The sequence below is a fragment of the Coturnix japonica genome, chromosome 4 (genome assembly GCF_054131305.1).
Source record: "Coturnix japonica strain WE chromosome 4, WE-NBRP24, whole genome shotgun sequence".
NCBI classification, from domain to species: domain Eukaryota; kingdom Metazoa; phylum Chordata; class Aves; order Galliformes; family Phasianidae; genus Coturnix; species Coturnix japonica.
The window spans coordinates 33,734,102-33,855,997 of record NC_140666.1 but is presented as its reverse complement, the minus strand read 5'-3'; the positions used below and the strand labels follow the sequence as shown (position 1 = coordinate 33,855,997).

Here is a 121,896-nt window from a genome sequence, read left to right as displayed (position 1 = left end):
GTTATCAGTTTCCTTTTTCCTTATGAGAAGTTTTTAATTGGCTTTCTCTTTGTATGGTCTTAAATTCCTTGTTTAAGTAAACAAGTACGTATTAAATATGCAATTCACATGCACAAATAGAAACTTGGCATTTGGGTTTTGGTGATGATTTTTCTGGATTTACATCAGTAAGAAAGACCTGGCCTTGGTCCTACTAACATAAAAAACTCTGATGAAGTGAACATGGAGAAGTGAAGGCTGCAGTAGTAGTTAAATGCAACATTAGCATAGAGCTTTACTGTCAGGATCTCCATGTACTTTGAGGAAAGAACATGGAAAACACTGTCTCATCTCAGTGAACTTAGCCAAATATGCTTCAAGATTTTGTAAGAATCTTGACAAAGGAAACAACCCTGCCCCCATCTCTCAAAGATCATAATTCTCTCACTGTCCTCTTACATCATTTTCTGCTTATTAACCTGTGTCTAAAAACGGGCTCTTTTCTTCTCTTTGGATACCTTATGACTGCAAGTAGTGCTGTTACTCAACAAGAGCTGTGCCTGGGAGCAGCAAAGCACAACTGTAATTCATTTTTCATATAACCTCTTAAATACTGTGTGATATGTGACAGCTGTGGTGCTGAAACATTTTGAAATTGGAGAACAGTCATTAGCATTGATATTATTGCATTCATACTCTTGAGTAGAGGCTCTATTTTCCTTTTCAGTAGTGAGAAAATATCACACTGATCTGTGTGCTTGGTTTCCATGACTAGCATAACAAAACTATTCTGTATCTTTGTAATTGTAATATTTCTTCTTCTGCTTGTTTCTTATCTTTAGCATCTGATGTTTTAAAATTTGATAGGAATTTTTTTTCTGTCTGTTGGGCCTGGCATGTTACAAGCTGATTTGGGGTCATGTGTCAGACTACCATCACTGTGATTTTGTTGTTGTTCCCTCCTCCTTGACCACTGCTGTTGGTGTACCTTTGGTGTTTTACATTCCCTTCTCCTCATATGTGTCTTACTGTTCATAATGCTGTGGCATGGATAATATGGTATAAATGAGTTCAAACTGTTCTTTGACATGTTGTCAACTTCAGTCTTAGGTGATAATGTAGCTTAGTCCTGTGGGGTAGCCAATTCCAACAGAGCAGCTCACTCTCACCCTCCCATCAGGATGAGGGAGAGAATGGGAAATGTGAAAGTGAGAAAAGTCATGGGTTGAGGTAAAGACAGTTCAGCAGGTGAGACAAAAACTGTGAGTGCAAGTAAAGCAAAACAAGGAGTTCATCCACCACTTTCCATTGGCAAGCGAGGGGAACTTCCAGGAAAGCAGGATGGCTTCTTTGTGTTATGTTTACTTAGGAATGCAAATACTGTAAGCATGATTGTCCCCTTCCCACATTCTTCTTTCTTTACCCCATGTTTACTCTTGATAGCATCATATGGTATGGTTGTTTGGGGTCATGTGTCCTTGCTCTGTCCCCTCCCAACTTGTGCACCACAGGCTAGGCCCACATGAGAAAAAGCCTTGCAACTTTCAGCAATAGCCAGAACATTAGTTTTTTTTACCAATTTTTTTTTTTTGGTCACAAATCTGAAACACAGTAACATATGATCTACTGTGAAGAAAATGAACTACATCCCAGCTAAAATCACTACAGGTAATTAAGCCTGGGATCACTTGCCATAGTTGACTAGTGAAGATGCCTCACTCAGTGCCTGCAAATGATACTTCCCCTGAAGTAAGTTGCAATGTGGATTATTCATATATAACTTCAGTGGTATTGCAGCTCATTATTTATTTATTTATTTATTTATTTATTTCCCATGCATCATTTTAGAAGTTGACTATAAGGTTCTGATTGATGCACCTTTCTCTTCCTCGTAGTCAAGGATGTAATTACCTAGTTAAAAGTTCTTACTGTCGTCTTCTCCATAAAAGAAAGTATTGTCTTAGTAAATTCCATAGAAGATGCCCTCTTTTTTCCTTTGCCTCACAAGCTTTGTTTCAAGGTTCTAATCTTGCAAAGAGAGTCAAAGTAAGAAGAAAGCACAAGACACATTCATTGTGATTATATTATTTACAAATCTGCAAGCCTTTTTTTTTTCTTCACAGTCCTCATTTTCATTATCCGAACAGCTTATTCTTTGCTGAATGGACTACATTTTGGCACATCAAAAAATAATTTGCAGAATTTATAGTTCAGAGAGATGAATACTTACTTCAAGGTAATCTTTCATGGAAGCACTTATGTATCTCAATATATGACTCAGAATAGGGTTCAAACAAATTCGCATAAACATTTATTTTCCCCTCATAACTATAATAAAGTTGTGCCTTGAACTGTACTGTCTGCGAGTCATACACAAAGAAAAGGGATACATATTAATCCTTAATATTAAATCCTTGTTTTATTCAGTTAGTGGAAGAGACTTCTCATTTATTTCTAAAATGATGTAATTTTTTTTTCAATTTCAGAGTAGATTGTTTTTCCCTGGTAAAAAGAATTATCTTCTTTAATTCATTTTCCCTTAAATTTGTGAGATTTCGTATATTATCCAAGTATCTTCCAGTGTTCTCCTTAACCTGAGAGCATTTTACACAGCTGAATAGAGCATGCAAGGATAGGTAAAGTGACTTATGTTTGGCCTTGCGTAGTCACTATAAAAATGACATTTTCACTGTGTTGAGGTGTTTGAACTTATGCAGTACCGTTAGACATTATTCATGAAAAGTAATACTTCCAAATCAGAAAAATGCGAAGTCATATTGCTTCTCTTCTTCAATTGCTTCATTTTTTGAATTGTAATTTTGAGCATTTTTAGCAATTTTTTTCTTTAAAAATGATCTTGATCTTACTCTGTCTTCATGGCCTCCAGGATACTGTGTATTTGCCATGTTTTTATTGCTGAAGACGAAGCACCTGCTGGTGTCCAATCGACCTTCAGAGCAATGCATAAACCCTGCTCTAGGCTGATGTGCTTGACACTAAGAATGCTGCTTCCTGTTCATTGTATGCTTTTTAGATGAGAATGCATTAAATCACAGACAGGCATTCTAAATTCCAGAAGTGTCTACATCTTTTGTGACAAATGTGCCTAAATACCAAGGTACTTAATACTGGAGAGGGAAAAGATCTGAACTGTCAGCTAGTGAGTGTTAAATGTCCTTTCATTTCATTAGGCAACAAAAGAACTTGTGGATTGACTTAGATGGGAATTCATATGGGTAAAAATGAGAGCTCCTTTCATTCTCTTTGCAGTAGTACTTTGAAAAAGAATATCCTCTGGTCACAGGTTTTTCTTTCACAGAGGTACACCATGCTTTTTAAGCTTGCATTCATTCTTTGGCTGCTGTGAGATTTTAAATCCGTTTGTACCCCAACACAAGAAAATGTTTTGGTTCTATTCATGAAAGCCTGTCAACAATGAAGTATCAACAGAGTTGTTTATTCTTTCAATTATAGATTTTTTTATTTTTTTGCTTCAGTATCTATGCTCATCCAGTTTAAAATGTAAAGCTGCTTATTGTGCAAGTCATGGAATTCTTTAGGATTTAAAAAAAGGAAACATGTCAAATAACAGAGCAACACTTCCCAAGTGCTTATCTGGCAGACTATAGAACCCTGATATTTCACTTGAATCAACTGTTCAAATGAACAGTTTAATGACAGTCTTTATTTGTGTAAGATTTGCTTATGTAGCAGCTAGAGTATTTATACAAAGAATAGCAGCTTGATGAAACAGAGTTAAGAAATGCATGCAAGCAAAATTAGATCTGTGCCAAACCATCTTCTTTCATATTTTTTGCAGTAGAAGATGAGCTCTTTTTCCATAAATAGGGAAGTCTGCATTGCTTAATAGTGAAGAAGTTAAATGGAGTCCCTCTAAATTTTAGTTAGATCTATTGCACTAGGAAAAATCTGAAGCCTTCTTCCCATTTAGCTCCTCTGAGTGTGTAAAAAGTATCTATTTTTCTCTGTCATGTGGTCTTCTATTTGTGGGGGAAAAAAAATAAGATGTAAGATATATACATCTACTAGTAGGTAGTATCTACTATCTAAGATATATATATCTACTTACTAAAGATAATTAGATTATTAAGAAGTATTTCTGAAGAGCTTCGTTACAGCTCTTGAACAGTCAAAACGTCTTCTATTACCAAAGGATAGGATTTATTATCTGCAGATTTACATGCTTATGTCTGATAGCCATCGTAATAATTAGGATGATGTGTGTAGTCCATTTTAGTGCTTACTTAGCTCCACAGAGTAAATGATGATATCTTAGGGAAAATCTCATGTGTAGGTCTTTGCAATGTAGGTATCTATTCCCAAACAGGCAAATCCTAATGTGGGTCCCAATAATGGGAAAAAATACTTGGTTATTTTCTCTATAACTTAGACTAAAAAATACCTTTGGTCATAATTTTCAGTTATACTTCTATATATCTTATGTGTTTTTAGGAATTTCATCCTTGTTAGATGTATCATCTACAGTAGTGCAAGTTTGCTGAAAACTGTCACTTTGAGAATAGAGAGGAAAATCTGTCACAGAGTGAATACTCTATGAATTCATGCACGTCTTTATCACCACAGTGTGGCTCTGAACAGTTCATGGAGTCATTTATGTTGTTTTTTGGAAGACATCAGTGGGGTCTTTATACACTTACTAAGGGTAAGAGTATATATAAAATACTTCATCTTGGTATACCTCAATCTCTGAAAAATCTCAAGAGACATGGCTATATCTTGGTTATCACTTGGTCTTCTCTTCAGTATGGTGTAGTGAAACAAGAAAAAGTTGAAAGTGCAATATGGAATGGTGTGGTGCGTTGTTTTCTCAAGAAAGAGAGTAGGTCAATATATAAACCTCTGGGGGAATATTTTCTGAAAACATTTTTAAGTATTCTTGTGTTTACCTTATTAGTCTGTTAAATACTTTTGTCTATAAAAATGCTTGCATAATTGCTTGACTGGTTATGCAAAATAGCTATAGAAATGATAGCATGTGTTCTATACCTAATTTTATGCTGTTGAATATGATTTGTCTGCAATGAAGTGCTTAGAAATGCATTTATAGACCAAGAGTTATATACTTGCATTTTTTTCCACAATGATTATTAATACAAAATAAATTAATTGAAGAACATAGTGTATTCATGGGCAACTGAGGAATTAAATGGAATAAATTGCTTTCCCTTATCTGTTTCCCTGTTCTAGCTATAAACAGAAAATTAAAATTATCCTCTGAAAAAATAGAAATAGAGCTTTCAATTAAATATAAGAGTATAATCAGGAAGAGAATACATGCCATGCAGTAATGTGGGATCAATGATAATCACAAGGGCTGCTCCAAAACTTTTATTTTATTCTTTTGGTCCTTGATGTCAGAAGCAGATGGTGGTGGTATGGCAGCAGAGGTTGGAACTTCCTGCCAATATTCCATTACATTTCGTTGTCATGTGACAGATGGCATCAGAAGGGCAGTCTGACTAAATGGTGTCTGACATGGAAGTGTGTAAATGAAGCAAATGCGTGGAACTGAATTCCTCAGTGCAGGAAAAGTCGCACCCATTGACATTCATCAATGCTTGCTGAACATTTATGAAGATCAAAGTATAGGTATTAGCACAGTGAGTGGGTGGTGAATTTCAGCAGTGCGGGCAGCAATGTGAAAGACAAGCCATGTTCCAAATTGCCATGCACAGCTGTTACATTACAAAATGAAGTGCCCTTGCTCATGGCTGATGAAAATGCATAACTAATGGTGGTGACTGCATTGAAAAATAGTGCTTTGTGGCTGAGAATCTGCTTTGTCAAACATTTATCTGTTGTAATTTCCATGGAAATAAATAGGAGGCATTGCTTTTCGATCAACCTGCAACATACAGTGTAATGCATGGATGTGGACTCATGCTATTAGCTCACGTCTTTTTGCACATACAGTTCTGATAATAGGTGAATATATTATATATTTCTTAGTTAGCTACTTTCTCTATACACTTTTTTCCGGCACCCTTGAGGGTTTTTTTTTTTTTTCACAACAATTTTCTTTTGAATGAGCAGGATGAAGCAAGCTAATGAGTTAAATATTGTGGATTGCAGATCCACCCTTGACTGACATGCAGTGACATGGAACTGAAGGCGCTTCAGGGGGTAATGGTTTTATCTGTCCCCTCCAGATCAGGATATACATGCCAGCCCTGGCACAGCTCTAGTACCTGAGGTAATATATCTGTGTCTGTATAGGACTAGATTGAGATTGTGACACATTTTGTGACACATGTGATTGACCATGTATACAGTGCTACACTGAAGTAGCACTCTTCTGCACCACAGCTGAGTTCTCAGAAGTATACTGTGCTATATTACAGTAATACCACTCCTCAGCACTAATTTGCTGAGGAACAGTATGGGAATTGCTACGTGGTGCTGTATTGCACCATATGGACATACAATTTAATGTGTAAAAAAGAATTAGAAGCAGTCAAAGCGCAAAAACGTGCAGTGCTTCTTTAGCCCAAGCACGCTTTTCTATGCAACTCTAAAATGACAGGATATAGAAACACATTCTAAGCAGACAGAGCTAGTATCTGTTGAGCAAGAAAAATATAGTCTTATTGTTGTGGAGTCATAGTAGGGTTCAGAGAGCTGCTCTGCTCTGGGTATTGTGGTTTAAAGCAGTGAACAAATACAAGCCTAGGCTTGGGGGCTTCATGTTTACTATTCACAATTTGTTTCTAAAGTATTATTAACATGACCTGTCATTATTTGATTTATGTTTATTTTACAGAACAATCAACACATGCATTTGTACCAGTATGAATCTCTGTTACAAATATGCCTGTGATGTTGTAAAATATCTTTTGTTATAAATTGTAATTTGGTTGAAAATGAATTGGAGAATGAGCTTTCATGGGACCCTGTTCATGTGGTTTGTAAGCCTACAGAGAAAATACATCACTGGCATTCCAGTTTAGTTTCACAGCCAGATCAGTTATGAAAATGTAGCCATATTGTGGAAGCTGTTTTGACTCAAGGCCACGTTCTTGTCCTCCCACACTAGAAAGTCTGATACAGATGACTGAAATAAGTAAGGGATTTCTAGCTTCAGGGGCAATTATGCTCCAAGATTGTTCATCTTCAAATTCATTTTCATGATGGCTGTGTTCAACCAACAAAATTTTTCAACATCGGGTAATTTTGAGAATGTACATTTGTGTGAGAACTAATATCCAAGGCTTTCTTAGGAATATATTTGTATTTCTGGAAAATATATTTTCCATGATCTAATTGTAGGGAAACCCTCATATAAGGCTTGGCTGTAGGCACATTTTCAGTTTTTCTTAACCTTGAATTGCAATTTGCCATAGCTCTGCTACTATAACAATATTTTATCAAAGGGAAATCTTAACTTTTAAGATATATCTAGGAAACTCGAGAGTTTGGGGGAAGGAGTAATTTTTCCACTTTGGTTTTTGAGACATCAGCTGTTAATAGATAATACCGCTTCCCTTTAGTAATTATTCTTTCTTCATACAGATTTGCAGCTTGTCTTTTTTTAGAGAAAAGTGAGACATGGTTTCTTTGCAGCTGTATTTCTCCTATATTATTGGATAGATTCAGACTGTTGAGATGTAGGGAATCCACTGTGTGACTTACCTAGTGATATTTTAGTGTCCTCTGCTGAGACTTTGAACAACAACCTAATAAATCTCAGTGGTACCCCTGGATAGAACAAAGTAGGCTCAAAAGACAATTCACCAGATAGAAGCAAAACATAATAAATACATGTTGGCTAAGACTAAAGCTAAGTCTTTCCACTGAAATGATCACCTAGTTCAAGCCATTTCTAGTAATAATAACAAAATATTTCTGTCAAAACCAGAGTGCAGTGAACAAAACAATATATTCTAAAAGTAATCAGTATATTTTCTCTCAGCCAAAAATGTTTAAATCCTTTGAAAATAAGAAGTGGGCATCAAAGGATATTCCCTGGTGGCTCTGATAGTGGCTGACCTCTCCATAAACATTGTGGACTGGAAAAAATTGAAAGCTCAATCCACAGGATTATTGTGAGTGGAAAAGAAAAAAAAGAAAAAGAAAAAATAAGGGTAGAACAATGGGTGTTCATAAAAGTTAAAAGGATGGTTTTGTTTTCTAGATTCAGTTTGAGCCTAAAAGAAGCTTGTGAGCTTCAAAATCCTGTGGAGATTTGACAGCTCAGAGAGCAGTAAGCTAAATTTGTTGTAAAAATTATTTCTTTTGGCAGTAACACTGATGTATGAATATTAATGATTCAGCTTAGCATACATTTGAATTCTGTGGATGTCATCCACTGAAGCTCTGTAGAGGCTCTTCTCTCTCACCATCCATGAAACATGACTCTGATTCAAAGGAGGAAAAACATAACAAAGCCTCTTTTACTTGTCTGTGAATCACTTGATTCCCTGTTGTCTTTCAGCTATTTAATGTTCATCCTAACCTGTTGGGAGCTGAGACCTGTTTCCATGCGAGCCCCATAGCTGACTTTTGCAGTCAGTAGGCTTGTTATGTGCTGCCATTGCATCTTGAGTGGACTTGAGAAAAACTCCTGAGTGCTGAACACCGACTTTCTCTGCATTCATGCTGGAGGAAGTTCTGCTGTTAACATATGCAAGGGCCATAGTGTCAACATCTTCTTTTATGTTTGAAAGCCAGGAATAAAATTAAGGTTCTGGTTATGCCCCAAACTGTATCATCATTTTGGAGCTTCTCAAGGACAAGCAGTAAATAGAATGAGTATAGAGCAAATGTGAGGTAGAGAAGTTGTCAAGTAGACATGCTTATTTGGCAACTAATAGTCAGCCGTGGAATAGCCACTGACAATAGTAATGCAGGAGCTCCACATGGTCAGGATCCTGCACAGATCCTCAGGAGCAGCTGCTATTTAAAAGAAACAAATTTGCTGTCAGAATAGCATGGAGGAGGGATGACAGTTGGCAGCTCTACAAGGCTGGGCAAGTCGGATGCTGAGGATGGCAGGTGGCTGCGACTGCACCAATGCTAGCAGTGCCAGGATCAGGCCTGGAGGCTGTGCCTGGGATCAGCCTCAGCCCAGTGATCAGTCAGCAACTCTACAGTGGTAAGGCAGGTCCCAGGTCAAGCTATTATGAGAAATGTGAGGGAAGTTCGGGGTTGAGGATGTACAAGACATAGTGTAGGCACAGCTAATGTAGCTCAGATATGGGTGAAGGATGAGCCCTTTAGTATAAGAGTTGATTTCAAGGGGGGAAGAGGGAGACCATCACTGAGGCTCCTTCCAGCTGCAGAAAGGTTCACAACAGCCCTTAGTAGTGAGCCGGCATTGAGCATATAAGGTGCTAAACTCCTACACACAATGGGTGCTGGCTTCACAGTGGCTAAGGCAACATGATAATGTGTTATGCCAATTAAGCTGGAAGCCTAAAAAATAACATTGCAGATTGTACCAATTTATGGGCATAGCACTCTTTTCCTCTGCTCCCACTATGGGAGATGGTGGATCAAGGATGGTGTGTGTGTGTCTCTCTCTCTATATATATATAAACATACACATATGGGATGCACTAAACAGTCTACTTGTTTGGATACATATTTATATTGTTTGTATCAGTATGTTAAAATGTGTCACTAAATCTTAAGACTGAATATCAAGCCATATGTTTTCTGGATTTTTATTTTGGTACTTCTGCCAAGTGTGAGGAGTGCTCCACCAGAAATAATCATAGTGAGAATGAAATCACATTTCCTAGGTGTACGCTGATGATGTAGGAAAAAATTATGAAAAAAAATTCTAATAGTACAGTGCAGGTTCATAGCAACAGCTATTGTATATCATAATTGCTGCTTTCACTGTTTAGATGGTTTCTGCTCCAAACTTATTATCTTGAAATGTCAGCCCATCTTTGTCTGATCGTAATCAATATGCAGTAGTGAGTAGCATGCATTTGTTGCATTTGTAGGTATGCATTAAGTATGGTTACCGATGAATATGTTGTAGGAAATACAAGCTTTAAAGTGTGGATAGGCAGAATTTTGATGTTGGAGCATTTCCTTGCTTATGAAAAGTGTTGTTATTTATCATAATGAGCTACCAACCTTTTAAAGACTTGGGCAGTCCTGGGAACAGTCATTAACAGTCTGCTTGGGCAGGGAGACATTTTGGAGGAGGCCCAGGAAGTACTTGTGTATCCGAGGCAAGCAACAGTGCACTGCTCCTTGAGGAAAGGGAGTCTACAGCCCTCTCCCAGCATCTCTGTGTTTTAAAGAAAGCTGGAAAGCATCTGCTGTTTGCAACTGAGGAGTCTCAAAGGGGGTTACAGTCAATAAAAAAACAAAAGGTATGTCTAGCCTTGAACCTCTCTCTGAACATTTTATGATAAAGCTGAGAACTGCCTGCCAGCTTATTAGAGATAATTGATGTGCAAAATAGAGTTGACTTTTTTCTTTCTTTTTTTTTTTTTTTTTAAGCCTTCTCTGAAAACTCAGGAGGACTTTTTTTATTTTTATTATTTTGGAGGAGGAGGCCAAAAGATAACAGAACTCTAATTGCAAGGCAGTTTTGAAAACTGGTAACATGGCAATATGGAAGGTAGAAGTGGCTTCCCTGATGCATGAAGTGAGATATACAGGAGTGTGTCTGAACTTAAGGAATCCAGAGAGTCTACAGCTGAATGCTAGCGGGAAAAAGCAATTTAAAATAAGTAAAACTTTTATATTTATCTGGTCTCATAGTGGTTTTGCTCTGCCAGTCTCAGCTATGAAATCAAAGACTAAAGAGGATATTTGAGCTGAGAACTCCTGTTATGAAATTTAATATGTACTGCTAGTACTATTTCATCCTGAAATGCTTCCACTTACTGTGAAGGAATTACATTCTCTGTGCGCTCTCTCTCTCTCTCTCTCTCTCTTGCATTCTCTTTCCAACAAACACCAGAGAGGTCTGCCTAGATTTTTGTTAAGGCATCTTAATGTGTGAGCTGCAGTTGGGAATTGCACCTCAATATGACTTTAATTTGTGTTAACATAACTGAAAGAGTTTTGTGACCCTCAGCAATGGAGCATCATTTGAATGAAAGGGGTATGTTATGGGATTACCCTGACACTTCTACTCTATTTGAATTTTTTCAATTTCCTGTTTTCTTAAGCAGTACAAAAACCCTTGTAAAAGTCTGAAAATAGCAACTACATAGATGCCAAGAAAGGATTTTTATTTGTTTTTGTCATAAGGATATAAAGTATAATATTTTAATTGCTGGCAAGAGAACATAGCTGGGAGCTCCAGCCTGCATACCACTGTCAGAACTATTTCTGTCTCTAAATGGTTGGCTTTGAGCGGAACACCAAAGATGACAAAACTCAGCAATCGTTTTAGGGAGCTGCTCATTCTGAAAGTGAGATACCAAACATCTGTTTCTGACTTGTTAGCTTACAAGTTACCTTGATGTGGGAAGAAAGATGTTTACTCATTATATTTTCCCTACACATTTAGCACAAAGTTTTATTGGGTCTCCCTTTATGCCTCGTACCTATTTGTGAACAAAATTCTCTTGCAAATGTGATGTTTTCTATCCAGATCCTGCTGCTTGAGAATGTAGGCTAATACTAAAGTGATGCTATCAGTCACTCATAATCACCCTGCTGTCAAAGAAGGCACTCCTCCAATACTCCCTTTGTCTTTCCCAAAATTTACTGGAAAAGAGTCCTACGTCTGTTTATTGCAGCATATGTCCCCAAAGTGCAAGTAGCATGCACAAGCTGAGACAGATTGCCCTTGAGGGATCTCAGGTAAAGAGGCCCAGGCTCTCTTTGTCCTACTGCTATCTCCATGGCATTTTCATTACAATTAACTGTAATAGATAGAGTGAGAAAACTGGAGGTTTCAGAAAGTACAGATGGGGAGAAAGATTAAATCAATTCTGTGAGAACAACTGCCTAAATGATTTCTACTTAAGGTACACTGGACAAAAAGGAATGGTGGGAGATACCAATTTCATTAGTCAGGGCTACGCTTACCAGGAGAGATCCAACTACTGGAGCCAATCTATGAGGTATGTTTTGAACTCCCATGTCCTTTTGACACAACAGTGTACCTTTTCCTTTCAGTGTATCCAAGGCATGACTGGAGTTTGCTATATTCAACCTTTCCAGTTTTAATCTCTTTCTGTCGTTTTTCTGTCCAGTTCAGCTAAGTCCCATTGGCCTTCTGTTTCTCCTTCATCAAGTCTCAGGATATTGTAAGGGGTAACCCTTTTCTCATTAGAGTGCCCTAGCCCCCTGACAGTAGGATGCAGTTTACTTACTTGAATAACTGGAGAGGGACTGAAGTAAGACTTCTGTTAGAGTTCAGACTTGGATGCTTCTTATTCTCTCATAGACAATCTTTCAAATGTACTTAGTACCTAACAAATGCATGTTCATGTCCTTAATCTCTAAATGAGATTCACAGTCTTAGAAAAATTTCAAATTGCTTATTGTCAAAGGAGTAAGCCTTCTTTTTGCTTCTGAATAGGAAATGTGTTCAGAATAAAGAAAATGTTGTTCCCCAAAAGCAAAACTTGCTTTTTCATTTTCTTTTTTTTTTTTCCACAGGATGACTTTCCTTAGCCTCTGCCTATTTGAATGCTTCTAGCTTATTTGAAAGAAGAAGAAACACCAGGCTTCCACTAACAAAATGAAGCCTTATGTGAGGGTACGTTTTCCAGCTCACTTCAAAAGGATATCCACTGAATTTGTAGAGGTTGCTTATTTTCTGCTGGGGACGATATTGTCCCTTAATTAGGCTTTTCAAATGTAAATTCTCAGCAAATGAAACATTTTAAGGATAAAAGCATTTGTTTGTGGCATTATGCCTCAAAGTGTCAACAAATCTGAGTCTGTAATCTCCATATGTTTTGATTACTTGCTATCATAGAAGTTTCTTGCAAAGCAAAACTTTTCTTTACACTCTAGCAGAGTCTAAACTTACACCTGGTGCCAGTACTCTTACAACTGACGTATGACTGTTTGAGTGGGAACAAAACTATGTTGACAGATGGGCATAAATTCAGGGGTGCCAAACAACCAGTGTCTGCACTAACTTTGAATACTAACGGGCCATTCATACCCTGTAGTGTCAGAACAACAGCCTGTTCACAGCTCCAGGTCATTAGGAGAGGAGTAGGGGGAGAGCAGAACACATAGTGAAATTAATAAACAAGGTGATTTTAGTGTTGTTTTTAAAACTATAAAACTGGGTGATACGTTGCAATTAAAAAAAAAAAAGAAAGTTAAACATCTGTATTTAGAGAATTGAGTTCTCTAAATATGTGCATAGAAGGAAATCAGATAGCTTCAGAGTAAGCTGCTGAGGAACACTGAAAGAAATCAGAAAGAAATTCTTTGCCCAGCATTCTACAGATAGATAGCTTCTTTGGCTGCTGTGCTGAGTTTTTGTAGCTTGCTCAAATCATCTTCAAGAATGGCTCATAATGCAAAACCATGCCTAGTTATCATGAAGTGATTCTGGCTTTTTTATTTTGTTTTAGAGATAGAGGATCTGTTTCTCATCACATACTTTCTACAGTGGCCTGTGCAATGAACCACGTACATAGCAGCAATGTTCTGCAGCTGCTCTATTAGTTCCAAGTCTCTTTTCAAAGAGATTTTGAAATTCAAGAAATTATATAGAACACAAGTTGCTAAGTAGAAAGAAACAGTTCAGCTGACTCAAGTTCATGTACTTCTGATCATGCAGTTCTTTTGGGGATATGTACTTGCAACTTGTGAATAAACAGTACTCCTTGCTCCACTGAACTATACACTGCTGGCTTTTGTATGCTGTACTCAGCAAGGATTTGTTTCCTTTATTTGTAAGGAAAGCGTGAGACTTTGTGGGATGACTGTCAGTCCTCCCATTTTTTAATAATTCCTTTCCACTCAGAGATACTGAACCTCTTGACAGGGGCTTTGAGTAAGGTAGCTTTACTCAGGGGAAAAATTTTGGAAGGGAAAAGACCTTTATCATTTAGGGCTTATTAATGCAGCCAGAATTCCATGAGTCTTTGTGTTTGCTGCTTTCTCTTGGCTAGCTTCAGGCTTTCAAAAACATTTAGTCAAAAGGAAACACCATGCTCAGGGGCTTAGATGGAATTTAGGACATCTGAGTAACTCTCAGAGTGTGTAAAATAAACTACCCTTTATCTGGACTGAGGTTGTTGACTCTTTGGGGGCATGAATGTTTAGGATTTAATTTATGGTTCTGGCTGCATGGTGCAAGTTTCATTTAATTTTCTTTCCAGGCTTATATTGAAATTTGTTTGTAATAGTTTTCCAAAGCAACTCAAGGTTTATAACCAGACACAAGGGGTCAATAACACTGGATGACCTTCTATAGCATGGAATTTAAGAGTTTTTTAAAGATGACCTTCTGTTGTGTCCAAGTTCCCTGTTATATTTTTCCATATATGTGTTTTTTCAATTTCTAAGAAGCATATCCTTCAGATTAAGGAAAGGAACAGAAAAAGAAATTTTCCTTCTGAAAGGGAAAGTGTTTTTGAGATATTGCTCCTTCTTTCATATCTGCTTATTAATATGTGGTGGTTTAGGCCACGGTGGCTTGATGTGTAGATACAGCACTCAGTTTAAATATCACTGTTAAAAAAAAGAGGGCTGAAACTATTTTGAAAAGTACCTTAGAATTAATTTCCAAGATGGCAGCAAAATTCTCTTTTTTTTGGTAACAGAGTACTAACTTTGGTCAGAGTCACAACATTTTACAGGCTTGAATAAGTATTTGCTGCATCATTCAGAAATTTCAGAGATCAAATTCATCATTATATTCTGCAGAGTACTGAAACTCTTTCTAAACTATTCCTCTGTATTATAAAATCAGTAACATCTGAAAAATGTGTTCATATAGAAATGGATATTTTCATGTAAAAATTGATAACTGTACTGCGATTCTCCCATGCCTCGATCTGATAAATACTTGCATATATGCGCAGGCACCCTATTAAGAGAGCAACAATTGCAGCCTAGAGAGCTGTTGTAAGCACAGATGAGCTATGAAGCACCCTACTATACACTTTATGGATTATATCTTTTTGCAGCTCTCTTTCATTTGTCTCTGAGGAGAAAGGCATGAAATGCAGGTGCACAGTTGCTACAGAGAAGCAGTATGTGCTCCATGTCTGCAGTGTTGCTTGTGATAGGGCAGGAGGCATGGAATGTTTTTTGTGGCTGGTGCACATCTTGTCCGAACACTCACTGCAGGATGTCCTGCTCATTTCAGTTGCATCAGATCCTAAGTAGAGAATGTTAGAGACTGCTTCCTGCCTGTAGCCCTGACAAGTAAACCTCATACTGGATTTTCCTATGCGTGTAATGTTCCCATGACCCATGGGAATTGCTGATAGACTTTTAAGGTTAATTTAAGTTATGAAAATCATATAACCTCAACAACCGAGATAAACCATTCCTCAGTTTCTACCCATTTAAGTTTATATCTGCACTTGTGTATATCTGCACTTGTGGCTGCTGGCAGCCTCATTTGAGACAGCTGCTTAGTATACTAAAACCCAGAACCGCAGCTATCTTGCTTTTGAGTGTTTTTCATGTGTGTATGGTCTTTAAGGGGTGTTTATTTTCAAAAATCAATATTCTAAAAGACAGAAGAACTCCTGTTAAACATTGACTTTCTCTTTAAATGCCACATGTTGTAAACCTTCCATCTGCTCATCACTTTCTGTACAGATGCATGATAGAAGCTATTGGCCCTTCCTACCTCTAAAATATTCTCCCTGCTTCTCTGCTTTTGCAACCTTTCTTTCCTCTCTTCACTATTTTAACCTCTCTTTCTTCACTTAATTTCTACTGCCTCTGCTATTTTAATAAAAGTCTTGCATTTCTGTTTGCCCCTTTTCAGTCCTATCACGCATGGAGCTGCTAGGTTTGGGATATTAACTGAGATGTAAACTCTTATCCCTGCTCCCAGATCTGAGCAGGAATTTGAAAGAAGACGGCGCTTCAGTGGTAAAACGTAATTTTGTAAAGAATTTTTGTAAAATATACCGCAGAACCTGTGAAACTGTATTTCAAGCACTGTTCTTTGTTCTGAAGTCTATGTATTATTTTTAGTGGTTTTGAACAGCAGAAGATACACTGCTAAGTGAATGCTCGTGCAATAGTGACAGCAACTTTTCTCAAACCTAAGCAGCCTCACAAACTAACAGTATAGTATTTATCTATGCCCTCTTTGCTGCTTGCTGGTGATGATACATCACAGGGAGCTAAGGATATGTTTTTTTCCTTATATGGTTTTGAACAAAAAGGGATACCTTAAGACCCGATCTGCGGATTATGTTATGGACTGCAAAGTCACATCAGGGCTAGCACAGAGTGAGTTGTTTTCAAGCAACTTTCAGTCTCAGCTTTGTCCACCTGGAGTATCTCCTACCTCTGTAGAAGAAAGAGGAGGAACTCACAAGACAAAGTGAAGGATGATCATGACAGTGCTCTAAAGTACTTAGTCTCAGTGTAGCCTGTCCTGGGCAGAAGACTGTGGTCTGGGTTGGGTAATTTTTTTCTGCCAAGAGTGCGCCAAGTCAGACCTGATTCGGAAGGCATTGAGACATATTGATAATGTCTGAGTAGGGACATCACCCAGAGAGACTTTGCAGAAAACCAGCCCTTTAATGGTGGTTTGAATACTTGCTTAGAGGGGATTTGAGCTCCAACCTTGTCTAGAATAATTCAGGTATAAGGCTATTCATGGCCATTAGCTTGGAGGTTGCTGAACCGCTCCTATTGAAATGGTTACTCTTTTACATGAATAATTAAATATTTGGTGGATTAAGGACTGGGCACTTTAGATAGATCCAATGTTTATGATGTATCTGAATGAGAAAAGTTGTTCATGGTAGTCTTTCCTGCAGTCAATGCTTGCTCTTTCTCTATATTCATTAAAGTCTGAGTGGACTGTCCAAAGAAAATCCAAGGAACATTAATTTGGAGATTGTATTTTCCCCTTCTTTTTCACTTTACTTACTGCCACAAAAATCATTAAATAGTTTTGCAGGCCGACAAATGACCCTTGAGATTAAGCTAGGAACTTTGACCTTCGAAAATGTAAGCATGCTTACTCACAAGTTTTCTTTTTCCAGTTGATATTCTTTGTTCAAGGAAAAAGCAGTGTCAGAATTGTTACTTGCTAGTGCTTGGGCTTAGGAAAAGAGAGAGCTTGGATGTGGGTTCCTCCAATCTCATAATGGAAGAGCAAATTAAAAGCTGGTGAGCTCCCTGCTGTCCTTAAAACTGCCTCCAGATCCTGGGGAGAATTTATGGCTGATCTTTCTGCAAAGAGATATGTATTTCTTTGCAGTGGAGAGCAGCATGTTTGGCACTTATAAAGAAAAATGAAACTTCCCCCTCATGTCCATCCTCATTGCCCGAGGAATTTCCAGCTCAGAATGCTGGCCTCTCTGAAATCTAATCTTAGCTACAATTTATTGATATGCTTCAATATTGGTTAGGCAACTATATAGTTAAAGTTAAGATCACGCTTAGTGCATGCTTCCCAACTGTAGATGTAGTTTTGAGTCATTCAGACTCGAATTTAAGAGGTGACTAGAGATTCAAAATGATTTAAGGCATTCAAATAACTTTTCAAATTGTGACATCAGATTGTTTGAAAATTTTATTGTGTAGGTAGATTGGGAAATGAAAAAGTATTTATTTACAGAATATGCAGGTAACAGTGTGAAACACCAAGCAGACTGGTAGCAAGAAAAAAGAAATTATGAGGTGAGTACCTAGTTCGTATTTTGACTTTCCAAGATGCTACAGTGTGTTTAAAGGTTGTGTTGTGCTTCTGGCCTATGTGTGACTCTTTGGCTTCTGTCTTTTCAGTGGGTCCTGCAGGGAATATGCTTTGACTGTGCCCAGAGATGAGAATCCCCTGTGCTTTTAAAAAAAGGCAAGTCACGCAGAGGGCTAAAGCACAGCTCACTCTGACCCAGTTTCAACAGAATTACCGTTTGTTGAGTAAGACCACACTGCAGAGACCAGCCAGAATTGTAGCTCAGTTGCTAAGCGTCGCTAGGTACCGTCAACACTAAACTTTGAATCAAATCAGACAACATCTGTGTTGTAGCCTAGTCTGTAGAGTCTGTTTTTCTTGTTGATGCCCCAAGAAACTGAGGAAAAATTCATGCATGATCTGGAAACCAAAGGGAATATTTGGACTTGAAGAAGCGATGTGTGGAAAAACTATTCTGTTTCAGAGATGATAATGTTAGATCTGTTATCACTCTGTTGCAAAACAAAGATCCAATCTTTGAGAAATTACTGTGAAATAATCTGGATCTGCACTTTGCAACACGTTGCCTGGCTCCTTCAGTAGAAGCCCAGACTGAGGCGCCAGACAGAGTTGCCGAGAATTTGGTCCCAGTGACATTTTGTTGAAATCAGAAGGAATAAGCAAAACTTGCCAGAACATTGGTCAAGGATGTGAGTGTTTTTGTGAGCACATGCTTGTGGAATTGTTTTGTGTTTTGGTTGCAGATGTGCTCTTGGAACTGAGGTTTAGCATGTTTTGGTTTACTTCCAGTGACAGTGGATAGAGTTGGCATTACATGCTCTCTGGCTTACAATAATGATAACTTCTGTTGTTATTTTGCTCTTACCAAATAAGTAACAGCCATTTGTACAAATGAATACAGGTAGCTCTTTGAATATTACTGTAAAGGGAGAAAAAAACTAAAACATTTGACTTACTCTGAGACAAGTTTTCAAAAAATGTACAAAAATATTCATATGTGTTCACAGCACTCCATATATATATTTGTGCATATATATAAACTATTCATATGTGAACATAGTTCATGTGTACTCTGACAACCAGTGATATAACTAACTTAAATGTCCGTTGATGATGTTGTTTGATTTTGTTTACTGTTGAGAATGCCTTGTAGTGTAGATATTTGTGAAAGCTGCTCAGTTCTGTGCAATGTACCGTGGAGATGCTGAGTACTATAAGATGGACATGGTGCAGAGTCAGTACAGAAATCTGTCAGTGAACTTTTGCTGCTGGAGCTGAGGGAGGGTGAATTTAGCCTGCTTGCAATCTCATGGCGCCTGGGCTGGACTTCTCCCAGAACCCAGTAAATTCTGACTACTGGGAAGAAATGCCTAGGCCCAATCATGCTCATCTGTCTGCTCAAAGGATTTATATTCTAGGAAGCTTTAGGTTGGAAAAGACTTCTGAGGCAGGACTGGGCTGTGTATGAATTTGATTTGGCTCAGTTTTTGCAGAGTTATCTAAAGAGTGAAAGTGAATCTAGCTGTTTTATATAAAAAACCTCTTCTGTAGGATCCCATGTTGGATCAGATGCTGATGTGGATTGTTTGTCTAAATATCCTCAGGGCTGGCATAGCCTGAGAGGTTAACCAGTAAAGCCTTTGGTATATGTAGAACACAATCCAGGTCTGCTGTCTATCTTGTGCCTTAGCTTCAAAATCATCCTTTTAAGGAGAATTCACCGAGCCATTCATGTTTTGTCATTTATAAGCATTAAATTCGCTGGTATTTTACTTTTTTAAAGTTTCATAAAGCTAAGGAACCCTTTTCTAAGTTCTGTAGATGCTTAGAGGCAAGTTTCCTTTCGTTGTTTTTATTTTTTATTTTTCCCTCCTCTCTAACTAAGCCTTCCATTAACTGGAAAAAAAAAAAAAAAAAGAAAAAAAAAAAAGAAAAAAAAAAGAAAAAAATCACAAGAGAGGCTTTATGCTACTTTCCTGTTTTCCAACATGACAGATGCATTAGAAAGTGTAATGCACTCTAACAAACAAGGAAACTTTGCATATTGAATATAGCACATGAAATAATAAAAGAAGAACAGCTGCTGAGAGACAGAAAGAAGAAAAGAGATAAAAGTTAACTTGAGTTGTGTTTCATATGAAGAGCTTTGAATTCAGTCAGATTTAAAATTCAATGCCAAGTACATTTACAGACATCTGGGAAATCAGGTCACATACTCTTTGTCAAGTCTGCTACTACTGGTATAAAACAGGGTACATGGAAATGTAAGCCTGTCACAAGGACAGTCTTTTTCTTTCAGAAAATGACAATTTAACTATTACGTTTGTGCAGTGATTAATGTGACCAGCGATAACTGGAAACAGGATAACACTAGAAAGGGATTATAATAGGATTCAAAGTTTTCCAAAGTTTAAGGTTTTCTGAATCCACAAGTTGAGTGGGACACACTTGTGCCAAATCTATACTTTCTAAATGAATGCTAATGTAAGGTTGTGCATCAGGACATTGACATATCACTGAAGGCCTTAAGGGAACATGTGTGCATTCCTGTAAAATAGCTAACTGCTAATAGTGAAATGATTTAGTTGCTGCTCGATTGTCAGTAATCTCAACTATAGAGAAAATGTATATAGCAAGTTGCCTATAGATTCCTAAATGTCTATCATGGTACTGTATATTGAATGTTAAATTAGGCTGACTTTGACGTGCTGAATATTTGTACCTTGTACCCAGGTGCTCTGGGGGGCAAGTTGATAGTGGTTTTGACCACAGACTAGATTTGAAACATGATGAAAAAGAAAGGCACTGCTTAGGAAAAGTGGAGTAAGCTTCATAGGGTGATCCAGTTCCTGAATCAGCTGTAGGAGTTACATCTGCTTGCAGGCAAATGTTTGTCCACAGTAGGTTAGTGGGTGGTAGTTTGAGATGGTACCTGTGTGCACAATGGTCCCTTGGTACAGCAGCAGTACTCACTGTTGCTTGACATATGAGAAGTAGGAAGAAGGTAGAAACAACTCAGTTTTCTTCATATCTCTACTTAAATTTTAGCTTTCTATCAACGAGTCTTGTAAATATCTTCCTAGCTGAAAGTACTCTCATGTTTTACTTTTGAAAACTGGAGACAGGTCTTCTCCATGCTTCTAAGGAGCAAAGCTGAGATAAGTTGTTTTTGGCTTTTATTTTAAAAAACATGAATTTCAGGGCTTGTGAGATATCAAATTAATGTAAGATGAAGCCTGTTCTGTCAAGTTCCATGTCAGACTTTCACAGAAGTATGTAGTCCTCAGCAGGGTGTGCTCCTCATTAATACGTTAAATGTAGCTGAGAAATTAAGAACACCAATCATGCACACTGCATTGCTTTCTTTGCTTGAAGTACACATCTAGCTTAATAAACCCCAAAGAAGATATCTGTTAAAATCTAATGTTCCTTCTAGGCTCTAGATGTTCCTTGAATGCTAATGAGCAAATTCTTCCCTACCTATTTCATTAAGCCTTCCAGCCTTTCAGTAATTCTGTCAGAAGCCCAACAGGTCTGGCTGCTTGCCTTTTTGTTTCAGACTCAGTACTGTAAATATCAGAACACAGATTGCACAAATTTCAGCATATGTGCTTAGAGAATGACAACAGCAATTGGACTGAGCCAACAGTGGGCACTATATTCATGTGGCATTTCATGATTTCTTCAGAAACTAAGCAAAAAAAACCCCACTATAATAACAGAAGCAAACATATAAGAAACAAAACAAACACCATCCCTGTTGCGAGGAGAAGCAAAAAAATTACGTGTTATCTTGCCTTCCTGAGTCTCCATGCAGTCTGAAGCAACAGCTCCAAGTCCAAAAAGACACAAAGGCCAGCTGAAGGTTGAGGGAGAGGAATGGGATCATTGTAATACTCTGTAGTGTATGGAAAGGGAGTGCAAGGAAGCAGAACACCTCCTGAGAGTGATTCCTTAGGCAATAGGACTTACATACAAGGTCAGCCTAAGTGGATTCACTGCCAGATGATGTGAGGAACTGGCATTTGCACTCACATGGGTAGGGGGTGCAAAAATATTTTCATACCAGCTATGTTGTGAGACTGGAGCTCTTTGCAGAGCACTAGGTGTGACCCTCTGAAGGGCTAAGAGTCAGAAATTGTCATAGTTCCATTGTGAGATAATGCTGAGACAGACACTTATTTTGAAGGCATTATTGTGTTATTACTGAATTTCCTCTTTTTTTGTTGTTGTTGTTTTTGTTTGTTTTCTTTTTTCTTTTTTTTCTTTAAAATGTTCCTCATCATGATGATCTTTAATGAATTTACTTGTTGCACAAGTTTTGGAAACTGGACCCCTCCTAGTTCTAGAGTTTGTCTTTTTAGCATAGAGATATGTAGTCTCCAATTGCTCTGAGGAGAATGATAGAAGGTAGTGCTATTTCACTGTGCCCACAGGTGCGCCTGAATTGGGAAATTTCTCAGTTGCTGTGTAAGCTCTCAACTTCTCGTATCTGCGTTGTTGTAGCATCATGAAAAGTGTTGTATACAATGTGCTTTTTTCTCTTTTCTGATCAAGGAGGCAGACCTCTCCCTTACAGATATTCAAATTGTTTAATGTGGTGATGATGGGAAGGCGCACTCATTGCTATCAGATAAATCTAGCCTGATACAACTCTTGCAGCAATAGAGCCCCAAATCCTCTATTCATTTGTAGTGTATCATGCTTCAGTCTTTCTCTCTTTCCTTCCCTTACTTTTCCGTGTTAAGATTTTTGGATTCCCTCAAACAAAAATCTGGGAGGTGTTACTTAGGGTAGCTCTCTAGGTTGTGCTAGATACATAATGGTTTGTACCAGCTGTTGAGACTACTTCTGTTTTAAAGTAAGCATCATATTCCTCTCAGGGAGAGAGAGAGGGAAAAAAAAGAAAAAGAAAGAAATAGAAATCCCATCTAAGCCGTCTGTATTTTAAGTGTTGAATTTCCCATCACATTTTCTTGGTGAAGATGAAAAGCCTTAAAAGAAAATCAGACTTTGTAATCAGATGATGATGCATGAAAGGATGTGTCTGGGTAATGTGACAGATGATCCTAACCTTCATTAATATGCTTTAATTGGATTAAGCTTTCTATGAAAGGCCTTTTCTTCTTTTTCAACACCTTCAGGGCTCTTGGCCTCACAATGTGAATGTACAGAACATCCTGCAAAAGGGCACTCATCCAGCTTCATAGACATATGCTGTACATCCTGACACCAAGTTAACATAAACAGAGCGTATCTTCAATGACATGGCCCCTAGGGTGCCAGAGAGTGGTGGCCATCAAGTGATAATTGGGCAGTTACAAGATTTGTTGCAGCACTTGGAGCACTAAATCCCTTTACTGCCCAATGGGCTACTGCACCAAGACTGGAAACTGTCGCTATACATATCAGCTCTTCATACTATTATAAATAAAAGCACAGATTATAGATGATTGACAGTGGGACAGGCTTGCTGCTGCTGTTAATACTGAGAATACTATTTGCTGCGTTGTCTCACAGTTTTGAATAGGACTACCTGGGGAGTAAGGTATTACTGAGCATAAGCCAAAGTGGCAGCCTCTTTCATAAAGTGATGGACAGCAGCAGAAGTAACATATGTTTTGCCTCAATGGACTGGGAAGGTATTCTGCAACATTTGAAATTATTTTTGTGAATAGGGTATATGTGTACAACTACTTTTTCTGACATCGGGCTTGCAGACTTGCTCATTTTGACTGCTTTTAAAGATTCAGCAAATTCAACACTGGCAAATTCCTCACATATGCTAACCACGGTGGATTTGCATGCTACATATGGGTAGTTTGTTTATGTGGGGGAAGATTAGAGAAAAATAATTAAAAACAGGCTTAAAAATAGGGATGAGAGGGTGGATAGAGGATCTGTGTATTGAAGGAAAACGGAAGGAGAGATTTCAAAGACAAGCAATGCATTTCATGTCACATAAAAAAGGCATCTCATTTTCGTAAAGTTTCTGGTTATTTTGTTGTTGCTTTAAAAAGTACTTACCCCCCCCCAAAAAGCACTAAAATCTAGTTCAGTGTAAGTCAGTGAGGATGATGCTGGCTATGGCAGATGTATATTCAAGTTTGAGGTGCTGTTGTACCCATGTATGTCTGGTCTTCTAAGCCTCAAAAAAGCAGGGGCAGATGTTTTTGAGTGTTCTTACAGAATGATGTCTTTGTATCCTTGAAGGAGATTTTTTTTTTAAATTTTTATTTTTTTTAGTAATAAATTTGTTAAACATACTGTATTTACAGTAATATTTGAACTACAACTTCATGGGAAGCTACCAACTGTATGACAGCTAGAATACTTTGTGCAAAGAATATTCCCACAATATGTCGTTTAGGAAATGTTTGGGGGAAAGCCAACAATTTTGAAATGTTTCATATTGATTCATGACTCTCCAAATGTTATTTTAGTCTTCTAGATCACAGAATGTGGTATGTTCAAGATTTATTTCTTTTCCATATATTAACAGTTGCTTGTCAAAGGTCTTTGTCGTATTTTTAAAATGACTTTTGCTGTTTCTTTTTTCTTTATTTATTTATTTTCTTTTTTTTTTTTTTCTTTCCCTTCTTTTTATTTATTCACATGCTTCCAAAATATTTGATTTTTACTTTGGTAATACTTGGACTCTTGGTCTTTCCCTCAGTATTTAAATACTATGTCTCTAATTTAAAAGGCATTGCAAATTTTGTACTGCTTACAAAAGCTAGATTTGAGTTTTATTTGCTGCTTGAAGTCATAAATGTAGATGATGGCTAAGCCAATTAGGAACAAGTTTGTTCATCTCACTTCTCATTCCTTGATTGTCTTTCTTGTTTCTTGATGTTTCTCAGCCTGTTTATCATTTTTCTGAAGCAAAAGGAAGTAGTGGTTAGAAATAACAGTCTGTTGGGGTCTGAACAACTCTCCAGTGTCATAGCACAGTATCATACCTCTGTCCCACTGAATGCGATGCCCAGAAGAAAGCCTGATAACTACTCAGGAGAAAGTGTGTAGAGTGAAATTTTAGATATAAGAAAAACAAAAATGGATATTTTACATTTCATAAGAAATCCCCTTTGAACAATCACAGCCACTTAATTGTTAAAAGGCCCTACTCTGTCGCCAAAGACATTTTGTAAACTGGTAACTTTGTCTAACCTTAATAATTCTGTGTAGACAGCATGTTATTGCAGCTTTTGAAGTAAAATTTTACCTCTAATTGTTAAAAATAATAAAAAAATAAAAATAGCAAGCTGTCAAGTCAGAGGCCCAGGTGCTTGTTAGATTATATAAATTGCTTGCAATTAATTAGGTGGTTGTATTTATGTATAAGCATTCTTGTCACCCATTTTTATAAATAGGTTTGTATCATGAGAAGTTAAACAGGAAAAGCATCCCTTCAAAAACAGAAGAAAAGCATTTCGCGTAGTTCTCATATGCCATAACAAAGTCATAAAGAACACAACTCCAGTGTTATGTTTCCTCCTTTCTAGGTTCCCTTTAGCTAATTTCATCTTGTTTCGCTTTCTGACCTCTGAAACAGAGCATTCATCCAATGACACTCTGCTTCAGGCATATCTCTCTTCAAACCTCAACTTTTTCCACTAATAAACTCTCTAAGGTCACATGTTAGTAACCAAAATATATGCATGTTTGTAGCAATCAACAGTGCTGCAGAAGTGCTTTAGAGAAGAGCACATTCTATCAGCACATCATAGTGGTGGTTCTACTGGTACATAGAACTACAGTTTGCCAGAAATAGCAGATCACTTGTTTATATAGATTGATTTAGAATTGACATTTCTCATGTGCATCTTGTTTAGGTGAACGCTGTTCTGTGGGACCTTGCTCTGAGCATCTTAGTATGTCAGTGGCTCAGTGAGTGTACTGACATTTTTCCAAGGCAGCTAAAGCTCAGGCTCTCTATAGATCCTAGCTAGCCTTCATTTCTCTCTACCTTCCTTATGTGCAGAAACCTCTGCCTATGCTGGAGTGAGAAGTGTAGAATGACCCCTGATTTTTTCTTAACCATATCTGATGTCCTCAATTATTTCTGCATTATATATATATATATATATATATATATATATATATTTTTTTTTTTGCCCCCTGGCACTTAGACCTGTGTACATGCAGATTGGAAAATGAAGTGGTGCACAAGCTGATGTAGAGGCCAAAGAAAAGTTCTTAATGAGCATCACAAAAAATGCTGATTGGCCTATTTATAGATTTATATAATATATTTGCTCTTGCAGCAAAGGCATGGAATTGTTAGCTGAGTAGGATCTTTAATTGGTATAGTTTAGGATTCTGTGTTTTTGCTGGAGATTCCACGGACCACCTCCAACATGGAATGACAGTGAAAACACGAAGGCACTGTCCCCTATCTTTTTTACACAAATGAGAAACAGTTAGAATTAGTTAGCTGTTGCTAAAGAAAGTTGTAGGGTTTTCTGATCCTACTAGTTTTCCCAATGGTCAGTTTGTTGCACTGTAGATTTTTTTTACCATATCTTACAGAAGTCAAGGATTTCTGTAGTGTACTTCATAATGTTCACTAAATGCGCATGTGTGTATGCAGTTATGAAGTGTCCTCCTTCTGCTTTGCTTGAGATTAACAGGTTCACAGAATCATAGAATCCTTAAGGTTGGAAAATCTCTAAGATCATCTAGTCCAACCTCAACCCATCACCTCCATGCCCACTAACCACATCTCTCCGTGCCACATCTGCATATTTCTTGAGCACCTCCAAGGATGGTGACTCCACCACTTCCCTGTGCAGCCTGTTCTAATACTTGAACACTCAAAGAATTTTTTTTTATTATTATTTTTTTTTAATATCCAACCTGAACCTGGTCTTGTCCCAGTAGCAAATACTAAAAGTGATAATATACCTGAAGGCAGCTTAGAGTGGAGGCCCCTGTGGCATTTTCTACCAGATACTTTTGAGTATCTGGTAATTTAAGATGAAACTTCCTTTTCCTAGTCCTCTGATGTGTGACTTTTGGAAGGAAAGCTGGGGAATGAAGGTGATTCCTGCAAGCTTCAGAGCTCCCTGTCTCTCTTGAGAGACAGAGAGCAAATCATCTGAATTCTGTGCATCGTTCTGACTTGCCTGCTCCATAGTTTGGAGCCAAACATATGCTAAGTGGCTGTGGGCAATATCCTTCAAGCTGGCAGGACAGGAATGCTGGCTGTCAGCTCGTCTGCCCCTTTCTGCTGCTTCCAAGGAGCATCCAAGCTATCATTCTCATAGTTATTTAAGCAGGCAGACTTTTTTTTACAGATCCACTAGGAAAGCAATCATGCACTCCAAAAGCCTATGAACGTTAGCCAAATACAAACAAATTAAGGAGAGAGAGCAGAAGAGTTGCATCTGTCAGGTCAAGCTGGGTGCAAAATGGCTTTAGGAGCTGCTGAAATGGAAGAGGAATTCTACCACGTTGAACTTCTCACGAGAAAGCAGGCTGCTCTTCCGCATCCTCCTCCCAAGGCCTGTGTGAATCAGCCCAAGTGGTATGCAGTTTACAGTACGACTCCAGAGGAAAAAAATAACAAAGGGCCTGAGAATCCTGAGGAGATAAAGATGCTTATTATAGAGCTCTTGTACTACTAAGCTGTATTTTCTCCCAAGGGCAAAATGTTAACAAGTAGTAGCGGTCAGCATGAATAGCAATTTAAAAGCATTATTCTCTTTTCTAGAGAAAGACTTTGAAAAACTGACTTCATCAAAAATCCATTTCCTTTCAAGTATTTTTCTACTACATTATTGATACTGTTTCCTTTTTAGGGTATCATTTACACATAACTATAATCCTTCCCTTTCTTCTTAATTAGTCTGTGCCTGCTCAGGGTCTCTTCTGAATGCTGGATATGATCTGTAGAAAAAGAGTAGGACACGCAGATTGTTTTTATAGGGAAAAAGTCAGGATATGTACTTCAACTTGATGAATAACTATATATGTAGATGTCTGTCCGCCTATGCACGGAGCATATGCTCGTGTCCTCACATGATTTGCTTTATTCACTTTCTTAGCATATAGCTGAGCTTATTATCTTACTTTGATGTAGCGGTGTGGACTATCTGAAAAATAGCTGCTGCTCTTGGGAAGGTCAAAAGAGATTAACAGGTAGATACCGCTAAAGAGCTAGACATCAACAGACAAATGTCGTGCTTGATACCCTAGCCAGTGACGAGGTGCAATGTACCCTCATAATGATTTTGTCAGCCACTCAAACTGAGTAACACTGATTTAGTTGGCTGCATCTTTACCCTGAGGTATACATTTCCTCTGGGCTGAGGAAAACTGAGAATCGGTGAATCAAACTCAAACAATTAGATTGATGTTGTCTCTCTTTTTTTTTATGACTTGTTTTGCTTCCCATATGTCATGCATTTTGGCATGAAAGTTGGAAGCCAGATGCAAAATGTGATGCTATTTCTGCTCTTCCCTTGGGACAGCAATGATAGTTCTTGTGGAATAAAGAACAAGGGGTTTTGCTCTCAGGGGGATAGGAGTGGCTGTATGTTCAACAGCAAGTAAATATATCTTTTAGTTGGAAAGATCCATGCATAATATTCCTCAGGTTGTTACCTTTCCAGCTTCTGAATACTTTTATTTCCCCTCTGATGTAATCCCCAGCTACTGGTAGGGCTATGCAGAGCTTGTAATGTTGTTAAAATCTATTCTTCAAATAAATTTACCAAAGTGAATCAGTTTCCCTGAAGAATCTCAGAGAAGCAAAGGAAGTGGTGTGATGGCAGTGAGGATCAGTGGGGTTAGGAATACAAAGCCAAATATAGAGTTTTTAAAGGACAGAAAGGGTCCTGAAAATCTCATTGGAAGAAGCAGATAGAGACGTGTATAGAGACAAATGAACCTGTAATCTATCTGGCAAGCTCTGCTTAGAGGAAAATATTCCTTGTTCCACGTATTTCTTCTTAGCACATGTAAAGCAATACAAATTGTTCCAGTCAAAATTATGACCTTCATGTAATTAATATGAGTATGGTCACACGAGACTCTTCTAATGCACAAGAGAACTCAGTTAAAAGGATTCTTAAACATGCTGTTTCTGGAGCTGATCATAGTTTTGGGTGCCTAAGTCTGGAAATTTATGCTTGATGAAATCATGGGGTCAGCCCATATGACATGGGATACGTGATGGCTAAAGTTACCTTTAGTCTTAACTGAAACTTTAATTCTTTGTCCATAAATAAACATTTTAATCTTAGATTTCCCCCTAAACAGAGGTTCTGGTTTTATTTTTTTCCTGGAAATCAGCATAAGTCCACTAGTGGCATTGAAACTGTCTCCTAGTCATTTGTTGTCAAATCAGTCTCTATTTAAGGGTGTGTTAAGTTACTGTTTCATGGATTTAAGATACCTAATTAGGGCTATTTTGCAGTTTGCTCTTACTTTATAACCTGAGGGGTCAGGTCCAGTTTAGATTGTCCTGGATTTCTTGAGAAGAACAGATCTAGAATTTTCAAACTCCACTTATGCCTAGCTGCTTTGGACAGGAAATCATAGAATCATAGAATGAATCACAGAATTGCTTGGGTTGAAGGGGTGGTGAAACCCATCCTAGCCCTTGACACTCTCTTGATCAAGCTGCCCAGGGCTCCATCCAACCTGGCCTTGAGCACCTCCAGAATCATAAAATCACCAAGGTTGGAAAAGACGGTTCATCCAGTCCAACCATCCACCTACCACCCATATTTCCCCACTGAATCATGTCTCTTAGTACAGTGTCCAAACATTTCTTGAACACCACCAAGGATGGTGACTCGACCACCTACCTGTGCAGAATGTACCAGTGCCTTATAGCCCGCTGAGGACATCTTCCTAATTTCTAAATTTCCCCTTTTTTATTTAAAACCATCTCTCCCCCCCCCCGTCCTATCACTTCTGCCCTTGTAAAAAGTAGGTTAAGTGTTTTGCAATTTCTTGAGGTCTTTAACAGAAGATGTACTGCAGCCAAAAAACTTTGAAGGAAGTATTATTTTATTTCATTAGTGTTGAGGATCTGCATAGCTATTTTCATGCTAGTTCTCTAGTTCCAGTAGTATCTTTTCTGTGCCATGACAACAAATTGTGTTAGGAGTATTTTCAATTGTGACTTGAGAGGATAGCATCAAAGGAGGTTAGTCATGCAGGATTCACTGAGTATAGATTAAAAGCAAATATTTATTTTTGTATGTGTATTTAATAGATGGAAATAATTTGCAGTTGATTGTAGTTTGAGGGATAGCTTCCAAGGTAAGTAACCATAGGCTGTTAAGAATTGATCTCAGTTTTTGAGCTTGGACATGTGTGACCCAAGAAGTCTGGAACAGATTACAGTAGAAATACACATTGTGTCCTGTGTCCCACTCCTTCCTCTACCAGTAACAAAATTTTGCTCTAAGTTGGCTGCCCTATCCTGCCTAATAAATGCAGATGACCTACTTTTCCACCTCTTTCCTTTAACCTCTGTCTCGAGGGAAAGCTTACCCCTCGTTTTGTCACAGCTTGCTCTATGTACAAAATAGGGATAGAAGAGGGAGTCTGAATTCATCTACTTACCTTTACTGAGTCACAACAGACAATGGATGCAGTCTGTCTCCAAGCAAGTATTTTTCTTGCAGCACAGCAACATCCATGTAACTTGTGTAAGAAAAACTCTTTGTCAAAGTTTTCTCAAGATGTGCTTTGAAGAGCAGAATGTACAACGCAGGCAGTGCTAGAAAGAAATGTTTTCCAGACAGGATTTTCCTCTTCAGACAATAAAGTAAACTCTCTCTCTGTCCCTTATGTTTGTAATTGGTTCAAGGTGGCCTGCCTTGGGTAAACACCAAGGGGAGGAAGGGGGATTAAAAATGATTGTTTGCAAGGAATTTACATGGTGAAAATCTGAACATAAGTTTAACAATATTACTTTCTGAAAAGTCATCTTTCACATTGGCTTTCACAGACTTAACGTGAAAGTTTCTGAATAGCACTGAAAATTATTGAGGCTTTAAGGACATGCTTCAGCATCTTCCTCATGTCTGTCTTCTTGCTGTGATAGCTTTGTGCAATGCTATGTTCTTCCAGAAAAAAAAAGAGGAGAGTAACAGCTGGTCCTAATTATCTTAACTACAGTGTGACTACACACACAAATGTCCCACATTTCCATTTAGTTCCATTGCTTAATGAATGAGTTATTAAAGAAAAAAAAAAAAAAAAAAAGGAAAAAAAAAACCAACAAAAAAAAAAGAATTGTGGTGTTTGTACTCTGCTTCACCATTTGTTTCTGTTTACTCACATCAGTGAATCTCTGCTCACATGATTTCCCTGATCAGAAGCCAGCATATTTGATGAGAGGAGAGCTTTGGAGAATTTAGCAGGCACAATAGAAAAGACTGTCTGATACAGAATAACATAAAAGTTCCTCTTGGAACTTAATGACTTTTTTAAAAATAATGCTTCAAATGAGAACAACTAATAAGAATGCCTCTTTTATTTCAGATGAAGGTAACTGCAAAGCAGCCAGCTTTTTGGACCTGAATGACCTTTATCAAAGTCAAAGGCTCCTGGCTATAGTGAGTTATTAAGGCAAAAACAGCATGTTCTATACTGTCCTTGATAAAGGTCACGTGAGACTAAATATCAGACCTTTTCAATTGCTTCACCTTAAGTAAAAACACTATTTTATGTACTAAAGCTGTCTCCATTCATTTAGTGTTTTAAGGAATTATTTGGGTCCAGCATGCCTAGAGGAGCATTGTGTTAGTTTATAATAAATGAGATGCTGAGTTTAGAACAGGCATGCACCCTGGAGCACCTGCTTTCTGCATTCTAGAATAAAGTCATGCTGTTAGTCTGCCTGTTTGGTGCTCACTTTGCCCTTTAGAATTCAGGTGAGAACAAAGAAAAAGCTCTAGGAGAAAGCCAGACATTCAGAAATTAAAATGAGTGCTATGCCATTATTATCTAGGCAGTACATTTTTATGTTGTCCTCTATACGTAACTTTCATCAGAGCCAATTTTCTCTCACACACGACACTGCAGGTCCTGAACAGGAACCATTCCTCTCACCAGACATGGCTCCTTCAGCCTGGTTATACTCACTGATTTCTTATGAATGGGCTACAACTGCAACAGCCCCTCTTCAGTTCTCTTGCCACTCTTTCCCAGTAGTTAGGTTGGAGGTTTTGGGAAAAGAATGCCTTGGAGTCAGTGAATGCTTTTACTTGGCCTCATATTTCAGCCCATACTAAGAATATTTTTTCTTAATTTCTTAGCATTTAAATACAGATAATGCATGTCATTTAGCTTTATATGTGTATGCATATAAAAATGACGAGGGTACTTTTAACTTCAGTGACTGCTGAGATCTGTATGTTCTTTGTGGAGAGTGGTGGAGATGGGACCTTGCCAGCATAGTTACTGTAGCAGTCAAAGATTTCAAGCTTTGCACCTCAGAACAAATCTCTGATGAATGTATACTTGTAACAGGAGGATCTCAAAGATCACATGAAGTTTTACAAGTTATCAGAAGCTACCTTGCCATCCCCAGTGAAGTAGATGAGGAGCTTTGATTTCTTTCTCCTAAGACCTTCAGCTTCAGCTGTGTGACAAGGTAGGAAACTTGCAGCTGTAGAAAGAGCAGGCAAAGGAATAGTTTTTTTCTGGTTCTCTGTTACAATCCTTTTGCAGCATTTTGCAGCCAGTATGGGGGAGGGGAGGGAGTGGGAAGGAAGGCTTCACTTTGTCTGGGCCAGACAGATTCTTGGTAAATTGTGTTCATTCATGAAGCAGATTCACTGTTAGTTTTTCCTGATGGCTTTCGTAGTCAGCTTATCCCCTCCTTCCTTTCCCTCTTTCCCACCAACTCCCTGACTAACTATCCTCAGAAGAGACTTTGTTCAGGCTTGATTGGGGATTTGATGTTCACATGGTTATTATTTTGAAAAGACTGTGATATTTAATTTGGATTTGCAAGATGGCAGAGTGTCTTTTCTTTTGCACTTCCTTTCATCAGAACGCAAACTGGCTCATTTGATTCCTGACTTTAGAGATATATCTGACAGTTCCCTGGTGTGTAAATTGCCTGTTAAAACCAATAGCATAATTGTGAAATATCCATGAATAAGATCTCTAGGTAGGTGTGAGCTGTTCCTGAAGGAATAACAATGTGATCTGATAAAGTTGGAATGAATTTTGCATTTTGATTCGAGGAATAATTTCTTAGTCATATTGTACATAGCTTTTCTTACTTTTCTAATGCGCATCCTTTTAGATATGTGTTTGATATAAAGAAATTTAATTACAACCTACTTGATTATTCGGTGTTAATATAATAATATTGAAAACAGAATTATTGAAGCTGGTTGTTACTGGTTTGATTCAGTTTCCAGTCAGTGACAGTGGTTGTTTTTGATCCCAGTAGGATCAGCATGAGGTGAGTGCAAGATGCATTTGAAAATGCAACCTTGAAAGTATTATGTGTAGATATATTATATGGGATAAAGGAACTGTTTTTTTACTTCACAGAAAGAAAGGGAGGATCAAAACACAAAACATTTACACAGATCCATCCCTTATGTTGCTAAATAAGACAAGTATTTAGAACAGGTCAACAGTACACTAAGTCACACGATTTATTTGCATTCACCTACCTTTGAAATAACATGGACTTTTTAGTGTGACACAATATATGGTAAATTAGATATAAATAGGAGGCAGACACAGGTCACCAGTGCCTATAGTACCTATATTATAGTATTTTTAGTCAAAACATGATGAAATAGATCTGCAAATACAAGCACTACTATTTATGCAATGTGCTTACTTTATGAATATTGTGCTGTTTGCAGGATCTTCTGAACTAGCTGTCTAGTTTAGGTATATCAGCTAAGATCAGAGATCTTGACACTTATCTTGTATCTGAACAGATTATACTTGCCAGATTGTGGGAGGCCTTTTTTTGTTAGGAAAAATAATGTACTGTAAAAGCTTTATTCTCTCTCTTGCACCAGGATATGACCTCCTCCTTTCACTCTCCATTAAGACAGCATGTTGGAGGAAAGCAGTGAGTCTGGCAACTTGTCACTCACTGGGGTAGAAATCTTGTCTGGGAATTGGGCTGAGATTGTCTAACCCTGAGGCACAGGCTAGCTGAACCACTGAGAAAACATGTGTTAGACTTTGTGAATACAAGAGGGGTTTTTTGTTGCATAAAACAGGTCTATGGCAGCATTTTGTGTGATATCAAAGGAAGCCACTGTATGACAAGTAACTTGCTCAAATAAAGAAAAAAGAAAAAAAAAAAAAAAGGTTACACAAAAGACCTTTGTGGAAGTATCTCCTAGGGCAGCTATGCATCAGGATGCTGCTACTACAAAAAGTTCATCTTTAATAACACAAGAGAGCGAACATTGTTTCTTCAGCAATGTAGTTACATATGTTTTTAAGGCAATTTAACAATGCCTAATGTTTTACCATTTGCTTGCACTAGTTCTGGCTGCCTGCCTGAAATTCATAGGAATGTCTCAAATCGAAGTGTTTAATAATCTCCCGGGTTGTCTGTTCCATATTTCAAAACACTGAAGCAGCAACACTTCCAGAATTGTAAGTAATACAATCAGATAGCACTGTATGCTTCCTACTTTAGAAATAGTTCAGTAAGATACAGAATATAATTCCCTTTTACTGCTTTCAGATATGGCATCAAAAAGATTCTTGCTTTCATCTCAAAGTATATTCAGAAAGAGGTTATATTTAATACTGGTCAGAAAGATTGTTTTTTAGGCATATGGTCTGTGTTTTAAGGCAAAGTAACAAACTCAGTTTCACTTTTGGCTTACAGAGAGTTTCTCCAGAAGATCTCAATGGTCACTGGTTTTATTTCCTTCAGAGAAAGTCTGTTTTCTTACTGATTTAAGAGATTGCAGTTTAAGTAGTGCTGAAAGCTTTTGGAAGTTCCACCTGCCTTCCAGTGTTATCCAAAATGTAAATTAAAGTATATATTAATTTACTCTATCCCGGTTACACTATGAGCTAATTTAGTAATGCTTGTTTCATATGTATGGTATTGAACATTTTTATTTCCATACATATTGGCAATACCTTTAGAACTCTGGCTCTTGCAGTCTGTCCTGTTAAAAGTGAGATTTTTTTTTTTCTTTTAAATCATTTGAATATTTTATTCATCTTTATTTCCAACCTCTTTCTGCTATCTATTTAAAGAAAGGGATTTATTTTCCAGATCCATTTGGGATCCAACTGTTCCCATTTTTTCAGAAGCATTTTTCATCTTGGGCTTTAGTTCTTCACATAAAATAAAATAACAAAATACTTCAACCATTAAGTACAAGACAGCACAAACTGTATTCTCATTGTCTTAGAGTATATAAAGAATAGTTGATTAGTGTCTGAAGTTTTCAGTCATAAATCCATTTCTGAAAGTAATGCCTTATTCAGCAAGCCTTTAAATTGCCTGACTGCTGTTTTTATGCCGTGATCCAAAGTGCACTCAAATCCATGGAGAGGCTCCAGTGTCCATAAGCAGGGTTTGGATGCAGACCAAAGAACAACGTGCGGTCAGGTAAGAGGCTCTGCCAGAGTGAAGCATGACTAGAGTCTCCAGAACAGGATGAATTGGCCAGGCGGTTCTATAAAGATTTCTTTAATAATATTACTTTTGGCTGAGCTGCAGTCACCCTTTCTTTCTTCCTTTCTTCTAATGCTTATTTTGGCAGAGCTCAGAAAATTTTTGCCTCTTGCAGGGATTCTTATAATGTAGCACGTAAAAAAGAGTTTTGAAACAATGAACTGCCCCAGAAAGGAGTAAGACCCTCCATTTTTCTTCAGGCACATATCCAAACTGTGAAACAGATAAACAGGATGGAGGACAAAAATTAAACAGCAGTTAGCAATGGTAAAGGGTTTTCAGGTAACAATGAGATCCTATTGTAAAGAATGCTTTATATTGTCTCTTCATCAAAGTGCATTTATTTCAATGCAATTTATTTCACTTCATATATTACAAATATTTGGAAAGGAGTATTAGTTGAGAAGGTTGAAGTGTCAGTTTTTGTAACTTCAAGCTGAAATACAGGTTAAAAAAAAAGGGTGAAACTCTTAAATGCACTTTACTGTACAGAGAAAAGTGGTAGTTTACAGCATAGGAGATCAGTGTAACTATAGCTGCTATTGGAAATTTAGCTTTCTACAGTGTGTATGCAACTTGCAGTCGTTTGGTCCAGTGGAATTGGGGACATAAAGAAATTGAAACTTCATACAAATATTGTTATTATTTCTTTCCCTTTTCCTTGAAAACCACTAAAACAAGATCCTTCCAGACACATTAACAGTATAATTCACTGAAGAAGCAGCACATAGATGGACTCTGCATATGGGCAATGATTTGGTACAGTTTTTAAACACATTCATCTATATGCCCATCAGTAAATTCTGCTAGACTTGTTAGTACTATTTGCATGTTGACTTACAGTGCACTAAGTGCTTAACTATTGCAAGGTCAAAACATAATTCACATGTAGTTATAGTCTGTCGCACATTTGTGTATTTTTTAAGTCCTCAGTTTTAAAAACTCACAGAATCTTTGGTATTCAAAGACTATGAACTTTATTCTTCATAACGAAAGCAGCGGTATAAGCATTGTCTTTATGATTAATATGAATGATTATCCTAATGAAAGGAGGAAATAAGAATGTTTTATTTCACTTTGTGCTCTTGGATTAGAATTGAAAAATACTAAGTGGTATGTTTTAAAGCAAAAAGATGTATGTACTGTGATAATATGGTCTACAGAAGTGCATTGGACATTTGATTGCAGATGTAATTTCCACTTGCTGTAATTGCAAGCTAGTTTGTCCTAGAATTTTTTAATATTTTGATCAAATTTCCTCTTCAAGCAGGAAGATTTTTCTTCCACTGCTGTAATAGAAATGTTGCTCTGGTATCACACTGTTCTAGTCCTAGAAAACTTCTCCAATTCTAATCTTACTTTTATGAATGACCGGTAAATATCTATTTCATCTTGTGCAACAGCATGCCATGTAGTAAATATCTGTCTTTGATGATGGAATTTCCTGGGGACAAATGGCTATTGCTGAACCTCATACCTATGAATAAACAAGATAAGAGGTTTTATTTAGAATTCACAGACAGATTCACAACTCAAACTATAGCACTTGCTCTTCTTAGATAGTAAAGTACTATCCAAAAAAAAAAAAAAAAAAAAAAAGAACAGTGTCCCTTGTTTGGAAATTACTTCAGTGGCAGCAAGATTGGATCATATCATATTTGGAATGGCAAATGTTCTTATTGCTTTCTTATTTTCCTCAGTTAAACTACTGTAGCTAAAACCATTCCTTTTGCCAAATTTGAACGAAAAATGTCTTCCATTTTTCAAATGAGTTCTTCCATTTTACGATCCAGCTCTCCCACCTCAAAATCTTAGTTTGAGTATTCTGCAGAGATGGGGGGGGGTAAGGGGGAGGAAGCTCCAAGAACAGTTAGTTACTATCTCCATGATGGCAAAATCTACTGTGTCCTTTTGTCCACTATTTTGCTTTCTCTCTGTAAAGTTACTGGAATGCAAGGAATTTGGCATTGTAGGAGGTCATACTGGAAATAATCATCATATCCTTCAGGGCTGTTCAAGTCATTCCTTGTTTTCATAGTCCCTTCTGGTCAACTTATGTTCCCCCAGAAATGGGTATTAAAATCTGGTGTGAGAGCTTACATTTGCAGACTGAGGAAAACACTGAAGGAAGGGGAAGGATAGAAACAAGTTTTTTAGAGATTCTGATGTTTTGTGGTAAGTTGCATCTTAGATAGTAGCCTAATACCAAAGAGGATGTAGACACTGGAAAATAGTTGTACATCTCTGAGCTTTGTTCATCTAAAAACGGTCTGGAATTGGGAACCAATTGTGCAACAATCTTTAGAGATAATTATACGTGCTACTAATGAAAACTGTTTGAGCACTACTGGGTTGCTCACTGTGTTGATAAAACACTTGCATTTCTGGTATTCCACAGGGTAAGACAGTGAGTCACCAAAGTCAGTATAAAAATAAATATAATATATATATATATATATATATATATATATATATATATATAAAATAATAAATAAATAAGTAAAAAATCCCAAGTTTGAATGTATGGGCTTAGCATCTCTTCTGAGTGTGGAAAGTTGTTGTGTTTCTCTTTTTTTTGTGTGTGTGTGTGTGTGTTTGTGGTTTGTTTGTTTGTTTGTTTGTTTTTAAATAATTTTGCTATAAGGCCTACCTGGAACTTGTATCTAGTAAATATCCTAATTTGGCTCTGGGAACCAAACCAAGGAACAGGAAAGAATTTGTTTGGTTTGTGGGGATTAGTAAGTGATGGGAAAAAAATAATAATGGGATGGCATCTAAAATTTGTCAGTCTTTTCTGAAAAGAATGTGAACACTTCTTGACTTGGTTTTATTATTATTATTATTATTATTATTATTTTCATTGCTGTTTTTCAGTAGTCTACTGAGAGACTTTATTTGGAATCATATAATTAGAACATACTTCAGTATTTCTTTTTCAATGTGATCTGTTTCTTCTTTTGCTTCAAGTACTCATTTTCTGTCATATTTGCCATGTTTTAGCACAGCCAAGTGCAGCGTATTGAATATTATCTGTCTCAGTCTTATTTGCAAATGGTAGAATTTTGATCTGAAGGGAGAAGAGAGTTTTGAAGCAAAGTCCTATTGAATCAAACTCTTATGGGATTTCAAATCCCAGCAAGGCTTTTTGAAATTAAACTTCACTGATTTCAGTAATTTTCCTTTTTTATGCCTGAGAAATGCCATAGGCAATCCAAATCCAGTAAATTAACTGCAGTCACATATTGTTATCTGGCATTATGGGAAGCACTCAAATACTGCATATTATTTACTCAGATTTATTGAATATTGGAATTCATAAGAGAAGCAGAGAGGATAAATGTACTTTTGCTATATATTCTGAGTTTCTGTAGTGAGTCTTACCTTTCTGAACCAGCCTCCAAAGAGAAGCAGAAATATATTGAAGTCAGGAGGGGTGGAGCAGATAAGGCTTAAACTGATATGCAATTCTAATTTGAGTTGTCATGAGGGTCTCTAAAGGGTTAAGATAACTTGGACAGGTGATATGAATGCATATGCTGTATATCTATCTTACATTTTAGCATGAAGCCCACTGTACAATTCAGGGAAGTAAATTCACAGCTTTTAGTGAAATGCCAACAGGTCTGAAGTGCCTACATGCAAATTGGCATGTGTAAGATATCTTTCTCTCTGTTTAGCAGTTAATTGTTTACCAGGGACTCTGCCAGAGCTGCCTGGTAGCCTTTTTACTGAACATGGCTTAAGCACTGTATATTCACAGCACAGAAGAGTAATTTTTCAGGGTATTCTAATTTTCTGACATTTTTTTTTAATCAAGGACATAAAATACATGTGGAAATGACATTTATATAGATTTCATATTGAAAACTCAGCTATTTTTCCCCTCAGCAGAGCTGTAGCACAACTCTGTAAACAACTCCAGTGGAAACAGAGGTGGAAACAAGGACATTTCTGCAATAACATTCCTCAGTTCAGCTTTTTCCCCTCTTCCCTTTGCCCAGCCTGTGCTTTGACAGCTAACTAACTCTGACAAGCGCACTCCTGTGGTGTGGAAGTGCAGGGCTGAGATTTTGTGAAGGATTATAGTTCACTGTCTAAAGTTCAAGTCATTAAGGAAGGAAAAATGACTTTCGTTATCATTTCAGTTTTCCTTACTTTAATTCCTATGGGTTTGCAGTGAAACTAGCAATGCTTACATCACGCTGTTCTGAGAACAAGCAGTCACCACGTACTAATCTTTCACCACCCACATGCAGCTCAGGAACTGCTCAACACTTCCTAGTTCAAAGTACCTTCAGACTTCATTTCCACACTGCTTCTTGAGTTTGGCTTGCTCTACATGGGCCTAAGCGTGTTTTGACAGTAAGGCAGAATTTGCACTAATTGTCCTCCAGAGTAGTGTGAAGCTACAAAATAAGAGGGTGAAAGCTGCAGGGTAGACACAAAACCTCAAAATAGCATTGGCTCAAGAAAAAGCAACATGGAAGAGCAAAACCAAAAGTAGGCACTCAGAGTGCATAGCAAGAAACTGGTTTTTTTGTGCATCTCCAGAAGAAATAGTGCACAGAGTTTTACCTCAGCTTCTAGGAAAATATATATCTGACCAAAAGTTGTGATGGATTAGAGAGGAATGCCACTTAATTCTGAGACAATGTGCTTCAGAATCTGAAAGGAGAGCAAAATTAGTTTACTGAGTTAATCAAGCTGAGAAAAGCAAGTTTTTATGTTAAGACATCTCTCCTGCTACTGAGTTTCTGGCTCCCACTTTTCTCTCTGATTTACACCTTGCTCCTTAGCTCTGAGTTGAATCACCAGCTACTTATATATATGAAAGCATTTTTGGCTGTGATAGACACATAGGACAAAATAGATTTTTCTTCATTCCAAGTCAATATATTTCCATTAATAGAATTTTGTGGAGATCTTTACTAGGAGAGTGGTTAGGCCCTGGAACAGGCTGCCCAGGGAGGTTGTGGATGCCCCATCCTTGGAGGTGTTCAAGACCAGGTTAGACAGGGCCCTGGGCAACCTGATCTAGTAAAGGTGTATGTTTGGTGGCCCTGCTAGGCAGGGGGGTTGGAACTACATGATCCTTGAGGTCCCTTCCAACCCGGGTCATTCTGTGTTTCTGTGTGATCTGGCATTCACGCAAGTATTTGTCATTGAAACTGGACATCTGACAAAATCTACATGTTAGGGAGAAGTTAGTTTCATAATAGCTATCTGTATAAATAAAACCAAGCAGCAGGATCTTCTTAGTCACTGGATAGACTTTATGGACCAGAAATAAGCTACTCAATTTGTAGATCTTTTGCTCAGGTTTCTTTGAGGAAGCCTTGTTAACAGACCTAACGAAGAATGCATTTCCCTTTGCAGTGTTTCAAGTCTGAAAAGGCCTTTCAGACTTTCAAGAACTGTTTCAATTGTAAGTCAGCGTATGCTTTTCTTTAGTGAAGAATTCACATTTCAAACATATTTCTGAGGAACTAGGGGCTGTCTTATTCCAAGAGATCAATGGACAGATCTATCTAGACCAAATTGCTTCTAAAGATTACTTGATGACAGAAGAGGAATGCCTTGCTATTGAAAGGCTTTGAATGTCTTCACAACCGCCTCTTCAGTAACCAGTCAGAACTGATGACTCTTTCAGACATCTGACTTTCTGGAAAAATGTCAGGATCTGAAATAAAATTATGGTACTTAGCCCTCAGCCCTATTCTTTCAGAAGCAGAATACTATATTTCCATTTCTTTAGCATTGAAGAATTTGACATTTGCTATATGGGTCTGATGACCCTTGCTTACTTGTATATGAATGCCTAAGGAATGCACAAACTCAAGAATAACCTAACGTGGAAAAGAACTGAGGATTGAAATTGTCAGGATAGATTTAGGTTGTCCGCAGTGAATATTTTCCTGATATATATACCTGCTTCTAATAATCAAGGAAGAGTAAGGAACAAAGGAAATGAAAGAAGCTACAAAAAGGAATTGCTATCATGAAGGTGGGATTAATTTGTTTATGGGTTAGGGCTGTAAGCACAAACACTATTATGGCTGGGCACCTTATCTAATGGACCTAATGTAAATGTTTTCCCTTTATGAGCATCTTTCCATGTTTGGGCTGGAGCCATTGTTTGCAGTTTTCTAGTTATAGGTTTTTAAAAATTTCTTTTTTGCCCCCAGATATTTTGACTTCACTTAAATTGGAGATTTTCTATTTGATTTTACACTTTTCTTTCTCTATTTCTATGCCCTATGCCTCTTTCAATTTTTTCTCTTTTTATTTTCTTATCGTCTTCAGCTGCTCTTTTGCTTTCTTTCTTTCTTCTGCTTTTCTACTTTTAATTGCTGCTTTTGGAAAGCTAATGTGAAAAAGGAGCATAAACACAGCACTAGCAGACATTCACAGTAGTTTTCTCTGAACACCTATCAGGAGCGTATGGAAAGAAGTCTCTTTTTTCTTTTCTTTAACTGTGCTGTAAACAGTCTGAGAGTGTTCTAAGGCAAAATGTCTTGACATAAACTCAGTAAGTATTATCTGTTACATGGCAGTAACACAATATCAATGAGTGATTCTCAATGGAAAAATGGCATATATAGATGAATGTAAGTTCAGTAATTATAAAATATTTTTATACTGTTATCATACAATGCATTTTTAAGTAAAATCGTGTGGCAAGAAATTGGGCGAACTTGCCTTGGATAATAGCGATTAGAGTTACAGTGATCCAATAGGATGATTAGCACCTTCTGCTACCAGATGTTCAGATTCCTGCGGCAAAGAATCATGTTCTTGCAGGACTGACCAGTAAAATGAAGGCTTCCTTAGGCTAATTCAGCTTATGCTGGGCTCTCGCGATAAATAACATGCCTTGCCTTAGGGAAAGTAAGAGGAATGAGCTTTCTGGGATAAATTTTGCTATTTCACACTGACTTTACCCCTTTCATGTTTTCCATCATACTACTCCTTTGCATGCTGTCTGCACAAAAATTGACACACTAAGGTTGGGAAGAAATGTTCATGGATGTTGAGAAAAGCATATGCATTCACATACATACTTCTTGTCTTTCCCATTGCAGTTTTTCTTAATCTGTTACTATTTTCCTTTCCATTGAAAAAGTGATGTAAAATGGCCAACAGTGGATGGAGCAGTTTCATGAGAAGCCTAGAGGAATACTAAAATTCTCTGTGAGAATGATATAAATCTTAGAATTATAAAATTCCTGTCACTTGTGCTCTGCCTACATCTCACTGAATCCACACCATTCTGATTTTTCTGGGTAAGGATATTAAGTAGTTGTAATAAAAATAGCTGAAGGTATGAATGGCTAGAAAGTGGTGCTAATCCCACAGAAAGAAGTGTGTGATGATTTCAGTCCAAAATTGTAAATAGTTACAAAAAATGGAGCCGTTTCTTGAACAGTCAAGTGTTTTAGAAGAGAGTGTAGAGAAGGGAAAAAAATTGAAGCTGCACATTTTGACTCCAAATCTTCATGTAATGGTCTTAATTTGGTAGTGCAGTAACTGAGCAGTAAGTTGTGAATTTTAATAGGTTTTCAAATAAATGCATTAGAAATAGATAATACTAACAGATACGGACACATTAAAATCTCTCCACTGTGTATTAGTGTTGTAAATTTCTAACTAGGATTGGTACAAGAAATAGACATCTTAGTTTTGAATACCTGATTAAGGCATTTATGGCAAAGACAGAGAGCAAATGGGGGATTATGGGAGAGAAAACAGCACATTTAAATTTAAACTTCAAAATTTAACCTTTAAGTTAAACTAGTAGGAAGATTAAATATTACATCTTCATTGTGAAATGTGGGAAAGTAGAATCAGGACACTTGTCTGTTTTTTCATGGAAATATGGACAATGGGGAAATATCAGAGGTTCTAACAATAAATGCATTGAGTCGAATATGGGTAGAAGGCATCTTGGCACTGAAGAAGGCAGGAAAACATCCGGAAGTTCAGATATATCTGAAGCTTTTTAAAAGGGCTGTGCAAAACATGATGGCTTTATCTGAATCAAATTGTTCTTCTACCTCTACCCTTAGTTCTTTACCCCTTAACTCAGCAGTTATTCCCTATGTATCACTTCTATGCTGGCACACATCGGTATTTAATTTTTTACTTCAAACAATGCAGGAATTACTTTACATCCTTTCCATGTGTTCCCTATTAGTGTCTTAAAAGCAGAGAAACCGACCTCCCAGCATTTCCTGCTTAGAAAGCATTCACTTCTAAATGTCTAGAGAATATCTGAGAATAGTTGTTTATAAATGCATTTCTAGAACTTAACTGCATGTTCAGAGCCAGACTGCATGTGAAGGACGTTTATGGTTGACCATACAGTCAGATCTGGAATGCAATTTGTTTATTACAGGAAGAACGGTCTTGGAGATTCAAATAAAAAGAGAACTGTAATTTTGATAAAGTTTTGTTTAGTCGAAGACCTAAATAAATTCCTGGAGGTTTTCTCTTGCTCCCAGCTACTTGACGCCTTTTGATCATTTGCAGATGGCTCATGTGGGACTGTTACAATATCCAAGAGCAAACCTCCTGTATCCTTCCAACGCACTTTATACTAACAGCTTACTACAGTCAAGTTAATCCAAACAATAAGCAATAAATCAGATGCTTCAATTCCTTCTGCCACCGTTTGCCCTATGTAACTCCACCTACCAGAACTTCAGCAGTTAAACTGAGAATAAAGAAATTGGCCCAATCTATCTTATGTCATTGCTCTAAAAATTAAGAACTTGAGTGTTTGCTTGATGCTTTGGCTGTACTGTAGACCACATAGTTGCTTTCCTTTAAAACCCACCATCTTGTCTGAACTGCAAAACTCAGCACTGCGTAAGTTTTCAATACAGCCAAGAAGGAAAGTTAAGATTTAATTTAAAAATATTTCTATTTAGACCAAAGTGGTAGTTAGAAGAAAAAACAGTTGAAATGTTGAAACTGATATGTGTACAACAAAGGCAGTTGGTCTGAATGCTAATTGTGGGGTACCACATTTGGCAACTTCTACCTCTCTGCAGTTGGACTGAAAAAAAATTAGATAACATTCTTGAGATCTTGCATCATTTCGTTGTAATTATAAATTCAGAGTCCTTTGTAGATGGGCTTTCTGGGAACCAGACTTGCGTTTTTGGAGAAGATATTTTGTTTCTCCTTATATAAAGCAAATCATTAAGGCTGGATTGCCAGAGATTTTTTCCTGCATAAGGAGTTAGAAAAGAAAAAAAAAAAAACACAGACATTTAGTGATTCAGACCTGCATGGGTCTTAATAAAAATGCTTGTAAAAAGCTACAAGTAAAACTCTGCTATGTTATAAGGAAAAATATCAGCTTGTGTTTCCTTTGTATTCAAATATTAGAAGACTTTTTTTGTGTGTGCATTCCCAGGGAATGGCTCTTTCTCTTTCAAGTAACCTTAATCTACCTAATGAGAATATCCATATTTTTGTGTGGAGATGACTGCATTTACCACTCTCGCTTAATGTTTTTAAAATGCAGCATCATTTTTTTTCTTCTGCTCATTTTTTCTGCTATATTTTAGTGACTGCACATGAAGACCTTTTTTTCTTTTCTCCCACATATCTAAAGAGGTGCTGGACTTTTTTTTTTTTTTTTTGACAGATAAATTACAATACTGTGCAGTATTTATTTTTTTTATTTTCTTTTAGTTTTTCATTTAAAAATAGTGATTGCCTGGAATTTCTCCAGCTATGGCTTTTTTCCTGTTTTATGTGGGCACCCTAATACTCAGCAGTCTAACAACTGGGCACCCAGCAGAAGTTGTTTCATCCTGCTTGGCAGAAATGCAGTTGAATACCAAAGGGATATTAACATTTCGGTTTGCCAAGAGTGACAGATCTGATTCAGAGCTGCCCAGGAAGACTGCAAATAATGGCCTGTTAAAGAAAGGTGGCAGATTATTTCATGATGTTTTTCGTGCACAGCCTAAAAGCATGCTGTGGGACCTAACTAAAACTCTAAAGAGGAAAATACATCTCATGGCAATATTCAGCTAACAAAAGGAGAGAGAGGTGCATTCAAATCGCAGTGCATTCCTTTAGTCCAAGTTTGTAGGCCAGGATAATAATTAGCAAAGATTTTCACTGCTCTTTTGGCTCTCAAGTGGCTTGCCATCACATCACAGGGCTGTGCAACGTCTTCATTCACACTTGCTTGCTGAATAACTTCTGTGAATAATTTGCAGCTTCTTGTTCACAAGCATTTTAGCAGTTGCAAGTATTTGATATGCAAATTGTTGCCTTTGGAAACGCAGGTCAGAGAATGTGTCTGATCCCTTGCTGGATCAGAATGAAGGTTTTGATGCAAATTTTTGTGATGAATTTAGTACTTTTCCCCCATTTGAAGACACTTGCATTTCCCATCTGAACATAGTTCTGTCAGTGTTTTTCTGTTCAGTTCTAGTGCTGAATCTCTGAAAAAATAATTAGCTTAAGGAAAATGCAAACCACATGTCTGTACCTGTTTCTATAGAATGACACACATATACAAATATCCAGGAAGTACTGCAGATCATAGAAGCCCTATTTAGACTAAATAAAACGTGTTTTGGATCTTGCAGTTCTTGGAAGGCAATGCACTGGGCTAATGCATTAGTCCAGATTATTAATGGAATATTTTTTTTTCCAGCGTGCATGCCAAAAAACACTTAGTGGAGCTGCAGAGAGGAAACCCAAGAGTGGGTGATACGTGCTATTTCCTATCTTGAGTCTGCCTGTCTGTTCTTGCATCTCCAATAAATCAGAGCAGCAAAACTCACTGTGCTGTAATAAACTCCTTACATCACTCTTATAGGGGGATGGGATAAGATGGTCTGCATCTCTGCAGTTCAAAAAGAAGTAAATGCATCCTTCTTGGTAATGGGAATCAGACCTTGCTTGCTCTGAGTGGGAGGCAGTCTCTCCTTCAGTACTTCCTGTGACTGATGCAATTTCTATCCTCCTCCTGTAATCCCAGTGCTAAATTATTGTCCCCCTTTTCTTTTTTTTTTTTCAGACTCGAAATGGGTGCATTCACTTGAGAAATGTGAACAGGGCTGCATATCATCAGCCAGGCTTCAAGACGTCTTGGCTGCCTTGGTGGTGTAAACTTCAGTATCGTTCAATACACACTCACTGGTGAGTGAATTCACATAATAATTTCTAACAATTGCCTTTGATCGAACTCCATCAGCCTGTAGGAAAGGCATTGGAAGATGTGACTACAACTGATGAGGTGCAGGAGAGAACGTGCTGAGTATTTACAGACATATGTTGAAAAGGGGTTAGTTACATTATCAATGCCTGAAAAGATTGGCAGTGAACAAGGGTGCTGCTGCACCCTTATCATGCTCCCTTATGACTGTTGCTGCTGAACGATATTTTCCACTGTGATCCTCCCAGTAGTGAAGGAGCTGGGCTTCTTGCAGGCTGCTTACCACAGCAGCTTCATGGTTTTGGGATGGGAAGGCAAAAACCTTCCCTCTGCAGCACAACTGAGTTCTCACTTGATCACACTGAGGTTCTATGTGATAGGCTTGCCAAAGGCATGTGTATTAGCTGAGATAACAGGTATTCTTTGCATCTCCACCTAGGAGAGTGGAAAAGAAGGCTGAATGACTCAGGGAATATTGCAGGCAGCAATATCCTGGGGTGGTGAACTGCAGCCACTAAAATGTTGAAATTATAAGTTAGATTTTCAAATGTGCTTGTATTTAGAAAGGTATGGAGGGACATATTTGTCATTTATTGAAACGTTAGTCCTGGGGCATTTTTCTTTAAAGCCAAGTGTTATTGAAGTGGCTATTGCAATAGCTAATCCTCTCAAAAGCATGTTTGTGAACATTTTTTTAGGTCACAGAATAGCCAATAATGAAAACATCTGAAAGAGAAAACACTTTTCTTGCAGTGTTTTCCCATTATTGAAGCTAAATCACTCTCAAATGACTATGAACAAAACAACAAACAGAAAAATGAAATAAACTGTACAGCCAGCTCTGCTTGTATGCAAGTCATCTACTCACCAGGGCAAGTAAGAGCCCTGGATGCAGTAGTTTTTCACATGCATCTGATCTGGAAAAAACTGTTAGACTTTATCCCGATCTCTGAGAACTACTATGATGACACCTTTTTAAAAATCTGGTTCCATCACTTACAATAATGTTTTTTTCTGTTTTACTGATGCAGAAATCTCTGGTAGTGGATGAGCTAATCAATACATTCTCACATCTTCCTATGCTCATTGATGACTGTTTCTCCATGGCATTGGTAAACAACATTTTTTGTAGTGCTTTTTAGCTTCTACTTTCTTGTTCTGAACTGGCTCTGAGTTTAGACAGCTGCAGAAACATTTCCAGCTGTGAGAGAGGAAGCTGTAATTGCTAACCGTATGATGGGCCGAGTATGCCATTACCCTTTGAAAAGCTACAATAACGTTTGTGTTGGGTTATGCTTATTGAAAGAAAACTCAGGGAAATCTTTAGTGGTGGGGAAGGGGACTCAAACAGTGTACTGAGAATAAGAGTTTGTAATTCACTGCATAGAAGAAGTCCCAAATAATGGGGCTGCAGTCAGTGGACAACTGGATACTCCTTTTCTCCTCAGAGTAGTAACAATCCTTCAGCCTGCACCTGAGAGAGATGATTACAGTTCTGATAGGGGAACAGTCTCATCTTTCTGTGACTGGCAAATAACCTTTCTTGTTTTTCCTTGGTAAGAAAGATGACATTCGGTCTTTTGTCATTTTTCCTCATTAATATAGGAGGTGCTTAGGAGAAGAGTCTTCACAAGTTCTTTTCTATGTATTTTGCTGCCCTTCTATGATCTATGAGTTGTAGGCAGAGTTTTATCCTTGTTGATTTGTGACAGTACTTGAGGCAATGGCACAGATGTAGCAGAGGTGAATTTTGGAAAAATTCAGGTATTACTATATGCCATCAAGAACTAGGGTAGCTAGTTCTTGATGGCATACAAGAACTAGCTAAAGTTTGGACCCACCAGCTCAGAAACCATTTGCTGACTTATAAAGAACTACTTCACAGTTTGTTATTTTTAGCCATTGGGCAATTATGGGGACACCATATGTTGGCGCAGGGGTGCACATATAGCATATATCCAAATATTTGAAGGGCACATACTGTGCTGCTGTCTGTGAATGCTGCAAGACAGAGTCATGGTCATACACACTCTCCAGCTCCCTCTTCCAGTGCTCCTTGTGTGATGAACACAGCAAGTGTGTAATAGTCCTCCTCTGATTTAATCTCCTTTAATGCCCCTCGCCCCAGGTTTGTAAAGAAGAAGGAAATTCCAGCGACAGTCAGGTCTGATGCAGGAACCACAGAATCACATATGTGAAGCTGGCCTCAGTCTTTAACTGCACTTAAACCAGCTGATTTGTGTGTATGTCTCTGAGATCTGGCCTTGAACAGTAGGCCAGGTAATGAAACAAACTTTACGAAGTAAACTGGTATGTGCTCATGAGGCAAATTAAAAGTAATTGGGATTAGTTGTGTGTTTCATTAGGGAGAAAGCCCCAGATCCAGAGAGTGGTGTGCAGCCTGCCTGAAAAGTGAAGGCATTTCTGTGTAGTCTGGTAAGAAGTTGCTGGAGAGTGAGGGTTGCCATAGCAATACTGAACAATTTTAAACAGCTAATACTTCCTACACAGCTGAATGGAGTGGGCTGAGGAGTGGAATCTGAAATCATCCTCAGCATAGCTAAGTTAAATTCAACTGCATTTATTAAATGTGCACTTATGTCACACTGGCTATTCCACAGGCCCTCAAAGCACTGCACTAGAGTAACGTGCTGTCTGATACAGCAGCACTCAGAGGCAGGCACACTGAAATGGAGTGATGACAGCTGAGTGCTGCAACACAAGATGATTGAAACCTCAGTGAAGGACCAAGTATAACAGGAAGAAAACTTCCGTGTGATGCTGTGTCCATTTAGAAGAGATAAGGACTGGGATTTTGACAGTCTCTTGCAGTCAGGCATCACTGTAAACTGCATGTTACAGATGGCTGGAAAAAAAAGCAACAAAGAAATTCCTAAGTAAACTGATACAGTGGGTATTTTAGAGAAAGCGATGGCACTTATACATTTTATTTCTTGATCCATCCTGCAGCAATCATTTTCCAGTGAAAACTGTTTGGTATTGAAAGCTTTTAGAAGGTATAAAGAGAGAGAAGGGGCATGGTGCTCCCTTCCCTAGCACATCTGTAAGAAGCCAACTTACCATGCAAACTTCATGTTTGACACATTTATTTCGAGCTTTTCTGTTCTGTTTGTAGTTGTTGTGAATTTGTTAATTGAAATGTGGATCAGGAAGAAATTTTAGGGAAGGGTGAAAGGAAACTGCTTTGCTTCAGACAGCTGCTAGGAGGATTTGGGAGGTAGGAGGGGAAGGCAGGTAAGAGCAGAGAAACTGAGGAAATGTCAAGAGAAGTAAGGAGATGCAATTCATCAAAATCAAAAGTTACTGTTTAATGGTTACTAATTCACTTTTTCCCCCATGAATTTGTCTAGTTCCTTTGTGCACCTCATTTTAGTTTGGCATCCACAGCTTCTCATGGTAGTGACTTTTATACTTAAACTGCCAATATATAAGTACCCTTTCCTTCTTGAGACATAAAATCTGGTCATTTTATTCTATCCCTCTATTTCTTGACATTTGGAAATGCTTCTCAGGTCTTTGAAGGTAAAGATTCTGTTTAGGCTCTTGTATATCTTATAATCTGATGTGTCCTGAGAGAGAATAGCTTTCCTTCTTAAAAGAGTAACAAATACCCTTTATCCAATTTTTTCCTATGAGCATGTCCAAAATACTCCAAATATTTAAGTTCAGCTTTGCGCCACCTTATGCCTTGCTGATGTGTTCAGGTACAGAGTCATTATTTCAGGCACAGAAGAGTTAGTAGGCTCAAAAGTTTCACAACAAGCACATTATTGTTCCAAAGTAAGTTTGTTATGAAATCACACTGTCTCCAGTGCTGACAGAGGCTATTTCATTTTTGCTGAATACTGTGCAGAGTAATGAATCCAGCTATAGAGTGGCAAAGTTACATTATACAGTCACCCAAGGGGGTTCTTCTTGTCCTTGTTGTGCATATAGAAATGTGCAGTCTAGCAAGTAACTTGTATGTGGCTGCACATTTTATTTTTCCTCTAAACACTTTGCTGTCAAAACGTATCTGTCCTGTTACATGGAGGAACTGTGCCTCAAGTTGTAACTAAATATCTTTTAATAGGGATATGCTGTCTTAAATGCATCTTTTAATTATTATTTTGAGTTTTAAAGCCTCTCTCTCCCCTCCTTTTTTTTTTTTTTTTTTTTTTTTTTTTAAATACTCTGCTTTTGCTATCATATGATGTCTTATAGGCACTGCCCACCACTTTAAGCACAGACATGCACATGGCTAGCTGGATGCTTTTCTAATCAGCAGCAGCTGTGTTCATTTGTAAACTGACATGCCTTCATGGCTGGGCCTGATTGTTGGTGACTTTCAATAGAAATCCAGTTTTTGTAAACCACAGGTTTCTGCATTGTTGTCCATACACAGTAGTATAATTTTCCATGTCCCCAATCACAATGGATCTCTACCTTATTTTTTTGCCTGTCTTCTCCATTTAATGTCATTTTTTAAAAGACATTTTTAGTTTTTTAATTGTGGTTTTCCTTTGAAATAGTTTCATGATTGACGCGTCACAGAAATGGTTTTTTTAATAGTCTGAGCATCTTTGCCTTGATGATCCCCCTAATGGTTATAACAGAGATGGATAAGGAAACAAGCTGTCAACAGGTCTGAAATCTTTGCCATCTGAGTAGATTCAGTTCCCCTGCTTTCTCTCTGAATTTGCCAGGAGTGAGATATTCTGAAATTACTACAAAGAAATGTATGTAAATATAAAAGATACGTAAGAAGTAAATAAGAGGCATCTCTCCTGTTCCTGACTTGAAGGAATAATTCTAGAGACAGTTAGCTCTAGCTCCTCATTTTTACCCTTCTGATCCCCTAACAGCTGTATTTTCTCAAACAAATGAATAGCGTTTCCAGCCCTCCTAAATTTCAGAGGAATTTAGAGTAATTGGAGACATTGTTTCAGAGGATTAGGCAGCCAAACTGTTTTGATTTCCAATAAGATAGAAATCCTTAGGGATAAATGGTCACCACAGTATTAGCAGAGACCTCTTTTTAGTTTTGCTTCCCCCATTCCCACTCATATCTTGAGGTATAAGTCAGCAACAGGGAATAATATTGTCTCACTGGCTTACCTTCGTTCTGCTCCTGTTTGTGCTTTCTCGCTCTGCAGTACTGAGGCATATTAAACCAACAAGAATTAACACTCCTCTAGTCACCTCCTCCAAATCCTCCCTTCCCTGCCATGTCCCCACAAAGACAGCCTGGGGGCTAAGCAGAGAGCAACAGAACTTTACAACGTGCAGGAGACGTCTACAGAAATTTAGCAACATCCCCTCAGAAGCACAGCAGCAGAACACAGAAGTACGAGGATGGCTTTAGAAAGTGACTGTGAACATCTGCTGCTAAGCTAGCCCAGATGCCTGGGCCCCAGTGTCAATTATCTAAGTTTATGCTATAGTCCAGGCATGTCACAGATCCCTTTTGAAAGTGGTTCTTCAGTTCCTAAGTAATGTCAGAGTTTTAGTAACTTTATGATCTCAGCCGACTTGCTTTTGCCCAAATCTGGAAGAATCACTCCAGATGGGTCAATGATGAAACACTGTTTTTTGCAGAGAAAGCTCCATGACGGTTGTCTCAATTCTGCTCCATAAGCTCTATTTTAAAGTTATTATAAAGCAGGGAAGCCAAGAACACCAATTTCTTATGTAATACCTTATAGATTTCCTGGTTCTGAAAGACTGCAAGGAAATGACAGCCACTTGCAGACGTATCCCATTAGGAAGTTTAGCTGAAAATTACATACAGTTTTATACATTTCTTGCTGTTGCATCCCCCAGAATGAGGACAGGTAATAGAATCTTTGCTTCTTATTTATGAGTTCTCCTGTGAGAACTCAAATAGGAGAGATCCCTTTTAATAATGTGTTTGGCACAGTTCTGAGAAAAGCCTCACTAAAAAATTTAGATAATACTTCCTCTCCCCCACAGCCCTACCACTATGAACAAAAACACAGAGAAAGGAGGGCAGAATGGAAAAGATGTGGAAAGAAAGGGTCCTTTGCAAGGCGCATTCAAGAAATAAAATAACACATTTATATTTTATAACGCGGTCCCCAATCACCAAAGAAAAAGCATAAAATTAAGCAATTCCCTATAAGCATTCTGTATGATAGCACTGCTTTAATAATTAAAGCATAACTCTTTTTTGAAAGAATTTGATGTGCAGCTCCCTCCTTCCTTTCAAATGTACTGCTCTAACTGAATGGCTGAGCTTCATATAAAGCAGTCCCATAGTATAGTAGCAACTCTGTTTTTACTTTTGTAAAACTTCAGTTTGCTTCTTTTCCTCTTTCTCTTATCACCTTCAGTTTCATGAGATGATCTGACTGACCACCCCTGACAGTCGCAGTCCAAATCTCATGGCATTTTCCACAAGCACAAAGCCAAGTGAGAGGGAAGTCAAGTGAAAGTTCCCAGAATTTCCTTACATGACTGCTCTTTTTATATCTAGATCACATGGAAAAGCAGACACTTTAAATGTACATTTTCTGTGCATGAGAGTTTGTGCACTCAGATCCCATTCCAAATGATAGGAACAGCAATTGTATCTCTGCTATCCCATTTTTAAAATGCATATGTGAACTGCAGTTGAAAGGCTAGCACAGAAAGTTTCTCTGCTACAAATGGATCTGCTGGTCTGGCACTGTCTGGACTTTTGGAAATGCCTGTTGTCACATTAGTTGTTTATGAAGCTTTTTCTATATTGATTTGAAAGCTGCCTATTTAGTGCTCTCTTATGTCCAGATGTTGGAACTGGTGCCAAGGGTGCATGGGGCTGGCTGCAGAGGGCACATGAACTGATTTGGTCAAAACTCTTGCCAGCATCTGTGACTTCATTTATATGGAACAACAAAAGGTCCCTCCAGGTGCAAAATGCCCCAAGCCCTTCTGTGAAGGGCTCTTGCTTTGGCTTCCTGACAAAAGCCCATACTGCTAAGTGCAGTTTCCTAGGTATAAGGAGGAAAACCTACAAGAACAGCCTCACTGAAAGCAGGGGGCCATTTTGGGTTACAGTTTGGGGCCTCTGATGAATCCAAAGCCTAGTTTCTCTGAAAGCCTATAAGAAAACCTGTAGCTCTAGGGGGCAAATAGGGATTGGTTAAGGGCAGAGATTTCTATTATTTAATCAAGTGAGCAGTCATAGACAAACACTGCAGTGAAAATATTTTCTGAGATTGCTTGTAAGCCTTCTTGGGCAACTGTTTGTTTGCTAGTGACAGAAACAGAAAAGCCATATTCAGTTAAAGCTTCGTAAAGCACAGCTGGGTAGGAAAACACAAAGAGTATGAGTGAATAATCAGTGTTTTATGACCATCTCTAATTAACTAATCATGACTTCACCAGAAAACAATACTTACAAGAATGTGGCAAATGTTATAATACATACAAAGGAACTAATTTTCTCAGTGAAAATAAACACATCTTCTTAAGAATATAAACACCTGTCAGTCTTTTAACTGCCACACCAGGAACGCTAATTTTCAAATGATATTTTAACTCTATGGATTTGCTGTAGAGCAAAACAGAAAAACAGTGTTTTCTGGGGAAAAACAATCACTTTTGTGATGATGTGGGTGGGAAAGAAAACTTCCTTAATTTGAGGAGGTGAAGAAGTCACCTCCTCAGATCGTTTATTTTTAAGACATTGTCTCTGAAAAACTGGGAAGGTACCCAGTAACTTCATATGTTTTCTGTTAGGCTTTCTAAGCAACCAAAGAAGGAGCCTTGGGAGCTGATATGGAATGTGAAGTGCAGAAATTCATGCAGCTTCTCCTGTATTTATATAAAGCAAGAGCCAGGATCATTGGTTGAAAGACTGCCACTGAGACCACTGATCACTTGACTGGCACTGAGTCCTAAACGGTAAGCAGGCTATAATGTAGAAAAGCAGAATCATGTCCCTTTTGAAGAGGCTGCACAGAAAAATAATAATAATAAAAAAAAAAAGTAGATGTCACCCTTTTTTCACTTCTTTTCTTTGTACTGCTTTGATTTTCCATCTAAGGAATAGGAAGTGCACCTGAATTCTTTGCTGTTCCTGGCTACAGCTCTTGGGATTTTTCATGTATTGGAAAAACTATATTGGGCCATAGATTTCCAAATAGCCTCCTGCCATCCCACAGAAAATTTGAATTGTTATACTTCCCCTGGTCTATCAGAGAAGCCATGATAGTTAATGAATATAGTAAAGATTTTTCTAAAGAGTTTCTTTTTTTTTTCTTTTTTTTTTAATAATCTCTCTTTCATGCCTTCTGAAAATGAAATATGATGCAGTGAGACTGAATCCAGCATGAAGTAGTTTGATAACATTTCCATCTAGGGTACTAGCTGTTTTTAAGACCTATTATTTCATATTTCACTGAGTCAATCACTTTTGTCTACCCTAAGCTCACAAGTTGAAAATTGGAAATGTAATCCATCCAGTAAGTGAACTAATAAGGGAAGGAGAACCCGTAGGAAAAATCTCAGAGTAAATGCACGTTTCTATGTTTTCTATTAAGTCTTTTCCTGGCTCTCATCTGAATTTGTACTGAGGAGTGATTGGGTTTGAGTGTGAATCTACAGTGTCCTCATATGTACGCTTCCCCTGTGTTGCTGAAAGAAAATAGGATGCATCACGGTACGGATGGCCTGGCCCCAGCCCTGCCATGTGATCAGCACAGCTTTCCAAGAGGGCTGGCATGCCTCATAGCTCCTGTCTCATTTCCTCTTTTTTAAAAAATGATGCCACTGCTATTCAGACAAGCTTCTCCTTTCACAAAAAGAAAATAAAACAACTGCTGAAGACTTTGAATTTTTCTACATAATGTTGATATTTTTAAATTTAGGTGTATTGTTGTTCATGTCTAATGTAATAGTGTGTTCCCCCTTTCTTTCATATTGTTAGAGTGTGATTTTGTAGTTCATTTCTCTTTTATGGAGAACCAGTTTTTCAGTTTAGACTGAGGCTCCTTTTGCACACAAAATGGTCTCAGAGTGTTCAGGACTCGTAAGGGTAGTAGGAGTAAATAAGGGAAAAAATGGTGGTAAGTTCCTGGCTCTTGCTAGAAGATCTTAAGATACAAACCGTGGTTATGTAGGTTTGGCATATTGAAGGTTTATGATGTTAGACAGTAGCTCTCCAAAGAACCATGTATCCTATTCCTGAACCCAAGGAAGAAATGTCTGCATTTGTTTTTCTTCTCAAAGCATTTTACCAGATACTTACTCTGGCTACATAATAACTAACTCAACTATTTTATTTTAAAACTCTTGGTATTTTAATTTAGAAAACAGTAACCAAAGCACAAAGAATTTTTAACAGAAACTCAAAAGGGGTAAAAAGTGGAGAATACAAAAAAGAAATATATTGAAAATCCTGTATGCAGAAGCACAGCTGTATTCACTGTTGTACTTCACTGCTGCTAAGGTAAGTGGCACATTCAGTACCAGGCTCTTTGAGATCTACTTTTACAGAGATTGAAACAGAGGAAGAGATGTTATTCTAGAGGCTGATTATGGCAAAATAAGGAAAAATATGGGGCTACTTAATTACTTCATGTCAACTATAGTGCTTCTGTCAAAACTATAACAATCATTGTCACAATAATTTTGAGGAGAATTAAATTTGGGACATGGGTTCTTGCCTAGGATGTCAGAAAGACCCTTTTTTTTTTAAAAAAAAAAAATTATTTATTTATTTATATATATATATATATCTTGGCTATTTTTTTTCTATTTTGGATATGATTCCTTCAGTTACCTAACCTCTACTAGTCCTTTAGCTCTCTGGTGCAAAATAACCCCGCAGGATGCAATTGTTTTCTTCTTTTAAATCTCAGGCAGTCTAATTAGCGTGCAGGAATCCAGCACAATCCTAATAAGATGATATGGTAATGTCCTGCCAGGTTACACCACTGCATTGCTGCTTCAGCTTTAGCTTCCCAAATCACCTTGAGTCCCTGATTTAGTGATAATATAAGCCCTGAAGTCAAAAGGTTTGCTGAGGTTAGATCTTCCACAGTGAGAAAAGTTCTCAAGTAATTTGACTTCTTATGCAAGTGTCACTGGGGTAAGTTGGATTGTTATTCCCTTGGATTCACAGAGGTATGGAAAGTCCTCTTTTTTTTTTTTTTTTTTTTTTTTTAGAGGCATTCAGAGTTAAATGGTCTCCTTCTGGTTCTGTGAAGAGCTTTTACATTTCAGCAGTCATACCATTATAATGAGTCAACCAACAGACCATCTGGTCCTGTATTTGATCTCTGGTAATGGCCAGTACCAGATGCTTCACAGGGCAGAGCAGCAGAATCCACAGCCAAATAACCAGCCAACAAGGGAAGTTTTTTTCAGCTCTTGTCAATTAGTGGCTCATTCATGCCTTATAAAATAAGCATTTGTTATTTTTAATACTTTTTGTTATCCGATAATCTTAATTTTACAGTTGTTCTGTACTATTTTTTATGAGTTAAAAGAAATTTGCTATAGAGTATAGGACATTACTAGTAATACAGTTAATTCATTATTTGTTCCATAGGCTGTCCTGTTCTTCAGCTGTGACTTGCTATTTCACCCTAGCTCAGTGGGGCTTTGTTCTTGTAGAGACAGGAGTAGAAACTTGAAAAAATCTTAATGAATATCACAGCTGGATGTACAAGGGGTGCAGTTGAGCAGGCCCTGCTTAGATGCAGGGGCAGAGACAATAACATTGAATCCTAATTCAGGATTATTGAGTACATATAATATTTTGGATCCCAAAAGCTCTGTACATCTCAGCTTGGGAGATGAAGGACTGATACTTACGTTAGAACCTTTTGATGCTAATGCACTATCTAATAGTAGTTTCTTATTTGCAGTATTCGCAGGGATAAAAAGAAAAAAGAACAGACTGAGCTTATTTCAAGCTGTCGCTTCCAGCAGATGTGTTACCATGTACTGTATTGGCCAGTCAGTGGGATGTTCTCAGTTAGTAATGATTTGTATATTCTTAATCATATCACTTATCCTTTGTTTTCCTTTTGATGACAAGAAGTTGAACCATTGTGCCTTGTGAGACAAAATTTGGTGCCCTGATTCCCTCTGTCCTCAAGGATTGTCCCAGAACTTCTGAATTTGTGTATCTCACAATTATTTAGCATGCGGGAGATGGGCATAGCTGTGTAACTTTACCTTTATAACTAAGCTATGTGTCAGTGAGGCTCAGTGATCAGGAACTGAAACAATGGCTAAAATCTCATGTATCCTTCCCAGGAAGCTGTCTGCCTCCTTGGCTCACTTTAAAAATGACGCAGGCTCTCAGCCTTTTGGTCCTGCTCATTCTTCAAATGTTTTGATCTGCCTTTTCCTACCTGTGCTATCTTCTAATTTTGCTGTTCAGAAACAGTTATAACAGTGAAAAGGACTTTTATTTTTTCCTTTCTTTTTCTTTTTTCTTTCTTTCTTTCTTTTTTTTTTTTTTAAAGATAAATTATCCAAGAAAGAAAGATTCACAAATCAGAGCTGCCATCTAGCCAGAAGAGCGCTACAGAAAATTAATTAATAGATGGAAGGAGAATGCAGAAGAACATGATTTTACTTTGAGTGCAGTGAGCCAGTGCATTTATGACAGAATTGCTTTGCAGCTACCTTAGGGACCGCAATGTAAAAAATAATCTTATGCATGAGACAAGCAATAGAGGAAAAGACTGCATTTCACTGGAAGTTAAGTGCAAAGTCCTGAAGAGTAATTTTGTCAAGTGTATGGGAAAGCTAATTAAATCAAATAGCTGTGAAGTCTCACTGCTTCTTCATGGCAGAGATGCAATTGATTTGTTTTCAAATGGACCTGTGTATGTCAATAGATCAAAATTTCATATATGGCCTAGAAAATGATGAACTGTTTGAGCAGGCTTAATGCATTATGCTGTACTGTATGGATGCAAATTTAGGAGGCTTGAGAGGCTTGTGGCTTACAGGTGTAGATTGGTTCTTAGATAACTGAATATGCAAATGCTACCTCTGATTGATAAGTTATAAGGTGATATCTAGGATCATTTATTTTGAACCCTTTGTGATATAGGTATATAAGTATCTGCCACTAAGTAGAACTCTCTCAGGTTAAACAGAAATGGTGCGGGAATTACATATTTTCCTCTTTGCTAAAGGAAAAGGTATCTTTGTTTTCAGTTCCATTTCATAAAAACGTACCAGCAACTTTTACAAATCACATCAAGCTGAGGGAGGGGGGAAGAAATGAGTAAAAAAATAATCTCTTTCCAGTGCTAATATTTACTGTGGCTTCAAAAGACAATTGATTCTTGCTATGATTAACTGCAAGAAATCCTAACACAGCAAAAAAAGGCCAATGATAAATTGACACAAGGAAGGGAACTGAATGAAAGGAATAGGTTTTCAATATAAGCAAAAACTAAAGCATGGCCTTAAGTGACCAGATGGCTGAAGGGATTAACAATGCTATATGGTCTTTTCACCTTCCTCCTGTCCCCTCCTCTTCCAGCAGCAAGTTCAAATATCTGAGTTAATAATGTAAGGATTCAGACAAATTTAGCTGAAAGAGTCTTCATCAGCAACAGGCAGCATGTTGAAAGTTGTCACTATCTCATAGCACTATCTCTGTGAGAAGAATTATATGTTAGATTTGTGCACTTTTGTTGTTGTTGTTGTTGTTGATGATGATGAAATGTTTGTTTTACATTGAAAGCCTTCAGTTTTCTTTCAGACTCTTTTAAAAACATCATTATGCATATGTCCATTTTGTAAACTTTGGAACAAAACATTGTTCTGAAATAAAAGCATTGTCATTTAAAAACCTCTACAAATGTCACATTTTAAACATACTAGTTTCACAGAGGAGCAGACATGCATACTAGAAAAGCACCATCATGAGGGGTAATAAGTAAAAATTCTTTAGGAAATCTTAACTGACTATATACTACTGAAGATAACTTTTTAAGTCATTTATTGAGGATATGAGCTAGAAGGTGGGTTTTATCTGTAGTACTTGCTAAGTAAATATATAGACTTAAATCCTTGTCTTGAGTGCTGTAGGTTTTCTGTGTTTCAAGAGCATGAAAAGCAATAATCAGAGCCATTGGTCATATTCTACATTGAAATTAATAATACTGACTGTAGTAAAATATATACATATACATATACATACATACATACATACACACACACACACGCACACACACACACATATATATATATATTTGAGGAGAAGAAAAGTAAGGCAAAAAGGTACTGGAGCCTGTAAATGAATCTCTTACTACAGTACCATCTGTTCCTGTGTGTCACTTTTTAAATTCCAAAAATACATCTGCAGCTTGGAATTTCAGATGGTCAGACTGCTGACTTTTAGCTATAGACTTAAATTCTCTTTCTTTTCTTCAATAGAAGTAATAATTTAGCCTTTATGCAAGATAAATGCAGAACATAAAAATGCTAGTTGAGTTTAATGATCTGATTTTCTGCTCAGCTTTGATAAAACTGTTTTTCTCCTTCTACTTTGTTACTTCCTTTCTGATGCCTTTTTTTTTCTTTTTCCCCCCACCAAATACATGATTTCAGATGCTAAAATACATATTTTCTTATATGTTCAGGCAAACTCTTAATGTTACATCAATTTTCTTTCACAGATTTTGACCTTTCAAGAAAATATGTTGGCCCTTCTGAAGTTACGAGCAAAATTTGCTGTGATTTCAACAGAGAAGAGGTTACCCTCAGGGATATCATTGTGGTAAGGCCGTAATATTCCCAGTGAGCTCAGAGTGGGACCATATTGCCTGTAATTCCACACTGGTTTTGGTCTGACCTAGTAGTACTTGCTATTACTCTCTGGAATGTTATGTCTCTGATAGCAGTACTTAGGCACTAGCTGCACAGTGATATTTGGGTACAGTAGCACATGGGAAGGACAAAGTCTGGGCTGGTAATCTCCACTGACTGCCATAAGCCACAAACTAACATTGTTTAGGTTGCAACTTGGTAGCAGATATATGCTGTCCCTTTCCTTACTTCCAAAGATATATGTGATACCACTGCAGCCTTAAGTTGGAATGGGTAGAGACCTGCAAATCTGTTCAACTCTAGGGCACATGGACAATCCATCCTTACTTAGCTACAGCATCCATTATGAAGAGTCAAGGTGCTTGCACCTCTTAGAAACTTGAAAACCAAGACAGGTAGTTTGACTGTCTTGCCTATTCAAATTTATGCCATCCCATTTATATTAAGTAAGAAAGGGGATTTGCAGTCTTAGCAGTTTTACAGTATGTTTACTGTGGTAGCTTTGGCGGAAGTATAAGCCTGCATTTCTTATTCAGACAAAACTGCTATAAGTTCATTGAATGCAGTTAATCAATAGAAACTAATCATGCTGACACCAAATTCATGACGATTTCTTTATGTTTATACATTGTTTGGAAAAAAATAAAATGGGTCACACACTGGCACACAGAGAGTTATCAGCCCCAGACTCATGACTTCATTGCTTCTGCTTTCTCTGGTTAATGTGGCTTCCTTTGGCTCTCCAAAGGCCATATACTATTTTCTCTTTACTTAAAGTCTTGGTTCAGACATGGGAGTAGTCTATTGATCTTCAGCCATTTTAAAATTCCTTAAATATATTGCATTCCGTGATGTGTCTGCAGTGTGTAGTGATGCAGTCTGGAAGTTGCAGTGTTGGTATCTACATTCATTGAAGTTTATTGTAGACAAAATATTTCTACGTAAGCTATTTTATGAAGTGCACAACATAAAGCAGTGGACTCTAAACATGATTGTACATATGGCAAAAATACTTCTTTTTCATAAAAATCCATTCCTTCAGTGAGTACTGTCATTGTATCAAAACATATTTGAATCATAATAATATCTCTAGGGAAAAGACTCTTCAAAACTATATGTAACCAACAGTAAGTGCAAAATTCAGCCCCACAAGTTCAGCATCAAGATCCTGTGTGTCAGACTTAGTTTAAGCCTTCATAGTTGGGACAATTTTATAGTCCTTCTCAGATGACAATAAAATTCAAACCAGACTATAGAAACGTGCAAATGTTATTGTTAGTCTGTCTTTCAGCTTTGGTCTCATAAAACACATTTGAAACTGCAGATTTTCGGTAGGAAGGCTTTCAGACTGCCGGCCATTCAGGGCCACGGGAGATAGAATGGTGGTGGGAGGACCAGCCTTTTCAGAGGTGGGCACAGGCCATGTAAACAGATGTGGCTGCAGTGAATGGGCCAGCCTGAATAGCGACATTGTTCCTCGCCTCCAGCGCTCTGAGCAGGCAGCAGCACAAGTCACACTTGCAGATGAGAGCTTAAAGTCTGCCTGTTACCGCTGTTGGGGCGGGGGTGGGGGTGGAGGGAGGTGAACAACCAGCACCAAGCCTGGCTTCGTTTAAATTTTATTAAGTCAATCAAATATCACGGACATTACCCCTCAGAGCCATTTCTGAGGCATTCCTGAGCAATATTTATTATAATAGTGGTTTTTTTCGGGTTTTTTGTTTTTGTTTTTTTTTTTTTTTTTCTGTGTATAGCAGAGCTCATTTAAAGTAAGACACCATCAAAGCCACTTCAAGAGGAACTTTTGCTTTTTTAAATTGATGTTGTAGTTTATTTTGGAAACTAGCTCATTTTCCATTGTCTGTGACTCATGATGGGCCTATAAATAGCAGCTTTAATACATACATGGATACATAATGCTGCTCAATAGCTGTACATTAAGTGCATTCCAAGAAGGAAGACTGGAGAGATACTGTAAACAGATTTTGTATAATGATATACACCCTGCATTCAGTAACATCTTCTGGACTGATTGTAGGGAGACAATTCAAACGTGTTGACAGAAATTCAGCTTGAAACTTTCATGCCTCTGCTGAGTTATTATACACATGTTCATTGATTTATTTCATAGGAAACTGTTATTGTTGAAAACTTGTAAAGGTCACATATACCAGTATTTGGAAGCTTGCCCAGGTTCCTTTAAATAACCCCAGGGACACTGAGTTTTGTGATTTCTGAGGCCTTTCTGGGGAAGAGACAGCAGTAGAAATGCAGCTCTAGTTTGAGAGTTTAACTAGCATTTCAGTAACAGCTCAGTAAGAAATTTCTTCATAAATACATACCACTGCATTCTGGTGCACAGGAGTGGTGGTTTTTCCTTTCCCCTAGTAATGAAAAACGGTTGTGGGAAATATGTTTCAGATGCATGCAGCCTTCCATTTTGTTAAGTTTATGTGTAGAGATTATGCCCCTATTTTGTAGACTTTTGTGCTATCTGGAGCATGCCAAACATCTCCAAAACAGAAAAAGAAGCAAAATAGGAGGGAGAAGAGGAATGCATGATTTTTAAGTGCCAGTTTCCATTTGTCTCACATTCAAAAATTATGTGTAGTACTTCTGTAGCAGCTAAATGAGGACATATGTTAGGTCTATTAATACTAATTTTTCAACCTCAAAGTCCTTTGTCTGTCTCAACAGCAGCTACAGTATTCTAGGAAAGCAAAATAAACCCAGAAGACAGCATGCTTTAAATGCTTTTTCAGTGTTGCTCTGAAAGTTTGCTGCAAACGTGTAGACAAAGGCAGTGTAGAGGAGTGTGTTTGATTCCATTTATTTTTGGATTAGCACTTGGTTGTTTGTTTTTCAGTGTGCTCTTAAAGCCTGTTTGATTTTTTTTTCTTTTTCTTTTGGTAGTATGATTCTATCTCAAAAAGAGTGATAGGGAGTAAATAAAGTGGCCTGATTTAATTTCTTGTTCTGCCACGCACTGACTTTGTGTCTCAGGTCATTAATGGATATAATAGGATTTTGGCATGAAACTGGGGAGAGGGAGGGCAGGGGATGAGCCGCAGAGAGAACTGCTGCCTTTCTTAACTCGAAAGCAATGTCAGGCCTATCAGCCTTCTCTTTAGTCCTTCCTGACAGAGCTGCAGGCATTTTTCTATACATGAATGTGTCTCATGCATTCATGAGGCTTTTTGACGCCACAACCTCTTTTGTTAAGAGGTAGATCACTGCTCTACCCTTCTCCCAGCTGCCATATGGTGCCGTGGAAAGAGCCTTTCAAAGAGGGAGTGGGACTGAGGGACTGAGGCAGAGAGAAGAAAGAAATCGAACTGCAGCAGATGAAATTGATTTATTTTCAGAGCAAAGGGGGCAAGTGACTGCGACTGGTGGAGAGAGGGGATGCTTCAGAATAGAAAACCATCGCCCAAGCAGGCAACCAGGCTGTTCGGATGACAGCCACGCTGTGATTGTTCTCCACACAGAGCCCTTGAAAATAAACATGTGCATTTTTGTTATCTTAGTAATGCTATCTGAGAATGACTTACAGCCCTGATGCCTCAACGTCGGACCTCAGCAACTTCATTTCAGCTTGCAATTTTAACTTTTTTTTTTTTTTTTTTTTTTTTTGAGAATATAATCTCTCTGTAGTACCACATGTGCATAACTGTCAAACGTTAGTCTGACAACCTTGGAAGTTTCTGAAAGATATCTGTCCTCAGCATGACATTTAGAGAAGTAGTCCTTAAAGGAAAACACCACTTGATAATTTCTTCTGTTAAATGTGAGCAAATCCACTAAAATCAGTTGTGTTTGTTCAGACCTACAGGATATTACCTTGTTTTACCAGGTGACCTTTATTCTTCTCTAGAATATTAAGACCACATCAATTTTATTTTATTTTTACATATATATGTAGATTTTTTCCACTAATATTTTATTTTGCTTCAAAAGTAAGCCTGCTTTACATCTGCCTGCAGTTGGTTTTACTTCCAGAAAAAGGAAGGCAATGAATGCAAGTTGGAATTGTAATAATTTTCTTTTGGAGATTATTTGAATTTTGAGGCAAGTTGAACTTCAGTTTTGATGTCAGTGTGGATAAGAAAAATATGTGTAAGCACGAACTTTTCAACTGCATTCAGGAAAACTTCTGATTAAGCTGAATGAAATCGCTATTCTTATTCCAAGAAAACTTGCTGAATCTCTGTCATTATTTTCATACCTTTGTAGGTCAAAACTAAAATACTAAAATATGGAGAATACACAGAAAGGGTGTCATCAACAAAGGTGTAGAACTTATGGAATTTTTTGTTTTTAACTCATTTGCTGTCTGTGTTCCCTGACCTACTTAAGGAGACTCATGGGAGCTGTAGTTCACGGGATATGCAAGAGAGCTGGGGAGATCAAAGATCTGGACCATTTCCACAGGAAGAGAAGATAATAGAGAGAGAAACAATGAGAAGGTTATGGTATAAGTTTGCAAAATTGTGATTGGCATGGTAGCTAGGGAAGCATTATTCTCTGTTTCTCAGTGAAAGTACTGGAAGACGCCCAGTATCAATTTAAAATAGAAGTTTTGAAGTGAGTGAAGGAAAACTTTTTTTTCACACTATGCATAGTTAAATAGAAGCTCTCATTGCTGCAGGAAATTCTGAAGTCAAAACATATAAATGGATTTAAAACAACGGACTGAAGTATTCATTTGAAGATGCATAACGTAGATCTTACGCACAGTGCTCTGAATGCAGTCCCTAGATCGGGAAGTCCCAGAAATCGCACATTTTTGGGAGTTGAAACAATAAGCCAGAAGAAATAATTAACCTCTAATTTTATTTTATTTTTTTTCTTTTTGCCTCTTCTACTAACACTGTCAGAAGCACAAATGTGTACTAAATTAACGTTTTATCTGACCCATTGTAATTATTCTTTTGTTCATATAAGATATTAATCATTTCCATTAAGCTGGGCTCTGTCCTTACTCCATTTATCCTGTCAGATACCATTCATGTGTTTACTTCCATATTTCAGTTTTGATTTTTAACTAGAAAAAAGATGTTGATGCATTTGGGAGATTTACCAGACAGGATAGACCTGTCAAAAGGAAAAACTCAAATCTACATTTCCCAGGAAACACGATGGGAAGCCCAATTGGCTTTTGAAAGAGGTTGAATGGGCTCCAAGCAGAATATTACTCTTCTGAAAAATCAACTGCTTGGCTTGGATATAAGCCAAGATGATTTCTATTATAGACAGATTCATTTTGAATTAAAAACAAAACAAAACACATTTTTGTTACAGAATAAACTATTGCATAAAGACTGGATTTTTTTATTCCCCCAAATGTGCTGGTCAGTTTCTTGATTGTTGTAAATTTCTTTCTTTAAGACCTCAAAATAGCAACCAGGTTTACTAATCACCTAAATATGGTTTTAATCCCTGCTTCTGAGACAGTATTCTGTATGTTTGGTTTGTTTCAACTTGGAGGTAGATCTTCTCTTTCAAGGTTTGGCACTATATGGTAGAGCTGACAAATGAGGAAAGTAGGCAATGCCAAAATAAGAGGCATAGCTCTTGGAACAACTAGAAGCAGTGGAGTGCAAAGCCAATGACTGAAGAACCCAGGAGAGCTGTACTGCCCCTAGATGCATTCCTGTGCTCTCAGCTAACATTGCCACTCTGGGAGCTCCTGGGACTGTCCTGTGATTTCCATTCATCTCTTTCACACATATATGGCATGATGTAACAGCAGCGTGCTTCATTGTGTGAGGGACTGACAGAAAAAGAGAGTCACTGTTGTTTTTGGTGATTCGTGTTGGTAGGATCTCGCTGTGTTGTCAGTGCCCAGTGTAGTGGGCAGTCCCAGCTGTCTGGTCCCTCCCTCTGTTGGTGTGTGTGCTCAGCCTGAAGCACAGCAATAAAGAAAGGTTGCTTTTTAAATGCCCCAAACAGCACAGCAGATGTGTTGGGACAGACCACAGAGGTCCACTGGAACCCTGCAATACTTGGTGCAGTGAAACAGGATTGTCCTTTCACCCTATTCCCTGAACAGTGTAGATGGAGAAATGCCAGTCTAAATTCCTTTGGCTTAGATTCAGCAGTGCCTTTGAGTAAGAGTCAGTAAAGCTTGTTTTAAGTTAATGATTGTGCTACACGCAGTCCTCATGGAGAACATGTGCAAGGGATCATGTTCCCCTTTTATGCATATGTCAGCCCTTGAGAAAAGCAGAATGAGATGAATAAAACCACTTCATCAAGATTATTTCTGAGAATTTTCCAGTGAGTCATCCAAGTTTCATATCTTTAAGAATTTAAACGATTATATGGTTGTGTTTTGCTTTCTACAAATAAATATGTATGCAAATGAAGAAAAGGAAGGAAAATATAATTATTTTTTTTTTCTTAGTTGATGGTGGTCACAAAAGAGCTATTGTGTTGCTTGTTTGTTGTTGCATTTTTTTTGTCTTTGTTTTCCCTTCCTAGGAGTGATTCACATTGTCGAGACACTGAAAGTACTAATCCCCTTAAAAAATGCTGCTGCTTTTTGAAAAGAGAAAAACAGCATCTGGGCTAAATTCTGACCTTGCATTAAAAATCATTGTTAGTTACAAAGATGTTTATTCAGTATTCTTCTCCACTACCTATTATTACAGTAGGAAAAGAAAAGCAAGTTTACATAAAAGAGCAGATAAGTTATATGTTTTTCTTCTTTTTTTATTTGTATTGTCATTATGTGTTCTTTAGAGAGAAAGAAATACTGAACTTGGAGGACACCGGTGACCCATCTGTCTCAGGACTGTTTATTGGAAATGCCATAGGGAAGGGCATGAAAACCCACATACTTCCAGCAGATGAGTCCTCTCAGCTCCATGGTATACAGAACTGTGGTCCTAGCTCTTTTAATACTGGGCAGGTATGTACACCCTTCTAGTCTACTTGGTGACCTGTTGACCATCAGTTGGTTGTATACTCAAATCTACTGATCCCTTTAGAAAGGAAGATGAAAGAATACAAGTAAAATGCAAGAATATATTCTTATCATATCTTTAAAACAATGCCTTACAGTGCAAAGGAAATTATTAACTAAAGCATATCATATCAACAATTTTAAAATGTTTTATGGAATCACTGCTTTTGACCAAATAGCTCATAATTTATACATAAGGTCCAAACTGACTGCAGCATAGTTTTGATGCTCAGATTGACAGATTTACGATGTGTTTTAAAATATGCCAGCTATAACTATGAGTTTAATCCACTCAAGAATGCCAGGTGTGATCAAATATTCATAAAGGAACGTGCTTATGAATTTAACTAAAAAGAGTCAAAGTACTTAGCACCTTGCTGTATTAAATGTAAACGGCTTATGCAGTATCATACAGCCAAAAACCAGGACTGAAAAGTGAAGTGAAATGTTTTTAAAAAGGTCAAACAAATCATTTAGCAATCTAATTCTCATACAGAGTCAGACTCAGTATAGATCAGATGCAATGAAAACCAATGGTAATTACTTTTGACAGATTTCTTTGTTTCTGATAATTACTGTCTTGATGTTGTATTTGGGCTGCCTGGTAACATATTCTTAGCAGCAGAGTGGGAGCTAGCTAACCACTTCTCCAAAGGTGGGTTAAATATGTAGATTCAAAAAAAACCAACCCACAACATTTTAGCAGTTTCCAGTACGGCTTCCTTTTGTGAAACACTATTACAAACTTGTGGCAATGGTATTATAAGTGGGTAGATGGGCCACGTATTTCAAAAAGGGGGCTAAAGGACTTGTTGTGAGTACTGCAGCTTCGTAGAGTCCCTGAGGCCATGAGATCTGAACTAATACTTGTCACTGCATAGGGAGGTGGAATCCATCTTAATTTTCATTGAATGAGGAGCCTTGGAAAATCATTTGACAAGACATTAGGCTATAGTTGATCTACATTTCAGTTCATGATTCTGGGTAGCACAGATGTGCCAAAATGCATTGTTTTTCAGTTGCTGCTATTCATATATGATTTTGACAATGAAGACATTATTATATGAGATTCATTCAAGTATCATCATTAGGTGCCTCATTACTTTATGAAAATTATGTCCAATCAATAACTGTAATGTCAGTAAGATTTCATGGGGGATAGCTGTAGAAAGATCCGCATACTTAGTATTCAAGTGTACAATTTGTGGTAATTATTGTTATGATTTTTTCAAGGGAAATATCTGACAGCCCCACTGTACCTTGATGGTCCTGTATGCTCCAGTTATGTCCTTGCCATAGTTTGACTATTGGAATCATGCTTGTGTATTGCCTAGAATGAAAGTTTCTTTGGAGGAAAATGTCTTCAGTAACTATATTCACAGGAAATGGCTACTCTGAAGAGACTTGATGACTACTGATTTATCAGAGAAACCTTTGAAAGCTGTTAGAAATGATATTGAAAACTTATATTTAGAGAAACACATGTGAGAAAGTTGCAAGTTGGTTTTATGGAAGACGTGGCAGACTTTTTGGAGCACTTTCCATAGCACCTATTGCTACACGTTTTCATTTTAGCAGCATTAAATCAGTGAGACTGCAGCAAATAGCTCAGATACAGTATAACTAAACTGATGCATGAAAATCCTGGGAGAGCAATATGCCAGAATTTGACACTAGCTAATCATATGGTTATCGCAGAAACATCCATTTCATTTCATGCCCCAGATTTCCAATAGCAAGATGTAGCCAAATTACAGGTACAGCAAAAACTGTTTGAACTAGTGCTGCTAAGAAAGTACTCATGTATATGGAGTGCGTAGAGCTCTGCTTCCCAATTAAATCAAGTTGTTATTTTAAATATAATTAATCTGTGTTAGTAATGAAAATACACCAACAGAATGCAAGCTAAGTGCTTAACAAAATCTTACGGACTCTTCCAGCCCATATAGGAAACAAAACATCTGTATGTAAATATTACTCTTGATGAGTTAGGCTGTTTCCTGAATCCGGTAATGTAGTCTGTACCTAGTACTGACACAGAAGAAATCAGCGGAAATCACTGTGCTCAAAAGTAATGTAACACTTAGGCAATAAGGTTCTCTTAAAAACAAACCTTTAAGACACAGTGTAGAACTTGCACTGAGATAGGACAGTCCTGGGCAATCACTTAAATCAAGCATAGCTCATACCGTCTGATGAAAGCAGTAGGATATATGTCCTGCATCTTCTGCACACAGATTCCTATGTATCAAGGCCTTGACTGATGCTCTTTCTGGAGATTAGTCTTCAGCAATCTAAGTTCAAAAGCCTGATAGCTCCTTCAATCTCCCTTTTCATTTTGCTCTTGTATCTGTGTTATCTCACATCTACCTGCAATTGCAAAGGCGGTCTTTTTTCTTCTGCATATTCTTTTGAGGTTTAAATTGTTGGTGCAGGAAATGGGAACACAGAAGAGAGAAGTTTTGCTACATACAGACTTCCAAAATGAATTCAGTTTTACAGTTAGTTAAAAATTATCTGCATATGGAGGTGTCCAGTGCTTTTACCTGCACAGATCTTCAAGGAAACTGGTACTTGTTTTGTTCATAGCCTTACTTGTGCTGAAATATACGGGGTTAGGGTTGTGCAAGTTGGGAAGAAAAAAGAAAGCCTGGGTTACTTAGCCTTTTTTATGCCTTTCTAATGCCCAGTACTGTTATAGTCATTCTGCTCCCCGCATCACTTATCATTGATTTCTCATGTTAGAAGTGTGCTTTGCTCAGCAGCTGAAGGTTTATTCCTGAGTATTTTTAACCTTCTGCCAGATGGTTTCTGCTAAATTCTGGAAAACAGACAAACAAACAAAAACCTGCGTAGAGGTTTAACCTTAAATACGAGCCTTCTCAATTTATCCCCAAGCTAAGCATAGGTCAGTGGCATACATTTCTGCAGTCTTGACAAATCCAGTAGGTGATTCCTTAAACAAACACAAACCCAAGCAGAGGCAATATTTGCACAGATAGCTATCAAGTCAAAATAAGCTCTGTTTTCATTACAGAACACAGTGCAAGATGCACATCCAGCCTCCGAACAGAAACACATTTCTTCTGGTATTTCAGCCCTAGATCATATTGAAGGATGCCTGTGCCCACATAAAAAAAGTTGAAAAGCTATGTGTAATGAGAAGCAGGATATTCTCTCGTTCATCACTGTTAGGGAGCTGCATGCCTTCTAATGTTCAAGCTGGATCATATAGCTCTGTAGCTACACAATAAGTAAGTAAACATTGAATCGCCCCTCTTCCTGTCCCTGCTTCTTCCTCCCTGACCCTCAGAGGAACTGTGGAAATATTGTAAGAGAGGGAAAAAAGACAGCTTACATTTGCTAGAATTTAGCTTCTGGCAAGCGACATTATAAGGAATTCATTTCCTGGCACATAATTTACGTGTCCAGTCCTCCCACCCACTCTTTTTTTTTCTCCCACCCTACCCCCACATCCCTCCCCCAAGCTGCCTGCTCTGCAGTGTTCCCGCAGCTTCCTGCCTCATGTTTGCTTTCTATTTTCATATCCATGGGAAAGGAATCTGCTTCAGCAGGGGCTGCTGTCCTGCCTGCACCAGCCAGCCGGGTCTGCCACCTTTAGCTGAGGCCACAGGTATGTGGACTTCATTAAATGGTGGTGAAGCACTGAACAAATGACTGTCATTACATTTTGGCAGTATTAGCTGGAGAAATCTTCTCTTTGCTTTGAGGTTTTCCCTTTCTGCTGGCAATAAAAATAAAATAATTTTTGATTTTAAATATTTAATCTAAATCCTGTTTTAGAGCTTTATTTTGGGGAAAAGTCAGTTGTGTCCCTCTTGCTCATTAAGGGGCTCTCTGTTGTGTATCTTTGATTCTGCTTTGGGCAGCTCTGCTACTTTGATCCTCTTAGAAATAGGCTCATTACAACATCCACCTCGCAGACTAACACTTCAAAGAGCTTTGCGAAGGACAAAGGGAGGAATTTAGAAACAGAGCCAAGTGGCTCTCAAATATCTTGACTAAATTACCTTTGTACTAAGAGTAGCTGGCCCAGTTGCAGTTCCGAAAGGAGGAAACAAAGTAATGCTCTATGCTTCTTTAATGCATTTCATATCAAATTAATAAACTCACTCAAAATCTTATAGAACTCGGTGCTATAACTGCTGCTAAGCTAAGCAGACACCACTGTTGTCAAACTTCACAGTCACTTGGACTAAGGTGAATCAACGTCACTACCTGATCCACCTTGCCAATGTGATAGAACCAATCTTATTCAGCTAGTGAGACTAAATGAGAACATGGGCGGTTCTCAAAATTCTTACCTCCTGAAATACCAGTAATGGCATACATTATGAGGTGTTCAAATCTACCATGTCTGTAATGATGTGTATTGTATTGGTCAAATCTAATTTCATTACTTCAGATATGTTTGATTTAGGTCTTCAGTTTGGAATATAATGCTATGTACTAATAGTATTATGTGCTTTCAACACCAATGACAGTATGCTGTCAATGCTGTGCAAATAGAAACTACTTAAGTGGCTTTGTCCCACATAAAATGCAGTGCCAAATGCAGAGATCAGCTGATACCACGAGTGTCTTAAGCATACTGCATATCTTTAGTGGGCAATGCTGCCTAGACCTTGTGTGTGACTGTGAACTTAGACCCTCAGCTATAATCCCTACCATGGGAAAGGCTTTTTCTTTTGAAATAATTGATGACCATAGCTTAAGTAGTACTTACTCTACATATCAAAGGTAGATGACATTAGTTACTCTAATCACAGGAACCGAGTACTACAATGCAAGTTGTACCTACTACTGTGTAAGTATACTAGGCACCTCATAATGCACTATACTAGGGTTCAGATTACTGTCATTCATCGATCCTTAACCATGCTTGTGATCTCAGCTATGACTCTGCAGGAACTGTCATAGTCTCTTGCCCACACATACTTCTACTACATCTTCCTAGCCATCCTTAAAATGTTCCTACGTGTCTCTTCAAGCCATTCCTTTATTTCAGTGAATTTAATTAATTATTATGATTTTTCTGGGCAATGAGGAGATAGATAGTAACATCTTTTTGCTTGTATACCTTTATTTCATGATAATAATAATAGATTATATACACTTGGTCTGCCACATGCATTTCTTTGTCAAGTATGAATCACATTAACATTAGACTTGTTACTAATCTGTCACAGCCTTCCTGTCAGAAAGATGCTTGTTCTTTAAAATTCAGCAACAAGTCTGAGGAACCTGCCTAGCATAGCCAGAACCTGTGCTAGCAAATAGGAGTGCAAGGTGCAGACACTTGTGGTATAATCTTGTTATGTCTGTGTCTAGATGCAGTTTAGGTTCCTGTATGTTGTATGAATGAGAAAATCTTGATCTATCAGTCATGCTTTGGACATCAGTTACTGCTGTGTCTTCAAAGATAAGGCATCTACACACAGACAAGGCTTCTTCAAAGAGCTTGAATGTCTACAACATGCTGCTTGGACTCTGGAATCAAGTCCTTCCTTCAAGAGAATTTTTTGCAGGTAGAGTAACAGTTTCCTGTTTCTATTGCACCTGTTCTCTGAAGGAATTCCCCTGAGCAAAGTCCAGATTATAATGCATCTTCCTAAAATGGTCCCACTTTTTATTCTGTCACTGGCTTTAGTGGTTATAGGCACTGACAGCAAGACTCAGCAGCAATTTTTTCTCCACTTGTACATCACTGACAGAGCCAAATGACTCAAGCAGTGACAAATGGTGCCCTTTCATAACTGTAGTTATTCCTCACTACATCATTCCTGTTTCTGTTGGCATGTGCATGCTGTCAGATATAGCTTCAATATAGCAGGGCACTAACACAGTGGTTGTTATGACCTTTTATGCAGAAAGGTGATACTTTCTCTGACTGTACTAAGCAAAGATGATAGAAAGCTTAAGATATTCTTCTAGTCTTGAACTGACCCTTGTTATTTCTGTCTCTAGACCTATGGTTTATCTTTTCACAGGAAGTTCAGAAGTGTTTGAACAGTATCTGAATGCTTGCTGAGAGCTTACCTAAAGGAAAGAAACTGGCAACTGAACTCCTGGAAAAAGCTGTCTTAGAGTCTTTGGAGGTTTATTGTCCTGATGGACTATATATTGTCTTGAGCACTATAACTTAGAACTTAGTTGTCTCTAAATTTCTCATCATTTTTAACACAGCTGACCTTTAGACAAGGAAATACATTCACATCTCACCTCTTCATAGTTATTTCCCTGGAAGGTGACCCTAATCCATATTTTAGGTTCTTATTTATATCCATTGCAGGCATTGCTTTGTGGTGAAACACTGAGTTCTGCAAGGCCCACCTATTAGTGTGCCAAAAGGAACACCCATACCCAATACATGAGGAAAACCAACTTTTGCTAATTGCTTTGGTCTGCTTATGATATTCTAAAGCTGTCTGCCATGCCCAGGAAAAATGATTTGTTCTTGGAAATATTAGAACTCTTTCCAAGATATTTCACTCTCCTTTTCAGAAACCAGCAGGACAAATCATATTGTGTTGGATAATATACTTACTAGAAAGATTTTAGTGCTTGTATAATTTGTTTCTGTCCTATTTTGAGCAACATAGCAGCATCTGTAATACATTCTCCTTCTTCAGTCCCTCTTGTAAAGATGGGGTAGATTCTTCAGAGGTAGCTGGTTTAATTGGGAATAGTACCGACTTACTGGCACTATGAATGCATATAATTCATTATTCAGTGTCCTGGAAAGTCATTCTTGTACACTTACTCATATTTTTCTGGTTTTAAACCATCTCATCACTTCTATATAAGGCAAAATCAGGTCTTGACACACTTCTCAAAATTGTGACATATCTTTGGGAGACTGTTTTCTAACTGCAAGTTTCTGTTCTTACTAAGTTTCCCTAGAAATTTTAGGTTTATCGTCTTCTGTTTTTTTGTTTTTTTGTTTGGTTTTTTTGTTTGTTTGTTTGTTTTTGTTTGTTTGTTTTTTCCAGAAACTCAAGGGAATCCATAGCCATAGGAATATATTAATGAATTGGGACTGCTTTCTCATGGGAATTTACTTTATCAATTTGGTTAGTTTCTGAAGAAAATAAACCACCACCAACAGAAAACGAACACACTTGTTTTTAGGTTGGAAGCTAAAAATCAGACACAACTATATAGGAGAAATGATGGAAAGGGCTGACAAAATGGGACATGATAGAAGGGAACAGCTAGGCTTTCTTTCTGTCTTTAGTGAAATGTTAGTCCCTATTTTACCCCAATACTACAACTCTTGTTTTCACAAGGAACTACATTTCTGTGTTCCTTGATGGCAGAAATAAAACCCAGTGATCTGAGATGTTTTTCTGAAAAAAAGACAAAAAGTAGAAATTTTCTTTGACGAAGTGTCCTTCTAAAGACCTATAGATAACTGGATATTGTAAACAACCTAATATTTCTTGCATTGTGTGCTGGCTAGTTTCTAAAATATCGAGGGAGTTGATATAACACTACAGTGTCTAGGCACTTGTGTTTATTCTCAGCTTTTGGAGAAGAAGCAGATAGATTTGTCTCTAGTCCATAGCTTTTATAGGTTTCCATAGTAGTAATATGTTTTTGTTTGGATTAATTGCACACATTTAATAGAAAAACATATCTATTTTGAATGCAATTTATATTTAAAAATTATACTTTAATACTTACTGGTTTATGATAAAGTTAAATGTTGAAGTATAGAGAAACATAAGAATAGGTTTCAAAATTGTAGCTGCAACATGGGTTTGTCAAGATTATAAACAAAGAGTAAATGCAGTGTGCTTTGCTGGCTCTTCTGTCATTGTGGAAATACAGAGAAGCATCTTGTGGCTGATGTAACTCCCACATATAAGTAAAGAATTCTCTAGTAATTATTTTCTGTCAGTGGATTGATAATGATTTGATCTTCATGCAGCCTGGGTATGTTGTTACCTTCCCGGGCAGTAAGTTGTTAGCCTTCTGAGGTGTGTCAAATGGAGCAGCTGACACCACCTAGGGTTATTGTGGTATTTGCATGGTCACTAAGGAATGGATGAGATAGTCAGACTTGATGAGATGGTGCCCATTGAGGCTGGTCCTGCTGCCGCCCAGGAGACCTCTGGGTTCCTCTAGCTACTACGGGGCCAACAGAGCAGTCACTGTGCCAGGCGCTAGACAAAAAGTCAGACAGCTGCTTTCTGTAAGATGAAAAATGAGATGGAAGAGTTCAGTGATTAAGGCAGTGGTCAAAGAGATTAATGTGACCAAACAGAGACACTAAACTGACCAGACATAATTCACGAACTAGTATTACTGAAGATAACACGACAAAATGCTCAGGCCTAGTGAGATCTATTTTTGATGTACTGGCGTCTGAACAAGAAAACTGGAATTAATAGTCATATAATTTGTTTCCCACTCCCACTCCTCTTAAATTATTGAGCAGAGCTCATGGGAGAGCTCAGAGGCTCAATGCCAAGGCCAGTGAAAACTGATCCATTTCAGCTTGCATATGACTGAGGAGATGGATTTTAGAGAAAGTGTGGCAAAAGCCTTGCATTTCCTCTGATGAATATTCTACAATTGATCTCTCAAAGATGGCAGATGGGAAATAGAGCAAAACTTTTATAATGCAGTGGGACAGAGAGGGACACTTCCAAACCTAGCAAATAAAAAGAGAAAACTATAGCAAAAAGTGCACCTTTGTAAAACAATGGACCATGAGCTTAGCTGTAATGATCAAGCTTTCCCTTTCTTTCCTTCAATCAGCAGAAATGTTGTCAGCCATACAGCAAACAGATCTCACTAATTGCAAACAAATTTGCATGTGATAAACACATTGACCATGGAAGCAGTGGTAGGAATAGACAGAAGATTTTGTATTAATGTAATAATAATGTGAGGTAAATATTTTATGCCATGTGTAAGATATTGCTATATTCCTTCTTTTGTTGTTTTTTTGCTTGTTTTGGCTGTTAATGTTTTAAAATTATGTGGGAGCTAACTATTAGCATTAAAAGTTGTGATTTAGAGTCAGCTAGGAACAGTGTGTGCATATATTCTTTTTCTTGCCAGCTTCAGTCTCAAAACTGTAGTTTTTATTTCTGAAGGCTGGATACAACCTAACATGCTTTTCCTCCACAACTTCTGGACTGAAACTGTTGCTGAGGAAACAGATGCATCTTTTCCTATCTGCATAAATCTGATTCAAACAATCATACTGGGTTTTACATCAGCTTGGCTAAATTGGCTCACAATTTAAATCAGTACAAGACACAGGAAATGCTTCTAGGTTTTAGAAATACAGGTTTCACACAATGCCTGCCCAGGGCTGTGGAGCAGCTGTCTAAGCATGGAAAGGCCATTCTACTTCTAACTGACCATTGTGAATTAAATTCAAGTAAAAACAACTTTAAATACTGTCCATAATTTGCGCAATATTTTTCTGAAGTGGTACCAGATTTTTACTATATTGTTTATGCCTGCCTGTTCAATTTTTTTTTTTTTTTTTTTTTTTTTTTTTTACTCTTACAAAGAAAATCTGTTTTTGTAATGGCAACACCTGGCCGGAATTACTTTCCTTTGGAGAAAATGGTGCTGTTTTTCTCTCATTGGCAGGTAAACACTGTTCACTTGTTGAACTTTAATATCTTCCAAGCAAGGTGACAGATATTTAAATGATATGAGCTTGTGATAAGCTGCCATTGGCTGGTGATACCTAAAGTGGTTTCTAAGAGTCAGTTGTGTATTAGTTTGCAGCCAAGTGACTTCTCTATGTGTATATATGTCTATATGATATTTTGTTCTGTCAGACCCGTCGCCTGTTGTGTAGCTGTGTTTGTGAGATGGTGAAGCAATGCTCTCTCTTTATCACCAGTTCATTGAGCACAAGCTCAGCCCTGCACTAACATGGCTGCGCAGCCCCCCCAGCAGCTCACAGACAAACTGAACTCAGGCTTTTTTAGAGCTAAGCCAGACAGCACTTGCATGTGCCTGCAAAACCCCACATAGGATTTAACCTTCATTATGTCAAGGGGGCCTTTGAATATTCATTTCCTTTCAGAAATAATGGTTCTGAAAGTTCCCAGCACTGGCTATGTGGTAGCACTTTGCTCTCGCTCCTCTCACCTATGAGGATGAAGGTCAGAATCAAGTGGATGAGTTGATTGTAGCACAATGTAATGTCTGCTGGCCCATTTTTACCCTTAGAAGAAGCTAGAACCCTCCATTCACATTTTATATTCATTTATGCCTATTTGCTAAGTAATTCTTTTCTTCTTCATCTTTCTATACCCTGACACCTTAATCTTGCTGACATCTTGCAATAGTTAATGAGAAGCAGCTCCCTGTCTTTTCACTGCTTGCTTTCTTTCTCCTAATACCAAGGCATAGGATGATAGTTTACTTTGCAAGACTTGAAACTGTTGTGTTGTACTTCTCTTTTGAAGAATACATATATATTAACAGAGCTCAAGCCAAGAGCTATAATGACAGCCTTATAAAACATGATTACTAGCTGAGACACAAGTACAGACACTGTCTTGAATATATCACCCAGGTATTATTTTCAGCTCCAGACCTGAAAGCAATTTCCATATTTTATAGACAAAAACATGACACCTCGCTCTAGTGGAAGCACAACGGATCTAATATATTTGAAAACACAGTACTTCTAAATAACACTGTTTCAGGGGTATCTATAAACTCTCTGTTATGAGGGTAATTCATTAATTTCAGCTTCTTTAATGTCTGTCATGCAGTTAAGACATACAAATCCTTCTAACAAGCAAGATCTCTTGCTTTTGGGAGACAAGGTGTTCTGAGAAAACAGACAACTCTGTTAACACTCAAGACCAAAACTCAAGCCCAAATGTAATTAACACACACACACACAAACAAACAAACAAACCCAACAACATAAACAGGGAGGGAAGTGAATTTGTTCATGATGTGTTTTTCAAAAATATGGAAAAGGAAATCTGGTTGGACAAATAAACCACATGCAAATGTTTATGCTGTTATTGTGAAAGAACAAATAATCGAGTGAGCAGATTGCACTCATGGCAATCTCAGCAGTGGCAGCTATGTGGATTTTTTTCGTTCAGTTTCTCTCCTTTTGCTGGAATCACAACAGGAATATTAGGGGAACTACTGAGCCAGCCACTGCTGAGCTGAAAAGACACTAACTATATACCAGATGCACCTCGTGTTTTCATGCCAGGTTAACTGTTCTGTGCCTCAAGTAAAGAACATTTTATTAAAAATAAAAAATAAAAAAGTTCTAGAAGAGAAGACTGCTGTCTCATGCTATTATGCTGGATACAAGAAACATCACCTGCTTATTCCAGACAGAATCTTGTCCAATACTGTCTGCTCTTCTAGGGTGAATATTTGCATTGTGAAGTCAACAATCACTCTGTGTATATTGACTTTTAAGTCCCGTTGTAGCTTTGACAGAAGTGTGCCAAGCCTACATCTTTGTAATACCAACAGCTACAGCAAACAGTAAGTCTGTCTGTACTCTGGGTCTGTAAAAGCAAGACAGCTCCTTGACTTCCTCCAGAGCTCACAGCTGGCCAAAAGAAGGGTAGACCAGTCAAAGATACCTTTCATGGCTGCTCTCAGTTTTGGTCGCAAAGTATAATGTAAATTCATTCATATTCATAAATTGATAGGCAGTGTTCTACCTGTGCTGACTGCTATAGAAAACTTTCCTGAATCTAATATATTTAAGTCGCTGTCTCCTCTCTCTTACGGTATAAACTTGTCTTCACAATGCTGTTCTCACTAGTTTTGTTCACAAAGTTTTTGGCTGTATTGAAATATACACCTTGTGCATTGTGATTTTTATAGCATTATTAGAAAAATAAGTTCTCTGACTAAAAGTTTATAGCTGCTTCTAAAATTAACATTAATTCCACTAATTAAAACTGTTCTGTGCAGTGCTTCATTTATCTTGAATTCACGAAGAAGAGGTCATCTTGAAGGCATGGATCTCCAGCATGGGTCTAGTAATGCAGGTGCAAAATGAGTGAAGACTAAAAGATAAACACTGAAAAGAAGAAAACTTAACAGCAGCCAGCATGAAGTTCATGACACTGACTGGTGGACTGAGCCAGGGCTTTTGCTATGTTGTTGTGTTTACATTTGTTCTTGTTCATGCTGTAGTGTATTTCAAGTATATGTGTCTTTTTATTCACCATTGCATTTCTCTCACTTTTCCTGAGGAACTGAACAGTTCCTGAATTTATCTGCACAAATTTTAAACTTACCTCAGAACTGTGTATCACATGACTGTCACAAGTCCATGCAAAAGCCCATTGCTTGTGAAATTCATAGCATGTTTTCTCCTCCAGATTCAGACATCTTTCATGGGTCCATAATGTATGTGCAATAGAAGTCAATGGTGAGGATGAAGCATTGGCTGAATTGCTAACAGGTCATGGCTAGAACATACCCATTGAATACTTCATTCCTCTACCAAGATAATGTCCTAGTCTTGGCCTTGAATACAATTTGTGAGCTTCAAATTTGAGATGTTGTACCATAGATTAGAAATAATTCAAAGGCTCCTTAAAATTCCCTTATGCTTTTACCCACAGGCTAACTCGATTCTTCTTCCCTCTGGCCAGAACACATGCCACTGAAGGAACGATTTATTTCCCTAAGCAATGCTGCTTTCAGCAATTTCAGATAGCTTTAAATTATGTGTAAGTATCTCACTTCTTATCAATATTTCACCTTTAGTGTTACTGAGTGCATAGGTCTGCACTATCCATTTAGGATTTTTTTTTTCAATATCAGTTCTAAATTATTAACCCTGTTTGGGCATGTAGAGTTGCTCACACTACTAGGGATTAAACTACCACCAAAAATCTTGTGTTCTTTTCTCCTTGATCCTGTCTTTTAATTTACTTGAGTTTATAAGCTTTGCAAACCTCTGATACTTTTAATTGCCTGTCTGTGTTAGCATTATCATAAAACCTTTTAACATTTCACCTTTGCATTCTTCAGGATGTGACCTTTAGCTTTTTCTGGAAGCACAAAGACAAGAATTAATTCTCTGTCTACAACAATATTAAATTTGTCTGTCATCAGCATCTTAGTTTTGTTCCATAATGGTCCTCATTAATTTCTCTTTTGATAGCTTCTGATCTGTGTACCAAATAATTGCAGAGTGTATGTGAGAAGACCTGGGTATATCTCTACATATGCATTGAGATGGAACAAAAAAAGGTACATTTACTAACCTGTGGCACATGTGTAATCTTGTGCACTCATGCAGTTACTAGAAAGAAATAGTGGCAATACTGAAATAAATCTGAACATAACTCAATGTTTTAATACCTCCCTTATTCTTTGCAATAACGTTATTTGGGCCAGGCTTTAGAGTTCAATAATATTTAAAATTTAACAATGGAGACATTATAAGTGTCTTTCTTAATATACCAGTTTGTGAAATGATTATTCTTTTAAAACTCACTTCTTTATTACTAAATTCATCTTATAGCTCCCCTTACATATTATAAAAAACTCTAACATTTTTTTCCCAAGGTTTTCTTGCTCCATTCTTGGATCTTTTATATATCAGCTTCTTCAGAAAGAGACCAGTAGACCAGCTGTCTACACTAATGAAACACCCCCCTTTAAAAGGATTGTCTACGAAAATATGCTGCATAAAAGAGAAGTTCCACAGAGCTTGTCCTTTGTGCCTCTTACCCCTTTCTTCCTGTCTCCAGAATAATCATTGAATCCTGCTTTTATATTTTCCTGAAATAAAAGACTTGAGTTGCTGTAATATGGTAAAGTGTCGACTGTAATAACACATCTGCATGGGATACGACAGGCTTGCTTTCTCTTCAGAAGAATATACTCTTTTATTCATAACACAAGTTATTTTCAGATAGAGATGCTAAGGAGAATGGAACTTTCTTCTGATTGACCTCTCTTTGTTAAAAAAAGGTAAATTCCAGGACTAGACTTACGATCCTTACTTTCATCATGATCTCACCAACAGCTGAATTTGTTCCCCTTTTGTGTTTAACAATTTTTTTATTTCTTAGGCATTATTCCTACAGCCTGGGCTGATTCATACTTTCTTTTCCTGTAATACAAAGATTTTCTTACACCAGTTCTTTAAGAATTTTCAGTTGAGAATTTTCCAGTTACTTCTATTTGAGGAACGGTTCTGAGTGCATCCTTTTTGGATGTAGGCATTTCTACTTTCAGCTCCTTGTTTGCATTAGCCAACCTGACTGTTCCTGCGCTTACAGAGCTTGACCCCACACGATAGTCCACTGAATGAAGGGCATGGTATGTTTTGGTGTACCACTGCATTCTAACATTTGCTTTCTGTCCTCCACTCATCCGGTTATTCAAAAATTAATCTGATTGTTTTATAGTGTGCAAACTCTTCAGTGTGCTTTATTTGGAGGTCCAATTCATGCCTTCATTATGAATGAAGCTGCCAGGCATAAATATATTTTTAAGCATTTTATTTTTAAATATTCAGCTAGACTGGTATTTCTTGATGAGATTCAACTATGTTGAAGGTACCTAACTCATTGATTTCAGGGTATTTTCAAAGTTTCCTATAGGGATCATTCAGATTGTTGGATATTTAGACATCTTTCAAAAATCTTACCTTTAAGAGCTAAAATGTCCTGGTTTGCTAAGAGAGTTCTGAAATATCACCCAGTTCTCTTTGGTGTAGTTAGAAGCCACTGCACGATATATTTATTTAATTTACCTCTGCTAAGGAGCCTAATTAATACCCAACTTTTCTGAAACGTTTAAAAATACATCCCACGGATCTTATACAACTTAATCTCAGGTTTAACCAAAAATCTGCATTAGCAGTTTATAAATGCATCCTCCTGTGATCCGTGCCTCTGTGTGGTAGATGATGATTGTAGTATTTGAAGATTACAAAAACAAACCTAATGCTCACTGTTATACTGATCATAGCAAGAATACATGTCCTGATTGAATATTATCAGGAGATCACCAGAGCAGTAAGTGACAGCAGCAGTGAAATGATGAAAATAAAAAGAAGAAAATTATAGATAAAAGTAAACTGCTATAAACCAAAGCAGATGAATGAGCAATAGTCACAGTTTTACTCTCCTTTCCCTCTCAGAGTGGTTAATTGTTTTTCAACTTCAGCACATATGTCTTAAATGAAAAAGTACTACTATAAAATGTGTGTGCATGTCTAGGGAGTCTAGGGAAATGAGATTAGTGATAGCCAAATGAATATTATGTACTGATAAATCAATATAAAAACAAATTACAGAAGCTCTTCCACAACTGTAATCCATCTTCTAGTTTTCTTCAGTTTTGTATCCTTCTATTTCATAGACTTTCAGCCGATTGGAGGAGAGTAGCCATGTTTTCCTTGCTCCCATCCATGACAAATTTACCCACTCATTGGCTAACACTACGCAGTGCTAATTTATGCAGGTGCTCCTTTCCTGGCACTGGGGTGAAGAGAGCAGATAAGACTAAACAAAATAAGTGTTTTTGAACATCATTATGTATGGTCTGGGAACTGGATTTGTTTTGGTCTTCTGACAGCAATTCCTATGTATGAAACTTTTTGAGAATAGTCTACTTCCATTTGGCAAGAAAGTGAAATAGAATGAAAATCTTGCAGATATTTTGAGAAATGAAGTAGATTGGAGCAGATACTCTTTCTGCAGCCAAAATTAAGTTAGGTGAAACTGCATATTTTGCTGAAACTATAATTAGTTGAAAAAGTCACTGCCAGCTCTAGCTGGAACACAAAAATTGCATCATGCTGGTAGGCTTGTTTTATGTCTGTTGACTTCAGTAAGCTTTTCCATCTTTAAGTACCTGTCGCAGAAGTGTGCTGCTGCTTTGAGCTCAACTCATCAGGAAAGCAAAGGAAAAGCTCCAGCTTCTTATCAAGTCCTTTCTCCTCCTGTCCTGCCAGGCTCAATTCTCCTGCTGCTTCCAGGGATTTCTCTTCTTCTTTTTGCTATTCCAGCTAGCACCAGCTGCAGATCAATCCCCCTGCAGCTTTCTTCCCAGTTTCTGCTGCTCTCCGTTCACTGGTCTTGAGCACTGATGCGGGAACCCCTTTCTGCTGGCTACCAGAAACACCCAGATAGCTACAATCATTGTTTTCTTCTCCTGCTTTCTTTGCCTCAGGACAGTTTTGTTTCAAAATGCACAAGCTGGAGGTGACCCACCAACAGAGACTCTTCCCTTTCCCATAATTGCTCTCCTTTTGAGCTTTGTTGATCCCCATGTCTGCACCCACTCTTTCTTTCCAGCTGGCAAGGAATTTTTCTTTCCTTTCATCCATTCTCATTCTCTTCCCAAAAGGCACAGCTAGAGCTTGAAAGTGATAATTCCATCCACATGTCCAACATAGGAAGGTGAACTTACAGCCAGAGCTCCTCAGTGCAGTTTTGAAAATCTCAGAACTTTGGTCTTTGAGTACCCTGAAGAAAGCCATGGTTTATTCCAGAATTTCACAGAAATCTGCTATTACATGACCACGGTATGACTTCTCAAAACTGCAGAAACAAAATATAGCACTTCACTGAAATGCTAATTCAAATGATTAAATATTTTGACAGCTGGGAGAGAAAATGTCCTGGAAAGTGGTCCACAAAGTGATGCAATGTGCAGAATATCTAATTACTTTAACGTATAAAAAAGTTAAATCTTTTATTTCCTGTCGGAATCTAAATAATATCTTCCACTGGAAAGGGAAAAAGCTCAGGTTCAAGAAATCCATTGTGATGTAGTGACAAACACTCCAATTCCTTCTCTGTTACACTGATCTGAGTAACATTCAAGCCAGACAAATCTTCACCTGACTTTATAGATCAGTGGGTGAGGCTCTTAACCATATAGAAATGAGAGCTTGATGTTCCTACGCAATGAATTGCCCTGTTCTAATCTTAACCAACTTTCCCCACATTAAACAAACAAACAAACAAAATGCTTGCCTCTGGCTGTTAGCATAAAGAGATTCATCAGTATGAGGTCCTGTTTCCTCCTCATTCCAACACAAAAGGTTCATAAACTGGAGTAGATGCCAGCTTCTATGCAGAAATGATCACAAGAAAAGTGAGTAATGTATTCTAGAAATAAATGTACCACAACCATCTGGCCGAGTATAACACAGACCCGCAACAGAGTGGATACTTAAACTTCGAACATCTGATGCTGTGTCTTTAGCTGACTTTACGGTGCTGCTTTGCTGAGTGGAAAATCTAGTTACTTGGATGTATAAAGAAAATGAAGACTTACATTTCATGACAGGATCTAAATAACATATCTGTCCAAGTGAAAATCATGTGCGTTACACTAGAATGGTTATGTACATCATCCTTCTAGTTTACATCGTTAGAGTGCTTTTACATCAAGGATGTCATTTTCTCTCATATCAGACATCCAGGGGTTTCTCATGCAGCCTTTCTCCTCCCACTCTGCCCTCACTGCTCTTTGTTTGATTACCAGATACTATGAAACTGTAACTATATTTTGCAAGCTGTTTTCCACAGGTTGCAGTAAAATATATTTATATCATGAGTAAGTACTTCATTTTAAAATGTACAAGAAGAATTTCTTTCTTCAGCAAGATGTCTCAACTTGGAGCACTAAGTGTATTATTAGAAGCACTGTTGCACTGTAAAAGCTTTAAATGGCATCTTAAAGCCTTTTAAACACAGTGTTGTCTCTGCAGCTCTGTAAATCACTATCCTGTTGGAAGTCAAAAGATTATCATTTAGAGAAGGTTTCATTCTTTTTGAAGGAAACTGGTTAGCCAAAGTTATATAAATAAGCTGTCTGCCCCGAGACTTAGCCATGTGGCAAAATATGTCTTTGTTGTCAAATGTGGAGATGCTAATATGAAGACAGTACCTACTGTTTCCCTGCGGTGCTTACAGGTAGTAGCATATTGTTTATGGTGACAAAGTGAGACTCGTTTATATTCTCGGCGCTAATAACTCTTCATCCTGAAAGACCAAGAATTTACAGCAGACAAACTAATATGGACAGGTATATGTAGGAAGGAAGCATTTCTCAGAGTCTGTAAATGCTCTACTCATTCAAAACTTCTTTGCTTATATATTTGACCTTGGGATAAGTACAATGCTCAAATATATTATAGTATAATTATTCTGTTTCTTTCATCATGACAGACGTTTATAGTAAAACTGCCAGCATACCTGCTGAAATGTGTGCACCTATAGGTAATATGTTTTGAAATATGATACCTAAGCATAAGGTATGTAGTGTGTTCAATATGCTTCTTTATTAACCTCTAACAAAACCCAAACTAACATACAAAGTACTCAAGCTTGACTGTCTGACAGCTTCATCTGCCAACAATCCTATAATTAGGACTCAGAAATATAGAAATGCAAAGGACAGCAATTTGTACTGTAGACTTCCAGATGCTTTTAAAACTCCCTTGGAAACTGAACCAGGATGAATGCGAATGCCTCATTCCTATGTGCACTTAGAAGGAACCCTCTCCTAGGCAAAACATGAAGGCATTTATTTATATTTTTAGTCTTTTTTTTTTTTTTTTTTTTTGTACACTGGAAGCTTAATGCTGAAAGAAAGTTTTCATTATCTGAGTTGATAGCTAACAGTCAAAGTTGCTCTCTTGTCTCGGTATCTTTCAGTGTTTGGGAAACCGATTTATAACAATACATGGATGCACTGAATTAGAAAAGACAGTTTTAGAGCAGTGACATGTTTTTTTTCCTACAGTGCACACTCCACTGAGATAAGTCAAATACACTGCATGAGAGCTGCATGCAGTCTGAAAGGTTCTCCTGCCCGCACTCTCGTTTTCTTCCTTCCTTTTTTCTCTGCCAGCCTGGGGGCCCACAGGAGACCCAAATCCTGCCATTTTGTGGCCCCTTGTTACAAAGGGCACAGCAACTGGTGAAGTAAAATTGCTGCTCATGAATCTGACTAAGCTTACAAGCTCAGTAACACACAGAGCTTTCACTGTTTTGGAGCCTGGAAATTCAAGATCTTGTCCAAATTTTAGCAGACTGTGAAGTCCTTGAACTTAGACCCAACCCTACTTTTAGTTCTGTAATTTCCAGAAAAGACTGGCTGGTTTCTCAGTGATTCTTAAGTGTCCCAAACGGCGGATTCTAAGACTATTTCCTTAACAAAAGGTGTGTATTTCATAAATCTACCACTGGTGTTTGAAGCTGAGATACAGTTATTTGTGAACTAGACTTTTTCTGCCGTTTATTTTATTTAACAAAACTGCAGTGATGCTAACTCTGCTAATTCATTGTGATAAGCTGTGTATTCCTGCCATGAGTATTCAGACATACTCCCTCCTTACCCACCTGAACAGCATAAACACATCCTCTGCCATGTCAGGCACTTTGAATGCTTTTCTACAACTCAAACATCTTTCTTATCTCTTCCATCATTTCCAGAATGCAAAAAAGAAATGTCTTGCATGGTTTTAAAACCTTTCAAGTTTCGTGAGTTATGTATACCTCTTCAGACCAATGTGATTTTACATTTAATAAGCTGAGAACAAATAACAAGGAAAAGCCTTGAAAAATTTACTGTAAGACATCACAATATGAATCTATCTATCTATAAAAAAAGTGAATCCAAGCTGAATATAAAATGGCTGCTTCCTCCAACAGGCCCTGTGAGGTACAGCTCAATGTACAAAGCAAAAATTGCTTTGCATATATATATATATACATATATATATATATATATATGCACACACACACATACATATGTATGCCATGTGCAGAAATTTCTGGTGTAGTCAAAATTGTTGCATTTAGCAGACTTTTGTCATAAATGTCCACTTGAGTGCACAGATGAACTTGTAAAACCAATATAACTGCTCTGGCTTCATTGCTAGTTAGTAATGAAATTTTTTAGATCAACTTCTGTGCACTTCTGATTCTGCATGTGTATACTTCCGTTTTATACCCTTATACAGAAAAAAATAATTATAATGGACAATGGTTTTGTTAGCAAATCTCCAAAATTGCAGAACCAAAGAATTAAGGGTAGTTTTACGTGAGGAAGAGCATGCAATGTTCAGAAGTAACAGGTAAATGAACATTTATGTTTACCCAAACAAAGTTTCAGATCATTCTATATAATATATAATTAAGCAAGTAATATATATTACTACCATTACTAGCACTGGTATTTGTTATGATTTTCCACAGTATTGAGAATAATTCGAGATAGATTTCCCCCGTTAGCATTTCACCAGGAAGCTGCTTTATAACACAATTTAAGACAGAAAGTTAAGATCATACCCACTAACAGAGTTAATAATCAATTCCAGCAATATATTTCAAGTCCTACTTTTTGCTCAGATCTATTCTTTTTTTTTTTTTTTTTTTTCAATATATTTTCTCATAAATTCTCTCTTTCTCTCTCTTTTTATCCCTAGGAGGACTCGATGATCTCTAAGGTCCCTTCCAACCCGCACGAAACTATGAAACTATGAAAAGTCTTCAAATCTACAAGAAGTACTCCATTAGCTGTGTGTTTTTCTCTAAGGAAATTATTGCTTTTTAATCTGCCATTCATCTCATCCACAGAGGAACAAAGTGGATTTTCAGGTCAGATACCTCTCTTACAAATCAATAAGACGTTGTTGAAAAGTTGGATTTTGAAAGAAATTATATGTATGTGACTTCTGTGTAAATGATGTACTTAAATCTGTGCAATATTGAGAGATGTTTGAACCTGAGTGGGTTCCTGGCTGGACCCTACAAGTGAAAGAAATGAAGTCATAGAGATTGCTTGTTTTTGTCAAGGAGGTGTGTAAGATGTTTTTGTTTCAGGCAACTTATTCCTTGAGGTAATGTATATCAGTGTGCATGAAGAAACTGGGTCATATTCTATTAGGTTTCACAGAAATATAATAAGCAAAAATTGGATGTTCTAACAGCCTATAGAAATTGAACTGTAAGGCTGGGAGTACTTGGGATGCATGAGCAAGACTCACCTGTATTTTGGGAATTAACTTTTTATCATGATAATGCAGATTCTTTTTTGGAATTGATCTGAAATATAAATAATTGATTTTTAAAAAGTAAAGCTACTAAAAATGAAAGTCTCTTGTTAAAACTTGACAAGGAATAAATTATTTTAGTTGAGCTCCTAAAGTAGTATTTGAGTAATGGCAGTTATCACAAATGGATCACTCCAGTACTGGCTGGCCGAGAAGGCATAGGGCCACTTTGTGGCTTTTTTCCCCCACGTTGTCTGTTGCCAGGTTTGACTTTTATGTGGACTGAGATGATGGGAGCTGGCTACTACTAGTCAAGCATTAAATGTCCTTCATTTCTCCTGATCATTTGTACATGTTAGGCTGTAGCCAGCTTGTGAGGTGTTTTGGCTGTGGGGATATTTCTACACTGTGATGTTTTTTTCCATCCTGATTGAAAATTACTTTAATTAAAGCTTGTTCCCTGGTTTTCTGCTCCTCATAAATGCAGTGATTCTGGAGTAGTTTAATGACATATATTTTGAAAAATGCTGATTATCAAGTTTGATTTTTCTCTTTGTGCCAATGTGTTGCTTCTGACAGCATCTTCTGATGGGAACAAGACTGTACAAAAATGTATGAGCAGCTGCATTTTCATGAATATATTAATTTCATTACTTTACTTATTCTTTCTGTGATGAAGACCTGAGATGAAGACCTGAAACCAGTCTTCCATCTGAAATGTAAAACTTATCATTGTTTATATGTATGTATATATGTATTTATATACATACATGCTCACATACATGTATACATATGCTTCTCCATGTAAACTTAAGACAAAGCTTGACACTTTCTACTTTTTTTTCTTCTTCTTTTAATGTCTTGGGCAGTTTGTTATGCAGGAAATATGCCATGATTCATACATTCTGATAGATTCCACTTCCAACTACGTCTGAATTTTCCATCTTTTGAAGAATTTTATGCTGTTAACAATGTGCATTTAGTCTAGGTAAACATACTTCCTGAGTTCCCTTTCCTTTCCTGGCAGTACAAAGTGACAAAGCAAAAAGCTTTAGAAGAAAACATTTTCTTGACTCGGAGGCTCCTTGCAAATGTTTCATTCCTCAAACAGAGCTCTTTCCTGCTTAAAACTTTCGTAACTTGTTTGGAACTTAATGAGCCCCATATGTCCTGGCTCCCAGCACGAGCCAGCCTGCAGCAGCAGAGCAGCCCTCCTGCTCTGCACAGGGTCATGAAAAATGTCAGTATTCCCCAGTACTTTTTTGAAATCTTTTCCTTTTTTTGTTTATACTCTGAGGACTCTATTTGCTGGTCAGCTGACCCCCTAAATTCAAAACTGAATTTACAACATAGCAAATCTCTTGTGTAGTTATAAAGACAGCAGACAAACTAGCACTCCAGTAGTGCTCTGGTCTCTCTTGGATTCTCATGAAATATGATGCCAAGCCCAAAGTTTTAGACTGGATAAAAACTGTTCACAGGACTTCTCCATTGTTCCAGAGAATCCACTTTCCTTTCCACCAGCACAAATACAAAGGACAAAGTCACAAGAGTGGCACCCACTGTGAATGGCAGAAGTTTGGTGGAAGGTGGTTTCTGGCCAGACAGATTTACAACAACAATATATGGAAACAGACAATAATGTATTTTAAAATGTGTATCTGTATATGTCTATATATGCAGAGTTATAAAATACTTCAAAGCCATTTCAGAAATCATCTCAATGAACAGTAGAGAAGCAGCAAAAGCAACTCATTTGATAAAAAAAAAAGGGAGAGTAATATATCTAGATGAAATATAATGGTAAAAGGAAACGAAAAAGAATCCCTGAAATCTCAGAAACAGTACTTATATGTAGATTTTTCATATGCATTTTCCATATTGAGGTAGAAATTCATATCTAGCTATGTAGATATTCTCTGTTTCTACTACAGAAGTTGTTCTTAGCATTTGTATGCCATAAGAATGCTATAAGATATGGTGAAATTCATACTGGGTAGGAAAAAATGTTTAGCTAATTGGGAAAGAAGTATTCCTTCTTGGGATCTGTTCAACCAGCACAAACCAGAAGCCAAACTAAAAAATGCAATCCTATTTCTTTCTCAATTCAATCAGTTACAAAAATGTGTACCTTAAGGGTAATTCTCTTTGATTCTTATGGGATAATAGAGTGTATCAAACACTTTCAGTATTAACTTGATATAGCAGAAAAAAAAAAAAGAAATGGCTGAAAGAACTGCCTCAGTCATCAGTTTGGGAAGCAAAGTCAGATTGTATCAGCCGTAAAATATGTGCACTACACTTGCCTTATGTAGTATACAATGTTCAGAAGCAAGGTCCCTTCAAGGAAAATATTTGGGACTGGGAGATAACTTTAAGGCTGTACGCTTTCAGGCTTGGATTTGTCTGCCAATCCCTACAACTGCAACCTTGCAAAAACCAAGTTATTTATAGCATGCAGTGGGACAGAGATGTAACAAGTTTGGTGTTATTTCTTACTTAAAAATATATATTTTATTAAATAATTATTTCATTTAAATCTCTATATTCTTCTCATAACATGTTAGAAGGAGTTAAGGATTACCTGGCATATATATCATTGTGCATACTAAGCTGGAATATACATTTGGTTTCTTCTTCACCATTTGCAGAAAAACTGAATTTCTTCCCTCTGACAATCAGGAGAGCCACTCGTTGGCTTTTTATTCTGATTCACTGAGAAAAGGACATTGATGAAATCCTAATGGTTCTAGGTAACAAGCCTGAAGACTGGATAATGCTAAAGTAAAGTTATTTTTCACCAGAAAGAGGAAAGACAATGGCTGAGCCTGCTCTGTGATGAGCATCATAAAATCCCTTCACCTGCAATAATTGATATGCTAATAACTATAATTCTTTAAGATGATAAAAAGACGACTGTTGGAGATACATCAAGAAAAAAATGTTTGACTTTTTTTTTTTTCTTTTTTTTTTTCTCACAGTTTGTACAGAGATATTTGCTCTTATATTTAAAGCTTTATTTTTCTTTTTAATGCAGGTGTCCAGGCTGCTGGTTAGAGAGAACTGAAAGCTCATTTCTCCTGGGCTTTCAATATTTTAATGTTTAGACTTTCAGGGATTCAGGAGCACAGAAAGGGTTTTAAATGCTCATGTTTTTCTAACCAGAGCTTATGCAAAATCTTGTTAGTTTTCTGAAAAGTTATTGTACAGGGGAGTGCATGTGAGAATTTCTCCTGAGTCTCTAAATCCCCTTACTAGAGCAGAAGCAGATATTGCATTTCTACCTTTCTATTCTTCCAGTTGTAAGTATAATCTGTGCAAACGGATTAAAACAGAACTAGAAAATTGTTAATATAATGTTGTATACCATTTACACATTGTCCTTTCCAGGTGATCTTTTGGTTGTTTTATTTATTTATTTTTATTAAGCGTAGTCCAAACAGGAATGGAATTGACACATATCCCATTTTCTTTCCTCATTCCTTGTTTCTGCCTCTCTTCCATACTTATTTTCCTAAAAACCTGTTCTCACCACTACCCATTAAGTTCATCACTTGTTATTTCCCAGATATTCCTCTTTGCACTTTACCACTTGTAATGCTGATGTTCAAATTCAGCTGGACCATCCCCTTTCCAAAGATGCCTTCCTCACTTCTGTGGTCCTGCTTGTGGTCAGATTTCCAGCAACAGTGGACTCTTTCCATCATTTCCAATCTCATATTATTTTGGCATGTAAACACGCAAAATGAAATTGTTATTAACTTTTGTTTACCCAAGATTATGCCTTTTTGTTTTGATTTCACAGTCAAAAATTAATACATGCTAATGCTGCTTCTGTGTTTCTCTTATTCTCATTTTAATCTTTTTTTATGTTATGCATTATGTAGATTTTACTATGTATTTTTAATGTGTATGTCTCCCCTTCTTCTCTGTTGTTTGCTTGTTTGTTTTGTTTTGCTGCAGTTGTTGTTTTTAATAAGCGTGTGGAAGTTAATGTATCTATATACTTTCAGTTTGGGAACATTGGGTTTCAGCACAATGTTATGGTATGTATCTACTTCTGTTATTTGTGTGCACAGTGCTCATGGTTGCATATGCAGTTGCTGTTGTCATCAGTAAAATTCATTGCTTGTAGGGAGATGGTAGTTATTGTCTGGGCAGTCCAAAATCCTGTGAAAGCAATTTTGCATAATGACACAAAGCCAGCCATTAGAAATGATATATGCCACATAGCAAGGCAGGCATACCAACTGGGAGCCTGAGAACTGAAAACTACCATGAATTAGTATAATTTTTCAATTTTCAACAAAAAGTAACTTGGAATTTTTTTAAGAAATCTGAAACAATGATGCCTACTAGTGCTTGTCTGTTAACAAAGTGACTTTGTGGGATTCACATGAAAATTTATATAGGTTTTCATTTTAAGGCTCATTTTCAGTTTATTTTGTATATATATATATTTCCTTTTGAAGTAGTTATTATTCTTATTTTAAATACACATTGCATGGATTTCATTTAAAGTATGTCAGGCTTCCATGATTTTACACTAGGTAAAAACCCCACATATTTTGCAAGTAGATTTTACAGTAGGTTGGTTGTCCTGCAAAATGCTAACACTAACAATGAGGCATCTTTTCTCTCCCTCTCTTCTCCCTCTTACTCAATTCCTTATTTGTGTATACATATCATGGTAACCTGACAATCTCCAGGGTGCTCAGCTCCAATAAACTAATTTCAGAATTCATGCATTGCAGAAGATCTGTGAAAAATAGTTAGCTGGTTTTCTGTTGTGGTCTGAGGGCACCATAAATTAAACTTAGTAACTGGAGAAGTAGTAACGATCAGATTTGTCAAAGGCAAGGGACTATAAAGACTGCTTCTCATTTTCTAAATGTACAGATCATGAGACTAGGTATATAGCTTGTTTGAGAATACAAATCAATCATTTTGGCTTCATTTTCACATGGATAAGGCTCAGGCTTTTATATATATTATATACTATACATATATATATAATATACATATATGTATATATATATATACATATATATATATTTTATATATATAATATACATATATGTATATTCCTTTTTTTCTTTCTTAAAAAAGATAAATTCCTTCATCTGAATTGTTGCAATTACAGTGCAAACACCTCTATTGTATTTCAGGGAAACAAATCAATTTATAAACATGATTTCCCCTCAGTTACATTTGGTTTTGGCAAGTGGTACATAAATCTGGCACACATCATGAGCCATACTCTGAGAAATGGTTTATCTCATTCATTTAATCCTATTAAAAGTGAGGACTTGTGTTCCCCATGTATTCATTGGTGACAGCAGAATTTGGCCCAGTGGCAGATATTTTGGGAGGTGGACTTTTCAGATGCAGTCAAATCAGTTAATGTATCCAGTCCAGGTGAGCCTATGAGTACAGTACTTCCTATGTCCCTTTCTGCCTATTGATGCCAAAGAGAATGCAGCACATTCCCTGATGGTACAAACAAATCAAACCATCCTGACCTGTCAGATATTAATGTACTGAAATGAAGCTTGAAGCACGGTTATGAGAACAAAATCTGCTTGAAGTCCTGGTTATGGACCATAACCATGTTGAATTACTAGCGAGTCAGCCGCTTGTCACGGCTGAGGGCTGTTTGACCCAGGTGGAAATTGGAAACTGAATGTGAACAGAACTTAGAACTATATAGGCTATAACTTCAAAAAATTAAACTCTTAAAATATTATCAGCTGTGAATGTGAGACATGCTTGTGATCTTGGAATGTCCATCTAAGAGTTTCCACCAAGGATTTTTCAAATTTGATCTAGATTCAGTAATATACACTTTGGCTGGAATTAAACCATTAACTCATCTATGCTCATGGATACCTCATTCAACAGGCTCCTTCCTTCCTTATGCTCCCACCAACCAAGAAGGTGGAGCTTACTGTCAGCTATAAACAAAATCTAGTGTTATAGTCAGCTGAGGGAAGTATTCTTTGGCATCCCTAAGTCAACTGATGTGATCCGTAGTGAAAATAATAATCATATGATTACACATTTTCCACTGAAATAGGCCAACATCTTACTAGCACAGACACCCTAAAGAAAAGGCACCTATGAAAAATGATTACAAATAGCTGAAAAGTGCAAAAGTAACTTAAGGAGATGAATTACAAAGATCTTTTCACTAAACTCCTTGTTTCTCTCAAAATTTTACATGTACATAAATACATACTTCATATATGTGCATAACACCTGCTGCTTGCTCCATTAAAAACAGTTATGTTTGGAAAATAATTGTATGTGTTAAGAGCACCATGCTTCAGTACCAGTCCAGTTATTACTATTTTCTAATTTAGAAACTTTCTGTAAAAGAAATGCCAGCTGCCTCATTGCGTCATACTGAAATGTTCCAGGGTCTGACATAAATGTTTTGGACCACAGAAAGGGAAAAAAAAAAATGTGGGTGTACCCATGTTTATGCAGCCTGGTGAGAGAATGCATTCCATTAAGTTAAGGTTATTTTGGAATAGTCTTGCATATTTAATTGAATTGACATCTGATTGAAGCAGAAATCTTCCTGACAGATGAAAACTGTCAGATTGAAACGTCTCAAGAAAATCAAAACACATTTTTGATGTATCTTCTGTACACTTTGTATCCTCTTGCTGGCCACAAAGAATTTCATTTATATAGTACAAAAGCAGCACAATTCTTTCATTTGAACTAATGGGGTTCTAATGAATTTTATGAATACTAATACACACACAATACATTTCATACAGTTGGGCCATAGTGCACTATTTCTAAAATGAGTCTGCGCAAATTAACTTTGAAGGGTGTCTGTGGCAGCCTTTCATCCATTAACTGCCTGGTGCGAGCCCCCACGACAGCTGATTTCAGAGTTAACCCCGCCTGATTCTTGCCAGTGGAAATTTGCCAAAATGATTACATCAACTTTCAATAAACCACATGTGCATGACAACAGTAAGCAAACAATTACTTAAAACCCTATAATATAATTTGTAATTTGACATAATAGACTGTTCTTTCAGGGTTCACATTTCCATGACAAAGCCACAAGAACTGGGGCAGTTCTGCAAACAAGCATGCACTCTGAGTATCAGCAAGAGAGGTGCCCTTGGCCCTCCTCTCCTCCGGGCTCTGGGTTTGCACAACCACAGCGGTGTCTGGAACCAGACATCATTTTGGGAAGCTCACCAAAACACGGCCACTTCTTTCATTTTAGCTCTGTGGGGCAGCAATGCCCAGCTTGTGTTTTGCCTAACAAGACAGCGAGGGGGCTGAGGAAAATAAACCTGTAGTAATGATTTATGGAAACAATAACACTGCTCTGAGTTTTAAAAACATCTGAAAATAAATGTCATGCCCTCACCTCATCCCCAGCTCTGTGTGACATTTTCCATCCTCTGGTGTTACAGAGAGCAAGCAGAGACAGTCTTAGGAAAGACATGTGGTCGTAAATGTATTTCTGCTTACATCTAGTATTTTTCAGTGAGGTCACAACTTGCTATCTATGCAACATTCGAAAAGTGTAAGATTACTGCACATTCGAGCCTTGAAGCTCTTCTGTTTTCTTTGTTCAAAGACTGAGAGAGATCCTTGACTTCTATTCAGGAGGCAGGAGGCAGCTTAAATTCTCATTCTCTTTCTCCTTCCCCTACTCTCTGCTCTTAGCTGAGTGATTTATTTAAAAAACGGCAACTTCTCTAATTTTCCATTTATGGGCAAGGGGTTCTTTGAAGCAATAAAAGGACATGGGGCCAGCAAGGAGGAATCAGGCAGTATCTGTTGTAGGAAAATGAAAAATAATTGCAGTTTTACATGGGGTGAGGACACTTAAAGGAATGCAAAGGCTTTATCTGCAGATACGTGTTAACATTTTGTTTAGTCTGTGGCCATCAGAGGAAGATGTCAGTTAACTCTGAAGTTCCCTATATCCTAAAGAGTAAAAGTCTCAGGCTGTTTTCCAAATTAACTCATAATCAGAAACTAGAGTTTGTCTGTTCATAATGGGGGGGGAAAACAACAACAACAACAACAACAAAAAACCACAACAAAATAAATCAAAAGTTTTTCACAATTTTGAATATGGCTGAGATTATGGAATAAGAGCAGTGGCACTCTGTAATGTCTTCTGAATCACTGAAACAGCTTATAAGATACTTACCAAAAGCATACAAAAATGTAAAGACAAATAAGTCTATTTTTACAATACAGTGACTTTCCTAAAAAACTTTACTATGAATGCTGAAAGTTTATTGGTGTTTCTGTATTAAGGCCATTGATTTTAGGCCATTAGTAGCTGTTATGTCCCTTTGCTCTTCCAACCCTGTGTGAACTGTTTTTGCAGTCCCTTGGCCCAGACTCGGAGAAGAGGAGCCCGAGTGCTCCTGATGAATGGTAATGAGTATTGTCAGGGAGGCAGGAAAATTGAGTCCCGGCTCTGGCTGCCAGGTCAGGAGCTGCAGGAGCTAATTGTGTCAATGGTAATGAGACTGAGCAGGCAGCAGATGCTCACGTGCCTTTACAATCCAAATCCCACCAACAAATTCCTCCCACAGAAACTTTAAGGGACGCCTTGGCACCCTGGAGATGGTGATAGACCCGGTCCCAGCCACATGCCACCTGCTAGAGCCATTGTTTAATAAAGGACAAAAAAAAAAAGCCTATTATGATAACAAAGTTGTTTGCTGTCTCTCGCAATGACTTTATGGCACCAGTTTTACCATACTGCGTCTATTGAAAAAGGAAAAAAAAAGAAAAGGAACATCTGATTCTTTAAAGAGAAACAGTTGTATTGAGCACTGTTAACAACTTACTTGGGAAGCCGGATGTTCAGTATATGTTACATATTCCACTGATAAACCATGCTTGCCTTTTTCCCATTACATCTCCCACTGTGCTTGCTTCCTACAGCAGGTTTACATTTTCACATGTTTTCCCATGACATAGAAGCGGGGAACATTTCTTTACTCTTTTTTTTTTTCTTTTTTTCTTTTTTTTTTCCCAGAAAAATCAAGAACATAAAATGCAGATAACCATGTAGAGTGCTGTATAAATATTTATTGTGAAATCAAACAAACTGCATATTTGGTCCCGACTCTTGGAGCAGGATGGCTGGCGATCTGTGCCTGAGGTTTTGAAGAGGTGAAGGCCACCAGCACCAGATTCCCTTCCTGGCCATGATGTGCAACACAGGATTGCTAAATGCTGCCACGTGGAGAGATTCAGATTCTTGCAGGAAATCTCAGCCCAAGAATATCTGTTTCTGAACAAGTCTGACCAAGTGTCCTTCATTGCCATCAGAATTTGAGCCCTGTGAGGCTCAGACTATGAGCGTCTCTGGTGTCCTCAGGGTGAGCTGGTCGCAGGCAGCTGCTGGCAGGAGGTGCAGATGAGTGGGTCTCGACTGTTTGGCTTAGCCTGTCAGGGGAAGATTGAAGACATGCTTTGTCTGGTCTGAAGATACTTGAAGCAGCAATTATGCTCCTTTTTTAAACTCCCAGGGGTAGTGGAGAAAGTTAAAGTTGCTTAAAAAGCTTGGTTTGAGCTGGTAATTTAACTAAGTGTGCACTGTAGCCCTGGCTAAATTCACATCTATGCCAAACTTCAAACCCTTCCTTTACAAATCCTCACTCTTGTGAGGGGAAGAATCACAAATGTAGCACATCTTCTGCCCTGTAAAATGTGAGAATGGCCCTGAAGGGTGCTAGGGCGAGGTGTTCATCCCTAGAGAACTGCAGCAGTATGATGGAAAGCATTTATTTCAAACTCAAGTATGTCAATTACATGTGTTACATGAATTATATGTAGTATACCAGTCATATATATATGTACACAATTAGTTAACACCTGGAATAAAAGCAGGCATAGGATATTCAGTGCAATTATATCAGTTCATAAGGCTGAAAACATGCACCTGAGGAATGTCTCGGCTCTTGACACTGTTTTCCTTATGGGGGAGTGGGGTTCGGGGTCTTCAACTATGTCAGTGTTTCTCCAGACCCACTGGGCATGGACTGAATGTCATAGCCACTCTGCTCTGGAGCATCTGGTTCTGGTGACAAAAAAAAAAAAAAGAGGTATTAGGAAATGGGCAGTCGTGTACAACCACAGCCACAGTTGGGTTAATGAGGCATTTATGAGAAATCGTTACTGTAGTTTCCTCAGGTGTGTGGGGAAAGAAGCATACTATATTTTTAAAGGTGCCTTTGGTAGGTCCCAGGCATAAATAATGCTGAAAACCAAGTGCATACCTTGCTCTTAAAGGCAGTTTGAAGTAGGAGGCTAGCAGAGGTATTCTACATCATACTTTACAAAGAAACAACTAAACAGAATGATAAACACAATTTCAGATGCACTTAGAGTGATCAGAATGGAATTTTCATTATATTCTGTGCCTGTCTGTTAATGATTACTCATATTCAAAAGTAACCTTTCCTTATAATAAAGATTCAGTATGCTGTAAGTCTCAGGCATTTTGCACTTGGTAAAACGATGAGAGATAAATGTGTTATTGGTTCAGAAAGAGACTAAATATCTTGGTACAGCACTTACCATGCATGAACCATGTACAAGTTTAACTTGCTATTTATATACACAATGCTGCATTGCAAAACTGCCATGAAATTTTACTCATGTAGCAGAAAATCTGCTCCCCTGCCCTTTGCCACAATGATTGATGATAATGTAAAATCTAATTTTGAACTCACTTATATAAATTAATAAATAAATAAAGTTCCCAACCATCAGCAAATGTATAAAATTTTGTGGTTTGATGTATTTTAATGACTGATTAGATTTCTCAAAGCAACTTGAAACAGTGAAAAGTGTAGATCAGGAGCATGAACTAAATTTCTCTGTTCACCCTTCCTCTCCTTCTGCTTCAAGGGCTAACCCTAAACCTAACCCTCTGGTCACCCCATTCCTTCACTTATGGGCAGGGCATGACAGCTGTTCTACTGAGGCCAAGAAGCCATTTTTCCCTGATATAGCTGTTATGTTTACAGGTGTCTCAAAGGTGACAGCCGTCATTGAGGATGCTCCTGTTGGGAATAAGGGGCACAACAGGGGCAGCACTCTCAGGGTTACAGTAATTTAAGGTGCAGATTTGGGGGAAGTCAGGATTGATAGTATCAAGAGGATTTTTGGCCTTTCTAATTTATCCATCAGCAGCCTCTGTCCCCTGTTGGGATGGTCAGTGATCTGCTGCATAACTGATGCCTGAGTGAGGGACAAATAAAGGTTAAAGTAAATGCCCCAGCTAATCTCTTAAAAAGGCTACGATACACAGGAGGTCCTATTTGATAATGCAGTGGCCCACTCAGCCTTTGGTGTCTCTTACAGCAATCTGACCTCTAACACATCCTACTTCTGGCAGAGGTATCAGGTACAAGCATGTCTGATGAGACAGCTAACAGGTTGGACAAATTCAGCACTACTTTGTGGTAACTTCTATAATACGGTTGTCCGTGCTAGAAAATCAGGCTAAAATGTCAGACTCCTTTCACCTCTAGCAACTTCTCTCTGGCTCCAAGAGTGAGTCTGAAGTGGTAACACTCATCTTCTTACATGGGTACCCTTTGCCCATTCTGCTGCATCAGATGGAAATGTAAGGTGAAAAGATAAGAGAGAGCCCTGTTTTTGGTTTTACTTTGGGCAGCAAGCTCGCTGAAGAGGAAGGGGGAGAGAAGAAGGAGGGAGGGACAGATAGAAGGAGAGGAAGAAGAAAGAAAAGAGACAGAACAGTCCCCCAGTTTTGTCATTCATTGTGATGGAAATGTTCTTTTAAAATACACTTCTGACTTAGGGAGACTTGTCTTTCACATTCATTACACAGGTGTCAAATCAAATTTTGTCTTGCTGTGTCTTGTGCACTGGAGCATAGTGCATATGACATTTTGTAACATGTTGCAACATAAGGCAATAAATCATACTGAAAGTGAATAAAACCTCATTTCTTTTTTGGGGGTGGGGTGGATGAACCAAATGGCACTGTGCTAATTTCACCATGCTTCTGTCATTGTCAAGAAAATCATTTTCTTTCTGCCCTGTCCCTGGCAAGGGACTGTTTCTTAAAGCAGTTCCTCAAAGTAAAATTCTCTGTCACCTAAGTTTTGGATATATACCATGCACCTAGGGGATTAGTAACTTTTAGAAGGAGATATATGCTTCAAAGCTCAATAAAACTCCTTTGAGAAACAAGACAGACTTTAAAGCATCTTCACCAAAGAAGTAAACCTATTTTCAGCTAAGTGAAAAAATTACTTAAGCTGTTGTGCAGCTGAGGCTTCCGGAGCAGCAGAGTAGGCAAAAGTCCAACTGGGAGATGCCTTCTTTTCTTTCCACATGTGCACTGCTGAGCATTTCTGAATTCACCACTGCAGTGAGTAGATAGGTATCGGGTGGGAATAGCCCAGCTTGGTCTCCAGGAGGCCAGCAGCACTCCGCTCACGTGCCTAGCAGCACTCAAATACCACGCTCCATAAGAACTGTCTGCGGGCTGCACGTGGGACTCTCCCTTCCCTTTGTAAAGGAAGTCTGCCATGTCAAAGGTGGACGGGAGTTTAAGAGACTTTCAGACAGGACTCTTTCACTGGCTGAGTGAGGAGTCAGCCCTAGGAGTGCTGTGATTGTTGCCAAGCGCCACTAACTCCAACGCTGTAGCCTTTGCACCAACAGAGTGAGGATGGTCTTCTCCTGGCTCAGAGGTTCAAGCGGATGCTGGAAAAAAAAAGCAGCAGAGGAATGCTTCTCCATTGCTTTAGTTCAAAATCCAGATAAGAGCTGTGCCAGTGACATCTTTATCTTCATTGTAAGTGTTAATGCTTAGTGGCGTGACAGTGTGGACTTCTGTGACAATGTTATAAATAACCTGATGGTGAACTTGCCAAAATAAAAAAGGAAAAAAAGAAAAGAGACGCCGCTCTTCCCATCTATAGGCATCCTGCTATCTGTTAATACAGATATTAATATGAGAGTATCTCAGAGAGTGTCTCTGAGAAAGATCAAGGTGATGAAAAGGAATTACTATTTGGAAAGTGATAAGAACTGCACCATGAAACAAATTCTGCACAGCTAAATGTACCCAACAGTTACTCGTAGGAACATGTTATCATTTAAATATATATATATAAAGTGTTTACATTTCAGCAGGGAAATTATTTTTTCTATGAATTATTCATCTTCTGTAGTCGTGTAATGGGGCAGTGACTTCTTTTATCAACAAAATACTTTTTATTGACACTCAGAACTGCATTTAATTGAACCCGTTTCCCCAGTTATAGTTGGAAAAGAGTTTACATTGACATTTTGGAGAAATGTTATAGGAGGATTTATCAGAGCCACAACAACAACAACAAAAAAAACTGCCCGTGAACTAATGGAATTAGATTATCTTTGAATTTTCTCCACCAGAACTTAGAATGGCCACTAATTCCTTTCTTTGCTCTTTTGGTGTTTGCAAAGGGGTTCACTAAAGCCTGAATTGATATAATTATTGGCTCGGATTGTTAGAGATTTAGGCCAGATGGCTATGGGTTTCTAAAGTCCCAGTTGCTTGTGTTAGCTTTTCTAGTTTGCCTATAGGGTTTGGGGATCAGCAATTTGAAAGGGCTGCAAACTTGTAAAACAGTATTATTCATGGGGGCAGAATGTTCATCGGCGTGACCCAGTACTAAATACATTCATTATAGGCATTTCTATTCTGCACAATTTGCCACACGGCGCTGGTTTGTGGAAAAAAAAAGAAAAAGAGAGAGACAATGGCTTATAAAATGCTTTTGAATGCTTAAAAAGAAGGAGAGTTCACGCTGAGCCTCCTCTGCTTTTCTCTTTCAACAGGAACCTTCTTAGTGACTTTGGCTGAGCACTGCGGAGAGCAAGTAAATTGGAAGAATCAGAGATTTACTTTTTTACATTTCTGGACATGTCAGGGAGAATGTCTGAGAGAAGAAAAAAAAAAAAAAAAGCAATAAAGAAGAGTGATGGTGAGGTGATGTGAAACACCAATAAACAAGTGGGAGAAGTTAGCGGGGAAACAATGGGAAGAGCGAAGGGGCTGCAGTAGCTAAAATGATAAACTAAAGGGGAAATAGGGATCACATCGTGAGCAGATACGCGAGCAGATACCTGCTCGGGAGACCTGGCTGCAGCGCAGAGCTCGTGCGTCCATCCGTGCTGTTTCTGGGACACATCACTCGCCCAGCCCTCAGATGATGTTATTTTTTGGTACAAGTTGCCGTGTAAACACGAGACCAGCTCCCCGGCTGCGGGGAATGATGACTGTCGGAGCGCTCCGTCAGCCCCACGGCCCTTGGCACAGCCCGCGCGTGGCACCCGCCGGGAGGAAACGGATCTAAGGAACGGCCACGCTGGGGCACACGCGCTGAGGGCAGAAGTGCTGCGGGAGGAGACGCGGGTTCCCCGGGTGCGAGCAACGCGGAGACCCCAAGGAGCGAGAGGAGCTCTCCGCGAACAAACAGGCACTAAGGAGCGGCGGCTGACAGGGATACAAGCGGCACCGATGCGCAGCCTTGAGAAGCGAGCAGTTAACTAAACGGAAGGACCACGCTGTACCAGCGGGGCGGCGGCAGGACCGGGACCCCTCGGAACGCAGCGAGCGCGAACCCCTCGGCGCTGCCCCCGCTGGCGGGAAGCCCTGGATAGCGGCTCCGCCCCCGCGTCCCCCAGCCGTGCCCGCTAATTGGCTGCCGGCCCCGGGCCGCGCCGCGCTGCGGCTTTGTCCGAGTGAAGTTGCGCGGGGCTGCGGCCGGAGCCGGCGCCGCCTGCGCTTAGTGCGCCGCCCAGGGAGGGAGGGGCGTGCCCGGAGACGCCGCCGAGCTCGGGTCCGCCGGCGGCACATGGAGAGCGGCTGAGCAGCGAGAAGGGAGGAGGCGCGGGAGCGCAGGCGGCGGTGGCGGCTCGTCCCTGGATGTCCCGGCACGGTGTGTATGGGAAAGTTTCTACTGTGCTGTCGATGTTGGGCTGGTTGTGAGAGGCGGCTGGAAGGAGCAGATGTGCGCGGGGTTTGAGGTACCGGAGGAAGTTTGAGTAATTGCTTCTTAACTCGCTGGGAGAAATGAATTGCAGAAACTTACAAACGCGGCAGGCTGGCAGCAAAATGCACTTTATATTCCTTTTTGCATTGGCGGTTGCGTCTCTCGATAAAGCTGTGCTGGGCAAAAACCTGAAGTACCGGATTTACGAGGAGCAGCGGGTCGGCTCGGTCATTGCCAGGCTGGCGGAGGACGTGGCCGATGTTCTGTCGAAAATCCCCAACCCCGCCTCGGTCCGCTTCCGAGCCATGCAGAGGGGGAACTCCCCGCTGCTCGTCGTCCGCGAGGATAACGGGGAGATCAGCATCGGCGCTAAGATCGACCGGGAACAACTCTGCCAGAAAAACTTGAACTGCTCCATCGAGTTCGACGTGATCACTCTGCCCACCGAGCATCTGCAGCTCTTCCATGTGGAAGTGGAGGTGCTGGACATCAACGACAACTCCCCCCAGTTTTCCAGGGCTCTCATCCCCATCGAAATATCGGAGAGCGCGGCGGTGGGCACCCGCATCCCCCTGGATAGTGCTTTTGACCCAGATGTGGGGGACAACTCCCTGCACACTTACTCCCTTTCCGACAATGATTTTTTCAGCATTGAGGTGAGGACGAGGACTGATGGTGCCAAGTATGCAGAGCTTATCGTGGTGAGGGAGCTGGACCGGGAGCTGAAGTCGAGTTATGAGCTCCAGCTCACTGCATCCGATAAGGGGGTGCCGCAGAGGTCTGGGTCATCCCTCCTGAAAATCAGCATTTCGGACTCCAACGACAACAGCCCTGCTTTTGAGCAGCAGTCCTATATAATTCAACTCCTGGAAAACTCCCCAATTGGGACTTTGCTTATAGACCTCAATGCGACCGACCCAGATGAGGGCGCTAATGGGAAGGTCGTGTACTCCTTTAGCAGTCATGTGTCTCCTAAAATTATGGAGACTTTCAGGATAGATTCAGAAAAAGGACATCTGACCCTCCTGAAGCAAGTGGACTATGAAATTACCAAGTCCTATGAAATTGATGCTCAGGCTCAAGACATGGGACCAAATTCTATTCCAGCCCACTGCAAAATTATAATTAAAATTGTGGATGTGAATGATAACAGGCCTGAAATTAGCTTAAATTTGATGTCCCCAGAAAAAGAAGAAACAGCTTACATTTCTGAGGGGTCCCCCTTGGACACATTTGTTGCCCTGGTCAGGGTGCAGGACAAAGACTCGGGTGTAAATGGAGAAGTAGTTTGCAAGCTTCATGGTCATGGCCACTTTAAACTGCAAAAGACTTATGAAAATAACTATTTAATCTTGACTAATGCCAGTCTAGATAGAGAAAAGAGATCTGAATACAGCTTGACTGTAATAGCAGAGGACAAGGGAACGCCAAGTCTCTCCACAGTAAAACACTTTACTGTCCAAATCAGTGATGAAAATGACAACCCACCCCGCTTCCAGACAAACAGATACGAAGTAGTTATCTTAGAAAATAACTCTCCGGGAGCATATATCACATCTGTCACGGCCACAGACCCAGATCTTGGGGACAATGGGCAAGTGACCTACACTATACTGGAGACCTCTGTTTCAGGAAGTTCTATAACCACCTATGTGACCATTGATCCCTCCAATGGGGCAATCTATGCCTTGAGAACTTTTGACCATGAAGAGGTAAATCAGATTGCCTTTATGGTACAAGCTAGGGATGGAGGGAGCCAGCAACTTGTTAGTAACACTACAGTTGTGCTAACCATCATTGATGAAAATGACAATGCTCCTGTCATTGTGGGCCCAGCACTGCGCAACAGTACAGCGGAAATCTCAATCCCTAAAGATGCTGGGATTGGCTTTCTTGTCACGAGGATAAGGGCTACAGATAGAGACTCTGGTATGAACTCTGAACTTAGCTGCTCCATAGCAGCTGACAAGGAAAACAGCATCTTTGTGATGGATCCCAAAACTTGTGATATCTCCATCAACGCAAGTGTAGAATCGGTTCCAACTAAGCACTGGGAGTTTTATGTCATAGTCCAGGATAAAGGCAGTCCTCAGCTTAGTACTAAAGCACTTCTGAAATGTACAGTTTTTGAGTATGTTTATTCATTTTCAAGCACAGAAGCTACTTTGGTAAGCCAGCCCTCTCTGGATGTCTCGATGATAACCATTATATCCTTAGGATCAATATGTGCCGTGTTGCTGGTCATCATGGTTATCTTTGCTACGAGATGTAATCGAGAGAAAAAGGACACCAGGTCCTACAACTGCCGTGTGGCAGAATCGACCTACCAGCACCACCCAAAGCGACCCTCCAGACAGATCCACAAAGGGGACATCACATTGGTGCCAACAGTTAATGGCACGCTACCCATCCGATCTCACCACAGAGCTTCCCCGTCCTCATCCCCGACCCTGGAAAGAGGACAGATGAGCAGTCGGCAGAGCCATCACAGCCACCAATCATTGAACAGCCTGGTGACAATCTCCTCCAACCATGTGCCTGAGAACTTCTCACTGGAGCTCACCCACGCAACTCCAGCTGTTGAGGTAAGGTCCTCACCTCGCTTTGCACTCACAGGTCCTCTTGGGAGTTTGGGGGTACTTTTCATGCAACAGGCAGATAGATCTAAGTTCCATGCTTTACAGATTTCCCTTTAAATGTTACAGCTCTGCAGCTTTACTCCAGTAGAAACTGGATCCATTACCACAGGGTTACATCTGTTATTAATAGTGTTGGTTCTTCCCTGTAAGGCTGAAACAATGCAGTGTAACATGCACAGGAATCTGCTCTGGTTTATGAAGCTTCCTCCTTCCTTGCCTTTCCTTTCCCTCCTTGGCTGTTTTAGAAAGAGTCCAGAAGAACAGAGGAAATTTATTAACAGGAATAGAAAACTGCAAGTTTAAACACACAGTTTAGGTACATGTATTCTAAGGCAATATGTGCCTGAGACATGCACACAGTGTCCTAAACTTTGGTACCACACATTTCACTTTTTCCTGCAGCTTTGGTGTGATGGCCTTAAATGACTGCTACCTCATTATACCTAGTGATTTATGACTGTGGAATGGCAAAGGGGTGTCTCTAATCTATTAAAGCAAAGCAAAATGCAACCTCTGTTTAATTAGTTGTTTTACTTGTCAATGAATTCTGAGGCTAACAAACAGCAGTTCATTTCCTCATTCTGAAATGTCTTCAGTTATTTTCTGTGGCAGACTCTACACTAATAGTCAGTTGTACTGCATTGTGTATGTATAGGAATTTGGTATAATTAAACTTGAAAAAAAAATGCTTGAAGTGAATTAGTAGTTTTAGAACTAGGAGTCTGAGCATTTATTTCAAGGAATCATTCCTTTCACCTTCTCTTTAGCAGGTTTCTCAACTTCTCTCGATGCTTCACCAGGGCCAGTATCAACCAAGGCCAAGTTTTCGAGGAAACAAATACTCCAGAAGCTATAGGTAAGGATCTGAATTATTGTGCTGTATGTATATCAAACAATATACTATTGGTTTTTTTAATCCAAGTGGTACATGAGATAATTTGATTCCACCATTATCACAATTCTCTTTACAGATATGCCCTTCAAGATATGGATAAATTCAGCTTGAAAGACAGTGGCCGGGGTGATAGCGAAGCTGGAGACAGCGATTATGATTTGGGTAGAGAGTCTCCAATTGACAGACTTCTTGGGGAAGGATTCAGTGACCTTTTCCTTACAGATGGGAGAATTCCTGCAGGTATGAGCACAATGGAAACTGAACGGTTTATTTACAGTGCTGCCTAGCTGTCACTTTGATAAAGCTACTACTGAGAAAGCAAAAATTCTTTAGCTTTCAAGTCTTATATTTTCTTCTGTCTTCTCTGCCTCATGATAAATACTGAGCTGGAGCATTCCCATATCTAGGCAAATGAAAACTCAGATGCAACTGAAAAATCTGCCCAGAGCAACTCATACTTTTTTCTTTTATTTGCATCATCTTGAGCTGGCTCCAAATTCCCCAACAAAAAGCATCAACTTCTCTACGTCCTTAGACTTCTAATGACTGGGTGGATGTTTGTTTTTAAAGCCAGGCAGTTGTGGTTTGTTAAAAATACACAGAACTATAATTTAGGGGATACATTTTCCACAGTGGGTTTGAACCATAGGATACAAACTTGCACAGTTCAGAAGTGAATTGTGAACTTGGTCAAGTTGGTCGACAGAAGAAAGGGAAGTATTTTTCCTAGTGAAAAAATGGGTTCAGGCAGCAATGGAAGCATCTTAATGTGTGCCAGATCTAAGTCTTGCAGTCCTGACTTATAGGAGGAGAAGCTTAAGACAAACAGCTCAGGTAGAGGAGAGAAAATTTAGAAAAAGATGAGTGAAAGCAAGCTAAATACATGCTTGTATATGAAGTACCATTTGTGAATTTCTGCCCAGTTTTCAGGAAGATATAGGAAATCACACTGCATACAGACATAAGATTTTTAAAAATACTTTGATAATTACATAGCCACTGTTTGTACCCTTGATCTTGTACCCATTTCAGTTCATATTTAGTTATCTTTGTCCAGCTGTCAGGGCTGGATAACTTCAGTGTGGTTGAAGCTTACATCAAGACTGATTAATAAAGTCATTCTATGAACAAGGGAACATTGCTTTGTAGGTTGGTGCAGCATGTGTTCCTTCTTGCAGTTACCCCCAGACATTGCCTAGAGCTGGAGCAGAGGAGCTGCAGTGTTGTAGCTTCTTCCTTCTGCTGCCATAGAAAACAACAGTGGGCTTATCTCTGCTCATGACAAGGGTTTGGAAGCAGGTTTTGTATCACTGGTCCAGACATTCAGCTGTCTCCTCAACATAGTCTTTGGTACCCAGTATTTCAAAACCAGAGGCCTTTAGAATGGACTATTTTCCCAGAATCTTCAATCAAAATCTCATGTTCTAATGCCTTTTTCGTTCTAATCTCCCCCTTTCCTATTACTTATTCCCCTGACATCCAGCATGAGGCATGTCTCCCCCTCTCCTATGGTTAGCAAAGTAGGGAGGGATCTGCTACAGCTCTCAGTTGCCAGGGGAACTTGAAGTGCGGTGGTGTTTGCACTGGCGTCCGGCCTGCTGCTGCCAAGGCATAGCTGTCCCCTTCCTGCTAGGGGGTTGAGGGCTGCCAGCAGAGTAGACAGGAGTGGCGACACTCTAGGCTATCTGAAATACTGCTATGCATCTTCAGCTCCTGCAATTCTCTCTCTAAACAGGAAGCCTAAGGGCAGGGTTTCCAAAAGTCCCTGGCCTTCCCCTAACACTAATTGAATTCAGAGTAAGGAAGGCTCCTGCTGCGTACAGATGCAACTCAGTTTAGCTGCAAAGTAGTGCATTTAATCTCAGCTAGATGCCCATTTACCACAATGTTTAGTATTAGTCTATCAGATAAGTATGCTCAACTTATTCAGATGAGGTGTGGACTGTTCTGAGTCCCCTGTTACAATCCAAACAAAACAAAACAAACAAACAAACAAACAAAACAGAAAAAAAAAAAAAAAAAAGGAAGGAAGGAAAAGAAAACTTCCTGGAGGTTTCCTGCTCTCCGTTTTGAAAGGTTTCTGCATTGTAAGTCTGGACACAGGCAAAATGCTGAGAGAAAGCCCTTGCAATCTGTTCTTTTAAGGTGGAACTGGAGAGGAATGAAGCTTTCGAAACTTCAAAAATGTCAAGATCAGAAAGTTTGGTAACTGCCCTCAAAAAACTTCTTTCTTTCTTTCTCTCACTTTTTATCTTCAGTTTTAAGCTCCAGTTTTTCTTTTTTACTTTATTGGTGATCTAAGGGCAGACTGTGATATCATTCATTTTTCTCAGAGTATCTTTTGATCTTCTGCTCACAATGTCTGTATTTATAATTATTTTAGCAAAACTAAACATGATCAGTAGCAAACCTCACAATGAGGTAATCATAGAATCGTGAAGTTTTGAAAAGACCTCTAAGACCATCTTAGACCATCTTGTCCAACTGTCTGCCTACCACCTATATTCCCCATTAGATCATGTCCCTAAGTACTACATCTGTCCTCTTCTTAAACACCTCAAGGGATGGTGACTCCACCACCTCCCTGGGCAGCCTGTTCTTATGCCTGACCACTCGTATTGAGAAAAATTTTTTCCTAATATACAACCTGAACTTCCCCTAGTGCATCTTGAGGCCATTCCCTCTCATCCTAATACTATTACCCGGGAAATGAAGCCAACCCCCACCTTGCCACAACTTCCTTTTAGGAAAGTGGAGACAGCTGTAAGGTCTCCCCTGAGCCTCCTCCAGACCGAACAATCCCAGTTCCTTCAGCTGCTCCTGGGGCCATCCCAGAGTGCAGTACTTGAGGCACAGCCACACCACAGCTGAGTACAGGGGCCAATCACCTCCCTAATCCTCCTGGCAATGCTATTTCTGATGCAAGCCAGGATGCCATTGGCCTTCTTGGCCATTGCTAATAAAATGCCAAACTGTTGAGAGTCTCCCATTAATTTACAGGAGTATTCTTAATTAGGGGAGTAATTTTGACCTTCTGGGATAAGTTGAGAGCTAGTCCAGGCACAACGGATCACTGAGATATCTTTACTTTCTAATTCTTTGGCATTTCCTGTTAAGGCAGCACAAGTATGTTTTTCATGCATGGGAACAAAGCACTCTAAGGCATTGCAGTTTCTCATACCAAGATGTCAACCACTGATATTTTCTAGGTTTTTTTTCATTATTTGCAGTTGGAAGCTTGCTGATCAGTAGGCCATTTGCAATACCTTGTGCAATATCCAGCCTGCAGCCTGAACCCATGTTCTTGAAGAAATTGATGCTCCCTTGTGTGAGGAGCAGAGAAAGTTTGTACTTGAAGGAATGGGAAGGGCACTAGCAAAGCAAACAATATGATAGGCTGTGTAAGGCATAGAGATAAATAACGCTGACAGTTTAACAGTAGCACTTTATCAATCATGGGTATGTTCAAAGCTGAAATACACTACTCAGTTCTGCTCACACTGCTGCAAAAAGAACTTTTGATAAAGTGTGTGGATCCAGAGCCAAATGGGGAGCATGATGAGAAAATGAGGAAAATCTACAGGGCATGACTGAAGACATTTAGTTTCAGAAGTGTTCAGTATTTCCTCCATCTTTAATGTATAAATGGAGAAAGAAAAAGAAATTACATCCTGCCTGGGATAATCTAACCAGTAGTCCATGGGGGATTTGGGGAAAATTCTCCTACAGTCCGGATATGCATAATGTGAAGGCTGGCATTGCTAAAAACTTTCTTTGAAGTATGTTGCTCAGATTCAAGTTAGTGGCCTCTGCAATGCTTGGGCTTTTCCTGAAGGACCCAGACAAGTACACAGACAGTGCCCAGCCCGTTCTGAGGCTTTCTGTCACGAAGAGTCAGTTCCTTTTGGAGAGGCAAATTTGACCTCTCCCCCGGCACATCCCTCCTTGCAGGCCTGTCATGTAGGTCTTTACCTGTTTCTGCTTCCAGGGACCTTTCCCAGGTCTCCTCAGTGTTGATGGTCTACTCTTGCAGTGACTGTCAGTGGGCTAATCACTGACCTTACTGCATAGCTTCTGTATGACACACTACTAAAGTCTAGCAGTGAAAGAGGGAGTTTTCAACTCTTCAACTCTTGCTGGCTTGAATGCCCGTCTTGTAGGTTAATGCCACCCTTGTGTCTACGCTGTGCCGGCGTAACACAGGAACTGGAACTACAGAGCTGCAGATACTATTTAGAGTAACTCTTGTCTGTATAAACCCTGATGTCACGCTGGATACAGATTAAAACCTAAATATTCTGTTCCTGGATTAAAATTTAAATGATTCAATTAATAAGGTCAGATGTTAGTGGATCACCTGGTGTTCAACATACACCCCATTGCAAGGTCAAAAGGAAATAATTTAATGGAGAATCCTCTTCATGGTTTTGTTGTTCTGTATTTCCTCTGTCTGTTAATTCTCCTGTTATTACTCTGATGGGCTCCTTTAGTTGCATGTGAAAGACTTGAGTAAAACAACTAAAAGCTTGAAGGTAGAAACACCTTCATTTTATTTCTCTATTTATGTAAAAGCACTTCACAAAGGGAATGAATGTCTTTTAAGTCACAAGACCTAGTTATCTCCATGGGGTTTATGTTTATCTGCCATCTTAGTTAACATATTTTATCACTTTATCACTTTCTTACCAGTTCTGTGCTTATTCTTGAGTTTTGAGACCTTTTAGGAATGGGAGTGCATTTAAATCCAGGCCATTTGCAGTTGTTGACTTCATGCGTACAGCAAGGGAATCCAAACACCAGGCTGGAATATCTTTGATCCTGGAGATGTTTAGCCTTTGTCTTCCCTGGGTGTTAGATATTCACTCTCACCTTTTCTCTTGCAGCAATGAGGCTGTGCACGGAGGAATGCAGGGTTCTAGGCCACTCTGACCAGTGCTGGATGCCACCGTTGCCATCTCCCTCATCCGATTACAGAAGTAACATGTTCATCCCTGGAGAGGAGTTTCAATCACCACAGCAGCAGCTGCAGCAGCAGCAGCAGGGCCTCGAGGAAGATCCACAGCCTGCTGACACCAGTGAAAAGAAGAAGAGCTTTTCAACGTTTGGCAAAGACTGTCAGGGTGAGGAGGAATCAGGAGACACTTGTACCTCCTCTCTTCTTTCTGAAATGAGCAGCGTCTTCCAGCGCCTGCTGCCTCCCTCGCTAGATGCCTACACAGAATGCAATGAGATGGATCGCTTGAATTCGTTGGAGCGCAGGAAGGGACATTTGCCTGCCAAGGCTGTGAATTATCCACAGGGAGTGGCTGCCTGGGCAGCCAGCACGCATTTCCAAAATCCAGCCAACAATGGGCCAACTCTGGGGACTCACTCGAGTGCACAGCCTTCCTCTAAATGGCTGCCAGCCATGGAGGAAATCCCAGAGAATTATGAAGAAGATGATTTTGACAATGTACTGAATCACCTCAGTGACGGTAAACATGAACTCATGGATGCCAGCGAGCTGGTGGCAGAAATTAACAAGCTGCTGCAAGATGTCCGGCAGAACTAAATGTTTCAAAAGGCTATTTTTCCATGTTTATGGAAAACTGGAAAGAAAGGAAAAAAAAAAAAAAAGAAAAAAAAGAACAAAAACCAGACTGAGGAGAACTGGCATTGCCAATGAGTTGCATTTATCATAAATGTGTCTGTGTATGTTGAATATTAAAATACTGTATTTTCATATGTACACAATGCAAGTGTGATTATCTGTATTTTAAAAATACATTTGTACCTTATATTTATGTGTAATTTAACAAATAAATTTTATTTTTCTACACCCACAGCAAGCATGTTTTCCTAAATGTATATAGATGGTACCATCCTTGTCAAACATCCACCGTTCTTGCCATGCAGGCATGTAAATAACAAAACAAGGGCAGTCACTGCTTTCCATTATTATTTCTTTCAAGTCTCAAATGTTACAAATCCAAATCACTGAAAGCTTATCCAAGCGTTAGTTTTAATAACTGATCCAACACCTTGTTGCAATGTTTCTTTCTTATAATAAAGAGCTGTCAACTCCCACAAAGCCTAAAATGTCCTTTTTTAAAAATTTATTTTGATATTTGGTTAAAAGTCATTTTTTTCCCATTTAATTAATAGGTTATTGCAGACTTGGGCCTTCTGGTTACAAATAATTATTTCCTCAAGTGGAGAAATCATAGAATTAATTGATAGAGCTTTCAATTTTCTCTTAAAAAAAACACCACAAAACAGGAATAAACAAAAACATTCATTTGTTCTGCCACTGTTATGCTGCAAAGCCAGTTGAAGTGAATGCTGTATACTTGAAAGACAGCAATCAAATTAGATTTGCTGATCTCAGGCTGAATTCTTACCCCATGTAAATAAAAAAGTTGCAATTGCCTTCTTAGTGACACCACAATAAAATGAATGTTGCATCTCTCAGGAAAACTATTATTTTACATAGCAATTGTAGCTATATTTTGTGTCTGTTTTGTGTCTATTTTGTATGTGTCAAATTATATAGAAGTACTTTAACTCCATAGAATAGAGCTGCTTTGCTGTCTTAATCAGTTCCAACACACAGGGTTTGTCCCTTTATTGAAGGAAGCTCAATGAAAACTGAGTAATTTATACCTCTGTGCCATCACCTTTGTCAGAGAAGTAGATAGTGTTTCTCACATAATAGAATGACTTGAGTTGGAAAGGACCTTAAAGATCATCTAGTTTCAGGTCCCCTGTCACGGGCAGGGTTTTCAGCCACTGGATATTTGCTATCATCCAACCAATTATTTATTCACCTTATAGTCCAGTTTTCAAATTCATCTCTTCAATTTAGAGAGAAGAATGTGGCATGGGACCACGTCAAAGGTCTCGTGCATGCTTAGGTAGGTGACTTCAGTTCCCTTCCTTCCTCCTGTGATGTTGTCAGATTGTAATAGGAAGCCACCAGACTGGCAGGCACAGTTTGCCTTTGGTGAAGCCCTGCCAGCTCTCTTGGATCACCTCTTTGTCTCTCATGTGCCTTAACATGGATCTGCTTCATGATCTGATCTTACAGAAAACAGATTGACATCTGAGAAACATGGAAGGGTTTTAGATTCCTGATGTTCATTTAGGGAGAGAGCTAAGTTATTAAGAGCCAGAAGGAAAACTGGTATTTGGGCTTTTCATTCAGGACTGCAAAAGCTTGTTTCCACTTCAGGAGTTGAAAAGTACAGCCATGTTAGTTAGAAGTCCAAGACCTTCTAACCAAGTATTCATGTTGTCAGAAATTATCATGCACATTAAAATATCAATGGGTAGTTTTCTCAGTGTGCTGTACAAATTTGAGAGAACTGACTTATCTGCATTGCCTTTAAAAAAATCATCTAATAGCAGAGGGTTTGTTTCCATTTCTGTGAAGTTTTTAGCATGTTGGTTTGAAATACCAGCATGGCCTCAGTTTTATCCAACTACTTTCAGTTACTTAAAAAACAAAATTATGACTTCTCTGTCACTAAATACTCAAAAACCTTTCTTTATTTTTCTGCTTTTTTTATTCTTTTTGCTGAACCTTTCCTAGGTCTGTTGCCAGTGCCAATCCAGAGCCACCATTCAATTTTGGATCCAACTTTTCTCATTCTTCATCCAACTTTTCAAATTGTTCTTATCCATCTACGAACTCATCTTCATTCCCAAAGTCTGCCAAGCGGGCTGCTTTTATCCTTTGCATCTATCTGAGCTCCAAGCGCACTAATAGGCCTTTCAGGCTGACCAAGACCTCAAGTTCATTTAAGCTCAGCCTCTATCTGCCTGTGGGTTGTTGTCTCACTTTGCATTCTGGAGGGACATTAGACTTAATATACAACAACATCCCAAATCTATCTCCAGTTGTTGCTGACTGGAGCCTTCTGGTGTTCTCTTCCTTCACTATGACAGGGGTATTGATAGACTTTGTTACCAGCACCTGGCTCAACCTCCTGCATTCAGGTAGGGTGATACTGTGCCAGTGAGGATACTGGTTTGTCCTCTGTTCCCTACTGGGCAGCCGTGCTCTTCTTGATATTTCCTGAGAGTATCTCATGCCCTGTGTCTCTAGGCTCTCCTTATTAGCCACACAGAGTTGACTTTGCTACGGTAGCTTTCATACCGACCCTGAAGCTCACAAGGATGTGGCTTCTTTCTTAGTTATTTCTTTCTCATCTCAGCACCCTCCTCCAGGTTTACCTCATTTTCATTAGTACCCAGTTTTGGTCTCACTTTCCAAGTTCCTCTGTTCTTGTCTTGTCCTTTTTCTGACTCATCTCTCTGATTCTTCTTTACTTAAGTCAGTGTACTAATCTTATTGGGCTTGTGGCTGTACTCCTGACTTCACAAAGCACTTATGGTATCAATATCTTTGTCTGTGGTTGAAGTTCCCAGTTGGATGTTAGCACACATTCCTCAAATGACCTAATTTTTAGCATGTAGCTGTTCCACTGGTTTCCATCTTCCTCCTTACCTAATGCTTTTTACTGGGCCATTGAACAGCATTGCAGGGGGTTATGCTCCTGTGGTCCCTCTCCAATACTGTTTTTTCATAGGTGTCCAGTGAGGGGGAGGCTCAGGCACAGCAATAGCTCCTGAGACAAAAACTCATGTCTGCTAAGGAAATCAGCTGTTATTTGATTCCAACTGTGGGAACACATGAAGTATGAGATAGCACCAAGGGATTGGAAGTTATGTCAAAAATGCACACCATGGTACATAGCAATAGCTAATACATTTGGAAGTTATTTAAGAAGTTTTCTGTTGACATGGTGTATAGGAAATTGGTAATCACAGCCTGAACCTCTGATTAACCAGCTGAGGCAAGTGTCGGGTCAGCTGTGGGAGCACAGGTGAAGGTGATTCAGCTGTGCTCCCAGAAGGAGTGAACCTTGACTCCACCTCTCCTTGACTTTGTTTAAGAGCTGACCACCACATTGACAGCTTCTTTTTTTGGAGATTGCTCCTTTGTGGAGTTTGGGTGACTAGCCTCAGCATTTTCCATCTAGATTGAAGACCTCAGAATTGGTGAGTTTCTCCTATAGATAACCTTTGGCTATCTATTATATGATCGTTCTTGTATTATATTTTACCCCATGCATGGGTAAAGCATTGCTGTCTGTCACAAAATCAGCAGCTGAAAATGAAACTTGCCTTCAGGTGGTGCAGATCCCTCCTTCACGAATAAATGCAGATAGATAATTTTTCCTGTTTCTAGAGGAGAAAATACTAGACCTTCAGGCACTGATTGGTTTGTGCTGTCTACAGTCTTGCAGGACAGCCTGATAAGCTCTATTTTCACAGTCACATCATCCGCTAAGGATTACCAACCTGTTTTAAATTTAAAATCCTTAAATCAGTTTATGCCCACTGGCCCATGTCACACAGGTAGTCTCAGTGATTTAAATCGCCATTGTTTGCAGGGAGAGCTTTCTAGCAAAATAAATCCAAATGAATTTTTCTGGGATTGCTAGGCATCCAAATATCATAGAATACCTAATGTTTTCCTAGAGGTGGTTTCTGAACCATCACGCAGTAATAATATTTGGTATGTGCATTGCTGCAAGGATCTTATCATGTAAAGGGACCAGTTATAAAATTAGTACAGTTTTGGGAGCAAAAATGTTTACTTTGATTAAATCTAAACTGCAGCAGAGTTTGAGCTGCGCTTATTATCAATAGGGAGCTTGTTAAAAGTTCTGGAGGTTGTGGTAAATGGAAGAAAGTCTGTTTAATCCTACTCTCAGTTCTTCCTCTTTTTGTCAAGCTTCCCTCCTAAACAGAGGGAAAAATATTTCCTATTGTGTCTTCACACACTTACACACTGCACATGTAGGTGAATACTAGCACCTAGCAAATCTTTACTGTGTTGAACACGGAAAATATATCACTCACTCAGTACAAGAAAAAAAAGTAAACAAATCTTGATTTGCTACATGTTGGCAGCTAATAGAAGATTATGTGTCAGTGGTTTATTTTAAGCACCAAACATAAGCAAGATTATTCTGTCCAGAAGTCTAGATTGCTATGAGCTCTCTAAAAGATGGACATATCCTTGAAACAAAATAGCTTTCTTCCTTGATACAATAATGACAAAAAGATCATGGAAGTCAGCAAATGTTAATTAACAAAATTAATGCTGAATGCTGGTGATTCTGTCGCTGGTGTCATAGCTGAAATTCCTACTACTTCTGAGTAAATAAATAGCTTAACTAATAGATAGTAAGCCATTCTTTTCCTCCAGACTCCCTGTATGTTTTCTTCCTTCAGTCTCTAATGTATCTGATACTTGCAAAGATGTACTGAAATAATGATTAGAGATAGTGGGCTGTTTCACCACTTATTTAATTTGTGTTTAAAGTATATCCATAACCACTGCACTGCACTTTACTCTTCAGGGTACATAAGCATAAACACACTGAAAGGATGTGGAGGATGTGGCTGCCAATAATGTTTTTGTTGCATTCTGCACCCTGATCATGTTTATAGTTACTTATATTAATAACAGCAATAGAAAGTAAACAAAAGCTACCACAAAATATTTAACCTTTACTGTTTCCTATCTTTTTTATTAAAAATAAATAAATAGAAATTCACAAAAAAAGCCAGGAAATTTCATTTCCTCCTCTTCTCTGCAACCTGCAGAGAATGTCAGATGTTTCCACAGATTAGAAGAACTGAAAACCTCAATTGTCAGATGCATATGTGAAACATAAACTTCCCAGCAGCATTTAGACTAGAAAAAGCTTGCCTGTAAGCTGTGAAAAGGCTAGATTTATGATGAAAATCTTATATTTAAACTTTTCAGGAAAAGCACACATAAAGATTAGTTTGAGTTGCTTTTAAACAGCAAACACAAAAAGAGCTCTCTCTTGGTTAGGGAGCATTAGGTGGCCAGCACTGTGCTAAACCAAGATCCCTAGGAGACTGTTGCATATGTGCACTCTCTTTTAGTAATGCAGGAAGGTATGAAATTGTGTCTTAAATGGTTTCTCAGGGTCAGAATCTGTCCTCACATAAAACTTATCATTCAGCTTATTCTGTAATATATTTTGCATGAATAAGATTGAAAAAGTGATAATACCTTCACTTCAATCAATTAAACATCATAATTAATGTTTCTGTTGTGTGTCACCTCCTTTAACCCCCTATTAAATAGCAAGACTTCTCTAAGAGGCACACAGGAACTGTTTAAACTATGCTGTGAAAACTATTTACAACAGAGTTGGTAAATAATACCTTGTTTAATTAAAACTCAAGGGGCACTCATTCAGAAACAGGTAGTAATATAAACTGAAGTATGAGCAGTGCACATGTTGTCCTCCCACTTGTGCGAATTAACTCTATGGGAAACATAGTATGAAATGGTTCCACAAACTGTTTTACAGCTTGCATGAAGCATTTAAAGCATTTCTATTCCTCCAGTTTCATCATATGTCTTTGGTTTAGTACTGATTCCAGAGAAAAAAGTACTGCATAGATCTTGCTTGCAGGACTTTCATCCTTGTAATGACCACACACAAAGAATGACAGGTAAACTCCCCAAGTTTATAGTCACAGAAGAAAATCTTACTTGAGTCAGATTTTCCTTCGCATATTTATGAAAAAAATATTTTCAAGTGGCCTAAAGGGTAGAGATACAAAATTTCTTGAGTAACTGTAAGTTACTTTAACGATTTTTATCATGTAAATCCTATACAGAGCATCTTAAAATATGGATGCTTTCTTGTTGGTTGGCTATTTTTCTATTTCTGTTCTGCTTTCTATTGCTATTACTTAGAAAAAATGCTTATTATTCTCAAAAAAGTGATTGCTGGCTATATATCTTCTCCAACAAATACAATGTTAAGTTCTCTAGATGTGAAGATGTTATGCCAAAGCCTGTCATTCTCTGAGCAGAATGGGGCAAGTGACCCATCACCTAACTTATTTCACAGCCTCTGTGTAGAGGAGGTTTGCCCATCTGAACACGTGTATGCAAAACTCATCTCTGGAGGAAACTACAGGATCAGGGGAAAACAGGCATTTGAATAGGCACTAGAAGATCAATTGTCTTCTCTTCCAGGTGGTTACCCCTGAACTATTTTAATTTACTTACTTTTTCTCTATGGCTGAAAATATGTATTTCAATTAATAAACAGAGACAGCATTATAAATGCAATAAAAAATAAAATAATATGATAGGTTATTAGTTTGGTCAATAAGTTTAGGATTCCTGAGAAGATAAAAGGATTTGAAGCTGAATCATCTCATAGCTCTGGTAAGAGTTAAAAAAAAACAAAAACAAAAAACAAACAAAAAACAAACAAAAAAAAACCCAAAAAACAAACAACAAAAAAAACACCATTGTAATTGGACTTTTTGTATTTTAAGTATTTACCTTTATTTGTGTACTTTTGACTTTAACCCAAGACCCAGTACCTTTTTCTCCCTTTTGCATTCCCTGGGCATTCTGACCCTGGGTATTTCAACATTCTTTGCTGCCCAAACAAGAATACTGTGAGGTAGTTCAAGGAGCTGATTGGCATTAGAGTCAGTGGCTTGTTCATGATTTCAAGAGTGCTGCTGAAATGATGCTTCTAGAGTATGCAATAGTCTGGGCTTTACATGGCATTGCTTCTGTAGAGCTGTGCTTTTGCTCTCTAATGAACATGCAGCCATTCTAATTTGAGTATTGCTAAGAAGGCAGCTGTTGGGGCATGAAGTACAGGGCAGGCTGCAAAATCTGTTTTACATGTTCAGTGTTCCGGTAATGTACTCTGCTTTGCTCTTGCTTGTAACACAGACAAAAATAGTTCAGTTTTGTCTATGGAGGGAGGTTATTCTTTGTACAGTTGAAGTTTGGTCCATACTGCCATCACTGACTTTGTTTACTGTTTGGTCCAGGTGTTTGTTGTAGTAATGAGACTAAGGCGGCAATTCTCTTCCTGGTATCTTAGGAGAGTACTCTGCATTTAAACATCATAGAGGTTTTACAGTGAATTTGAAATTGATAATTTGGCAATTTTTTTTTTTCTGTGCAAAAGAGTACCTTTAAATTGCAATATTTACCCACTTAGTGAGACTCATTTCTCGCTGATAAACCATTGTCTCTGGGTCACTGTGGCAGAATTAAGTGGAAATTGAGTTATTCCATAAAAGGAAGCATTCTTCAGCTGTATATGGAAAATGAAAGTCTCTCGCATATGGTACTGTTGTGGGTGGCTATAATAACTTGGCACAACTTACTCTCTTTATCTTAGAAAAAGATAAGAATTCAACAGTGATAATATTTATATCCCAGAGCATTCAGCTATCCACTTGTTAGAGCAAAGACAAGGAAAATAAGCAAAATCTGTATGAGATGGTGTTGTATTTGCTGCCTTTCTACAGCCTCCAGCTTGTTTTGAAATAAAATGGTTGCTCTCACTGCACGTAAACAGATGTACTACATGTTTAAAAGAACATTGCTATAAGCATGATTGAAATGGGATGGGAGGTGCATGTCAGCCAAGGACCTGATGTTACTTCTCTGGATTGTGAACGGGAGTAGTAAGAGGTGGGTTTTTGATGCTCAGGATAAAGCTAATTTAAGAATTTGGCACTCTAATTAGCAGAAGGCACCACCTGTGTGTGAAAGTGTATGTGGGGGAAAAAAGTCATTTACAAATGAATGTAGCATTGTAAAAGAAGGAATGAAGTATGCTAGAAATCCAGTTTTTGTTGTTAATCAGGCAGTGTTGCCTCAAGTATTGCCTATTATCCACAGTATTTTCAAGCTGACAGTTAACTAGTTTGGCTTTTGGACAAATAATGACAAACAACCACAGCAGCTTGGTGCATCCCTGAAAAAGAATGATGGGCATTTCTTACTGAAATAAAATGAAAACACAACTTTGGTAAATTGGAAGACTTGAGACCACCTGGGCCTATTTAAACCCATCTGGCTTTCTTAAATTACTGTAATAACTACATCACCTCACTATAAAAATAAGTTGATTTGTACCCACTAAACACTGGTGGTAAAGTAGTTGTTAGGCATATTTACAAAATATCAGTGAGCGATGTTAAAATCTTTTTACATCTTCAGGGTTGGGCTTCTGTTTATTTTATTTTAAATTTTTGTTATGTAAGATTAATTCAGACCTGATAAGTGCTGTAACTTAAACTTCTACTAAAAATCTTGTTTTACATTGCCAGTGGTGAAATAGTTCAGTGTCATTTGCTCTGTGTTAAGAAATCAAGCTATACTACCACAGTTGTTCTTTGGGGTCTTTAAAACCTATTAAACCAAAACAACGATAGAAGTGTATGTTGAAGGGCAACCAACATTTAGGTCTCTTTGACAATTCTTGTCTCACTGTAGTGTAGTGGGACAGTCAAGTCCTAATATCTACAGCACTACTATAGATATTTGAGACCATGGATTCTTGTGGGATGTAGAAAAAATGAGATTTATCACTGAAAACTGATTTGGATGTAGCGGAGAACTTAATGGCTTTCTGCCAGCAGGGTTGGACAGCAGTAATTCATTCTGAAGCACGTTACTCAACACAGATTTCTTCAGCATTGTTTACAAAAGTGTTCAACAAAACATTCATAGGCAACAAACAGCAGTTCAGGTAAACTGTGCAGAGCAATACTGGCTAGTTGGCAGCACATGTAAATTTGCATTTTTTTAACCTTTCAGAGTGAATTACTTTTTTCCCCACATATCACAATAAAATCTTCTATACATTAAAGGTATATAAATGTCCTTAACTGCAATCTTACAATACAAGATGTAGCAAAAAAGTCATATAATAAAAATGTGTATGAAAAGAGCCACCAAAGTTAATTAGCAATTAAACTAGCATGAACTTTATAACTTAATTTTAAGCATAGCCACTTGT

The 121,896-nt window shown here is 38.3% G+C and overlaps 1 protein-coding gene and 2 long non-coding RNA genes across 5 annotated transcripts; all 3 read left to right on the top strand.

Annotated features, from left to right (window-relative positions):
- The first annotated feature begins 12,596 nt into the window (after window positions 1-12,596).
- LOC107313110 (uncharacterized) lies at window positions 12,597-87,878 on the top strand. The gene is made up of 7 exons (XR_004306965.2): window positions 12,597-12,700; window positions 46,507-46,628; window positions 60,303-60,403; window positions 67,198-67,366; window positions 80,041-80,148; window positions 80,586-80,674; window positions 85,621-87,878. It is a non-coding gene; the product is annotated as an uncharacterized LOC107313110 (long non-coding RNA).
- LOC116653346 (uncharacterized) lies at window positions 69,677-80,034 on the top strand. 2 transcript variants are annotated; one of them, XR_014945272.1, is made up of 3 exons: window positions 69,677-71,054; window positions 76,975-77,056; window positions 79,382-80,034. It is a non-coding gene; the product is annotated as an uncharacterized LOC116653346 (long non-coding RNA). The 2 variants fall into 2 exon arrangements; XR_004306966.2 differs by lacking the exons at window positions 76,975-77,056; window positions 79,382-80,034 and adding exons at window positions 72,773-72,969; window positions 73,432-76,950 and having other exon boundaries at window positions 69,690-71,054.
- Window positions 87,879-103,337: 15,459 nt separating the features above from the next.
- Window positions 103,338-113,081, top strand: PCDH18 (protocadherin 18). 2 transcript variants are annotated; one of them, XM_015861052.3, is made up of 4 exons: window positions 103,338-106,062; window positions 106,887-106,972; window positions 107,088-107,251; window positions 111,895-113,081. In XM_015861052.3, the coding sequence occupies exons 1-4, from the start codon at window positions 103,558-103,560 to the stop codon at window positions 112,560-112,562; spliced, it is 3,423 nt and encodes a 1,140-aa protein (XP_015716538.1). In that variant the 5' UTR covers window positions 103,338-103,557; the 3' UTR covers window positions 112,563-113,081. The 2 variants fall into 2 exon arrangements, with proteins under 2 accessions (XP_015716538.1, XP_015716536.1); XM_015861050.3 differs by having other exon boundaries at window positions 106,884-106,972.
- Window positions 113,082-121,896: the final 8,815 nt, after the last annotated feature.

Coding starts and splice junctions, on each gene's coding strand:
- PCDH18 (XM_015861050.3), top strand. CDS start 103,558: ATGAATTGCAGAAACTTACAAACGCGGCAGGCTGGCAGCAAAATGCAC. Junction 106,063..106,883: donor ACGCAACTCCAGCTGTTGAG/GTAAGGTCCTCA, acceptor CCTTCTCTTTAG/CAGGTTTCTCAACTTCTCTC. Junction 107,252..111,894: donor AGATGGGAGAATTCCTGCAG/GTATGAGCACAA, acceptor TTTCTCTTGCAG/CAATGAGGCTGTGCACGGAG.